A 127,013-nucleotide genomic window follows, 5' to 3' on the forward strand; every position below is an offset into this window, starting at 1 on the left:
AAGTGCTGTTGTTTTATTTATTTTGCATTTCATTTTCTCCAAATATCACATCCCTGCTGACTACGACCTTGCGGGCAGTGGGATTCCACAGGCTATCCCTTGACTCCGTCAGCATAACCTAAGAATATGCATTTCCTGGACTTTGGGTCCAGTTTAGTTCTTTCTTGGGCATTATACATTACATATGCAGGACATCCAAATATGTGAAGAGAAGAATATTGGGCTGGCTTACCAATCCACATCTCCATCAGTGTCTTCAAACCAATTTCTGTTGACAGTGATCGATTTATTACATAACAAGTGGTTCTGACTGCTTCAGCCCAAAATGACTTGGCTAGATCTGTAGTCTTCAACATGGCTCTGGTCCTTTCCAATATGATTCTGTTCATCCGCTCTACTATGCCATTTTGTTGAGGTGTATGCACAATAGTGAACTGCCTTTGAATACCCACTTGCTTGCAAAATAAAATAAAATTGCCGTCTTTATATTCTCCTCCATTATCTGTCCTTAAGCACTTGATTCTTTTTCCAAATTCAAGTTCCACCTGCGCTTTGAAATTTTTGAACACTAAAAACACATTTGACTTCCTCTTGATTGGATACACCCATAATCTCCTAGAGTAGTCATCAATAAATGATATAAAATAATGCGCTCCTCCTAGGGATGGAACTAGTGATTCCCATACATAAAAATGAATCAAGTCTAGAATGTGTTTGCTTTTGGCAGTAGATCTTTCAAATTTTAATCTATGTTGCTTACTTGTAACACAATGCTCACAGGAAGGTAGATTTACTGATTTGAGTCTGGGAAGAAGATTACGTTCTGAAAGAATCTTCAGACCATGTTCAGAGATGTGGCCAAGTTTACGATGCCACATTATCGTTGATTCTTCTTGGGTTGATGCAACTGATGCGTCTCCCTGTTGTATAGTATTTCCTAGTAGTGTGTATAGATTTTCCACGATCTTTTCTGCCTTCATCAACACAAGCGCGCCTTTGACAACCTTCAAGATCCCATTTTCAATAAGGGTCTTACAGCTGAGGTCATCTAACTGTCCAAGAGATAGTAAATTTTTCTTCAAGCCTTTCACATGTCATACCCTTTGAATAGTGCGAATCGTACCGTCGTACATCTTTAATTTAATATTATCGACACTAGCGATCTCTAAGGCATGATCATTACACATGAATACAGATCCGTCTGAAATAGGTTCATAAGAGTGGAACCAGTCTCAGCGAGAGGTCATGTGCCAAGTTACTCCAGAATCCACGATCCATACTGTCGCGACGTCCCTGGAGCGCGTGTGCCCCGGGGTGGTGAAATAAAAATCAATTTTAATTTTTTAAAAAAAAATAAAAATGTCGGAGTCGCCACTAACCTTTTAGTGTGGTTAGAACACATGATTACTACCCCGTTAGGGGTAGAATCGGTCTACGTTATCAGAGCTGGGATCGGGAGTTCGATTATGCGAGGGGAAGGTATGAGCACCCCCTATACGCCCGTTCTTACGAACGGTACCTAACTAATTTGGAATTATCCCTAAGTTAATCTAGTAAGTCTTTAAAATTACTCCTCTAGTAAATTTATTAATATGCGTACAAAGTGAATAAATACATAAATAAATAAGTGAGTAAATAATACAAAAATATATGTAAAATATAAATATTTACATATTCCCTCATAACTAAGGGTACCTGAAGCCCGAAGGCTAATACCCTAGCATTAAAATCATAGGGATTTACATACACGAAAATAAATAGTAAAATAAAATAATAAGAGTAAATATCATAATACATAATACAAAATTTGAATATACCTGAGAAACAAAAATACTAAGAATATTTGATAATAATAATAATAAAAAGTAATAACGATAGTAACAATAATGAAAACATAATACTATAATAATATTCATATACTAATAATATCATATTAATATTGTAAGTTATATTGTAATAATAACATACAATAATACCACAATGACACTACATAAATAATTAAAGTATAATAATTATATACCAATAATAATATCACATGGTCATAATAACGCTACCTCAGTATATGTATATATATATGTATGACAATAATAAATAACATGTACTTTAATATATGGTAATGATAACACGTAATTCAAATATATATACATACACTAATAGTAATAATACTATCTATTTTAACCTATATATATACTTGTACAAAAATGATAACACTAATAATACCGAGTACTAGGACATACAATATTAACACACATTTAAAAATATACATATGTATATGTATATAATAATTATAGCAATAATAATATTAGTAATAATAGGCATACCTAAATAATGCAATATTTGCCTTAATATTAACATGCGATTAATGATGATATATACAATATGGAAATAATTAATAAAAGTAAAGAGACAAATCAATCCCACAATTAACATGTAAACTATACAATATGAAAACAAATCAATTCTAAAATTAGTACACAAACCATATGGAAACAATTGAGCCATAAACATGGAAACTAATAAAAATCTTAAAACATGCTTAAATAATAACATAACATAATTACAACCCTAAATAGTAATATACTATTTATTAAATAAATATATGACAATAAGAAAATTAAAACTTTAACAATAATATTCAATCAACCATAATGTTACCTATTTAACATATGTACAATTCAAAATTTAAAAATTGAAACTAACCCCAACAAATAAAAAGGAAACCTACAAAAATGAGAGAAAACCAATTAGTATTTACAGTAATTATTACAAGAAATCTAAACAAATATCACCGCAATAAAATGAAATTATAAACACAATATTTAGAATTTTAACATATATACAATAAAAAGCCTAGATGCGAATATTAACTACATACTATGACAAATAATATATTAATATAAATACCTATACAATAAAGTCTTAAACTTTAAATATTTTAAAAAAAATCAAAATAAGAAAAGAAACAAAAAGATAAATAGGTAAACAAATAGCTAAATAAATAAATAAAACGAAGATAAAATAAAATAAAACACACGTGTGCGTGTGTATTGTGTATGCTGTGTATGTGCACTGTATATGTAAATGTGTGTGTAAAAGTGTAGGTAGACAGTGTGTGTGTGTCTTGCATGCAGAAGAACTCACCGGGTACTTACCATGGGATGGCGGAAATCGGAGCAGGGAAGGATGCCGGAAGCAACGACGATGATGGCTGGGAGACTGGGGGCGCTGGTGTTATTGGGTGAGCTTGACAGTGGCTAGCCAGAGTAGAGGGTGAGATTGCAGCAACTGGGGTCTCGCCGGGATGATGGCTTGGCTCGGTGGTGGTTGCTGGCAGGAGTAGAGGAAAGGCGGCGATGGCGTGCACAGGGGAGCTGGTGCGGCTGGACCTGTAAGGAGCGGCGAGCGGCACTACTGCTGCTGTAGGCGGTCGTGATGGGTGCAGCGGCCGAGATGAGTAGCGTGACGACGAGAGCAGAGGAGGGCTGAGACGCTGGGTTGCAGGAGAGTTCTGGGTATGCTATTGCTGCGCGCAGTTGGGCAACCGTGGGCTGGCTTGGACGGAGGCAGGGAAGTGAACTGGAGCAGAGGGAGTTTGGGAGATGAGCAAAGAAGGAAAGGAAGAGTCTGAGGGAGAGAGAGGCAGAGAGGAAGGCTCGGGGGCGGCTCTCTGCGAAAGAGAAAGAGAGGAGAAGAGAGGGGGGATAGCTTAGGGTTTTTTTTTTTTTCTTTTGGCTCCGCTGCCTCTGCCTTTGCCTTGGTTGTGCCCCATTATATAAAAAAAAATTCTGAAAACCCCTAAAAAAAACTTCCTTTTTGATTTTATTTTTCTTTTTCTTTTCTTTTTCTTTTTTGCTTTTATTCTTATGGTAATAATGAAAATAGAAATAATAATAATAATAATAATTATAGTAATAATATAAGGATAATAATAATAATAACATCAATAAGGTAATAATAATAATAATAAATAATAATACTACTACTAATAGTAAATAATAATAATTATAGTAAAAATAAAAATAATAAAGATACTAAAAATAATAATAATTATACTAATATTAAAAGTAATAATTAATAATAATAATAATAATAACAATAAAATAATAACATTACTAATAAAAATGAAGATAATAAAAATAATAATAACCAAAATAAGATACTAATGCTAATAATAATAAGGTAAAAAATAAATAAAAATAATAGTAATAATAATCCACAATAATTATAGTAATTTAATAATAATAATAATAATAATAATAATAATAATAATAAATAATAAAAATAATTATAAGAAGGTAATAATAAAATAACGATAATAAAAATACTAATAATAATAATAATAATAAGAAAAAACAACAATAATAATGATAATAACAATAAAATAATAAAAGGGAACCTCTTGTTCTATTTGGTCAGGGCAAAAATAGGGTGTCTACACATACATCAGTAAGTTTCTTACCACCTTTAGAGACAGTTTTCGCTTCACTGTATAGAATTTCACCATCACTAGAAGTACTCGCAGTGCATCCTTGAGAAGTGTTCTCTTCAGGAGCTTTCCCTGCATTTTTCTTCTTATGCCAACAATCCTTTGAGATGTGCCCCCTTTTACCACAGTTGTAACATTTAAAATTCTTCTTACTCCTTGACTTTGATCTACCATGATTGTGACTCCCACTAGGGCCACATTCTGTTGATCTTCCTCTCGTCATCGGTAGTGCCTCAACTTGTTGAAAAATGGATGATCTGTCTTCCTTGTTTTTGCGCTTGGATTCCTCTTCCAGAATAGCCGCGCAACATCACTAAAGACTAGATTATCTGACTGAATATTATTTGTAATGTAGACGATGAGTTGATCATACGAATCTGGCATACTTTGGAGTAGAAGCTTCGCTCGTTCGGTTGGCTAAATCTTATGGCCTAAATTTGTCAGTTGGGAGAACAACGTATTAAGATTGTTGATGTGGTTCGTAACCGATGTGGACTCACTCATTCGAAGAGTGTAGAGTTGCCTCTTTAAGAAGATCTTATTGTGAAGTGACTTTACCTCATAGAGCTTTGTCAGCGCATTCCAAATTTCTTTTGCTAACTTCTTCTCTACAATGTTTGATAACACCGAATTTGCTAATGCTAGATGAAGATTAGCCACAACATTGTCATCCATCTCGTTCCATTTTCATTAGTTATCCCTGTTGGTCTGTTTCCAATTGCCGCCAAACAATAGTCCTTTCTCAGGACTGCCTTTATCTTCAATTTCCAAAGGGAGAAATTACCCCCATTGAGCTTCTCAATTTCGTACTTTGCTGCCATTGTAGTAGATAAGATCTGCTCCTCAACTAAATCGGCTCCTACTTTTTTACTGTGATCAATACCGTATACATGAACAATATCATAAATGAATGAAACTGTATACTTTGAACAAATCTTGTATACGTTAACAATACTGTAAAAGTATCCGGTGACACGTGTGGATAGTAACCGTGAATAGTAACCCCAACCCAAAGACCGTAACCCAAGGCTCAAATACCACTATTAGGAAATTAAATGGGTAGGAATAGTATCACACAGCTAAAATAAGAAATGAGATAATAGGAATTGACACCAAGATTTATATGAAAAACCCCCAAACAAATTGAGTGAAGAAACCACAGGCAAGAGTAGAAGAATCCACTATGAAAAATAATGATACAATTTCTTTCAAATTATGAGAAACTAGAAACACAGGCTACAACAGAGAAACTTTGCAAGAGAGTACTTGATTTTTCTCTCTAAAGGTGGAGTTGGAGATGCTTGGGATGAATATCTTCCTTCACCACCACTTCCTTATTTATAGGGGTTTTGTAAGCCTCCTTTTTAAAGCAATCAAATGAATAGTGTAACCACCTTTGTAGACTTGTACAGCCACCAAATGAATGGTGCAACCACCTTTGTAGACTTGTGCAGCCACCAAATGAATAGTGCAGCCACCATATAAATAGTACAGCCACCATATGAATAGTACAACCCCTATGTTGGACTTTGAATGCTAGAAATGACTTTACAATTCAACATGGACACCAACATGCACTAAGTAATTTTTTTTGCAACAAAACCGTGTTGTTTTGGTTTTCATTTTGCTTTGCTTTTAAAGAAAAACCATATTTAAAAAATAGCCATTAGCCAAGAACTCAAAATAAATCCCTCGATTTTAAAATAATCAGGAAGAAAAATTATAAATAAATCAAATAATTTCAATTTTAGGTCCATCCACTATGAGACAAAAAGAAAGAGAGAGGGAGGATAAAGCGGGGAAAAACTCTAGGGTCCATTTGGATAAAAAATTTTGTTTGCGAATGAGAAGAAAAAAAAAACTCATTTCTATTATATTTTTTTATCTATATCAAATACTATAAAAAAAAAATGTAAAAATTTGTTTTATTATGATTAGAAATTAAGAAAATTCAAATGCTAATGATATGCAAAATTGAATTTTTGTTCATTAACTTAGTGTATATGTTGACTTTTTGAGTCTGATTCCTATTTTGATATTGACAAAGCGTAAGTTACTTATGTGTGTATTTAGTGTTTGAGCATGTTTACATTTCATCACACACCTAAAGGAAAGGAAATGGACGCCATGAAGGACTTGAAGATCATACTCCTAGCGTATTCCATGAAGACTATAGAGCAAAAGAAAATAAGACATTTGTTTTTTTTGTAATTGCATTTAGTTTTTATATTTTGATCTGTAATAATGCTTTTCATGCATGATATGAATGCTAAACCCAAATGACTATAGACAAACCTTAGGAAGACCTAACCTTTCATTAAAAACCTTTTTTCATAAAAGGTAAAATCATACAAAAGTTTTGGAATAGGTTTAGCGTCAAAAATAGGGCCAAACTTAGGTTTTATAAAGACCTCGGTCGACCTATCCTCTTATGCTTAAAATGCCTCAGTCGACTGACCACCTCAACCAACCGACCTATATCAATGTATCAAGGCCAGCTGACCGACCTAAGAAAATTGACCAAAATCAAAGCCTCAACTGACTGGCCAATTGGACTGGCGACTCCTGAGCCCAACCGACCGAACCTACGAAGGTTTGACAAATCGCCATGGTCAGCCAACTGGTCCTCTCCTTAGCTGATCGAACCTAAAGAAAATTTGAATTTTTGGCTTTGGTCAGCCGACTGGCGAAGCCCTCAGTTGACCGAACCTCTCGAGTTGGTCCATTTTTCAGTGCTAAACGAGTTAAATTTTTAATTAAATAAATTCTAAAATACCCTCCATGTCCCTAAACGGTCAAAAATTTGAAAAATCTATATATACCCCTTTTATAAGCATAATTAGGAAGACGATTAGCTGAAAAACTCTCCCAAATATTTTTGTCATATTTTTCATCTCCAAAGCATTATTTCATACTCTCTTACTTCATTTCAAAATCATTTTAAGAGAGCTTTGATTAATTTTTTTACCCTCTTCATTAGCAAATTTATTGCTCTTAAGGATTGTTTAAGGAATCATTTATTTGGGCATATATTTTTATATCAAAGCATTTTACTCTCACGTAAGCCTTTATTTTTTGAAAATCATTTTGAGAGTAATTTTTGAGTTTTTCCTACATTATTTCCTTGATAAATATTTGTTGGAAAAACTCTTCATAACTTATGAGTTTTTACATATTTTTTGCAAGATTCAAAGGGTTTACATTGTGTTTATTGCATAAATATTTTTTTTGTAAGCGAAATCCCCAACATCTTCTACATTTTATTTTAGAAAATATTTTAGGAGATATTATTTGAATTATAAATCTTTGAAAAACACTTTTTGAATATCTTTTATTTAGATCAAAGATCATCATCATCATCATTTTCTCACACATTATTTCATAAATATATTTTTGAGAGAAAAATCATACATTCTCTACTGAACTTAAGTTCATATCATTTGAGAGTGCATTATGCTTTAAATTGTATACATCTGCTTGTTTGAGAAGCAATTTGTTTGTACAAAAATTTTTTATATCTGTTGTATTCCAGGCGTGGCTTAAAGAGGGAGACTCGCCCTGTGAAGAATCTTGGTTTGGCTAAAAACCGATTAGGTGAACTAGGATTTGCACCATCATGTAAAGTGTGCATAGTTTGGCTCAGTTTGATGAATTGAGCTGAGGTGTCTCCGCCTCGTAAGGAGAATTGGTTGTGGCTCAATCTCGTAATTTGAGCTGAGGTGTCTCCACTTCGTAAAGAGTGGTTGTGGCTTAGCCCCATCATCTGAGTTGAGGTGTTTCTGCCTTATAAGGAGAATTACTTATGACTTAACGTTGTAATTTGAGTTGAGGAGTCTCCGCCCCATAAAGAGAGTGTAAACGGCGTCACTCCGCTCGGTTAAGTGAGCATATAGTGGAATCCTTAAGCTACAGGCTTAAGACAAGAACGTAGGCAGGATTGACCAAACTTCAATAACAAATATTGTGTTTTTCTCTTTTCCTACGCTATTTAATTTTTGCACATTTATGACTATTTATTGTGTTAATTATTTTACATACATGCTTTATATATTTATGGGATTTGAGATTGTGTAGAAAAGACCCTAAGGTGTGTAATACTGATTGGTTTCAAATTGAACACATATAATGTCACGCCCCAAACCTGGAAATGGGACCCAAGGGTGAAAATATAATCTAACTTATCCATGTATCTAATAAAACATCCAAAGATACAGTACAAAGGATGAGGGTCCGACCCTTTGGGGTTCTCAAGCACCCTAAACACATCCAAACATAACATAATATACACAGCGGAAAAGGTCATTCTATATACATAGAGTACCATACCAGAGTCTATATAAGAGCAGAACACGGACTCTATCAAAAACATACAAACGGGTGCCCAAAAACATCTCAAAAAGGAAACCCACCAAAACACAGTCCTAACACTTACCCAAGCGCTAACCGCAATACATCGGCCACTACGCTCCCTACACCATGATGCTAGTTCCGATTACTCGAAGGGCCTGTAAAAATGTACGTACAGAAGGGGTGAGACACCTCTCAGTAAGGAAGAACATAGGTTATATAGGTGTGTGACATTTGAGTGTTATTAAGATGCAACATACACGCAGTTAAATGCAGTCAAGTACTAATTTTATATAGTGCATACACGCACACATACACATGATCAGCAATCCTGGTGTCGTCATACCCTTCAACATGAAGTCGGCTCGCGACATACGGCGTTGGCCCGTAGCCAACCCGCGAACACGGTGCCACTGACACATGTCTAGTTCCTGACTCCCATGGCATTGTACCGGCGCTAACTGGTGGATTTACACCTTTCGGCCTGATCTGTTGGAACTCACGCCCTTGGATATAGAGCCAGACACTCTTGCCTACGTGGCAGATGATAAACACACGCCCTCGGATATAGAGTCGGACACTCTCAATACCTGGAACAATTCGGAACCCCGTTCCTACTAGCATTTCAACGGTTACACACACATGTATGCTCATATAACGAAACAAACCACACTCATTTGGTAATCTAATTCATGGTTTTCCAAACAAATACAGTTTCAACAAGTCAAAGCACGACCATCCCAATAATCCAGTATAAATCAACATATACGCTCGATTTTCAACAAACTAGGAATGCAGCCCGTCGCCCCCTTTTTCCCAAAACTGTAATAATGAAAAATCCATAGTTTTTCCTGTTAGATCCTCCTAAATGAGTAGCCAAAACACACACAGGACCATGAACCACAGTTCCACCGAGTCTAATTTCAAAAATAATCAATATAAACACAATTCCCCTTACCTTTTCCCCGAATAACGAATCCCGAACTCCAAGGCCCTTAAACAATGAACCGAGTTCTAAAACCTACAAATCACAGTATAGAATATACTCACAAGACAGTTTCCTACAAAACTACTGGATCATAAATGAAAACTGAGTCTTACCTCAATTTTTCACCAAAACCCAAAAATCTCCGAAACGGGATTCCAATTCATAGAACTTGTAGAGAATCCTTCCACGATCCTCGTGGTAACTTCAAATTCATGATCCTCGCGATGATTCGTGAAGAAATCTAGAGAGATAAAGAGTAGGGAGAGTTCTAGAGAGATATATATATATATATATTTTTTTGAAGTTTCTTAATGGTTAAGCAATGAAAAATGATATTTATAGCCCTTTGACCCGGGCAAACTCGTCTACGAGATGGTGTCTTCGTTGACAAGGCTCTATAGTCCTCTTGTTGACGAGACGAAGGATTTGTCGACGAACACTGATATCATCGATTCTCGAAACTCCTCGGCTTCTTCTCATCGATAAGCCTCTGAACTTCGTCGACGAGAGATGCATGGCATTCGTCGACGAACTCTGGCTTCGTCGATGAAGCCTGTTCAAATACCACTTTTACCCTTCTTTTATTTATTTAAACCCACTTATCACAATTCGGGTTCTTACAATCTACCCTATTTACAAAAATTTCGTCCTCGAAATTTGTCATCTCTCATTCACAAACTCGTACACTGAATACATATACATGAAATACCAACAAGAAATTGGCGACTACTACAGTGCAGCCCCATCATACACATACACATATATACCCTCACATATGGCGGAGGAATACCGTGGTTCATATACAAACATCTCAGGAGTTCACAATACACACACTCCCAATGACTAACCACCTATTCCAACCCAAAGTAGGATAACATACAAGTGTTTAAAACAATCGTGGATACTTCCGGCGTATTTTCGTTTCCAGTTACTAAGAAACTTCCTCAACCTCGTGGTTTCGCCACAATACCTTCACTAACGGTATCTCTTTAGTACGAAACTTCTGAACTTTACGGTGCAGAACCTGAACAGGTATCTCCTCATACGCTAAAGTATCCCCAATTTCCAACTCATCATAGCTAATAACATGTGAATGATCCAACACGTACCTCCTTAACATGGATGCGTGAAACACATCGTGGACCCTTGAAAGTGCTGGACGTAATGCAATCCTGTAGGCTATCGGACCCACTCGCTCAAGAACCTCAAATGGTCCGATATACCTCCGGCTCAACTTGCCCTTCCTCCCAAATCTCATCACCCCTTTCATCAGAGCGATACGCAGAAATACCTTACCTCCCACTTCGAACTCTAACTCACGACGGCGAACATCTGCGTAACTCTTCTACCGACTTTGAGCTGATCTAATCCTCTCCCAAGTCAAACCCACCTTCTCAGACGCCTACTGCACAAGTTCAGGTCCTAACACTTGACGTTCACCAACCTCATCCCAACACAAAGGAGATCGACACCTCCGACCATATAAAGCCTTGAACGGTGTCATCCCAATATTAGACTGGAAGCTGTTATTATAAGCGAACTCTACAAGTGGCATAAACTGTATCCAGCTACCACCGAAATCTAACACACAAGCTCGCAACATATCTTCCAAAATCTATATTGTCCTCTCCGACTGTCCATCAGTCTAGGGGTGGAACGCTATACTGAAAGTAAGCTTCGTCCCCATTACTTCCTGTAAACTCGTCCAAAATCGAGAAGTAACCTCGAGTCTCGATCTGACACAATGGACACCAGTACTCTGTGCATTCTCACAATCTCATGCACGTACATATCAGCTAGCCTACTCAAAGGATAGCCAACCTTCATTGATATGAAATGAGCAGATTTCGTCAATTTATCTACGATCACCCAAATAACATTCTGCCCGTGAAGTGCTTGCGGCAATCCGGTCATAAAATCCATGGAAATATGCTCTCATTTTCACACCGGAATAGGCAAAGGTTGCAACAGCCCTACCGGCCTCTGATGTTCAGCTTTCATCTACTGATACGTCAGACACTGCTCCACGAACTGAGCAATCTACCTCTTCATACCAGACCACCAAAAAGTTTCATGCAAGTCCCGATACATCTTCGTACTACCAGGATGTACCGTAAACAAAGAACGATGCGCTTCCTCCAGAATCGTCCTTCTGATCTCATCATCGTTTGGAACACATAGTCTGGTCCCAAACCTCAGCACACCTCTATCAGAGATGTTAAACTCTATAACCAGTCCCTGCTGTACCTTTACCCTAACCTCTATCAACTCTGCATCACTAGCCTGCGCAACTTTTATACGTTCAAACAAGATCGGTTGGATCACCAAGCTAGCAATGAAAGCCTGATGATCACTAGACACTAACTCTGTACCTAAGCTCTCCAAATCCCGTCTGATGTGACACTGAATTACAATTGCAGATACAGCCATAGGTCCCAACTTCCGACTCAACGCATCAACCACCACATTAGTCCTCTCCGAGTGATAACTGATTGTGCAATCATAGTCCTTAATCAACTCTAGCCACCGCCTCTGCCTCATGTTCAACTCCTTCTGTGTGAAGAAATACATGAGACTCTTATGGTCAATGAAAATCTCACACTGCACCTCGTACAGATAGTGTCACTAGATCTTCAGTACATATACGACAGCAGTCAACTCCAAATTATGCATAGGATAGTTCTTCTCATATTCCTTCAGTTGCCAAGAAGTATAAGCTACTATCTTACCCTGCTGCATAAGCACACATCCCAAACCTTTCAGAGACGCGTTACTATAAATCACAAACCCACCATCCCCAAAAGGAATGGTCAACACTAGAGCAGTAACCAGCCGGTGCTTTAATTCCCGAAAACACTGCTTGCAATCACTAGTCCTGTTAAACTGTACTCCTTTCCTGGTCAATCGAGTCAGAGGCCTAGATAGTTTAGAGAACCTCTCCACGAACCGACGATAATAACCTGCCAGTCCCAAAAAACTCCGAACTTCCTGCACATTCTTCGGCCTCACCTAGTCAACCACAGCTTCAATCTTGCTAGGATCAACTAATATACCATCCACGGTAACCACATGGCCTAAGAATGCAATCTAACTCAACCAGAATTTACATTTCTTCAGCTTAGCATACAACTTCTTCTCCCGCAGAATCTATAATACTAACCTCAAATGATCCTCATGCTCTTCCGAACTCCTCGAGTATACCAGAATGTCATCAATGAACACCACCACGAACCAGTCCAGGTACTCATGGAAAACCCTGTTCATCAAATCAATAAACACTGCCGGAGCATTTGTCAACCCAAAAGGCATGACCAGAAACTCGTAGTGGTCATATCTGGTTCGGAAAGCTGTTTTCGCTACATCTTCAATTCTAACCCTCACTTGATGATATCTTGACCGCAAGTCGATCTTCAAAAAACCCACGTCCCCTGCAACTGGTTAAAAAGATCATCGATACGAGGTAAAGGATAGCAATTCTTCATAGTTACCTTATTAATCTCACGGTAATCAATCCACATCCGCATCGACCCGTCCTTCTTCTTCAAAAACAATACTGGAGTTCCTCAGGGCGAAACACTAGGTCGAATGAATCCCCTATCCAGTAATTCCTGCAACTGCTCTTTCAACTCTCGAAATTCTGCTGGAGCCATCCGGTACAGAGCTTTAGAGATTGGTGCCTTGTCAGGCAACAACTCTATCACAAACTCCACCTCACAATCTAGAGGTAAACCGGGTAAATCATTTGGAAACACATCTGGGAACTCGCTGACTACCTGAATATCCTCGAGCCTCAACTCATCCAACGACGGTTCCTTCATACAAGCTAGATACCCCTGACATCCGTCTAAGAGTAGCGTCCTCGACTGTAATGCCAATAGAATCTGTGGCGTCGAACGCACACACGATCCCACGAATTCATATTCCTACTCCCCAAGTGGTCTAAACACTATTACCTTCCTACGACAGTCGATCACATAACCGGAAAACAACCAATCCATCCCCAGAATGATCTCAACCCCGACATGTCGTATACCACAAGATTCGCCGGTAGCAGCTTCCCCTGAATCACCACTGGGCAGTCTTCCAACATCTTTCTACAGAATGATACACTCCCATATGGCGTAGTAACAAATAACACCTCATTCATAACTCGGGTCTCAAACCCACACTGTCCAGAAAAATTCACAGATACAAAAGAATGGGTTGCACCCGAATAAAAAAAAAACAGTAGCCTTATTCGAAAGCAATAATAAAGTACCTGTCACCACGTTCCCTACATGCTCAGTGTCCACTGGAGTAAGAGAATATACTCTGACCGGAGCTGTATTCGTCTAAACGATTCCCCGAGATATCTAATTGCTCCCTCGGTTCCCACTAAATGCAGGCATATCTCGCTTCAGTGCACGACAATCACGAGCCATGTGACCAGACTGACCATAGTTATAGCAGTTACCTTCAAAAGACCGACACTCACCCTCGTGCCGTCTAAGGCACCTGGTACAACGGCCACTAGTATGGCTCCCTTGAGAATCCTGGCTCTCGGTATTCTGGAGGTAGCCCAAGCTTTTGTTCCTCTTCTTCCACAATCCCTGATGAGATCCTGTCTGAGAGCTGGAAGGTACTGTCCTCTTCCTCGATTCCTGATCCACCTCATCCACTCAGATACCGGTCTCAATCACCGTGGCTTTATCCACTAGTCTGCAGATATCCTTCCTCAGGCCCTTCTCGAACCTCCGAGTCTTCTCATATTCGCTCGAGATCAGACACGGCGCAAACTGGGACAGCTCTATGTACCGAGCCACATATCCCTACACCGTTATACTCCCCTGACTCAGAGCAGAAAACTCATCTGCCTTCGCATCACATACAGAAGCTAGAAGTATCTGTCGAATAACACCTCCTTGAAACGGTTCCATGACATCTACTTTGGACTATCTCTCTACTTCTCCAGAAGACTCACCGCAGTCCACCATCAACCCGCCTCCCTAAATAGCTAGAAGGTGGCATAAAGGATTCGCTGCCTATTCGTGCAGTGCAGAACCTCCAAGATCCTTTTTGTCTTCTCCACCCAGTCCTTCACCATCGTTGGGTTAGGTCCTTTAGAGAACGTCGGAGGATGCATGCATGTGAACCTCTCAATGGTGCACCCTACATCGACAGGAGAGCGCTCGCATCTCCTCACACTTCGCCCGATCTCCCGTAACACCTGCCTCGTCAAACCTCGAAGCACAGAAGGGGACTTATCACTCGCAATCTCCTCGGAACCACTTCCCAAGTCATTATCCTTGGGCTTCATTCTGTACACAATAGTAATTTATCAGTATCCCTACAACACATACAGTTAACACAATGATCTATACTAATCGTGTTAACTACTCCCTGCCAGGTCTAGGTCTGTCCTATCGCACTAACACGAAATTTGTCAATGATCTACCCTACTTTTACTAGAATTGTCATCCCAGGAAAAACACGAATTACCGTCGACAAATCCCTCTAGCAACCGAACAACCCTCAACCAACTCTACCCATATCCAACATCTTATGCTCTAGTATGTACTCACAGTTAAGTCTAACCAAGTCAACAAGACCTAACAACCTGGTTAGCTCTGATACCAAGCTGTCACGCCCCGAACCTAGAAATGGGACCCGGGGGTGAAAATGTAATCTAACTTGTCCCTGCATCCGATAAAACATCCAAAGATACAGTACAAAGGATGAGGGTCCGACCTCGTGGGGTTCCCAGATACCCTAAACACATCCAAACACAACAGAATATACGCAGCGAAAAAGGTCATTCTATATATATACAATACCATACCAGAGTCTATACAAGAGCAGAACACGGGCTCTATCAAAAACATACAAACGGGTGCCCAAAAACATCTCAAAAAGGCAACCCACCAAAATACAGTCCTAACACTTACCCAAGCGCTAACCGCAATACATCGGCCACTACGCTCCCTATACCATGATGCTAGTTCCGATTACTCGAAAGACCTGTAAAAATGTACGTACAGAAGGGGTGAGACACCTCTCAATAAGGAAAAACACAGGTTATATAGGTGTGTGACATTTGAGTGTTATCAAGATGCAACATACACGCAGTTAAATGCAGTCAAGTACTAATTTTACACAGTGCATACACGCACACATACACATGATCAGCAATCCCGGTGTCGTCACACCCTTCGGCCCGAAGCCAGCCAGCGACATGTGGCGTTGGCTCATAGCCAACCCGGGAACACGGCGCCACCGGCACATGGCTAGTCCCCGACTCCCATGGCATCGTACCAGCGCTAACTGGTGGATCCACACCCTTCAGCCTGATCTATCGGAATAGGCTCATGCCCTAGGATAAAGAGCCAGACACTCTTGCCTACGTGGCAGGCGATAAACGCACGCCCTCGGATATAGAGGCAGACACTCTTAGTACCTGGAACAATTCAGAACCCTGTTCCTACTAGCATTTCAATAGTCACACACACATGCATGTTCATATAACCAAACAAGCCACACCAATTTGGTAATCTAAATCATGGTTTTCAAAACATATACAGTTTGAACAAGTCAAGGCACAGTCATCCTAATAATTAAGTATAAATCAACATATACGCTCGGTTTTCAACAAAACCAGGGATGCAACCCGTCGCCCCCTTTTTCCCAAAATTGTAATAATGAAAACCCCATAGTTTTTCCCGTTAGATCCCCCCAAATGAGTAGCCAAAATATACATAGGACCGTGAACCACAGTTCCACCGAATCCGATTTAAAAAATAACTGATATAAACACAGTTCCCCTTACCTTTTTCCCAAATAATAAATCTCGAACTCTAAGGCTCCTAAACAGCGAACCGTGTTCCAAAACTTACAAATCATAGTATAAAATATACTTACAAGACAGTTTCCTACAAAACTACCGGATCAAAAATGAAAACCGAACCTTACCTCAATTTTTTGCCAAAACATGAAAATCTCCGAAACGGGATTCCAATCCATAGAACTTGTAGAGAATTCTTTCACGATCCTCGTGGTAACTTCAGATTCATGATCCTCGCAATGATCGGCGAAGAAATCTAGATAGATAGAGAGTAGGGAGAGTTCTAGAGAGAGAAAGAGAGAAAGAGAGAAAGAGAGATTTGAAGTTTCTTAATGGTTAGGCAATGAAAAATGATATTTATAACCCTTTAACCCAGGCAAACTTGTCGACGAGATGGTGTCTTCATCGACAAGGCTCTATAGTCCTCTTGTTGACAAGACGACGAACCCTGATATCACCGATTCCCAAAACTCCTCAACTTCTCCTCGTCGACGAGCCTTTGAACTTTGTCGACGAGAGATGCATGACCTTCGTCAACGAACTCTGGCTTTGTTGACGAAGTCTGTTCAAATATCACTTTTACCCCTCTCTTATTTATTTAAACTCACTTATCACAATTCGGGTTCTTACACATAAACTAGGAAGAATTTTTTAAATATCCAATTCACATTAGTAGATTTATTTGTATTTTTTTTTTTCTATTGTTTTCCAAGTTTTAAATGGAGTGATTGGAGCTTAGACCTCATTTGGAACTAAGAAAATATCAAGGAAAATAAAAAAGAAAACAAAAAAAAAAGTATATCAAATTAAAGAACAAAATTTTGGTTTTATACCATTCACGCTTATTTTTTCTTAATTTTTTATTATATTAAAACAAATTTTTATTTTTGATAGTATTTGATATAAAGGGAAAACTACAATGAAAAATGAATTTCTTTCTTATTTTCCTTTACTTTTTCCATCAAAATTTTAGATACAAATGGATCATTAGGGTCTATTTGGATCAAAGATTTTATGTGAGAAAAAGAAAAGGAAAAGAAAATAAGTAGGAAACTCCTTTTTACTTATACTTTCCTTCTCTATTAAATACTATAAAAAATGATAGTTTATTTTAATATGACTAAAACTAAAAATACAAAAAAATAAAATAAAATATTAATGATAGTAAAATTAAATTTTTGTTTATAAATTTTGTACATTTTTATTTTCTTCTTTAATTTTCTTAATAACCAAATATGAAAATGAAGATTCTTATATATATAATATTTTCTGGGTTTGAAATGAAAACTTAGAGAGATAAGGGAAAAATGGAAGAAGATGGGAAAAAAAGGAGAAAGAATGTTGGCATCAACTCCAAGTTATGCTGAAAGAACATGATCACCTCAGTTTTATTAAGTTAAAAAATGTAAAATGGAGAGAGAATAAAAAACAAAAAGAACATAACCAAGAAAGAGAAAAAGAGAGGGAAAAGACAATCTTCTCAAAAGGGTTGGAACTAACCCAAATAACCTGGATGACTCTGAACTTCACTTACCATTGTCAAAAATTAGCAAAAATTGTGGTGAAAACATTGGAAAGATAAATAAAGGAAGATATTTCGCAAAACAAATTCCGAGCTAGTAAGACAACAAAAATCACTCGAATTTGCTAAAGTTAGTATTAGACTTGGAATTTACAAAGAAATCATGAGAAGAGTGAAGGTGGGGGTTGTCCCTAGGACGAAATCGACATCAACAATAACAAACAAATAAGGAGAAATGGTATAAGAAGAGAAAATGAAAATATGAGAAAATTTTCAAAACAAACCCTAAGTGAACCCTAAAAACAACTCGGGGGAGATCCCTAAATGAGATGGACATCAACAACAAAACAAATATGGAGAAATGACATCGCCCAATCTAAGGCCTTTTCACCTTAAAAAATCATGCAAATAAATCTCTAGAAAAAAGTAAATAAATAAAATCTCAATCCACTCATCAAAGAATTTTTTGATGCCTACTTACTCCCAAACACTTGAGCCAAGTATAAGAATTTATATATATTATTTCTTTAGTTTAAGAATTTACCAATTCCGCAAAAGCAACGAAGCTACTTTAGAAAATATGAATTTCAGACCTCAAATTTAAATTTAGGTGGATTTGAATAAATTTTAATTAAATCATATCGAAATCTAACATAAGTCCAAAATCAAGACCCCACCAAATATAGCACAAGTAGATATATAAGAATATGTGCCCAAAAGTAATAATTCTGATCTCCATTCAGATCATAAAGAAATCTTTTCATTATTGATCCTTCTTGCATTCATCACACTAGGATAGAACTTAGATTTTTGCTTACCAAGTTGAAGCCATTTAACCCTTCTCTGCTTAAGAATAGTCTTCTCAGTATTAAGGAGATCCAATAAGCTGTGCCTTTGTCAAGGAGATCAATCCAAGCTTTCTCCATGGCAGCTTTACCAACTGCTATTCTGCTACCAATATTAATGAAGATCTGATTATTATCGAAATTTTACTCTTTAAAAGTAACTTCAATTTTTTTCCACAAAAACATTTAAAAAATTTAAAACCACAAAGAGAGATCTCCTAACCTTCTCCTCAGTTATGCAGAAGAAAGCCAATCCTAGTCCAAAATCCTCGAGATTTAAGAAAATTTTGCAGCCTTAACTCTGCTTTCAGAGGCCAACAAGATCCGCACTGGAGCTGGATAAATTTCCTGCTGGTTTTGTTGTAAGGGTTCATCAATACCCAACATTCCAGCAAGCAAGTTTCATCATGGAGCTATTTTATGTTTTCCTTTCACCTCATCTTTCTTTCTACCTCTTAGGAACAATTGCTGCCTGTTGGTAGCACTTAATCTGAGAATTAGACAAGATGACAGCCCTAACCTTTGGATTAGACAATTTCTTTGTCAGGAATCCAGAGGAAGAGGCTTCCAAAATAATGCCAGAGAATCAGCAGCGTATTCTAGCAATAGGTGACCCATCAGGAGTATCTGAATCTGATCTATTCAGTTACTGAGTTTGTAGGAACGTGCACAGAAGCAGGAGAAGCATAATCCACGTACTTCACAGGATGAATTTCATTCAACACAGGTTTTCCCTATGCAGTAAAATGCACAAGACTGGCTACATTTTTAACATAAATTAATAAGGCTGAAGACACAGCCTTGCCCAAGAATCAAGAGCAATAAAGGAACTAGAAATCTTTACAGCAACTATAATATTAGTGGTCTGAGAAGCGGTCACATCATTTATACATTAAATAGATCCTCCTTGATGTAGGAATGAACCATCTAGATGAAATCAAATTAGCAACCTTGCAAGGCTAAGCACCTGGTGCATTCCTATATTCCTACAGATAAATCAACGCCAAGTCAACAAGGTGATGGGGGCCTTTTCCACTGCTCTTATGAGCAGAGAGAAAAGGCTGTGCAGTCAGGGAAACCCTATGCCAACAAAGTTCGAACATCCCTACTGTGAGCTACTCACCTCAATGTTCAGTCATCAGATCAGCCTCCTTTGGCAGCACCTTGCCACAATTTAGTCCAGAATCCAAAATTTTATTTACTTTTAGCAGGGTTTCAAATCTCCAACTCCAAACATTTCCAAAAATCATGAAAAGATTCTTACGAAAGAAAGCGTGAGGAAACACTTTCTAAAAGAAATGTGCACAAGAAATTCTGAATAAATGCAAAGATATTAGCGTCCATCACTCCATCCATAACTTGAAAGAAACAATAACATAGCAAAAAACACAATCAAAGGACAACTATAATACATGGTGCTGTAAAAGTTCTACCGTCCAAGAAAGATTTTTCAACGAGTAAAACTATCATAAATGATACTCACATGATAATTGAAGAGCAAAAAAAAAGATCAAGAAAACCAAAATAAAAATCCTCCAAGCAACAACCACAGACATACTTCTTAAGGTTACTTTTCATGATATCAGTTGTCCAGAATCTGCTGATTATTTTTGCACCAGAAAATGAACGAGGGATGCATGTTCACACATATGTTGCAAAAAGGGGTTTTTACCGCACTGGTTGCTGGTTGTAATGATTTTTCTCTTTCTTCTTTGCTGCAGCAAGCTTCGCACTCCTGGCTGCAGCCTCCATAGCAGCGGTTTTTGCAGCAGCATCCATTTCTTTACTAGATTTCTTCTTCTTCATAGATGCTAATTTCTTCAACCGCTCTTTCACATCAACCGCAGCTGCATCTTCTTCAGCTTGTTCAGTTTCAGCAACTTCATCTGGCCCATTACCAGAGTTGTTTGCCTGATCCAAGGTTTCCTTCACCTCCTTGGAAGGCTTGTCCTTCTTTTTCTTCTTTTTTGCAGTTTTGGACTCTGAGGCAGCATTTTCTTTCTTCCCATCATCTCCATTGGGCTCCTCATCTTTCTTCTCTTGGGCAGCACCTGAATATGCAAGTGATAAAATTAGACTACCTTGCAAGGCTAGAAGTTTTTATTAGATGCCTTCAAAGAGACTCAGAAATAAAAACTTTATTGAAAAATATATTTTTGTTCAGACAAGATTCATCATAATTGAAGTTAAAACAGCGAACCAAACTCACCTAACACAAATTTGAAGTTTAATATCACACTTAGAAATAAAATTGTTTGCCCACAATGGATAAACATGCACTCCAAATCATGACACTTCAGTTTTTATTAGATGCCTTCAAAGAGCCTCGGCAAGAAAAACTTCATCGGAAAACATATTTTTGTTCAGACAAGATTCATCATAATTGAAGTTAAAACAGCAAACCAAACTCCCCTACCATAAATTTGAAGTTTAATATCACACTTAGAAATAAAATTGTTTGCCCACAATGGATAAACATGCAGTCCAAATCATGACATTTCACTAGGCAAATTTAGATCATTAGATCATGTTGTAGAGACTTAAAAAGATTAAAAAGAAAATTACACTTATTACTGATGAAAGGTCATAATCTATATGAAAAGAAAAGTTGCACTAAACTCTACACTTCACAATTGTTGGAATTGTGAGTTTATGCACGCCCCTAGAAACACAAAAGAACAAGGATTATGAAAAATCTTGATGACTTTGATCCAACTTAAAATAATATTCGCATCGACTCTAGAGGAAGCTTTTGACCACTCTTTAATGAACACATATAACCCAATGGTTTCTGAAACTTCAGATTTAATTATTTCAAGAAGTCTTTAATCATTTCTGAGAATGGAAAGAACAACATAGCATCCCAATGCAGGGGATTCATAATCAGCACCAAAAACAGAACACAAGAAAATTTTCATAGAAGGGAATAGACCACGCTTACCAAGGGACTCAACTTGGACACTATTCTCTTTCTGGGAAACTCCAAAATCAGCCAAAAGGGCCTCCAGTTCTTCAAGCTCCTTTTTCTTCCTTTCCTTCTTTGAAAGCTGTCTTTCTGCCTCTTTAGGTGCCAAAGGAACTTCAGGTGGCTTCTGTATCACTGGTTCAGGGTGTACCGGAACCTCCGGTTCATGGTCATGCTCTTCCTCAACATCATCATCACCCTCATCGAGAATATCTTCTTCACTTTCACTCTCCTGTAACAATAGGGAAAGCACCAGTTCAGTGATATCCTAAAGATATTGGATTTTCTAAAGAAGCACATTGTTTTATTTCATCAGCCATTGACAGTGTTGCATTCAATTCTGCAGTTACCTCACAAGCATGCACGTGCACAACTTATATATCAGTTAAATGCTCCATTGACACCCAGGAGCCACAAAGTTTGGAGAATGCACATGCACAAACAAAATTTTCTAATCAGTTAAATGCTCCATTAACGCCCATGTGCCACAATGTTTGAAGACTCTTTTGAGCTCATATGAAACTACAAAAAATTAATCTAGAGTGTGAGATAACAAATTCATCTTAAGCTGAACTAAATCAAACCCAGCCCCCATCTGAAATTGGGTAGACCCCAATGAAGTAGTCAAAAATTTTAAATACTTGCATTTGATTGGATTGGCCAGGCCCAATTAGTTATTGGCTGGGGCCCAAATTAGTTCAGCAATCTAGGCATGGTTGGTGATTATTTCTGTGGCCTCATGCGAGCCTTGCAGAAAAAGAGTTGCATTACTTGGTGCACACAAGTGATTACAGAGCCTTGAAGCATCAGTGTGGGCACAAGAAAGAGAGAGGAAATGAAATTTTTTTTATTTTTAAAATATAACAAATAAATGTATGTTACTTTTTTTTCTTGGCAACGAAGAACAGTAATAAAGGAGCAAGAGGACTTGGCCTTTGAGTATGATACCGTTTGAGTAAATTTAAAATTCTAGATCAATAATATATATTTTCAGGGTGCTACTTTTTAAATGTGTACTGCCATGCGGTTAGTTTTCACAACTAATATCAACTACAGACACCTGCAACACTACCACAAGAACTTGGAAAAAAGTTATGACAACCACTTTACAGGGCTATCAAAATAGCACAGGAATTTTTGTTTCTTGATACCCTGAAAAATCCACACATCCACTAATCGATCATTTCTGTGATTTTGTATCACAAAATTCACAATTCTGGGTTACACCATTAGAGCCAGGCGAATAAAGAACTACTGTGATATTTTAAGCAAAAACGAGTCTTCTTAAATGCATTCGATTCACAGAAAATAAATTATCTTTACAAATGAAATCATCCTCACTACTAATGACAACTCCAAGGTATTCACATCCTCATTTCCAAATTTCCACAAATTAAGAAACTCATATGGAATGCAGAAGAAGAAGAAGAAGAAGAAGAAATTATCTTTACAAACGAAATCATCCTCACTACTATGACAACTCCAAGGTATTCACATCCTCATTTCCAAAGTTCCACGAATTAAGAAACTCATATGGAATGAAGAAGAAGAAGAAGAAGAAGAAGATGAGGATGACGATAATGGGTCATACTAATTGCAGGCACCAAAGCCAAAATGTGGCACAATCATAGTCAATTCAGAGCTTAGAAAGGAAAGGAAAGGAAAGATATAAGGAAATGGCTCGTGCGACAAGGGAGTGAGCCCAAAGCATGGAAATGGCATGATAATATTACAAAAAGATTAAACTGAGCATAAAAAGAACGGAGTTGAAGGCGCAGAAATTGCATAAAAATATTTTAAAAAGGAGTAAATTTAACATAAGAAGAAGCAAAATCATCCAAGCAATGAATAGCTCAAATACAGTTTATGCGACATATAAAAGCAATTAGGTTCATGGTCAACAGTAGTTTAAACCAAACCCAAAGATATGGAAAATCAACATTAAGTACAATATATGGAGCAAAAATAATGGTGGTGATGATGCTGAAGACAGAAAATACAATGAAAAAGCTGACCATAGGCAATCATGTGATCATACAAGAAGAAAGATGCGAACAGACTTCAATATAACTTGTATAACCAACCAATAACATGCCATGCAATGCTATTTCCTACTAATTTGTATCTTTTAAGATTAAAGCGTACATGGTCACTCATGAATAAGGTAGGAATATCTGGTGTAGTGCTTATACCCCAATCCTAATTCAGCTTCACGTTATATATGTTAGCCCCAAGGTCCACAGCAAGTACTTGGCAATAATAAACTTGTCAAACCAATGTTTTTTTTGTTAGATTAAATAAGATTTGCAGGTATTTGCCCATCATGGGAAGTATGGGAACTCAGCATAATTTAAGGACACGAAAGTTTTAAGATTTTAGTTTTAGAAATTTTAATTTTAATATCTGGCGTAATCTATTGCAAAATGGGCTTTCTACATCTTGGCACATGAGAACAACCTGATTAACATGCAGGTTTTAGGTCTTCAGTTTTGGTGATTTGTTTAATCATGTTATAGGAAGTTAGCCTGGTCAACAACCACCAATTGCAAGTGAAAATTGGACCAACAGTGGACTACCATTGGCAGTCAACTGTCCCTGGTATGGGTCAAAGTTTTTCCCAGAAATGGTTCCCATCCTCACAGAAACAAAAGCAGTTTCTACATGGTTCTACAAAGCCTATCGCCCCTACTTAGGAGATTGACTAATTTGCTAGAAAATTTTCCTCATGCATTAACAGCTGGTAGGTGGTCAACTAGTTCAAATTACAAAGTCAGGCAGCTGTACTTTGAACAATAGCAAGAAATATTTTCCATTAAATTCTGCATATCCCTCTTATAATTTATGGAGTAAGCTTAAGCACCTGAGCTTGAGATTTTCATAGTGTTATCTCTCCATTCCCATAACTCTTTTCTAGTGCACTTACACTGGGAACTTCGTTTTTCATGGGTTAAGCCCATAAGTTCATCCCTGTACTTTGGGTTAAGTCGGTCCCTCGGAAAAAAAAATTCCGTTAAAACAAGGGAAATTTTCTAGTTAGGGAATTTTCCTCTGGCACATGCGACAAAGTTTTAGCATGCATGGACATTTTCCGGCTAATTAAAACTGTGTGGCAATTAAATCCAGTCATACAAAAAAAAAAAAAAAAACCGAGTTCCATAATACAGTAGCAAAATATCTGCATACTTGCTCACCTCATCCCAACTTTAAACTCAGGATGCCACATAGCTACACATCAGCTTTCCAAAGGCCATTAGACCTAAAATAGGCTAAATATGCAAGAAAACAGTCACATGCAACCACATGACTGATTGTTCTGCATCCTCAGGTCCCAAATAGAGAATCACCTTTTCTAATAACTTGATTAGAAAATTTTCTGAGGGACGAACTTAAAACAACTTAAGGAGTGCAGAAGTGGACAGATGGCTTGACTCCATTTTTGAGAGAGAGACCCTTTTGCCAAAACTCGTTCATTGAAGGACTCTAGTAGTTATTGAAAGACAGTAGAACCTCAAAGATTGGAGACTTGAGAGATTAGACATATGCTTGAGGAAGCCAAACCACCATAAACAAGTTTTCATTTTCCACTTGCTCTCTCGCTCATTTTATTTACTACTTTGTTTGATCAATTGTGGATTAGTTATCAATTAATAAACAAGTCTCTCTCTCTCTGATAGCAAAAGAAGAGATCTTAAGAATTTACACAGAGGAAAATGAGATATCTCCCATCAAAATTCAGGAACAATCCAGAGAAAAGAAAGTTCATCTTCTTCTTTTTTCACTTCATTGTTTGGTTAATCCTTAGTTAGTTGTTCTTTGTAGCTTTGAATTGAGCAATTAACATGCACCCATTATCTTGGGTTGCTTTTGGGTCACAAGGTGAGGGTAAAGCAAACACAGCCCTTTGAAAATTATGCGCACACATTGAGAACCCAACAGAAGTTTCCGTCTGAGTTCTCAGTTTTACTATAATTATTACAATGCATACTAAGCATCATACATCTCCCCAGATAATTAGGAAAATTAAAGACCAACCCTTTACGAAAAATAACTTCCAAACATATTAATTTACCGTTAGTACAATCAATCTGCACTAAAAGGATTCATGTAGCCTACTCCATCTAGTAGGACTTAAGGGTTGGTTTTTTGGTTGTTGTCATAAACAATTTCAATTTGTAATAAGGATGTAAGGCATAAGCATATAATGTTGGTTGTAAGGCACAAGCATAATGCTGGTTACAAGGCACAAGTATAATGCTGGTTGTAAGCAGATGCTTACACACTACATTATGTAAAGGAGTTTCTTGATATGGTAACAATAGAGTTACACAAGAACTGACTCTAAGTGGGAACAAGAGTTGAAAGAACCAGCCATACATAGTGCTCAAAATTGAATTTACAGATCTAGCATTGCCAAGCCTCATACAAGGCAATGACCCTAGTGCAATGGTTTTTTGGTATTGAGATTTGACCTCAGGACTTATAAGCATTAAGCACCCAAGCACTCAGCTCAGAGCACATAGCACTTAAAATTGAATTTACAGATATGGTGTTGCCAAGTGTCATGGTCCCACATTAGATGTGTACTAAGGAGATCTTCAACTTATAAGGAGAGTTTGGGTTCCAACTAAACAATGCGCCTTTTATAGGACAAATCCGTGAGGCTAATGGGCCAAAGCGGACAATACCTCACCCAAGTTGGGCTCAAAACCATTACATTTGGTATCGGAGTCAACCTGGGGATACGCCCTAGGGGTACTATCATGTGAGTGGATCCACCCTGACGGCTACTATCATGTGAGTGAATCTTAGAAGTGTAAGCCACTTTGATGAGGACAGCCTGTTGCGGTCTCACATTGAATGTGTACTAGGAAGATCATGCTGACAAAAACGTTAGAAATCAGATGGGAGAACCTGTCACAGTCTCACATCAGATGTGTACTAGAGAAATCACGCTGATGAGGATGTCAAAGATTGGACTGAAGAGCCTGTCATGGTCCCACATCAGATGTGTACAAGGGAGATCTTGGGCTCATAAAGGGGATTTGGGTTCCAACTAAGTGAGGCTTCTTTTATAGGACAAACCCGTGAGGCCAGTGGGCCAAAGTGGACAATACCTCACCGGAGTTTGGCCTAAAGACTATTACACCAAGGCTCGTACAAGGCAATGACCTCCTAAAGTGCAGCAAGTTTCTGATATTGAGATTTGACCTCAGGACTTATAAGCATTAAGCACCCAAGCACTCAGCTCATGGCACATAGTGCTTAAAACTGAATTTACAGATCTGGCATTGCCAAGCCTCATATAAGGCAATGACCCTCCTAAGTGCAATGGGTTTCTGGTATTAAGATTTGACCTCAGGACTTATAAGCACCAAGCACCGAAGCACTCAACTCAGGGCTATGACCACTGCATTAAAATCATTGATTTCTGTAATAAAGACCCAAGCATATAACTGACTTCATTCTCATCCAAACAATAGTTTGGTCTCTTTTAACCAATGCAAAAAGAAGAAATATTCATTGCAGATGCACAAATTTATTTCTCTTCTATTCTTTACATACCAACAACCAGTTTCTTGTGTCATATACACTGCCAAATAAACATGCGACTTTCATAGAGAAAGCCCATTAATGTTTTGTCTTTTAAGTAGTGTGACCATAAGTGTGTATTCCATTATCTACTCTTATATTGTATTCTATCGCACTCTGAATATGATCTTCAATCCAACACATAGTGAAAAGTATAGTATCGCATTTAACTCATCTGCTCATTAATCTACACTATTTTATCTACAAACATAATACTGTTAGGACCACACCTTCAGGTCCTTCACCACAACATTCTTTCTCATTTGATGATATTTTCATGACAACTAACAAAAATCTTTTTTTAAATAAAAGGGCACATCCAATGTGCAAAAACTGTATATATAAAGAAGATTAGCTACACACATTTTCCAATTTGAATTTCATATCATTTATGATCTCCACTGTTCCATTACATGTCTACTGCCACATTTACCTCGCTCATCTACTAAGTGTATAAACTATAGTTCAAAGACTAAACCTCGCAATTAAAACAGTTCTTCCATCACCAAGTGGTCACATTTTCCCCTTTAGGAGGTGTTACAAAAAAGATACAGAAACAATATCACAACCAAGTCACCAAAGAGAATATATCGAGAAAATACAGCTATATCCACATATTTCCACTAAATCTGCAAAAGAATCCATAACAATACGCATATAACTAGAAACTCAAGAAATAAAATCCTAGATCATCCACTTGACATTGCTAACAATAAACTCCATGACATAGGAAGCACTCCCACTATTCCTCCCATGCTGAAGGCATCACATCACAACACATAAAGCTGGACCAAGCCCTAAACCCCCATCTCACGTCAACAAGAAACTGGAGAACTAAGAGCCTGCTTGGTATCGTTTCTGTTTTCGATTTTTTTTTTTTTTTACAGTTAAGAAACAGATTTGAAAACATGTTTGTTTACATTGTCGGTTTTTTGTTTCAGTAGACGGTTTCCATCAGTTTTCAGAAAAACTCAAAACCAGATTTTATGATTTTTAGTTTTTTTGGCAACTGCTGCTAGAATATTTTATACTTTTTAGTATTCAGAATTAACTTTGGATTATATCATTCATTTCATGCATACTTTTTACATAAAACTAAAATAAACTGATCATATGAATTTAAAATATAATTAAAACAAAAATTACCCATAAATTTTCAAAAAATAAATAAATAATAAAATTATTTACAAAATATTTTTACTATATTTCAGTTGTCATGTACAATAAGATTGTTCTTGTAAAGTGAATTTTGAAATATAATAATTAAGTAAAATAATTATAATAATTTTTATTTTTATTATAATATTTTTAATTTATATTACTATCTAGTTTTATTATTTCAATCATATTTTGTAATTATTATTTGATTCAAGGACAAAACGGAGCATTTGTTTAATCAAGTTTTTAATTTGTTTGTCCTAAAAATATTAACCAAACACGTTACTAGTTTTCAATTTTTAGTTTCTATTTCGAGTTTTTAGTATTCGCCTTTGTTTTTGTTTCCATAATTTTTAACACCAAACGACCTCTGAGTATGGTTAGACCCAATAAAACATCAGCAACAAAAGCATGATCCACGTGTCTCTCACAGCAGGGTAAAACAAGAACAAGTGGCCACACTTCTCCATCCCCTTTTTGCACATATAACATTGTCATCAAGGTACACATCTCTATGGACATATTTGTCAAATCAAAACATGAATCAAAGTCATAATTTTGTGATTCCAGAATCAAGAAATGAATTGAATCATAAGATTTGGCACAAATTTGAAGATTTTGGTATAAGACTATGTTGCATGTATATCTAAAACAAACAAATTTCATTAAAAGGCAAAATAAATTGATAAAAATTGTACACACACACACACACATATTTCTATCCATGTATGGATAAAAAGTATACCATTTTTCAGAAATTTGAAATAAAAGTAGCTCACCTTCGATATGTCAAAACTTGAAAAAGCCCCATCCCTAAACACTTCTAATTTCCAAATAGATGATGCTTAAGGAGAATCAATCAAATGGAGACTTTATGAGATAGTCTACCCCATTATAAAAAGTGCAAGAAGCCTAAGTTAAGAGAGGGTGAGGGAGAGAGAGAGAGAGAGAATGAGGGAGGGAGGGAGGCAGGGAAGTGGAAAATTTTCCTTTATTTTCATTTGAAAGACCTACAAAAAAGATTTTACAGTCTTCTGTGTTAAAGATAATGAATTTGGATTTTTAAATTGGTGGGTTTATTGAAACTAATTAGTTGATTTGGATCTAGTCTGATCTGACTGCTTACTACATCATGAATCATAAAATTTGAAACAAGAACTGTAAGATTAATTAATAGCCAATTCTAGCTTACTTCGATTCGCCCACTAATTTAATAGATAGGCAAGCAAACCAAATCAAATCTTGCATTTCGAATCAAGAATTGTACAATTTTGACACCGCTGAAATGGGTGAAAATTGTACCTCCTGGAAAAAGGAATCCAGCACTTCATAGACCTTTCCAGCGAAATACACGACCACTAGTCATACACATCAAGTTCTACAGCCCACTGAGACATATCAACAGCCCTTTCATGGAGGAACACCATTAGACAATTTTAGACACCTCTACGCTCTGTATTTTTCATAATCTCTCTCTTCCTCCCTCCTTCACCAGCATTACTCTTCCACTACAGCCATCTGCCCATCTCCAAATCCTACTAGTTTCTTCTAAACACAAAGTTCCAACATGTCTCATCAATCTCCATATATGCCACAACTGAGGCTATGGGGACTTCAGCAATTGAAACATATTAGGAAACTTCTCCTTTAGCTCCATATCCTGTCATCATAACATATTATGGCTTTGTTGGAACCCAGAATAGGAATAAGTGGATTTGGGAATCCCAAACTAGTCATTCCTATTCCAAAGAATGGAAATGGTTGTTTGTGTTTGATTATGAATCAAAATCATTAGAATATGTAAAGCATTTTTGCTTTTTGTTGTTTTAATATAAGATGGCAATATTGCCATTTTGAGGAATAAAAACTATCCTCCCTCCCAGATTGGTATTATCAGTGGGTTCCATGCTTTACCCTCAACCACCCTTCCCCACAAGGCTTCTTCTTCATTAGCAAATCACCACATGATACTTTCCCATGGAAGCCTTCTTAAATTCCTTGAACCTTCTTATGCCCAATATGCCTAGCCACCTTCTACCCTGCAAATGGAACCTCCTTTCCTCCCCTAAGTCACCCAAAGAAAATCCATCCTCAAATTATCCAATGCATTTTCTACTGAAGCTAGAATTAGTAGAAAATAAATATCTGCAAATGGGAACATTGCTTTCAATAAAAGCCAATCCTGCTTTGGATAGACACTGCTTACAGTCTACAAAACTCCTTTGAAATCCCTCCAGCACTACCTACCAAATTACCCAAGATTTGAAGGAATACCCAAAAGAAAGCCCTAAATATGTGGTAAGACACACTTAATCCAAATGCAAAACAAGCTTTGCCATATTGTCCACATCATCAATAAGAACAATCTCACTATTCTTAAACAATGCATCAAATCTCAAAATATAATATGTTATATAGAGGTCTTTAATTTACAGAACCATCTTAAGTTCCAAACTTTTTATTCAGACTACTAGTAACCTTTTATTGGCTATATGCTTGTAATCCTAAAAATACTGAGACCTGCTTTTTCTCCCAAAAATAATAATGAGCTCCAAGGCCTAAATTAACCCGCTTCCACAGTCACCAAATATCCCACTTGCGGGCTACTCAATTATTTTTCATGAACTTAAGAATCATATTGCATGTTTAGTACAGCTGAGTATGCTTTGTCCATCCCAATCAAAAAATCCATTGCCTTTGTCATAAATGGCTATTTAGACTGCCTATCATCAAATAAACGGTAGACACAAGTCATCAACACAATTTTATGCAAAGACATCAAGCACTCACAAGATTTAGCACACAAATATCATCAACGAATAGAGGACACAATCTTTTTTACTTCCAAAAATTATGAAATATCTTGAGTAACATTTTAAAATAAAAAAATAATAGAACGGAGAATACAGGTTCTCATTTCAGCTCAAATTAACTGCACTCACAATAATTCTGTACAACAGGAATTTTCAAATGCCACATGTGCCAGGCATACTAAACCTCAAAACATCACTTAATTTTCAATAATTTATATAAATAGAAATAAAAAACAATTTACAAGTTAAAAAAGGGCAGCCCGGTACACAAAGCTCCCACGTATGTGGAGAAGGGGCAGACCACAATAGGTCTATAGTACGCAGCCTTACCTTATATTTTTGCAAGAGGCTGTTTTCACGCCTCAAACCCATGACCTCTAGGTCACATGGCGGCAACCTTACCGTTGTGCCTAAGCTACCCTTCAAAACAATTTACAAGTTAACATCTGAAAAATTCAAGACTAAAATATCTACATTCCCTAGGCATCACTGCATCACCCACTTGCCCACACATGAAGCTTTTACCCCAAGCCTATCAACAAATTGCATTTTCTAGTTACTCTTGCACACAAGGCTCTTAATGATTATCCTCAATTTTTTGTTAAGCTGATGCAAGTATGAACTGAACAGCTTATCCACTAGATCTAGCAGAGCAAAAATGCAAAACGATCAAACTTACCTCTCCCTGGTCCTCTGTTGCCGTCACACTAAAAAAAAATTGTATATATTCTCAGATTATGAGACACACAATGATCTTTTAAAAAATAATTCTTCCATAACTGTCAACTCCAGCTTCAAAAAATCTCAAGCTTTTTGTATTGGCCATGTACAAAGCCTGTATCCTATCTGATCTTGTTTTTTTTTTTTTTTTAAAGAGAATGTAAGATTGAATATATTAGCTTAACAGGACAGCATAGAGATTAAATTTCAAATACAAACATAGAACACTGAACTATATACAAACCCAATAACATTGACTTCAAAACAAACTTTATGGACAGTGGCCTTTGTAGAATTTACATCATTCTCTAACATTTCTAGATCTCCATAGGTAATAAATAATAGCATACCAGATTAGCTTAGCTTTATCATCCTTCCTTTCTCCAAATTCTTGAGCCATTGTAATTCCCCTTCCCAGCTGGAATATTTTTTATTAAATTGGAAAGATCTGAATACTCCATAATAGAACTCATTTGAATATGTCCATGTGAAAAACAAAAGGTTCCTACTTTCATTTCCATTATTGCATAGAATACAGAGTCTACTTGAAGAATTCCCCCATCTAAACATTCTGTCAAAGGTAGGAGTCTGGCCAACCAACAGATGAAGCTGTGTCTTTGAATGTTTGTTTTAAACCAGACTGCAGACCACCATGATACCTCAGGATATCATGTATAAGCAATTTTATCTTACACAAACAATGTTCACATAGATTTGAAGCAAATAGATAAGATAATACAAAATAATGTTTGAATCAATCTTCTCTTGGATCGGATTATTAGAAAGAGCCAAGATACTTTGTGATTTCTTACGTTTTTGTAAACATGATCATGAGTTACATACCATACATGCTAATTCGAATTTGTTGAATATTAGAGTTTCTACGATTAATACTATTTATTCAACAAATTTGATTGACTAGAATAACACTACAGAACAAAGGAATCTACTGGTAATAGATAAAACTGAAAAAAAAAAAAAAAAACTTTTGTCTTATACACAAACAGCATTCACATAGAATTGAAGGAAATAGATGGGATAATACAAAAAAAAGTTTTGAATATATCTACTTTTGGATCAGCTTTATGAGAAAGAGCCAAGATACTTTGTGATTTCTAATGTTTTTGTAAAAATTATCACGGGTTACGTATCCTACATGCTAATTCAAAATTGTTGAATATTAGAATTTCTATGATTAATATAACACAACAGAACAAAAGAATCTACTGGTAGATAAAACTAAAACAAAAAAAACCTTTTATCTTAAAAGACACAAACAGCATTCACATAGAATTGAAAGAAATAGACGGGATAATACAAAAAAAATTTTGAATATATCTACTTTTGGATCAGCTTTATGAGAAAGAGCCAAGATACTTTGTGATTTCTAATGTTTTTTCATGCTAATTCAAATTTGTTGAATATTAGAATTTCTATGATTAATATTATTTATTCAAAATTTTTGAATGACTAGAATAACACTACAAAACAAAGGAATCTATTGGTAATAGATCGAACTAAAAAAAAAAACATTTTTTATCTCATAAATGAACAATGTTCACATAGAAGTATTCCATTCAGGTTAAAGCAAGGATACTCACATTCATGAAATAACCACTACAATGTAGAACTTTCAAAAAAAATAAGAAGCAAAATTGCCGACCTATTTTTTACAACTCAATATTTCAATTTCATTATAATCAGATTTTGTCAACCCCATGTCGCTCCTACAGCCAAACATCCTTGGACATGGCATGCGGCGCATGCCACATGAAAATTAATCTTTAATTTAGTTGCTATTGTTTCTTGTTAGTCATTGGAGTAGCTCATAATTATCACTAAAAACACGGGCATGGGAATTTAAAATTATCAGTGTGAAAACAAATGCAAATAGTGGTTAAACATCAATGCTGTAATTGAAATTTACATTATATATAAGGAATGTGTTTGGTTAATAATATCCCTCTCAACTTGATATTTTGCACTATTGGCAGGCATTCATGGGTATCTAATCCAGCTATGAGCTTGGAAAAACATAAAGCTACAAAGAAGCTAAGAAGGAGTGTTGGTACTTGGTTGACTAACTAGAGCTACACTGGACATAATTTGATCATGCAAATATATATGAACTTTGCCTGCGCAGACCCTGATGCATTTAAGGAAATATCTCACTGATGCACCTATTGACCTTGAATCTATAATTTAAATTATATCAAATGAAGAATATTTCAAAAATATATATATTACTGTTATCCAATATCCAGTGTCCTTAAGCACATTTTAAGATGACAATGATGCAGCCATGCAATGTTTTAAAAGTCGAAGGCAAAAGACAAGGCATTGTAACCCCTAAGAGGTGAAGCAAAAGCCTTAAGGCAATGGACTGTAAGCCTTTTGAAAAAATTTTGAAGGACAAACATATTTAAATAAATTACATAGATTTCAAAAATAAAGTAAAAATTGAGAAAAATCACAAATATGATGTAAAAAAAAAAAACATTCATAATTTGCAAACTACTTGTTGGCCATTCAAAAATTGCTAACATAAATTCATTATGTAAATCATGACAAGAGAAAGCCATAACATTACATAGTGAAATTATTTTCAAGATCTAAGATACAACTCTCAATTATTTTGGAAAAGTTGAGATTTAAGAGTTTTAGAAATCAACTCACATTATGACATTCCTTTTATACAAGCATGTAGTTAAAGTTCTCTACCTAAATTTAACTTTGCGAATTACACACCCAAAATATGTAAGCATCAACCTTATTGTATAAATGTGTAAGCCTCAGCATGCTGTCTTAGCCTTTTTCGGACTTGGCATTTTAGATTGGGCCTCAAGGCATTTTAGGCATGCATTGCCTTGAGGCCAGCCTTGCCTTAAGGCGAGGCTTGATTAAGCCTTTTGAAACATTGCTACCATATACATACATACATACATACATAACAGAGATACCGTTTCAATAAAATATGAATCACATAACAGTGAATAAAGTTAAAAACAAATCCACAAACCTCCACATTAGATTGGCTCTGATTAGTCTGCTGAGGGGGTTCTGAAGAACCCCAGATGGACTGGGGTGGCGCAGTGGTGGCATAGTAGTCGTCATCGTCGTCAACATCAGCCCACGAGGTCACTTTGAGCGGAGCAGGAGCCCAGTACACTGGCGGCTCTGGCTCCGGCTCCTTCACGCGAGTCTTTGAGGAAGAGGTCTTGCTACTCTTGGATGACCCTCGTTCCTTATCCGACTTCTTCTTCTTCCTCAAAGTCTCAAGCGCCGCAAACACGTTTGTGTTGTTGATCACGAGCGATCCCTCGTCCCTCCTGCTTCCACCTCCCACCATTTCTCTTGAAAAACACAGATGCGATCGAACAAAACAAAGCTCCCGAGCGGGCAGAAACTATAAACTCTTAAAACTTCCAGCGCTAAACTGAAATTTATCAATTACTTCAGAAAACTCGAATACCAAAAAGAAAACACTTTCCGACTGTTGGGGTTTCGATTTTTTTGTATATATGTCGGGATTAGAAAATATGAAGAACAAATTTATTGAAAAGTAAAAAACGAAAAATACTATAAACCCAACTCTAAACTTTCGAAAACAAATTCTTTTCCTGCAAAATTCAAGACGGAAAGAAGTTTATCCAAAATTTCACAAAACTTCGAAGATTCCGAGGGATCAGCTGTTCGATGAAGACTATTAGCGTCAGAGAAAGAGAACGAGAGGGAGTTGGTGATTGAAGGGCTAGGGTTTGGAGGCTGGAGAAGGTATGAGACGCAATGAATTTGGTGCGTTAATGGAGAAAGGGTAATGACGAAGGGCTTGCAGATAACGTAGTGAGAGAGAAGAGGAAGAAAGGGGGGGGTTTTTATAGGTGTGGGTTTTTACGAAATGGTGCTTCTGATGATTTTGTTTTACGGATTAGGGCATCAAGATTGCAAATTTTGCTGAAAAGATTGGTTTCGAATTTTTTGCGCTACAAACGACGTCGTTCAATCTCAAAAGTATCCCCCCTAACAATATTAAAATTGAAAATATTGTTAAAACTCTTCCTTTTTATGTTTGGGTAATGAGATTTTGTTTTGTGTTACTTGCGCATTTTTTAAAAAAGATTTGTCACTCGTGCTTATTTTTCTCAAGTAAATTTAGCAAAAGATTTGGAAAGATAACGTTTGAAAAATTAAGAGAGAATACATAGGGGATATAGTTATGGAGACAAAAATGAACTTAGGGAGATGATCTTATATTTTGTTATATTATATGATTTTATTACAATGAATAATTATTTTAAGAAAAGAGAACAACACTTAATAACTTTTAAAAGTGAATAAATAAAAATCAAATAATTTTTTTCTTAACTAGGAGGGCAGATTGTTTATCATATAAGGACTGAAGTTATTTTAAAGTAAAAACTTAACCACACAACGTAGAATCTTAGTATTAAACATATGTATTAAAAATAGAAGAGAAAAAATAAAATAAATTAGTGTAAGAAAACTAAATGATAGAACATCAGAGATGTTGATTGGATTATAGAGGATGAGATAGATACAAATGCTCTTTGGAGTATGATAGCTAGCTCAATTAAAAACATAGCAAAAAAGATTGTAGGAGAATTAAGTTGAAGATTATCGAATAACAAAAAAAGTTGGATAAAGATGTCTAAAAAAGCTATAAATACAAAAAAATTAAAACATGACAAAAATGTAGAAATATGGATAATTTTGAAAAGTATTAAGAGGCGAGAAGAGATGCAAATAAATATCATTAGCAAACCTAAACAAAAATCATTTAATAATTTGTATGATAGATTAGATATAAAAAAAAAGAAAAAGAGATATATTTAAACTTGCCAGGATTAGAGAAAGTGTGAGTAAGAACTTAGGAAATGTAAAATATATAAAAGGTGAGGATGATATTGTCTTAGTTAAGGAATAATATAAAAAAGAAAGATGGTGAAGTTACTTTAGTAAGTTGTTTAATGAAAATTAAATAAAAGACTTAAATTTAGAATTAATGAATGAGAAAAAGACTAAAATATGAGACTTTTTTTGCAAAAATTAGAATTAATGAAGTTAAGTTTGCATTAAAAATGATGAAAAATGGAAAAATTATAGGACCGAATAACATCTCAATTGAAGTTAGGAAATGTTTAGGTGATAACAGAATTATATGGTTAACTAATTTATTTAACACAATCGTAAAAATAAATAAAATACCAGATGAATGGAGAAAAAATACTTTAATGAAAAGCACTTTAATACCTATATACAAAAATAAAAGAGAAATTTAAAATTATAATAATTATCATGGAATTAAACTTATGAATCATACGATAAAATTGTGGGAAAGAGTAGTTGAACAAATATTAAAGTTAGAAATGAAGGTCTTAGAAAATCAATTTGATTTTATACCTAAGAGATCTACTATAAAAGCTATATATCTTGTAAGAAGATTAATGCAAAAGTTTAGGAAAAAAAAAAAAAGAAGAACTTGCAGATGGTATATTGTAACGCCTCGAACCTGCCATGTGGGGCCCAGGGTGTTGTGAGACCAATCTAGTGTCTTCGATGCCATTCACGCAGTAGAACTAATTAAATAATCTCAAACAAAATACCAGAGTACTATATTTACATATGTAAACCCATAAAAAGGTACAACCATATTCTCCATATTACATAATCAGGACAAAATTATTAAACACAGAACTTTACACATATCTGTTCTTTTAATTACTCACAAAACCAATCCCACCCCGGAGCTTTCTAAACTCAATCTCCTGGAGGACCTGAAAAGATTAATAAATCGCTGGGGTGAGACACCTCTCAGTAAGGAAGAGAAAACTATAAACAATGTGTGACTGAGAGTTTAATATATATACAAAAATAATCATCCACTATTCAACATCATTAGCACCAAAAAATCCACTTCATCAATTACATCATTGACATCTAATAACATACCCACATTCATAACTATTGTTACTGATAATTCCCAAAAATAGGGAAGACTACCCGCCCACACAAGTAGTTTCTCTGTGCTCTAACACTATGTTAGAGCACTCACCTTACTCAGTAAGCCCTCGGGTGGAGAATTTTACTTTACCATAAATACTTATATAATTATAGTTACGCCCAATGCCATCATTTCACAAAGATCCATGTGTATATGCATATCACAACCAATCCACACAGGATACACACATAGTTCATGCACACCCATAAAGGGTCCATAACCACATAAGTATCACTGCCCACATAGGACCCACATTCACACAAGATTATTCACACAGTCTTCATTCACACTCACACTGGGTTCATATCCACACATAATACAACGTCCACACATGACTAACATCACACAGATTACACAGTCCACACAGGACTATCAACCGCATAGGTTACTACCTCACACACACAAACTCGTTCATAGTAAATCGGTAAAACAAACTCCTCATTCTACTGCCAATGTTTTACCCTCCCTTAATATAAATGCCCATATAACGAGCTCCTCATACCACTGCCAATGTTATATGGCGATTTGTATTAAGTACAATATAACAACCTCCTCATACCACTGTCAACGCTTTTACATGAACCACAGTACATATTAATAACAAAACCAACCACTCAAACACATTCATGCATTTACCACAGTATACATAATCAAACAGTATTCACAACCGATCAGTATTTTCAATCAAGCAGAACTTGTAGCCCAAACAGTAACCACAGGCACACAATAAATCATAATCCCATAGTACTCGTAACCATTTAATTATGAAAGTTGTTTTTCCATGCCACACAATTTTTCCCAAATACCATATATTTAATTAAAATCATCCTTGATCCAAAAGTCTAACCATTCAGAAAATTATACCTAAATATATATAATTTTATATTGGAATTTAACCGGTTCAGAAATTAATTAAAAGGTTGCTATAACGTTTTCCCCTTACCTGGTTTCCTATGTAACGACCCGAAGAATAATAATATTTAAACAATAAAGAGGGAGGGAAATGGAAACAGTAACAGAAGGAGGCAGCCGACTTTGTCGATAACGTTGTACTTTGGGATGTAATAACCCAAAAAAATTTATCAGGTCCTCGTCGACGAACACAGGGGATTTGTCGACGAGGGTACAATAAGGCCTCGTTAATAAAGACAAGTTTCGTCTATGAGAAGATACCGAGAGACTGTGTTCAAGTTCTAAATTTCGTCAACGAGGAGATAGTGTTCGTCGATGATCCTTCTTTGTAACCTCGTCAACGAGATGACGTGGCTCGTCTGTGATGACCCAAAAATATATATATATATATATATATATATATAATTAAAGTACAATAATAATAAAATAATAAAAATGGTCATTAAGTTAATATCAATACAGAAGTGGTTTTCTGTAGGATCCTTGATTTCATGTTTGATGCCTAAGAAAGACCTTGTCTTAGCAAGTGCTCAGAGACCATTGCGGCTCAGTCGCTCCCTGGAGGTCGGCCTGGTCAAAATGGAATTTCATAGGATAAACAAGATAGACACTGTTTGTACACGTAAATAAGCATATATACATAAAATAGTGTTTTGATAGACATAATTTGTAAAAATACAAAATAAGATGATAATAATATAGGTATCATATGTGGGGTCCACAAGACTATGTAAGGTCCACATGAGTCCCGGAGCCACAAGACACTGTTTATATACGTAAATAAGTACATAAAATAATGTTTTGACTGATATAATTTGTAAAAATATATGATAAAATAATAATAATATAGGTATCCTATGTAGGGCCCACAAGACTGTGTGGGCCCCACACGAGTCCCGAAGTCGTATGGAGGTTTACACGAGTCTCAAAGTTATGTAGGATGCATAAAATCGTATAAGAGTTATTCGAGTTACGTAAGATCCATTCGGATCTCGAAGCTGTGTGGGGCCCACATGAGTTTTCAAAATTCAAATTTAATTCATATTCAAAAATAAATAAATACTAAAAATAGTTTAAAAGTAAAAACAATGATAATAATGATTAAGAAAAATAATAAAATAATTAATTAACTAATTGACTAATTAATTAGGTAAGTGATTAATTAAAATTTTATTTAATGGGAATGGTGGCAAGCACTCCCACATGACCTCCATCCCCATCCCATACTCAACCCATACCTTACCCATCCCTTGTTCATTCTTTAATTTTTAAAAAATTATAATTTCACCCATTTCCCCACACTTTTATAAATTTCATTTCTTCCCCAAAATTTTCCTATAAATAGGGAGCTCTCAACCTTCATTTTTCACAACAATTTTTCAAGGAAGAGAAGGATTAGTGAGTGAAAGAATTTGTGGTGGAGAGAGAATTTTTGAATAAGTTCTCACTCACCCACTCTTTCCGATCTCATTTCTTAAAGATAGTTATTGTGTTTGTAGCACACGGTAAAAGAAGAAAGTAAGTAAATTTTGATTATATTAGTTTTTTTTTTATTTAAAATTTATACCCGAGTTTATTTTATAAGTAAATTTCAATTATGTTAATTAGTTCCATAAAATTTTCATGAGTTTGTTTTTACGCATATTTAATTATACCAGTTCTATCTTTAATATACTTGCATCTATTTTTGGGTTAAGAAATGTTCTAATCCCCCCGGGTAAATTTTCAGCATTTCTTTCTATTCAAAAATAAAATTATATATATTTTTAATACAAAAATTGTGTGGCATGAGTTTATTTCTACGTTGCATTTTTTATGAAAATATGAGTAAAGATGAGATTTTTACGATATTATTTTAAATTGCATAAATTATAATAAGATGATTTAAAAACCCCTTATGGCAACGAAAGTTCAAAGTTACAGATGCTCGATATCGCAGCTTAAAGTTTATACGGATCAGAGTGCACCCACACTGTTTACAGAGTGGTTATTTATGTTAGTGGATTTCTCCTGAGTGCACACCTGGTTCCAGACCAAGACTTAATAAGGAAAATCTCACTTAAAGTTTACGTACGTTGATTTAGTTTGGTCGGCCAGCCAACTAAGTCCAGTTTTCGGACCGCACAATTCAGTCATGGGAGTAAACATGACTTACGGCAAACAGGCCTAAGGGTGGTTTTTACAATATATGTTTATACATATTTAATTACGTGTACAAAGTTACTGATGATTTGAAAGAAAAATATAAGTTTACATGAAAATAATCATTTTGGTACTTAAATGACGATCTAAGGAAAACGTATAAGGAAAAGTATATGTATGTTTATCATTAAATATTTTTACAGTTTTAAAGTTAAAAGTTTAATTTAACAGTTATAGTATATGATTATGAAATTTTACTGTTGTAATTGATGGTAAAAGTTTTATGTAGTAAATTTTAAATTTATATTTATTCTAAAAGCAGTTTTGAAGTTATAGTATTAAATATTGTTTTACGAAATTTTTTTAAAACTCATTTTGACCACACACTAATAATAATCTTATTTACTTACTGAGCGTCGTCTCACTCCAATCATATTTTTATTTCAGATGACTCTGAAGAGCATGTCGAAAATCAGGCTTAGCAAGCACGTGGGTGGGGATAGAAAAATAAAGATTGATTAGAAATATTAGTATGATGCTAGATATTTATGTTGTGAAATTTTTCTTTTTTTGAAATAAATGATTATAATATGGATAATTAGTGCTCTAGTATAATAAAAATTGAGTTTATTTTACTTCCGCTGTAAATTAGTAGTAAAAAGTTAATATTCCAGGCCCTTCGGGGTTGGGGTGTTACATCATCGACGAAGGTCGCAGAATAAATAGTGCAAAATCTTGGTTAAATGCAGAAACTCAATGCCTTTTTCCTCTCTCTCTTTCCTACGGTTCCTCTCCCTTCTTTCTTCGATTTCAACCCCGTCAGATACTGGATCGACGATCTGTGGCCACCACAACGCTCCTAGCGGAGTTCTCTTCAAGTCTGCTGGGGTGGATCGTTGGTGGGATTGAGTTGAATTTTTCCTCATAATCAGGGTAAGGTCTTTTATTCAGTTTTTGGCCTTCTGATAGTTGTAGGAAATGATGGAAACAAAGAAATAATAATATTCTAATCTGGCAAATGTTGTTTTCAGGGTGTCGAGTAGGAAGCCCTGCGGGTGTTGGACAAGTATACAATAGGGGCTTTTCAATAGTCAGGTAAAGGAAACATGTTATGCTAGACAACTATATATGATTTCAGTACAAATTATATGCTTGTATTAATTTATTATTCAAACTAAATATACAATTTTCAGAGCCTGATAATATTAATATCTATTAGTGTAGCATGAGTTATTCATATAATAGTACTGTACTAATATGTATTATGAACACTATGTTTACAGTTTCTAATTAACAGAAATACCATGGAAATATTCATTCTCGGTGGTTCAAGAATATTATGTTTTACAGTACCATAATGCCCTGAAATTTAGTTATTCATATAGGTGTTCATATATATATATATCAAACAGTTTATTTAGATTTTTAGATACACTTTACAGCGTTATGGTTATTTTAGAAACCATAATAAAAGCAGTATATACAGATATCAACTACCTATATAGTATCAGACCCTGATGGATCAGACAGCAGAGTACGGTATCATAGCTATAGACATTCAGTTCAGAGTGCAACCACCTTACTCAGATAGTAAATGGTATGAGGTCGATCGTGCCCACGTCGGGACAGACTCTCCATCAGATATGTATTGAGGGAGGTCGATCAGACCATCGGAGTTCAGTTAACTTACCCTAGTAGGCTAGCCAGGATAGGTCCCGCCTTCAGGCCACACAACCCTGTCATGAGGGGTTAAATCATGACATACAACCATCCACGGAAATTTCTCAGATATTATGAGTACTATCAGACTTTCAGGAATAGTAATATTAATATGAAAAGTAATTTCATACAGATTGTCATGTTAAGTTATGTAGTTAATGGTTTTATTAAACGTTATGTAATATCAGCATTTTTAGATTCAGTTATTCGTACAATTCTTAAATCAGATTATTTTTACCAAACTATAGCTCAGTGGCCACACACTAGTAATAGCATGTTTCGTCTTACTAAGCATTGGCTCATCTCAATGTTGAATTGTTTTTCAGGTGAACCAACTGGGCGAGCGGAGTAGGCTCGCAGGTAGAGGGTCTGTTGTACTGCCCTTTTTGAGGGTGAGTACTTTTGGGTGGCATTCTTTTTTTGTAACTCTTGGTATCAGTAAGGGTAGTTTCGAGAGAACAGTATTGTTTGTGTATCGTGGGTTGAATTGTCACTCTGGTATTGTATTAAATGTGGGTTTATTTTATATGTTTGACTTTTCGCTGTTTAGGTTAATGTTTGGATTTAAAATTAGGGAAAAAGATTTTATTTTATTGTCAGGTTGTTACATCCTAAGTCACGCCTACGGAAACCTCGTACGTCGCCTGCGGTACTCAGCCGAACCCTAACTTATAAACGCGAGTTTATCAACCAAAACTTCAATAAAATGTTATTTTATCATTCTCTAGGCCTTATATACTCCATATTATCAATGAAACTTGAAAATGCCCTACTTACCCTGATTTTGGAGTGGTGCCCAAGTACTCCAAATTGAAAATCCGCTTGGCCTATGTTGTAGAGAATCTTCCCAGGAATCCTGTGATAGTTTCCGATTGTCGAATCAAACTAAATTCGAGCCGAATTCGAAGAAAATAAGTAGGGAAACCAAAACTCAAAGAGAGAAAATAAGAGAGGAGAGAGAATTTCGCGAAAAGAAGTGTCAAGGCCTATTTATAACCAGGCCCTTGTCGACGAGACACGTGGATTCGTCGACGAGGCCAAGAAAAACATTCGTTGGCGAGGTAAAAAATGTCCGTCAACGAGCCGTTTAAAACCCCAAATGTTCCCTGCTCTTGGTAATTCCTCATCGACGAGGCGCATATACTCGTCAATGAAACCCAGAAGACCGCTCGTCGACGAGAAGATCAACGTCGTCGACAAGTCCCTGCTTGATATTTTTAAATTTTATTCTTTCCCCTTTCTTTTTATTTTTCTCTATTCCATTTATTATCTTCCTTATTATTTTAATAGTTAAAATTTTCCAAGTCGTTACATTATTGATTTGAAAAAAGCGCATGATAGGGTACCTAGAGAAGTTTTACGGTTGATTTTAGAAAAAAAAAAATGTGTATGTAGTAGGTATACAGATATCATTAAGGATGTATATGATGAATAATGACTAGTGTAAAGACTATAAATGGAGATACTAAAGAATTGTCAATCACAATAGGTGCACATCAAGGAACTATTTTAAGCCCTTATTTTTTCGCTTTAATGATGGATCAACTAACTAAAAGTATCCAAAATGAGATTCCATGGTGTATTTCTTTGCAGATGATATTATATTGATTGATGAAATTAGGAGCGGAGTAGAGACTAAATTAGAATTATGGAGAGAAATTTTAGAATCTAGATGTTTTAGGATAAGCAAAAATAAAACAGAATATATGAAATGTAATTTCAGTAATAGTAGGAGGAATATTGGAGACAAAGTTAAACTTAATGATCAAGAAATAAATAATAATTGTAGATTTTGATACCTTGAATATGTTATGCAAGCTAAAGGAGAAATTAAAAAGGATGTAATGCATAGAGTTAAAGAAGGTTGAGTAAATGGAAACTACTTCACATGTACTTTATGATTGTAGAACACTCTTAAAATTACAAAAAGAAGTTTTATAAGATGACTATAAAACAAGTTATGGATCATAATGTTGGGGGATGAAGAAATAGAATATCCAAAAAGTAAAAGTTTTCGAAATGAGAATGTTTAGATGAATGAGTAGTATTACACTGAAAGATAATTAAAAAATGAACATATTCGAGGTAAGTTAGGTATAACTCCTACAAAAGATAAGATAAGGGAGGGATGACTGGTTTGGGCACTTGTAACGTAGGCCACATAGTGTGTCAGTGAGGAAGAGTGAGTTAGTTACTGTGAGGGATAGGACAAGGGTAGGGGTAGACCTAAAATAACTTGAAATGAGATAATAAGGATTTAATAGCCTTGAATTTGTCAAAAGAAATAGTCTATAATCGTATAAATTAACGGAAAATGATTAATGTAGCCAACCCCACCTAGTGGGACTTGAGATTTGGTGTTGTTGTTATTGTTGTTGCACTCTTGTATTTTAAAAATCATGTTGACGCCCCTTTTAATTAATTTTTAAATAGCAATATTTGTGAATATGACAAAAATACTCTAGCATTGTCGTTTTTAAATAATTTAGAATAATTTAAGTAACATTACCTTGTTAATTTGAATGAAATATAAAGGGGTTTCCTTCATTGTCTTTTTTCAAAAATATAAAGTTTATTTCTATAATTATCCATAATTATCCAAAAACATTTTGTAACAACCTATAGCTATACAAAATGTTCTATAATTATGTCAATTTTATCATTACAAAAAGAAAACACTTTCAGCGCTAAACTGAAATTTATCAACTACTTCAGAAAACTCGAATACCAAAAAGAATACACTTTCCGACTGTTGGGGTTTCGATTTTTTTGTATATATATCGGGATTAGGAAATATGAAGAACGAATTTATTGAAAAGTAAAAAAAGAAAAATACTATAAACCCAACTCTAAACTTTCGAAAACAAATTCTTTTCCTGCAAAATTCAAGACGGAAAGAAGTTTATCCAAAATTTCACAAAAATTCGAAGATTCCGAGGGATCAGCTGTTCGATGAAGACTATTAGCGTCGGAGAGAGAGAACGAGAGGGAGTTGGTGATTGAAGGGCTAGGGTTTGGAGGCTGGAGAAGGTATGAGACGCGATGAATTTGGTGCGTTAATGGAGAAAGGGTAATGACGAAGGGCTTGCAGATAACGTAGTGAGAGAGAAGAGGAAGGAAGGTGAGGGGGGGGGGGGGGGGGGGGGGTGGGGATGTGGTTTATAGGTGTGGGTTTTTACGAAATGGTGCTTCTGATGATTTTGTTTTACGGATTAGGGCATCAAGATTGCCAATTTTGCTGAAAAGATTGGTTGCGGATTTTTTGCGCTACAAACGACGTCGTTCAATCTCAAAAGTATCCCCAAGATAGTATTGTCTTAGTCGAGAAATAATATTAAAAAAAAAAGCTGATGAAGTTATTTTAGTAAGTTGTTTAATGAAAATTAAATAAAAGACTTAAATTTATAATTAATGAATGAGAAAAAGACTAAAAATATGATATTTTTTTTTGTAAAATTAGAGTTAACGAAGTTAAATTTGCACTAAAAATGATGAAAAATGGAAAAGTTATAGGACCGAATAACCTCTCAATTGAAGTTTAGAAATGTTTAAGTGATAACAGAATTATATGGTTAACTAATTTATTTAACACAATTATAAAAATTAATAAAATTTCAAATGAATGAAGAAAAAAAATACTTTAACGAAAAACACTTTAATACCTATATACAAAAATAAAAGAGAAATTTAAATTTGTAATAATTATCATGAAATTAAACTTATGAATCATACGATAAAATTGTGGGAAAGAGTAGTTGAACAAAGATTAAGGTTAGAAATGAAGGTCTCAGAAAATCAATTTGGTTTTATGCCTAAGAGATCTACTATAGAAGTTATATATCTTTTAAGAAGATTAATGGAAATGTTTACGGGAAAAAAAAAAAAAAGGAACTTGCAGATGGTATACTGTAATGTCCCGTACTTGCCATGTGGGGCTCAGGGTGTTATGAGACCAATCTGGTGTCTCTGATACCATTCACGTAGCAGAACTAATTAAACAACCTCAAACAAAATATCAGAGTACTATATTTACATATGCAACCCCATAAAAAGGTACAACAATATTCTCCATATTACATAATCAGGGCAAAATTATTAAACACAGAACTATACACATCCGTTCTTTTAATTACTCACAAAATTAATCCCACCCCGGAGCTCTCTAAGCTCAATCTCCTGGAGGACCTAAAAAGGTTAATAAATCGTCAGGGTGAGGCACCTATTAGTAAGGAAGAAAAAGTTATAAATAGTGTATGACGGAGAGTTTAATATATATACAAAAATAACCTTCCATTATTCAACATCATTAGCACCAAAGAATCCACATCATTAATTACATCACTAACATCTACTAACATACCCACATTCATAACTATTTTTACTGATAATTCCCAAGAATAGGGAAGACTACCTGCCCATACAAGTAGTCTCTCTGCTCTAACACTATGTTAGGGCACTCACCTTACTTAGTAAGCTCTCGGGTAGAGAATTCTACTTTACCATAAATACTTATGTAATTATAGTTACACGCATCCAATGTCATCATTTCACAAAGATCCACGTGTATATGCATATCACAACCAATCCACATAAGATACACACATAGTTCATGCACACCCATAAAGGGTCCATAACCACACAAGTATCACAGTCCACATAGGACCCACATTCACACAAGATTATTCACATAGTCTTCATTCACACTCACAGAGGATTCATATCCACACATAATACAACGTCCACATAGGACTAACATCACACAGATTACACGGTCCACACAGGACTATCAACCACACAGGTCACACACACAAACTCGTTCATAGTAAATTAGTAAAACAAACCTCTCATTCCACTGCTAATGTTTTACCCCCCTTAATATAAATGCCCATATAATGATCTCCTCATACTACTGCCAACGTTATATGGCGATTTGTATTAGGTACGATATAACAATCTTCTCATACCACTGTTAACGCTATATCGCAATTTACATGAACTACAATACATATTAATAACAAAGCCAACCACTCAAACACATTCACGCATTTATCACAGCATTCACAATCAAACAGTATTCACAACCGATCAGTATTTTCATTCAAGTAGAATTTGCAACCCAAACAATAACCACAGGCACATAATAAACCATAATCACGCAGTACTCGTAACCATTTAATTATGAAAGTTGTTTTTTCATGCCACACAATTTTTCCCAAATACCATATGTTTAATTAAAATCATCCTTGATCCAAAAGTCTAACCATTCAGAAAATTATACTTAAATATATATAATTTTATATTAGAATTTAACCAGTTCAAAAATTAATTAAAAGGTTGCTATAACGTTTTCCCCTTACCTGGTTTCCTAAGTCACGCCCACGGAAACCTTGTACGTCGCCTGCGGTACTCACCCAAATCCTAATTTAAAACCCGAGTTTATCAACTCAAATTTCAATAAAATATTATTTTATCATTTCCTAGGCCTTATATACTTCATATTATTAATGAAACCTGAAAATACCCTACTTACCCTGCTTTTGGAGTGGTGCCCAAGTACTCCAAATTGAAAATCCGCCCGCCTATGTTGCAGAGAATCTTCCTAGAAATCTCATGGTAGTTTCCGATTATCGAATCGAACTAAATCCGGGCTGAATTCAAAGAAAATAAGTAGGGAAACCGAAACCCAAAGAGAGAAAATAAGAGAGGAGAGAGAATTTCGTGGAAAGAAGTGTCAAGGCCTATTTATAACCAGGCCCTCGTCGATGAGACACGTGGATTCGTCGATGAGGTGTTTAAAAACCCAAATGTTCCCTACTCTCAGTAATTCCTCATCGACGAGACGCATATACTCGTCGTCGAAACCTAGAAGATCACTCATCGACGAGAATATCAACATCATCGACGAGTCCCTACTTGATACTTTTAAAATTTCTTTTTTCCCCTTTCTTTTATTTTTCTCTATTCCATTTATTATCTTCCTTATTATTTTAATAGTTAAAATTTTCCTGGTCGTTACATTATTGACTTGAAAAAAGCGCATGATAGGGTACCTAAGGAAGTTTTACGGTAGATGTTAGAAAAAAAAATGTGTATGTAGTAGGTATATTGATATCATTAAGGATGTATATAATGAATAATGACTAGTGTAAAGACTATAGATAGAGATACTAGAGAATTTTCAATCACAATAGGTGTACATCAAGGAACTATTTTAAGCCCTTACTTTTTCGCTTTAATGATGGATCAACTGACTAAAAGTATCCAAAATGAGACTCCATGGTGTATTTATTTGCAGATGATATTATATTGATTGATTAAATTGGGAGCGTAGTAGACACTAAATTAGAATTATGGAGAGAAATTTTAGAGTCTAGAGGCTTTAGGATAAGCAGAAATAAGACATAATATATAAAATGTAATTTCAGTAATAGTAGGAGGAATATTGGAGACAAAGTTAAACTTAATGATCAATAAACAAATAATAATTGTAGATTTTGATACCTTGAATATGTTATGCAAGCTAAAGGAGAAATTAAAAAGGATGTAATGCATAGAGTTAAAGAAGGTTGAGTAAATGGAAACTACTTCACGTGTACTTTGTGATTGTAGAACACCCTTAAAATTAAAAAAGAAATTTTATAAGATGACTATAAAACAAGATCTGTTATATGGATTAGAATGTTGGGGGATGAAGAAATAGAATATCCAAAAAGTAAAAGTTTTCAAAATGAGAATGTTTAAATGGATGAGTGATATTACACTGAAAGATAATTAAAAAATGAATATATTCGAGGTAAGTTAGATATAACTCCTACAAAAGATAAGATAAGGGAGGGACGACTGGTTTGAACACTTGTAAAGTAGGCCACATAGTGTCAGTGAAGAAGAGTGAGTTAGTTACTGTGAGGGATAGGACAAGGGTAGGGGCAAATCTAAAATAACTTGAAATGAGATAGTGAGTAAAGATTTAATAGTCTTGAATTTTTCAAAAGAAATAATCTTTAATCGTATAAATTGACGAAAAATGATTAATGTAGCCAACCCTACGTAGTGGGACTTAAGGCTTGGTGTTGCTGTTATTGTTGTTGCACTCTTGTATTTTAAAAATCATGTTGACGCCCCTTTTAATTAATTTTTAAATAGCAATATTTGTGAATATGATAAAATTACTCTAGCATTGTCATTTTTAAATAATTTAGAATAATTTAAGTAACATTATCTTGTTAATTTGAATGAAATATAAAGGGGTTTCCCTTCATTGTCTTTTTTCAAATATATAAAGTTTATTTCTATAATTACCCGTAATTATCTGAAAATATTTTTTGTAACAACCTATTGCCATACAAAATGTTTTATAATTATGTCAATTTTATCATTAAAACCACTCTTTCAAAACACCCCTATAACTACCCATAAACATCTCAAAATGTCCATATAATTAATCATAACTACTCTTCCAATCAAATTTAAAAACCCTTTAACTCATATTTATTTTTTCTACAATCATTTTCTCAAAATAAATATTAAAGTACAATATTCTAGTATTCTTTAACCCTTAGATATTTTCTTTATATATTTTTTTAAAAAAATTTAAAAATAGAGAGTCATGGAGCATGCATGTCATGTGCGCTCACAACGCATTTGAATGAAAAGAAAAGAATAAAATAAAATAACTAAGTCCTCGTTATAACTTGTTTGCATTGAATTGCCCCTCTTAATCTATGAGCATTAGATGAATCGGATGCCCTTTGGAAAGTTCGTTGAATACTCTTGTGCTAATTCAGTCAGCCATAATTCCATTGTTGAGCCTCATTCAGCAATCATCTCTCTCTCTCTCTCTCTCTCTCTCTCTCTCTATATATATATATATATAGGTTTGAAGACTATAGTTGGAATCCAGGAAAGGGGACATGGTTGAGGCACCATATTTGGAGTAAACCAAAGAGACTGAATTTTTTTTTAAAATGAGAATGTTATTCTGATTATTTTAATTCATATGTAATTTTCATTGGGGTATGACTTGATAACTCATATTTCAATTATTGTATTTTTTTTCATAATTTTTATTTATTTTTATAAAAACATATATATATTGATGTTTAGTTTTTACCAAAAAAAAGTCAATGCTTTTTAATGTTAAAGAGTTCCACCAAGTTTAAACTGGTTCACAAAATTGAAGGTCTAATTCAGTATTTAGCGCATGACACTTAATCCTTAGACATAAGGTTGGGTAAAAGTTGATTCAACTGACTTAATCAATCAAAACTAAGCTATTTCGGTATAAAAGACTTAGTTCCAAAATTGAAATGGGTTGGTTTAAATTTTTGGGAACTGAATTCAGTTGAGTTCATGGTTCAGTTATGGTGAAACGAACCGAAAATTTGATTTTTTTTTTTGAAAAAAAAACAAACTATCAAGGATTATATATAGATTAAACTTTCATACTAGTTCAAATATGTACAGTTTCATTAGTTTCATATAAACATAGGATTTTTGTAGCTGTAACTATTTTAGAATAGGAAATTTTTGAAGGGAAAAGAAGAAAAGAAAGAAAGCAACATAATTTTTGGTTGATTCTTTTTTCATCATTGTTGAACTGACTAGCTTGATCAGTTCAATGAGATTTCTAGTGAATTTCAGTTTGGTTCTATTTTATGTTTTACAATATGGAAAAAATTTCAGTCTCAATATTTTGCTTTGAACCCACTAAATGAATCAATTGCACGATGCTACTTAAACAAAAAGTAACTCTACGAAAATTAACACAAATCGATATCAAAATTTTGAATATTAGAGTCCTAAATACACAAACATTTACAGAGGAGAAACACTAATAAAAGGGCTGGTAATATTACTAGTTTACTTGATCATAAATCAGCTTAATATTACTCTGTTTACTTAATCGTAAATCAGCTTTCCCTCTCAGAAATCTGACACGTGATAATTTACCACAATAATTCAACATTAAACACTAAGCGTTGTGATAGGGGTCACTAATGTAAAGCACAGATGATTGGTCACCCAAGCCTCTCTTCTACCAATGAGAACAGCCTTTAAAGAAAGAAAGAGAAATGAGAAGAAAAGAGGCCCAAGCATTTCAAATAATGTCTCTCTAGCAGACTACTCAGAGTCAAGAGAAGCAAAGACCTCGTATGTAATCAAGTTGGGGCTACTCGCACCGTCTCTCCAGCTGTTGGACATATACACCAAAGGGGATTAATCTCAACCTGCAGAGGCCTGGAGGTTCTCCCCCACCACATTAGCCAGTAAAAGTGCAATAATAATCGAAAAAGGGGGAGAGAACTTACTTTCTTTATAGGAGAAAACGATGGTTCCAGTAGTACAGCAGTAGACCACCTTCAATGGGAGGAAAACGAAGGCCCCAGTGCGCATGTAGTGATATATGTCTCTAGCAATATCTATTTTTGAGGTCTACCTTTTGATTTGGAGTATTAAATTTTCTAAATATCAGAGAACTTATCTCTTATGGTGCTCTGAAAACTGCTTGGTAGAAGATGGGGAAAAAAAAAAAAAAAGTTTAAAAATTTGCAGGGGAATGAAAAGGGATGGTTAGAATTGCTAGGTTTGCCAAAGAGATGAATAGAAAATGTTGTATTACTCAAATTAATGAGCATTTCCACATATATACCACACATTTTACAGAAACTGGTTTGGGAGGAAGCAATAAGGCTCATTTCCATCCTTTTCTTTTCCAATTTCTCCACCCAAGCCAGCGAGGGGAAATGGGTTCTTGGTCCGCCTTTTCTCTTCTTTTCCTCCTACAAAACACAGAACTAAAGCAAATCCAAGAAAGATAAAATTGCATTTGGAAAACACAGGATGGAAAGAATGCCCCTGAAAAAAAAAAATTCCGCGGTCACAGCCCAGGCCATGCTCTTCATTGAAAGCTTAAAATGCACAAATATATAACAATACTGGGGAAGATAAAAGTGAAAGGATCTTTTCATTGCATCAAGCACCATGTACAATTACACATATGCCATACATAATCACAAAATGCAGAATGGATACAGGAATTTCCTTGTGCGCACACAAAAAAATCAGGGGTAAAAATAAGAGGGTGAGGGAGGATAGGCGTAGAAAGAATAGGACAGGCTTATCACCCAGGCAAGGGCAGTCATTTTGGCTATTTGTATTCTGTGTCTCAATTGATGGCTATGCCACAAAAAATAGGAAGATCATAAGAAAAACTACTAATACAAAGAATATCTTGATCATCAGCCACCTATTTGAAGATATGCTGTTAAGGTACTTGAGCAAAGCCCCTTGAGCGCCCTCCACATTTGCTAATGTGTCATCCATGTTTTCATCAATCCTGCACATAAGTACCATAGCAATTGTCAATTTGGATTTCTGAAAAGAGGATCACAAAACATCGAGAGTTCTACAAAATGCATGCCGTGTGGCTTGAATGAGTCACAAACAAGAAACACACAAACATGAGTGTGAGGCAAAATCGATGAACACACAAACATGAGTATGCGTGGACGAATAAGTTTTTGCATGCGTATGCCACTGAAACAAGATAGTTGAAACCATTTTTGTAGTATTTCTCTATTGAAATGCCCAAAGATAATCAGTTAGCAAGAGTTCGACTCAAAAGAAGCTTTTCAGAACTGTAATTGGTAGAAGACTGCCAGAACTCCACACAGGACAAAGAATGGACAAGCTAAAACTTTATACAAGCCTGGAGTGCTAAACAAAGATTGAGCTCAATTCAGAAAGCCAATAAGTTATAAGGATAATGCTTATCTTGTTTGTCAAACAAATAGTCTCAAAACAAGCCTATATAGCAGTAAACATTTTTCTTCCTAGAGCTGTTTATTTTGCATTGTTAATATGCATGCATTATAGTCCCTTGATTCTTTAGTAGTGCATCAGTCTTAATAATTAAAAATTATAAGAATGGCTCAATTGCTAAAAGTACTCTATTCCCACTTCAAGTTTTGATTCTCAAAACCCTCCTATCTACTGTCTACGCCACTTGACGCACTCATTAAACTACTGCCATCACTGCCAGTTACTCCCTCACTTAAATTTTATGCTAGTTGTTACAGAGACTTAGGAGCACATATGTAACCCAGGATCCAGCGTGCCAAAACTTTAAATTTATGGATGTACTCACTAGAAAAAAATAACTATTTTTTCCGCAAAAATGATGCTTTGATATAACATAAATGGTCCCATATCAAGGATAGGCTCTAGCCCAATTGGTTTTCATAAATAGCTTGTTTGTTAGATTACACAATCTGATATTATTTGAGCAAGGATGTGCATTCTTGTCATTTAACTAGAGCTGATTAACAAAAATACCCCATTAAACTTGTCCGAACTACTACAAAATTTTGATAGGGCTGAAATTCAAGTTTCTTTCTTTAGTCAAGAACAAGTTTCCCAGAACATCAATCTTACTAATACACGTTTATAAGAATGGCTCAATTGCTCAAAATATTCTATTCCCACTTCAAGGTTTGACTTTCAAAACCCTCCCATATACTGTCACCACTCACCCCACACATTAAAATAATGCCAACCCTCACAGTTACTCCCTTATTTGAATTATGTTAGTTGTTATGCAGACTTAGGTGCATGCATGTGGCCCAGGATCCAGCAAACCAAAACTTTAAATTCATGGATGCATGGTAATGTATTTTTTTTCAAAAAAAAAAAAAAAATCATTTGCAAAATGGTGTTTTTATATAACACAAGTAGTCCTATATCAAGGATAGGCTCTAACCCAATTGGTTCCATAAATAGCTGTTTGTTAGATTACAGGATCTAATACTATTTAAGCAAGGAGGTGCTTTCTTGTCATTTAACCAGTATTAATTAACAAAAATGCCCAATTTAACCTGTCCATACTGCTACAGAATTTTGATAGGGTTGAAACTGTAATTTCTATGTTTATAAAGGAAAAATGTAATCAAAACTACAAAATATCCATTTGCTGAAGACTCTCAAATGGGACGCTACATATTCTAATCAACCCCCTCCCCAACAAAGGACATACGTACCCATGTCATTCGACAACTCTCGCTTTCCTACATCTTCATGAAATAAAATATGACATTCATGAAGAAGCATGCATGTGTGCAATTTCTAGTCTTTCCGAAATGCAACCCTATTATGTTCATGTGAATCAAAACTTCATGGCGAGCATTAAAAATAGAACTATCCCACACTGTAGGAGCAGGAACCTGTCAATCCTAGTAGCAGTAGGCCTAACACAGTCTGCAAACCAGGTAAATTGGGCATTAGAAAGAGGAATATTCTGCAAGACATAATCCCTGATAAAAGTGTCAAAGCCCCTAATAGAAGTCCTCGCCCCTCAGTGTCCTAGAAATTCTCTCAAAGACTGGGTCGCCAAAAGAACGGCAATAGGATTAACCCCTGAAGGAACTCCTAAGTAGGTAATAGGCCAACTCAGAACACAGCAACCTGCTTCCCTTTGTAACGCGAGGATATATCTTGTTCTCCCTATCTTCTTCTTTTTTTTCTTTTTCTTTATTGCACTCCTCCTTTCTTCCTTCAATACAATTCTTTGTTTATCAAAAAAAAAAAACCATGACACGCACCACGCACACACATACAAGAAAAAATGGGCAGAGTGACACCCAAGCTGAGCCCCACTTAGCTTGACTCAACCTTCTCAAGCTAAACGGAACTTTACTGAAGGCTTAGGCTTAATGCAGGTGTGCAACTCAAAAGCACATTTAATTGGAATGCTATTAGAAATCCCAATCAGAACATAGTGAATTGAAAATAATATTAAAAATGAATGCATTGCATGACATATCACAATAAAATGCAAGACCTGATGGCAATCTCTCCTTGTTGAGAAACAAGGGTTGCCAACTGGTTGAAGATGTTGCTCAGCTCATGAATTGTTGACTCCACATTTTGAAGAGCTTCAGCTCTGCTCTGCATGTAACTGTCTTGTACGGGAACCAACTGCTGTTGCTGTTGATGCTGCTGAGGTTGCTGCAGCAACGGTCGACTCTCCCCATCCATCTCCTTCCTGTACTAAGTAAACCGAGTGTCAGGTTTCAGAAGATCCCTTTTCTATAGAAAATTTCGCAAGAATATTAAGGTTTCAGAGCCAGATAGGTTACAGACAACAGCATGACTCAAAAAAATAGAAGCCATATAAAAGTTAATTTAACAAGAAGTCCAAATAATATGTGTAAAATTAGTCAAATATGGTTGGGAAAATAGCCACAAATTTTTTCTGTTTTAAACTCAAGACTCTTTTGGTTAAATGACTCGGGTTCGAATCTTGGGGGCTACAGCTTTCCATTTGAGTTGGTATTTAAGTGGAGATGGGTAGAGGGGCAAGCCCATTATCCCGGTGGATTAGTCGAGTGTCCAAAGGGCCTCGAAGACCATCATTTAAATAAATAAAAAAATGTCTGTTTTAAACAGTATAACAGATTCTAGAATTATACACCATTATAAACAGATCTGACAAAAAATAATACTAAAGATGTTTTGAGGCCAAAAGCTGCCCAGCAGCTGCAAAACAAATTGAAAAGAATTTCAGAGTTATTTCAGGCACAGCTCAAAAGAAAATTCAAAACCATTAATGGTGTTTGATTCATGACTGGAATCGGAATCAAAATGCACTAGAACCAGAAATAGAATAAATCTAATATGTAAATTATGTCATTAAAAAGTATAAAAAACCAATGTAATTTAATTCAAAATGATATATTATAATTTATAAGCCAACAATTATATTATAATATTATTATATTTAATTAAATAATAATTAATTCATATTAAAATTAACCTTAATATCATTTTCACCGTGCACTTTATTATTCTTTTCATATCATATTTTATTATATTTCTCATAATTATTTTTTTTTACAGAAGATATATTATCATACAACAGTATTCAATCATATTTTTCTATATAATAATATTTTAATATTATAATAGTTACATATAGTAACATAATAATAGAAATTAATAATGATGACCTTCTATATATAATAATGATAATAATTTAATATAAAATAATAATATAATAAATCAAGAACCATACCACAATAATAACATTATATTTTATTATACAATAGCATTCCACAATAATTTTATATATTATAGTATATATTTGTGTCAAGATGGTTTTATGCCAAGAGATAATAAATATCATTAGTGTTTATGCTCCTCAAGTCAGCATAGCAGAAAATCTTAAGAGACAATTTTGGGATATGGATAGTATTATACAAAGCATACTAGGGGCTGAGAAAATATTTATAGGAGGAGATCTGAATGGACACGTTAGAAGGGATAATAAAAGTTATAAGAGGATGCATAGAGGATATGGATATGGAGACAAAAATGAACCTGGGGAGATGATCTTAGACTTCCCTATGTCATATGATTTTAGTATAATGAATACTTACTTTAAGAAGAGAGAAGGACACTTAATAACCTTTAAAAGTGGACAAAATAGAAGTCAAATAGATTTTTTTTTAACTAGGAGGGTAGATCGTTTATCATGCAAGGATTGTAAAGTTATTCCAGATGAAAGCTTAACCACACAACATAGACTCTTAGTGTTAGATATACGTATTAAAAAATGGGAGAAGAAAGATAAAATAAACCAGTGTAAGAGAACTAGGTGGTGAAACCTAAAAGGAGAAAATATAATAAAATTTAAAGATAAAATGATCAAAGATGAGGATTGAATTATAGAGGATGGAATAGATACAAATACTCTTTGGAGTAGATTAGCTAGTTCTTTTAAAAAGATAGCAAAAGAGATTTTAGGTGAATTAAGGGGAAGATTTTCAAATAGCCAAGAAAGTTGTGGTGGGATAAACATGTCCAAAAAGTTGTAAAGACAAAAAGAATTTGTATAAAATGTGGCAAAAATGGAGAAACATGGATAACTTTGAAAAGTATAAGGAGACGAGAAAAGATGCAAATAAGACCGTTAGAGAAGCTAAATACAGATCATTTACTAGTTTGTATGATAGATTAGATACAAAAGAAAGGGAAAGAGATACATTTAAACTTGCTAAAGCTAGAGAAAGGAAGAGTAAGGACTCGGGAAATGTAAAATGTAAAAAAAGTAACAATGATATTGTCTTGGTTAAGAACGAAGAGATTAAAGAAAAATGGCGAAGTTACTTTAGTAAGTTGTTTAATGAAAACCAAATAGAAGGCTTAAACTTAGATTTAACAAATAAGGAAAAGACTAAAAATTAGAGTTAATGAAGTTAAGTTTGCACTAAAAAAATGAAAAATGGGAAAGCTATAGGACCGGTGACCGGATAACATCTCAATTGAAGTTTGAAAACGCTTAGATGATAACGGAATTATATGGTTAACTAATTTATTTAATACAATAATAAAAACTAAGAAAATGCCAGATGAATGGAGGAAAAGGTGAAAAGCACTTTAATACCTATATAAAAAAATAAAGGAGATAAAATTGTAATAACTATCGTGGAATTAAACTTATGAGTAATACGATGAAATTATGGGAAAAGGTAGTTGAACAAAGATTAAGGTTAAAAATGAAGGTCTTAGAAAATCAATTTGATTTTATGCCTAAAAGATCTACCACAGAAGTTATATATCTTTTAAAAAGATTAATGAAAAAGTTTAGGGAAAAGAAAAGGGACTTGCATATGGTATTTATTGACCAAGAGAAAGCATATGATAAGATACCTAGGGAAGGTCTATGGTGAGTTTTAGAAAAAAAAAGAGTGTATGTAGTACGTATACTGATTTCATTAAGAATATGTATGATGGAGTAATGACTAGTGTAAGGAATATAAATGGAGAAACTAGAGAATTTCCAATCACCATAGGTGTACATCAAGGATCAGCTTTGAGCCCTTATATTTTGCTTTAGTGATGGAACAACTAACTAAGAGTGCTCAAAATGAGGTCTCATGGTGTATGTCGTTTGTAGTTGATATAGTATTAATTGATGAAACTAGGGGCGGAGTAGAGGCTGAGTTAGAATTATGGAGAGAAACTTTGAAATCTAGAGGCTTTAGGATAAGTAGAAATAAGACAAAATATATGAAATTTAATTTCAGTAATGGTAGGAGAAATATTGGAGACAAAATTAAACTTGACGATGAAGAAATAAATAGCACTTGTAGATTTCGATACCTTGGATCTATTATGCAAGCTAAAAGAGAAATTGAAGATAATGTAATGCATAGAGTTAAAGCAGGTTGGGTAAAATGGAGAAGTGCTTCAAGTGTGCTTTATGATCGTAGAATACCCTTAAAAATTAAAAGGGAAGTTTTATAGGACGGCTATAAGACTGGCTATGCTATATGGATCAGAATGTTAGGCAAAAAAAAAAAAAATATCGAAAAAGTAAAAGTTGCTGAGATGAGAATGCTTAGATGGATGAGTGGTATACTGAAAGATAAATTAAGGAATGAACATATTCGTGGTAAGTTAGGTGTAGTTCCTATAGAAGATAAGATAAGAGAGGGACGATTTAGATAGTATGGACACTTGCAACGTAAGTCACATAGTGCGCCAATGAGAAAGAGTGAGTTAGTTACTGTGAGGGGCAGCAGAAGGGGTAGGGGAAGACCTAAAATAACTTGGAAGGAGATGGTGAGTAAGGATTTAATAACCCTGAATCTGCCAAAAGAAATTATCCATAATCGCATAAATTGGCAGAAAAGAATTCATTTAGCCGACCCCACCTAGTGGAACTTGAGGCTTGGTTTTGTTCTGGTGGTTGTTTATAATATAATAATATGGATATTACAATATTATAATAACAAAGTAAACATTAATGATGATGATGATATTTTATATTTACAGTAACAAGAATATTATTATCAAATTTTATTACATATTTATATTTACTAATATCATAGTATTAGTATACATTATGATAGATATATGTATGTGTATATATATATTATAAATAATTTTATATTGTATACAACATGCATGTACATATATAAATATATTTTTGTAAATGCTTATGTATATATAAACAAATATGCATGGGTATATATACGCATATGAAAATATATGCATGTATGGCTATATGTATGCATGTGCATGAGAATGTTATGCATATGTATACATTTACGTGCATGCATATATGCATGTGTGTATGCATACATGCATAGATAGATGTTTGTGTTGTATATAAATGTATATGAGTATATGGATGTTTACATGCAGTTATGCACATATGAGAGTGGGGCAAGATTGTAATTTTAATATTTCCTATGATTCTAAATTTGATTACCAGCCAAGATGTTGGTAAAAAGTAGGCTCAAAAGGGAAATTTGATTCCTATATGGAATGAGAATCAGAATGAGATTCCCACAAAACCAAATGTTATAATCAAAATCCATCATTCCGATTCCTAGAGCTGATTCTGATTATCAAATGGCACCTAAGTAATGAAGTTTATTCATAAATTGAATAACAAACATTAGTCAATGTTAGATTAGTTTAATGATGAATTTCATAGTAATTATGGACTTTAAACTGTGTATATGCGTTACATTCACATTTAACAATAACCTGGAATCAACTGATGGTCAGGTAAACATGGACAATGAAGAAGCTTTTACCTGGGAAATAACTGGGATGATGAACCATTGGCCCATGGAGGAGGGGCAGTTGAGGAACTAGCAGCTGCCCTTGTGGACAGCGGACGCTGACGAGCAAAAGGATTTGGAGAATCCTTAGAAGCAGTGGAGGAAAACAACTGTCTTCTGTTCTCATGAACCTTCAAGTTCTGCACAAAACCAATAAAATGCCTTTAATCTTGGGTGTAAATATGAAGGCAGCCATGTCGTGGATGGACCCCCATTGAAAATGTGTAAGCAAAGGCATGCAGCAACATTTAGCCTTACCTCTGTCCGCATGGTTAGGACGTCTTTGAACTCTTTTGTGGCACTCATTAAGCGATTCTTTAAATCATCTACAACTGTAGTTGAATGACTAGTAGTGTCACTTGAGATATTCCCACTATCATTTCGGGAGTTGCAGAGGAGCTGAAGGTCAACAACTGCTGAATTCAGTGCAGTAATATCCTGCTTAATAACTGCTGTCAGCTCTTGGATTTCCATGGTTGGGTCATCAAAAACTGAAGTCCTCTTTGCCACTACAAATCAACCCCCAAGATTCTAGTTGCTTTACTTGATGCATCAAACATCACAACTTATATAAAAAACCGGTATCACTCCTTGCAGATAAGCACATGATAATAAAATAGAAACAAAAAACATGAAGAAAACAACCCTTAAGTCCCTTTAGATGCAGTCAGCTATACATGTTTTTCTCTACCATTCCGCACAATTTTGGGGCAATATTCTTGTAAGGTTGGGGTGCAGCCAAAATGAGGATTACAACAACAATTTTTTTAATAGCAAAGGATTTTATTGAGAGAAATAAAGCAGTACAATCAGGGGGCAGTATCCTTGTAAGGTTGTGAAGGTGTACTATATGCACTGTGTTATGGGGAATTTGGATGGAAGGAATGCTAGAATTTTTTTTTTCTGAAAAGAGGTTATCATGGGGCCTTTTTTGGGACAGCATGCGATATTTGGCTTCTCTTGGGCTCAGAGCACAGGCCATTTTAAGGGCTGCTGTTCCCAGGTGTCATTTGATATTGAGTGGCTTCATTAGGTTGATGTTGTTTTTGCTCTTTTCGGTGTTCATGAGTGAGCAATTCTTGTTCTCTGCTGTTGTGTCTTTATTTTCTTGCTACTTTCAATAGAGATTTTCTTCTATCCCCCCTAACAAAAACAAAAACAAAAACATAAAAAAGAAAATAAAAACCGTAGAAACTAAAAAAAGGACAATGAATTATGGGTTGGTTGGAAGGGACCCCTTTGTAATTATTGATCTTCTTGATTCTTTTCAATAAGGGATGTTTCTTTCTCGTAGTTTCCTTTGTACTTGGGTGGCATCCCTTTGATGCCTCTTTTTAATATATTTACTCTTTGCTGATTGAAAAAGAAAAAATAAAATAAACTATAACCAAAAAGCTAAGGCAATTTATTCCCCAAAAATCCCTTCTTATATCTTAACATGGTTGCAACACTTTGGGCCTGTTCCAGAAAATAGTTTTTACTTTCTGTTACCAATTTTCTAAAGAACTGCAAAAATGCCACCTAGTTTTCAAGTTCCCAAAATTTGCATAGAAAGTTGGGAAACATCTCCATATTGTTTTCTTGCTTTGCTATACAAAAACTGGACAACTGGAAAATAAGGTAACATTTTTGTAATTCCTTTTTTAAAAAATGGGAATGGAAAATGAACACAGTTCTCCACAACTAAACAAGCCCTTCAATTTTCCAGTTCTCTTTATCCCTTTTTCACCCTCCTCTTGCCACCGCCCAGTCTTTCTTCCTGGTCTTCAGGACCAGGGAATCTCAAAAAGATCAGGAGCTTCAGTATCCTCATCAGTTAGCTCTTGCTCCAGAGAAATGGGAGTTGGTAAAATGCCATCCCATGTAATAACGTTATCTAACTCCCTCCAAACCCAACCACGCCTTCATGGGAACCCTTTCCAAGTCCATACAAATCTCAAACACATGAGAAACATCATTAAAAGAATCCAAATTATATCCAGATTCCGCTTGAATTTCATCTACTAATAATCCGTCATCAGACGCAATTACACTATCAACCCACTCTCCTCACACACAAATACACTATCAAACCCACTCCAAGTCCATAAAAGTCTCAAATACATGAGAAACGTCATTCAAAGAAGAATCCAAATTATATCCACTCTGCTCAAAATTCATCCAATAGTAATCCATTATCACACACAAATACACTATCAAACCCACTCTCCTGAGACTCATCTTGTCATTTTTATGTCAACCCAACTATTACCTTAACAGATGTAATCCCCAGATCTTATTTTTCAACCTAATCACCACCTTAACAGTTGTTTTCCCCAGATCCACCAATTAAATCAGTCAGAATCCACAAGAACAACCCTCCCACGACTACTTCTCTTGAGAAACTGACCTTTTTAAAATGAATTTTGGATAAAAAAATGAAAATTAATTGAGAAAAGAGAGGAAAGAAGTACAATATAAAGCAGGACAAGAATTCTTCCTTTAAATAAATTTTCCTTTCTTTATCAAAAATATATATATAAAGGAGGACAAGACGTCCTCAAGGCTAAAGACGGACAAGAAAGAATAAAGTACCACTTTACCTTAAAGCTTAAGCTATTAGGCTGTGAGCCAACAATAAATCAGGCCTCAACACTTCTCCACACGTGCAGCGTGACAGCAGGTGGAGAGAAACAAACAATGAACGACACTCATTATAGGGAATAAGATCATTCTTAACAAACAAACAATAAATGTGGGCAACAAGAATAGAACCCAGGACCTCCTGGCAACCTGGGTCCGTACCATGTTGTAAAGTTGGAGATGGAGGAGAGAAGAAGAGAAGGAGAGAAGAGAAGAGGAGAAGAAAAGAAAGAAAAGGAGAGGAAAGAACTGTGTGGCAGTTTCTTGGAGTCTACACACAGCTCCAAGTCATCCCTTTTATATATATTATTAATATAATAAATTCCTAAAGACAAAAATATCACCATTAACACAACCTAATTATTAAAATAACATATTCTCTTCTAACTCTCCCCCTCAAGCTGGATGTGTATAAATATCACCTAACCCCAGCTTGTAACAAACATTAGACAAGGCTTATATAAAGCCTTCATAAAAACATCGCCTAATTGATTAACAGATTTCACAAAGGGTGTTCTCATGACCTTCTTCAACACAGCATCCCTCAAAAAATGACAATCAACTTCTATGTGCTTTGTCCTCTAATGAAACACTGGATTGCTAGTAAATGGCAACTTGATTATCACAAAATACATCTATTGGATTTGTTACCAAGAATCCCATCTCTGACATAAGAGACATCAGCCACATAAGCTCACTCATAGTATAAGCTATAGCTCAATATTCCACTTAAACACTAGTTCTTGCTACAGTAGTTTGTTTCTTGCTACACCAAGTAACAAGTTTACCTCCCACAAATGTACAATATCCAGTAGCAGACCTTCAATCATCAACAGATTTAGCCCAATCTGCAACAGAGTATCCCAAAATGTCACAATTTCTATTACATTTACATATCAAACCTTTGCTAGGAGAGGCTTTGAGATACCGCAAAATCCTATAAACAGCATCCCGATGTGGTCATTTGGGATTTTCCATAAACTGACTCACCAACCCCACTGCAAAATATGTGCCAGCTGTCGTGACAGTCAAGTAGATCAACTTGCCAACCAACTGCCTATATCGACGTTTGTCTTCAAAGTCTGATTCAACATCCCTAGACAACAAATCAGTCTCACTTAACAAGTCCAATGTACATTTTCGTTAAGATAGATTCAATTCTTTCCTGCATCTTACAATCTCAATACCAAGAAAGTAATGCAGAATACCCAAGTCCTTGATTTGAAATTTTGCTTGAAGTCACTACTTAACATCTGCAAGCTCACTCTGGTTGCTACCAGTTATGATATCATCAACATAAACTACTAGTAGTACCACAACTATCTTAGTTTTGCGGACAAAAACCGAATAATCAGAGTAGCACTGAACAAAGCCAAATGTAGAAGCTACAACACTATGGTTACGTTTGGTTTGTGGAATGCTTATTCTTAGGAACATATTAGTTTTAGTAAGTTCGTCACAATTAATTATACAAGAAATTATGTTGTTACTATACAGCAAATAACAATGTGAAACATTTTATGAGTCCATAATAAGGAATAGACAAGGAATAACTATTTCCAAATTTCATCATGGAGATATCTACTCCTTTCTTATTACATGTTGAATGAAATAATTATTCCATTGATTCCTAAAGTTTAAACTATTTCCATCTTATTCCAATGAATAGCTATTCCACCAAACCAAATGAGCCATAATTGTCAAACCAAGGTCGAGGAGACTGTTTAAGACCATAAATGGCCTTATACAACCTCCATACCTTACCATCCTCCCCCTCAGCAACATACCTAGGAGGTTGCACCATGTATACCCCCTCCTACAAATCTCCATACAAGAAGGCATTCTTCACATCCAACTAATGTAAGGACCAACCAAATTAACTGCCAGTGAGATCAATACATGAACAGAATTTAATTGAGCAACTGGAGAGAAGATATTTGATAACGTAGACCCAACAACACCTAACCAGCTCTTTACCACGAGGAAGATCCACCAAATCCCATGTCCCTTGAGTGGTCAAGGCATCCATTTCTACATCCATTGCGTGCTTCCACCCAAGGTTAGCAAGTGCTTCAACATGTGAGAAAGCGATAAAAACTATGGAAATAGGCAAGGCAAACAAACACATAGGACTAGGAAGGTGAAGAACTGAAACATATTGAGTGATAGGATAAGCAACTAAGGATTGCTAAGGACATATTCAAATGCCTTTTCAGTAAGCAATGGGCAAATCCAAGTCAAATTAGGATGGATCTCCAGATGCAGAAATCGAAATAGTGATGGGCAGAGAATGTAGCTGCATGGTGGTAATGATGTCTATGCTTGCTTTTCGTAGTTCATAAACCTTCAATTGTTTCTCAGGATCAGTTACAAATGGATTTGGAAGAGCAGCAAAAGATTTCTTGAGAGGGATAGGGGTAGGAATAGGAGGATCAACACAAGAGGGGTAACCATAAAAATCGTTGACAAAATCAAAATAGATTCATCTAAGGAGGACCCAGCTCAAGAAAAATAGGGTGTCCCCTAAAAAAAGGTGACCTCAGCACTAACACATTTCCTACAAGTGTGAGGATCATAACATCTATATCCTTTATGATTTCTTGAGTACCCAAAAAAGACATATTTAACAGCACAAGGAAAGAACTTATCCTGACTTATGTGGAACAAGAACAAAACGTGTGCACCCAAAGACATAAGGCACAATAGAGAAATGGATGTTTTTGGGTACACAATGTAGACGAGAATTTGTCCCCCTAGAACACTTGAGGACATCCTATTGAGCAAAAACATAGGCTATAAGAAGAGCATTGGTCCAAATGGTTTTAGGAACATGCATATGAAGGAATAGAGACCATGCTATGTCAAGTAAATGTTTGTTTTTTCATTTAGCTACTCCATTCTCTTGAGGGGTAAGTATACATGATATTTGATGAATAATCCCTTTGGCCAAGAAAAATACGGAAGCATATTTTGAAAAAATTCAAATGCATTATCAAATTGAAAAATTTGAATACCGATGCCAAATTGAATTTTTATTTCCTAGTAGAATTGAGTAAATACATTCAAAAATTCAGAGCTATCTTTTAACAAATAGATCCATGTCATACTCGAAAAATCATCCACAAAGGACACAAAATATTGACGACTAATCAAATTCTTGACTCTACACGGACCCCAAATATCTAAATGAATAAAAGAAAACAATTATTTACCATGAGACTCAACTGTAGATGGAAAAGATGTTCTAATATGCTTTCCCAATTGACATACAAAACACTCAAAATGAGAAACGAGGTTGAACATTGAAAAACTTGCTGCAATTTTTTAGGAGATGGATGACCCAAACGAGCAAGCCACTGAAAAAGAAAAACACCATGAGTAGAAATTGAGGAAACCATATGACAAGAATTGGACCCACCATGACCACCATCAAAATAGTACATGTTGAGATTTTTGCTTAAATGAATGACCTAACTCAAAGATAGGTCTCTCCCTCTATTTATAATACATATCAAATACATTCTAATGACCATAACACTAACACATTTAATTATGCTAAAAGACTAAAATAACCATTAGCACTCCCCCTCAAGCTGGAGCATAGATATCATAGGCTCCTAGCTTGTTACAAATAAATCGAAAACGAGAACTCCCCAAAGCTTTGGTGATGTAGGACAAGAAGCAAAACCTTGGGAAGATCCTCATTGGAGAATAACTAAGAAGAGTAGAAGGAATTGTTGGGTTTAGTTAGTAGTTATTATGTGTGTTTACTATTAATTAGAATAGGATTATGTGTATCTGGGATTGTTTGTAATATTTGAGTAAAATAGGGGTATGTTTGTAATGTCATGTAGTTTTAGGGGTTTATGTTTGCAATGTCATGTAGTTTTAGGGGTTTATGTGTAATTTCATGTAAAGAGGCTTTCTTATAAATAGTGTGTGAAAGCTATGTTGTAGGCAATTATTGATGAATGTGAATTAGAATTGAACATGAGTTCCCTGCTAATATCTCCTCTCTTTTCCCTTCCCTTTCCTTCCTCTCTTCTATTTCTTCTAATTTCTCCATGGCAGCAAAACCTTGACACTGCCCCTGCATCATTTGGTTTAACAAATCATCAAGTTGCATATCGGACTTCACATAATTGGTAGTAATGAGCTTCTGCACAAGTTTCTCTGAAACAAAATGGAAATCAACTTCAATGTGTTTCGTTTGCTCATGGAAAACCAGGTTGAAGGCCATATGAAAAGCAACTTGATTATCACACATCAACTCCATAAACTAAGAATGTGGAAACCCCAATTCTCCCAACATGTTCTTCAACCAAACAAGTTCACATGTAGCATGAGCCATAGCCCCATGCTCTGACTTAGCACTTGAGATGGCCACCACAATTTGTTTCTTACCCTTCCAAGAAATCAAATTACCACTAACCAAGATATAGTACCCGATTGTGGATCATCAGTCAGAAGGCGGCCCAACCCAATCTGCATCTATACATCCATGAATACGAGTGTCACCTAATCTCAATATAAGGGACCTCTCCTAGGTGCACTTTTGAGATATCTCAAGATGTAATTGTTGTGTCCCAATGACTGTCCTCAAAGAATCCAAGAATTGACTCACAACACTTGTTGTGAAAGATATGTCCAGCCGAGTGACTATGAGATAGTTCAACTTCCCACAAGTCTTCGGTATCATCCAAGATTAGGCAACAAATCACCTGTATCCAGCACTAACTCGCTATTAGGATCCATTTGTGTATCAATCAGCTTGGATCCTAACAGCATAGTCTCATCCAACAGATCAAGAACATATTTCCTCTATGACAAAACCGTTCCTATATGAGATCTAGATACTTCTATACCCAAGAAGTATTTCAATGGTCCCAAATCTTTGGTTTGAAACTTAGTTTGCAGATAATGTTTAAGGCTCTAAATACCTTAATCATCATCCCTTGTATATCATCCACATACACAATAACATGGATCCTACCCCTAATGAAGTATGACAATAGAACACAGAGTGATCCACTGCACACCATCAAAGGTCAAATTCAATTACTACAGTAATGAATCGACCAATATATACTATGGGAGACTATTTTAAACCTTATAATGCCTTCTTAAGCCAACACACTAAACTTGATTCCCCTTAAGCTCCCAAGTGTAACCAATCTATACTATGGGAGACTATTTCAAACCTTATAATGCCTTCTTAAGCCAACACACTAAACCTGATTCCCCTTAAGCTCCCAAGTGGTTACTCCATATAAACCTCCTCCTCAAGATCACCATGCAAGAAGGCATTCTTCATATCTAACTGATGCAGAGGCCAATGACAAGTGGTGACCAAGCAAATGAACAGATGTACTAAAGTAAGATTGGCAACCGGGGGAAAAGTGTTAGAATAATCCAAACCATACACTTGAGTATACCCCTTAGCAACAAGACACCATCAGGGTTGACTTTCACAACGTATACCCAGTGACAACTAACCATAGATTTGTCAAGAGGAAGAGATACCAATTCCCAAGCATCATTGTCCTATAAAGCATTCATCTCTTCAACCATGGCATTCCTCCACCCAGAGTGGCCCAAGACTTTCAAAACAGATTTAGGAAGGGCAGCAGGTGATCACATAGTAATAATGGGAGGGTCATAAGAAATCAAAGAAAACATAGTTGGAGATGGGATGTTGTCACCATGTGCATTTACCTTTCCAGACAGCAATGGAATATGAACATCAGATTAGGAAACCAAAGGTGTGATAGTAGAAGCTAGGGGGGGCTCTCTTTCTAGGAGTCGCTGTCGTGAATACACCTGCAAATTAGGATGATAGAGAGGATGAGAAGGACTTTGACTACATGGAGACACATGTGGTTAACTGGTAAGGACAGGAAACTAGAATCTAGAAGATTAGGCAGAGGAAGAGATTCATTGAGATCAGAAGCACTCAAGGATTGAGTGTAGTATGGTGTAGACTCAAAGAAGGTAACATTTGCAGAAACAGAACGAGCGATACAAAGTAGGACTAATTAATAGATTGGTTACACTTGCTGGAGAATAATTAAGAAGAGTTGGGTCAACAAATTGTCGGGTTAAGTTAGTAGTTTATTATGTTATTAGCATTAATTAGTCGATGATTATGTGTATACATGGTTTGTTAGTAGTATTTGTGTAATTTAGGGGTTTATTCATAGTTTCATGTAATGTCAGGGGTATACGTGCAATTTCATGCATAGAGGCTTTCTTATACCATGTTGTAGACAATGGTTGATGAATTTGAATTGTATTGAACATGTTTCTCCCCTGGTATCTCCTATCTCTTCCCTTCCCGTTCCTCTCTTCTATTTTTTCTAAGCTCTCCCATGGCTGCAGAACCTTGATGCTGCCCCTGCATCATTCAACTTTTTTATTTTCATTATTTTTTCTTTTTGTTCCTTGCTTCTGTTTTTCTTTTTCTTTTTCTTTTTGAGTATTTAGTATCCTCATTCTGACTCTGCATTCACTTTCTCAATATATCTTCTTTTATTAGCAAAAAAAAAGTCGCTCAAATCATGTCTTCTTGCTTCAAACAGAAGTACTCCAATTGACACACTATTTTTCTTTTCTTTTTTTGGATAAGGAAAAAAAAAGCATTTACAGAGAACAAACAAGGTAAAATAGGAGGAGGACAAGACATTCTCCAAAGAGCAATAGAAAAAATACAACAAAAAAATTGTAGTAATGCTGCCCTCCAATCCTTTTGAAGGTCAAATAGCAACAAACTCCAACAAACCAAAAAAGAATGGGCACAAATAGAAGCCAAGAACACTACTCCATCCCATAACAAACTAGGAAACGTTGTTTGATCCTTGAAGGTTCTTGCATTCCTCTCACTCCAAATGGTCCACAAAATAGCAAAAACCGCACCGTGCCATAAAGCTCCACCCTTTCCTGCTGTTGCCAACACCCCAATATCTCACAAACAAGAAATTATCCACAACCCAAGGCATACCGGCCACCCAAGCTTCACCAAAACAAGGGAAAAGAGCACTCCATAGACAGGTTGTCACCCGATAATGAAGAAAGAGGTGTGCATTTTTCCATTGGATTGGCAACACAGCAAGCAGCATTAGCACTAAGAGACTTGCAGGTCTTCTTATCTGTAAAAAATCATTTGTATTAATCCTATTAGGGGCCACAATCGAGACAAAAGTCTGAATCTTGAAAGGAACCTTTGCCTTCCATATGATGTTGCTTCAAGGAAAGACATTGGGAGGAGAAGGGTTTAAGAGCTGAGAGGGGGAAAAAAAAACAGACATAATAGAAGAGAGACCAAAAGAACCGCCTTCCCAAACCCTCTCATCTCCCCTATTAGAAGGAACAAAATGATACAGATTGCAGAGCATTAACAAGGTAGTAAACTTGTCAACCTCCCTTTCATTGAGATTCCCTGAAAAAATGGAAATTCCAAGAAAGGGGACTATTTCAGGAAAAAAAAAAAAAAATTGATATGGTGCATTGTGAAAAGTAGAAAGCTTAAACAGAAAAGGTACCATCATCTCCACCAAGCCCTTACTGAGCTAAACATCCTCCCCAAACTGAACATAGCAGCCATTACCCACTCTGAAAGCTTCCAGGGGCTTGCATGATGAAAATGCCACTTCCTCTACTCTCCCACTCATACCAATGAAATCCATACTTACCTTTATCACTTTGTGCCATAGAAAATTAACCTCTAAAGGGAACCTCCATGATTAATTTTAAATTAAGACATGTTTTTAGATACCACATTACCAAGACCCAGCCCCTTCAGCTTTAGGTCTAGTAACAATCTCCCTGCTAACTAGGTGATCTCTCTTATTCTTCTCAAAACCCGACCAAAAAAATTAGCAGAGGCACAAATTATTCCTGCATGGCTCATTTCATCTTATCTCATGTTCTATGTTCTAACCATCCTCTTCTTCTCAAGATTTCTTGTTTTTTATTTCACCAAATTCCAGTTGTTTCCTTCAATTTAGAATAAGCCACAAGCAGCCTACAGTCTCCATTCATGTAAAAGCACTAAAAATAATTCTCCAAAGAATACACTCCAATCATCATATTCATCCATTGCACCCCCCACCCCCCCCCCCCCCCCCCCACACACAAATGTGCAATTAAAATCTGAAATTTACAATCTGATTCCCCTTGTTTAAATGACCACTAGTCATGGATACACACATCCCGTCTTTGGATAGTCATGAATAGTACGTGTGGTGAGCATACAAAAAGTGTGATGTGTATACAAAAATTAAAGGAGTTATGGGTGGTTTTTGTAATCATGGAAATGGGCAGTTATTTTAGTAATGGATAGGATTTATATTAACCAAATCACTCTTAACTAAATTTTTTATTTTCAACAGGAATTTGTAAAAATAAAAGGGGCATTTTTGGAACACCACAGGCAAAAAATGCAGATTGAAAAATCCCATGTCTTCCTTTAATTAATAATAAATAGATGATGGTCTTCATGCAACTCAAAATTTGGGGAACTCTTGTGTTTGTACAACTTTCCTACTTGGTAAAAGAGCCAATAAGTCTATCGCCCAAGGATGCAACTTCAGTTTCATCACATTCGAAGTATTTGTAATGGTCTCCAAAGCATTCTCAATGTTCTACACCTTACCTGATAACAACTCCACCTTACAACTCAACATTAATCAGCATGACAGCATGTTGCTGCTTTTCTGTTTTTTTCTTCTTCTTTTTCTTTTATTGCAGCTGTACTTTTTTTTTCCTTGAATTAAAGGGTTGTTAATTGGATGGGATGGGACTGCATCTTTTTTGTTTAGGCTAAGCTGAGTGCAATGTGGTGGAGTAGACCAATTTTGCTTTGTGGGTTGTGTCTCAATATATGGAAGGGACAAAAGGGATTGGCTTTTGTCTTATTTTCCTAGGCAAGGAGCTGGAACATTATAAATGAAGGGTGGAGACTGGAGGGTAAAGCCAAGAGAAAGAGAAGAAGGATCCAAGGAGAGCTGCAGGCCCTGCATCTACATTTTACAATAACTACACACAAGTCACTGGCATGCATGGCACGTGCAGCATGTTCCAGTGGCTCCCAGTGAAAATGATGTTCTTGTTGTCAGAAAATCACAGCCAAGGGAAGTTGTAGACATGGCAGAAGCTACAATGACATGGAGTGTGGAAGCACATCATGGTAATAAATTTCCATGAAATCATCAAAATTTCTGTTGAAAATTTCTGCTTTCCACCATTCTCATAATTTAAATGGTAATAAATCTTCATCTTACAAAATTTCTGTCGAAATTTCCAAAAATCATATGAAATTTATCAAAATTACAAGCTTTCTACAAAACATATTTGAAATTTTGGAATTGGAATTTAAGATAACAACAAATAACAAAGCAAGAATTAAAGTTCGAGATTCAATCATTCAAAACTTAAATTGAAATTTCTGTCTTAATAAATCTGCTTTTTACAGAAAATAAAGATTACTACAAGAAGGAATAGGAATGATAGCTTTCAAACTTTTGAAATTCCGTGCAAAATGGAACTATGATGTTATCAACAAACTTTACTCAGCCTTCTAAGTCTAAATTAGTTGCATTTGCAAAATAACTTATGTTGAACTCATTTATAAATTTCATTTATATTAATTGAATATGAATATGTGTAATAATATTATTATGTTACAGTTATGCATGGTACTGAGGAAAGAAATCCCATTTCTTTGGGCAATCTTCCTGTACCGGGATTGACTTGTTTAGAAGGGGTCCCAATCCATCCCTTTGGCAAAGGCCTAACTACAGCTCTTACATAGCCTTTGTCTTATTGACTTAAAAAGAACAGCATAAGCCCAACTTGCACTAAGCCCTCTCTCTATTATATCTCATTCCATCCATAGGAGCTACAGTGAATCAAAGTATGAACTCAGAACTAAGCGATTGGAAGCTACTTCTACTTCCATTGATTCAAGTAGATCTAGGAAAAAAAGTATTCACACTGAACTTGACTTATTATATCATAGATTTCCTTCTTCTAATATGGTATTTTAGTACAACTAGAAGTAAAAGCACTAACTGCATTGAACCCATCGCATATCATAGAGCTAATCAATTATTGTCTTATGTGCATCAGATCCTAATTCTAGTACACTACCCTTAACATAAATAAATTGGAAGTTCTTTCTATCATATGGTATTCATGGTCAGAAGCAAAAAAGGAGAGATGGCTCTAATATCAAATGATGTAGAACACTAGAATCAATGAGAGGGAATGATGAGAGGAGGAGGAAGAAGATTCTAGAGATGAGGAGAAAAGCTCATGGTTATCCACTTCAATTCAAAATAACCACCATTTAAGACAATACAACAATAATCTGATTTATATGGAAAACTAAAAAAGAAAATTACAAACAAAATCCCAAGACACATCTATTTACAAACAACCCTACGGCCCCACACAAACATAATCTTAACTGATTAATTAAACCAAACACATCTGAGTTTAGGACGAACAAGCTCTTGACCCTATTAGGATTGGTTTCCAAATTCGGTCAAATTGACCCAACATTTCCTGCCGTACATCACATGGCAATCATGTAGAATTCTGGATGTTTGAACTATGAGGTGTCAACTCAAGTAACCAACATAAATTGAAGAAATAAGCAAATAAAAATAGGTTCAAATTCCAGGACCCTGAGTACCAATAAATACATAATGGTACCTAAATTGTTGATATATGTTCATGTCTTGCTATGAACCATGGTAAGGTCGTGTGGAAATATTCTTCCAAGTCCAAGTTGCCAACTCAAGGACTTGAAGCATACATGCACACATATGGATGACGAAATGGACTAGGGTGACATCTTTTTTTTCCCCTTTTTAATGAATATTTGTGTAAAAAATCGAAACAAAAACAGATGCAAATAACATAATGAATTAGAGCACTCATCAAACTCGGGCATGTGGTGCACTGCCCTTTGGACAAATTTTCCCCCTCATTTCAGTGCAAAAGGTATGTGGTGACCACCCCCATGACATAACTACCCTTCTTGCTGTGCATGCACTCATCAATGAAGATGCAAGAACAGGTTCAAACTTGATTAACCCAAAAACAGATAAATGTTGAAGAAAAGCAGGGAAAATAGTATAGGAGAGGAGGGTTTCAATTGTTGCTTTCTTAACTCCGAAGGCACATAATATATACACATATATAACAAGGATATATATGGTGAATCACTACACCATAGTTAATTAATGGTGAGAATCAAGGAGATAATAGTTGGGCAATCGCTACACAGTAGGTATGAATCACTATCATTAGAGAAAGTCAATAATATAGACGAATGATGTGCTCATGTCTGTCTTCAATCATGAAGACCAACTAAAGTTAAGCATAACTTCAGCTTCTCTCTAGTCGCCACCTTCCTGTCTGCTAGATTTCTGCGGACTAATCTGATAGCTGTCATCTTCACAACTGGTGTAAAAATGGCGGTGTAGTCAATCCCTTTCTTCTGCTCAAAGCTTTTGACTACCAACTGAGGCTTGTACCTTCTGGAGCCGTCATGCTCCTCTTCAATTCTGTACACCCACTTGTTGTGAAGGCCTTTGAGCAACTTCCACGTTCTGTTGGAGGTGAGGGACTTCATCTCGTCCTTCATTGCAAGCTCCCACTTGCTCGCATCTCCTGCCTGTATGCTTCATCACAGCATTCGGGCTCTCCTCCATCTGTAGGAAGTAAGCAATCTATATACCTTCCGTCTGGTATATGAGGCCGAGTAGATCTCCTAAGCTCCGGTGCTGGAGTAGGAGATGGTGGTGCGACGATCTGCTCCACTGGTTCCTCTGCCTGAGGATTCTCGGCATTCTGCTGTTGTGTCCCGACACACTTCTTTGGGGCACGGGTGTTTATCTGGAAACTGACCCTCTTCAGTTTCCTGACTATGCAATCCTCACACATGTCAATCTGCACTGATTGTAGACCACTCAATTTTCCCTTTGAGTGCATCACCCTGAGTTCCTTCTCGCTCATGTGACCAAGTCGTTGGTGTCAAATGTTACTGTCGTCATTCCCTGCAGCAACTGAAATAGACATGGAGGCATTGGAGGTTAGAAAAAGTGTCCCGCTTTTCTTACCTCGCGCAGTCGTTAGTACACCCTTTGAAACTTTACATTTATCGCCAATGAATTTCGTCTTGTATCCCTCATCTGCCAGCTGACCAACTGAGATCAAATTCTTTCTCAGGTCTGAAATATATCTAACATCCTTCAGCTTCCATACTGACCCGTTCATTTTGATCTTCACAACTCCCTTGCCGATTACGTCGCAAAGTTGATCGTTGCCAAAGTACACCTTACCGAAATCTCCTGGTGTGTACTCCTCTAGGCAATCTTTGTAGCATGTGGCATGATATGAGGCTCCGGAGTCTAAGACCCAAGACTCCTGCTTGCTCTCCAAAGAGCAGATCAACATCTCATCATTCTCGGAAGCAATATTTGCTTCTGTCTTTACCTCGGATTCCTTTCTCGAACCTTTACACTGGTTTCTGAAATGTCCGGTCTTTCCACAGTTCCAGCACTCAACATTCTTTGTGCCCTAGGAACCTCTGGGATCTCTGGATTTGGACCGCATGATCCTGGATCTGCCACGATTATTAGATCGTCCATGCCCGCTTCCCTTTCCTCGACTTTCCACATTCAAAGCTAAACTTGAAGTGGAGTCATTGTTTGACTGCATTCTGATCTCCTCTGTCAAAATCATGCTGATAACCTCCTCGTATTTCAGCTTCGATTTTCCTACAGAGCTACTGATCGCAGTGACAATACATTTCCAACTCTCAGGCAGCTGACTGAGAATTAATAGGGCACGGATCTCACTGTCAAAGGTAATCCCGACCGAGGCGAGTTGATCCGACAGCTCGTTGAAATTATTCAAATGCCTGCTGAAACTCTCACCTGCAGACATGCTCATTGTAAATAGTCTTTTCATGAGATGTACCTTATTCGCGGCTGATGGCTGCTCATACATGTTAGATAGCGCATCCATAAGGGACTTGGTGGTTGTCAAGTGCTTGATGTTGAAGGCAACAGACTTTGCCAACGTCATCCTCACGGCTCCGAGGGCTTTTCGGTCAAGCAACTCTCACTCGCTTTCCTTCATGGATTCTGGCTTCTCCATCAATGGTAAGTGCAACTCCTTACCAAACAAGAAGTCCTCGATCTGCATTTTCCAAAAACCGAAGTTCGTGCCGTCAAACATCTCGATGTGAGAGCTCTTTTGGTTCCACATCTCGATTCGCTGATCTAGAGATGAAATTAGCCCAATCACACAGCATGATTGGATCTGGAATGACCGAAAACTCTAGAAATGGCTTAAGTCGCTCGAAAAAGGGACCCGAAATGGCTTCGAAAAAACCGGTCAAAGTTTCGATTAAATCTGGTCAACTTAACAGAATATTCCTCTCACGGACGGAATATTCCCTGACAGCGTTAGTGACGCCGTCCACTGCACCGTCTGCTGACATGGCACTATGGGGCCCACTGCTGACGTGGCACTGTGGCTCACCTATAGACGACTAGCTATGGGGCCCACTTGATGACGTGGCGCTAACATGCACGTGGGGCCCGACTGACGTGGCAGCTCTCTCAGCTGCTGATGTGGCGGTGACGCAGCAACTAGCTAGCTGCTTACTTGGCGATGACGTGGCGCGCTGACTAGGCGTGGTCTGCTAACGTGGACGGTCGACGTGGACCGTCTTCTTCCTCCCGCTAAGTCGCCGATCGATCACCGGCGCGTGGACGCGCGTGCAGGGACTTTCGGTGTGTCCGCCAGTGCGTGAAGGCGTGTGCAGGGGCGTGAAAACATCCCCTTGTCCCTGGCGGCGCGTGTGGGCGCATGCAGTGTGTTCCAAACTCCATTAGAGCTCCGGTTACCTCTATTAGCTTCGTCTCGTCGAGAGGAGTTCGATGGTAGCCTCAAAATCAAAGTTCAAGTTACTGGACAGAGGGTCAAAATCCGAAATTTTTCTCGATCTGGCGATTTTACTCCAACCAAGCTCTGATACCAATTGTTGGGGAATAAAATCTTGGAGCAACAATCACACACGAAGAAAAATACAAGCACATCCACACTGGAACACCGGATTTACATGGTTCGGTCGAATCTAACCTACGTCCACGGAGCATACACCACTGCACTATAAACTGGGAGAAATATACAGAGGAGCCTCACTGCTCTACTCAACTCTCTCTCTCTCTCTCTCTCTCTCTCTCTCTCTCTCTCCTCAACTCTCTGCTGTCTACACACAGCACACAACACAGCACTCTCACACTGCTCTCTGCAACACACTTCACACCTCTCACAACTCACTGCTGCACTGCATACACAGCTTACATATGCACCACCTCTCTGCACTCACAGCAATACTGCTGCACATACACTCTTCTGCAACCCACACACACACGCACACTCCCAACCCATATATATATACAAGGGGGAGCTAAATTCAAAGGTGGTGGCTGCAGATTTCAACAAAATCTGCAGAGTAGGTGGCCGCCGTTCTTCAACATCAAAGTCGGTGGTTGGGCTGGTGCGGCTACCAACAGATGCACCCAAATGCTGTAACAAATAAGTTCCAAGCATCAGAAATATTTTAGTCTATGCTGTGTGCTGTGTGCAGACAGCAGAGAGTTGAGGTGAGAGAGAGAGAGAGAGTTGAGTAAAGCAGTGAAGCTCCTCTGTATATTTCTCCCAGTTTATAGTGCAGTGGTGTGTGCTCCCATGGACGTAGGTCAGTTTGAACCGAGCCACGTAAATCCATTGTTCCAGTGTGGATGTGCTTGAATTTTTCTTCGTGTGTGAGTGTTGCTCCAGGTTTATTCCCCAACAATTGTTAGGATTGCTGGTGTGGAGCCGTCGGCAGCCGCACCAGCCCAACCACCGACTTTGACGTTGAAGAACGGTAGCCACCTACTCTGCAGATTTCAACAAAATCTGCAGCCACCACCTTTGAATTTAGCTCCCCCTTGTATATATATATGGGCTGGGAGTGTGCGTGTGTGTGTGTGGGTTGCAGAAGAGTGTATGTGCAGCAGTGTTGCTGTGAGTGCAGAGAGGTGGTGCGTATGTGAACTGTGTATGCAGTTCAGCAGTGAGTTGTGAGAGGTGTGAAGTGTGTTGCAGAGAGCAGTGTGAGAGTGTTGTGTTGTGTGCTGTGTGCAGACAGCAGAGAGTTGAGGTGAGAGAGAGAGAGAGAGAGAGTTGAGTAGAGCAGTGAGGCTCCTCTATATTTCTCCCAGTTTATAGTGCAGTGGTGTGTGCTCCGTGGACGTAGGTTAGATTCGACCGAACCACGTAAATCCGGTGTCCCATATGTGGATGTGCTTGTATTTTTCTTCGTGTGTGATTGTTGCTCCAGGATTTTATTCCCCAATAATTGGTATCAGAGCTTGGTTGGAGTAAAATCGCCAAATCGAGAAAAATTCCGGATTTTGACCCTCCGTCTAGTAGCTCGAACCTTGATTTTGAGGCTACCATCGAACTCCTCTCGATGAGACGAAGCTAACAAAGGTAACCGGAGCTCTAACGGAGTTCTAAACACACTACACGCGCCCACACGCGTCGCCAGGGACAAGGGGACGTTTTCACGCCCCTGCACGCGCCTACACGCGCCGGCAGACACACCGCAAGTCCCTGCATGCGCGTCCACGCGCCGATGATCGACCAGCGACTCAGCGGAAGGAAGAAAACGGTCCACGTCGACCGTCCACGTTAGCGGACCGCACCCAGTCAGCGTGCCACGCCATTGCCAAGTAAGCGGCTAGCCAGCTGCCGCATCACCGCCACGTCAGCAGCTGAGAGAGCTGCCACGCCAGCCGGGCCCCACGAGCACGTCAGCGCCACGTCATCAAGTGGGGCCCACAGCTAGTAGTCTATAGGTGAGCCACAGTGCCACGTCAGCAGTGGGCCCCACAGTGCCACGTCAGCAGACGATGCAGTGGACGGTGTCACTAACGCCGTCAGGAAATATTCCGTCCATGAGAAGAATATTCCGTTAAGTTGACCAGAGTTGACCAAAATTGACCGAAACTTTAACCGGGTTTTTCGAAGCCATTTCGGGTCCGTTTTTCAGCGACTTAAGCCATTTCTAGGGTTTTCGGCCGTTCCGGATCCAACCGTGCTGTCTGATTGAGCTAATTTCATCTCTAGATCAGCGAATCGAGATGTCGAACCAAAAGATCTCTCACATCGAGAAGTTTGACGGCACGAACTTCGGTTTTTGGAAAATGCAGATCGAGGACTTCTTGTTTGGTAAGGAGTTGCACTTACCATTGATGGAGAAGCCAGAATCCATGAAGGAAAGCGAGTGAGAGTTGCTTGACCGAAAAGCCCTCGGAGCCGTGAGGATGACGTTAGCAAAGTCTGTTGCCTTCAACATCAAGCACTTGACAACCACCAAGTCCCTTATGGATGCGCTATCTAACATGTATGAGCAGCCATCAGCCGCGAATAAGGTACATCTCATGAAAAGACTATTTACAATGAGCATGTCTGCAGGTGAGAGTTTCAGCAGGCATTTGAATAATTTCAACGAGCTGTCGGATCAACTCGCCTCGGTCGGGATTACCTTTGACAGTGAGATCCGTGCCCTATTAATTCTCAGTCAGCTGCCTGAGAGTTGGAAATGTATTGTCACTGCGATCAGTAGCTCTGCAGGAAAATCGAAGCTGAAATACGAGGAGGTTATCAGCATGATTTTGACAGAGGAGATCAGAATGCAGTCAAACAATGACTTCACTTCAAGTTTAGCTTTGAATGTGGAAAGTCGAGGAAAGGGAAGCGGGCATGGACGATCTAATAATCGTGGCAGATCCAGGATCAGGCGGTCCAAATCCAAAGATCCCAGAGGTTCCCAGGGCACAAAGAATGTTGAGTGCTGGAACTGTGGAAAGACCGGACATTTCAGAAACCAGTGTAAAGGTTCGAGAAAAGAATCCGAGGTAAAGACAGAAGCAAATATTGCTTCCGAGAATGATGAGATGTTGATCTGCTCTTTGGAGAGCAAGCAGGAGTCTTGGGTCTTAGACTCCGGAGCCTCATATCATGCCACATGCTACAAAGATTGCCTAGAGGAGTACACACCAGGAGATTTCGGTAAGGTGTACTTTGGCAACGATCAACTTTGCGACGTAATCGGCAAGGGAGTTGTGAAGATCAAAATGAACGGGTCAGTATGGAAGCTGAAGGATGTTAGATATATTTCAGACCTGAGAAAGAATTTGATCTCAGTTGGTCAGCTGGCAGATGAGGGATACACGACGAAATTCATTGGCGATAAATGTAAAGTTTCAAAGGGTGTACTAACGACTGCGCGAGGTAAGAAAAGCGGGACACTTTTTCTAACCTCCAATGCCTCCATGTCTATTTCAGTTGCTGCAGGGAATGACGACAGCAACATTTGACACCAACGACTTGGTCACATGAGCGAGAAGGAACTCAGGGTGATGCACTCAAAGGGAAAATTGAGTGGTCTACAATCAGTGCAGATTGACATGTGTGAGGATTGCATAGTCAGGAAACTGAAGAGGGTCAGTTTCCAAATAAACACCCGTGCCCCAAAGAAGTGTGTCGGGACACAACAGCAGAATGCCGATAATCCTCAGGCAGAGGAACCAGTGGAGCAGATCGTCGCACCACCATCTCCTACTCCAGCACCGGAGCTTAGGAGATCTACTCGGCCTCATATACCAGACGGAAGGTATATAGATTGCTTACTTCCTACAGATGGAGGAGAGCCCGAATGCTATGATGAAGCATATCAGGCAGGAGATGCGAGCAAGTGGGAGCTTGCAATGAAGGACGAGATGAAGTCCCTCACCTCCAACAGAACGTGGAAGTTGCTCAAAGGCCTTCACAACAAGTGGGTGTACAGAATTGAAGAGGAGCATGACGGCTCCAGAAGGTACAAGCCTCAGTTGGTAGTCAAAACCTTTGAGCAGAAGAAAGGAATTGACTACACCGCCATTTTTACACCAGTGGCGAAGATGACAGCCATCAGATTAGTCCGCAGAAATCTAACAGACGGGAAGGTGGCGACTAGAGAGAAACTGAAGTTATGCTTAACTTCAGTTGGTCTTCATGATTGAAGACAGACATGAGCACATCATTCGTCTATACACTGGTTGAGATGCTGCCTCCTTCTCCAAGTGGGAGATTGTTAGGATTGCTGGTGTGGAGTCATCGGCAGCCGCACCAGCCTAGCCACCGACTTTGACGTTAAAGAACGGCGGCCACCTACTCTGCAGATTTTGTTGAAATCTGCAGCCACCACCTTTGAATTTAGCTCCCCCTTGTATATATATATATATGTGTTGGGAGTGTGCGTGTGTGTGTGTGGGTTGCAGAAGAGTGTATGTGCAACAGTGTTGCTGTGAGTGCAGAGAGGTGGTGCGTATGTGAGCTGTGTATGCAGTGCAGCAGTGAGTTGTGAGAGGTGTGAAGTGTGTTGCAGAGAGTAGTGTGAGAGTGCTGTGCTGTGTGCTGTGTGCAGATAGCAGAGAGTTGAGGTGAGAGAGAGAGAGAGAGAGTTGAGTAGAGCAGTGAGGCTCCTCTGTATATTTCTCCCAGTTTATAGTGCAGTGGTGTGTGCTCCGTGGACATAGGTCAGATTCGACCGAACCACGTAAATCAAGTGTTCCAATGTGGATGTGCTTGTATTTTTCTTCGTGTGTGATTGTTGCTCCAGGATTTTATTCCCCAACAGTTAATTAATGGTGAGAATCAAGGATATAATAGTTGGGCAATCGCTACACAGTAGGTATGAATCACTATCATTAGAGAAAGTCAATAATAAATTTGAAGAAGCAAAAAATCGAAGGGATAAAATGTGGGCTGGACCTAGGCCCACCTGCAAGGCATGAAATAGGGATTTGCAACCCCTTATACAACAATTAAGGCGTGCATCACACGTACTTAACCCAATTCTGATCTGGCTCTCTCGAAAAGAACAGGTCATGACTCGCCTCATATGTGCATGGGGACTCTCAGTGTTCGTTTATTAATGCCCCCACAGATAAAATGATTCGAAAGGGGCTGTATGGCTAAACAATCAATGTGGATTGTGGGACAACTCTAAAAGGCAACAAGCCATAAAAGCAAGATACTGAGTGCAGGGAAACCAAAAATGACGCAACAACCAATGGCTTAGGCTTTTGAAATACAAGGGCGACACTCAAAAACCAACATATTTTTCCTACTAAATATGGACAGCGAGAGGACAATCCGGGGGTTTGTCCTACAGCCACACAAAACTTATTTATTAGCATTAGTCACCATCGAATTTTTTCAAGACTTGATAATCGGTGTTGCTTCATGATCGTCAGCATAAACATAAAACTACTTCAAGTTACCCATTGTCGTTGTATGCGCCAGTCACTGCCATAAGCCTAGTTCTCCCTCAACTCAAAAGAAATTTTCAATCTTCAGGTTCATCAACAGTATCATTTCCAACAACGAGGCCAATATTAAACCAAAGAACTAGCAGCACTCAGTAATAATAATAATAATAATAATAATAATAATACTTACATTTAGCTAATTTTGCAAGCTTCTGAGACGTTTGGTGTATCCCAAACCCAATCTTTGATGCCCTCTTGTTAAACTCCGGCTGGATAGCCATCGCAGATCTCTGCTCCTCCCCTCTCGAACCACTGCTCGCCGCATTATTCCCATCTCCCGACGAGACTGACTTCTTCAGCCTCTCTGCGATGCTCAGAAACTCCTGCGTCCGATCCCGCACCGACGAACTTCCCGATTTCACCGGCATTTCAACAAATTTCCCCACACCTTGCTTCAAATTTTAAAGAATCCTAGGGCCCATCACCTCCCAAACCCGACAAAATCACCGGCAGTATCTCCCAATCTAATGGCTCGATAGTTGAATTACCCACTAATCGGAATCTATTAAAGTATCTTCCAGCCCAATGCCTCGATAAAAAAATTTGTTTAATTGAAGCTGTGGAGGTCGGGATCGAGATCGATAGATAGAAAAACCCTAGATGTGGCTGGAAATTGAAATGCTTTAAGTGATGATAATCGGGCCTGGGTGCATAACGAGTTCACGAATTAGAGAAATAAAATTGAGAAGCGGCCGAAATAAAATTAGAGAAATGAATAGCGTCTATACGTCTTCACAAATTATGGACTAAAGAGCGTCCAACGGTTATGACTCTCGTGCTCTAATCATACTCTCCAACATATTAGGAATGGAAATCGCAATTGTCCAATTCAAATCACCATAAATTCATAACTTAAATAAGTTGGATATTGATTATAAAATTGTTGGAGTGTCAAGGCTATTGAATCCATGCTCTTTTCAGATCAAATGTGTAACGACCTCAAAAATCTTAATATAAAATGAAACATATTAAATAGAAAAATCAACCTGAACCCGTGAGTAACGAGAACACCTGTCATTCACAGCAGAAACTTACGCAGCATTAAATATAAATCACATTCTCATAACCATATTATACATAATACCAGAGGTTACTATATCACCAAAATATTGTATTTATATATAACCTCCAAAACATCAAAATAATCTCTAAGATCATACAACAAAAATCTTCTAATCCTATATCAACACTTACTCTTCTAGTAGTGAAACTCAACTCACTCAACGGCGGCTTTGACCTGCCGGTCTCTTTTGGTTTTCTGAAAATCATTTAATTTTCGGGGGTGAGACATTTCTCAGTAAGGGAAAATAAATTAAATACAAGTGTGTGGTAACATGAACATTTATTGCAATTATACATACTCAGTACATTTCATATATCTAAAAACATACATCATAACATGATAGAATAATTATATACTTTCATATTTGCTAATAAATCATATCGTTCATAAAACGTCTATTATAACTGATAATACTTAAAACATATCTAGGATGAATAGCTAGCTGATGTCATGTATTACCCCCTATAACGGGCTGTGCAGCCCGAAGGTGGGACCCGACAATGGCTGGCCGACCACTGCTAAGTCAAAAATGTCTGTAAGTACAATGGGCCCGTCACACCCTAATCTGAACTGCCAAGTGGACGTCCACACTCTACTGAAAGTCACATAAACTATCCATCTCCCACCCCCTCGTGGGGTGGTTTGCACCAATCTAATCATAGATATCTGATCTATAAGCTACGGTACCGAACTCCTGAACTGAGCTAAACTAACATCCGAGTTCTGATAACATATAATACATGATAATATAGCATATTTCATAATTTCATAAATACGGTCTCCCGCCGAAATCATTTCATAAATACGACCTCGTGCCGAACATTTCACAAATATAGTCTCACGCCGAAATCATTTCATATATACACGGCCTCGCGCCGGAATCATTTCAGGTATATATGGCATCGTGCCGAAATTATTTCAGGTATATACATTCTGAAAATAAATCAATTATCATGTATTTGTCAAAATCATCATAACATACTGTATCTTTTCATAATACCTGAAAACATGTTTTACTCGTAAAATCTTCCATATCATAATACTTTTCATGAAAAATAACATTCATGCCACACAAAGCTGGGAAAATCATACATTTCATTCTAAAATCATAATTTTTGTACAACAGCAGTATTTTCCCAAATATGCATTTATTCCATAATTTTCAAATATCGTAAATATTTTTCAGAAAATCAATTTGCTCATAAATAATAGTAATTTTCGTGAAAAATAACTGCTTTAGTTTATTCCCTTACCTGACTACTGAGAAAGCCCCTAAAAATTATGGTGTAACACTCATAGGGTTTCTTGATCAATGCCCTAAAAACGACAACTCCCAGAATTAAACATTAGTATTTCTTCGTAAATATCATTTCCTACAACTATGGTAAGACCAAATTTGGCATAAAAAATCATACCTCAACTTAGGGATGATTTTCAACGGGGTTCCACCGACAATCCGCTCCGGCAGATATGCAAAGAACTTCTCCAGGAGCGTCATGGTGGCATCAGATCGTCGATTCGGCGAAAATCCAGCCCGAAATCGAAGGAAGAAGGGGAGGGAGCCAAAGGGAGAGAGAGAGAGTGAAATTTTTCTAAATTTTGACATTTAAATCCAGGTTTTTGATATTTATACAATTGGATTCGTCGACGAGACACGTTACCTCGTCGGTGAGTCTTGTAGAAAGTTCGTCAACAAACCTGCACCTTCGTCGACGAATTTCAATCTTCCCCAAAACCCTCTCTCGGTATCTTCTCGTCAACAAATCATGTCTTCGTCGATGAGGTCCTCTTATACCCTTGTCGACGAGGCCCTGATAATTTCCCCTTCCTCTTTATTTAAATTACATGATTATTATTCGGGTCATTACAAAATGGTTGTTGTTGGGGTTTTTTATTTATTACGGGGGCATGGATGTAATTGCCTTTCATTAATTGTAAATGTAAAACAGCAGGGGGCGGGGGGGAAAGGTTCTTCACTTTTCTGTTTGCAGCTTCAAATACCGCAGCGCGAAAGGAGGTTTTTTTTCTACTTCATAACAAATTGAGAGAGAGCAGCTTCCTTTGGAGAACTGTGAGGAGGATCCTTCACCCGAACTTCATAAGGGGTTCAGAGCAACCGAGGCTTCTGCCTACAGAACCGCAAGTGTCTTCACCAGCCCGAGGGAGACCTGCAATTGAGAGGAAGCCATCACCCGCCGAAAGAGAGATCCTTCAGTCGCAGTGTAACGCCCCAGCCTAGGTCTGTTAGGGAGCACCGTGTCTCTCCTCCTCCACTTGGACCAGATAATTGGGGGGGCGGGCCTTATCAGACTAATGACTGGCCCCACAAACCAACACGTGTTATTTTCAGTGTGTTTTGTCCTTACTCACACACTTCCTGAGAAAACTTTCCAGATGGTCACCCATCCCAAGATTGCTCCAAGCCAAGCATGCTTAACTATGGAGTTCTTATGGGAAAACTCCCGAAAATAAAGGAGCACCTTGTTAATATGGGTAGTAACATCTAATCTTTTAAGCATTCCATCCATGGGGTATCACACGCAGCGCACGGGAGAGGGAGACAGCAGGAGGTGGGTGCGGTGTTGGGTATCTCCAACCTCCAGTGGAGGTTCACGGAAGGGTAAGGCAAGGTAAGCACAGATTTAGTTTCTTGGGAGGGTTTCTTTTAGGGAAATCAGGGAGGAATATAGGGAGAAATCTAGGGTTCTTCGCAGGTGCGAAGAGGGGGTTTCTTGGGTCATTCTTGGGCTAATTTCCAGAGGAGATTGGTTAGTCAAGAAAGGGTAAATCTATGTATGCATATTATTTCCACCAGATTTAATATAGTATCTCTGGAGGTGAGTTTCTGCTGTGGATGTAGGCCAATTTTTGGGCCGAACCACGTAAATGTGTTCTTATGGATTGTGATTGTGACATGTTTATGTTTTGTTGAATATGGTGAACATATATTTTTCTTGATCAGGCTTAGCACACATGCACGCGTTAAAATAAACAGGTTTTCATTTAGGTGTGATTGTGACTGCTGCAGAACTATAATCAAATTTTTATTGTGGTCCATTTACATTTGATTAGAACCTGAAAAATAGAATAATTAGCAATTAGCTTAATTACACACAACAATATCCTCACTCGATAATTCGCCTAATCTACTACGAATTATCCGATCCAATCTGTTTTGACTGGTCTACTTGGTATCATCTTTTGAAGATGTCAAATTTATTCTTATAACTATCAATGATTATTTCAAAAAAACTCATTTAACCACTCACAAACTATCTCAAAATATCTTTATAATTATGTTAAATTTATCCTCATCGCTACTCATAATTATTTCAAAATACCCTTATAACTATTTACACCTATTTCAAAATACCCCTATACTATTTAATTTGTTGTTATTTTCTTTGTAATTTTTTAAAAAAATTAAAAATATAAAATCGTAGAGCATGCTCATGACTAGTTTGACAATAATGAAGATGATTAGTGTAAAATTTAGGGTAAACTATGCTATAATTCCCTCAACCTTGTGTCAATTCCATATCGCTTCATGAATTCTATTTTGTGACGTATGGGCATAATAAATTAAAGCGATAAATTCGATTTCATTCAATTTTATTTTATTCTAAGCAAGATACACCGTGTATAGTTTTTTAGTTTGGTGGAAGTGGTTATATAAAATGAATTATCCATCAATTTTTTTTAGAAAAATTACATTGAACTTCTCGATTTTTTTTTTTTCATGCATGTGATTTAGTCATACATGCACTCTAGTAATTTATGGGATCATTGAAATTTTTTCAAAATTTAGTTATTAAGTCCTTTATATTTTTAGATATTTTCAACATTGACTAAACATGAATCTTGCCATTTTTATTTCACATTTCATCTTCAAATATTAGAGGTGTTTTTATATAAAACATAAACTTATATAAAAATTGAGGTCAATTCACCATATTAAAGTATGTGTGGCATAGTATTTTGCTCTCGTTTGAATTTAATCATGATATATTTTTTTTTCTTCGGCTCTTTTTGGTGAATATTTTTCATTTAGTTTAGGCTATTAGATGAATTGCATGCTACTTAATTATTTCAAATTTAAATCATATTATATTAAAATACTTCAATAGGGTAATATTTTAATACTTATTTAAACTTAAAGATATATAATTTATTGTTTGGACATTTTTTTTTATCAGTTAATAGTAAATAGTATTGATCAAAATGGATATGTATAATATACACTGGGCATGACCAGGCACGGGGAAGCCAACCTCCCAATCAGAAGATCAAATCAAAACTAGACAATGGCTAAATACAGATAAACCTAGACACACTCAAGGGCCAAGAGGCAAAAAAAAAAAAAAACACAGAACAACCGAAAACAAAAACAAGCAATCTAAAACTCAATCAAAGGAGTACAATCCAAATTTATCATAAACGGCTCTATAAGTGTGACTTTGAATCACCTTAAATAGCCCCTCTGGTTTAATTGATTTGCCTTCAAACTTTCTTTTGTTCATGAAATGCCAGAGGAAGTACACAGTAACAGTCAAGCAAATCTTCTTTTCAATAGATTTAATTCTTGTACCCTTTGTCTCCTTATGCAACCACTTCGGAGCAGCTTTCAGGGATGACAAAACTCTAATGAACCTCATCTAGTGTCGAACAAGATCCCACACAATTTTTAAAAATTTACATCTGAAAAAGATATGATCAATAGTCTCAGTATCAGTTCTGCAAAATACATAGTTCTGGTCAACTCTTTCGACAAGTAGTTTATCACTTGTAAAAAGTTTCTCTTTTATTCCCAGCCATAATTTGAATGCGTGTTTAGGCAAGCTACCACATTTCCAAACCTCTTTGTGTCATATGACTTTGTTTCCTTTGTTCCTCCAATAATTGTCAATTTCTAAAGAACAAATCTCACCGTCTACAACCCATTGATTAAACAAACCGTCCACATGACTCTCACATCTTTGTAAGATATGATTTTTAATCTCAATCATCCTCTTGAATAAAGAGGAGTCTTCATGTTTTAAAGAAACATCCCAAAAATTAGTACTCAGGTAAATCTGGTGAACCCATTTTGACCATAAAGAGTCTTTTATTTTATTTTATTTTTTCTTTTTTCTAAATGTTCCACAAGGCTCTAATGAGAAAGACTTTGTTCCAAACTTTAATATAAAAAAGTCCCAAATCTCCTTCAGCTTTAGGGAGGCAGACCTCTTTTGGAAGTAGTTATACGGGTGGGCCACAATTTTCTTGATTCTATTTGTTCATATTTGGATTTTATATGATGATTCTCTATGATGTATACCATTATTAAAATGACATTTTGGAAGAAAAAATATTTGAAAAAAAAAAACAAAAGAACAAACAAACCTTAAAGATAAATTATTTGCATGCCAAAAAATTATATTCCTCTAACTCTACAAGAAAGTCTCTAATAGGGAGGTGAACAGTATACTTTTATTGCGTGAACAACTTTGCCATTTTTCAAATTATGACCCATCTCTTTAGCCAATTTCATTTTTTTCCCAATGTTAAGAACTTAATAGTTGGATGATATTAATGACTAAATGTTGTCACCTTCTTCCTCATTTGGCAGCCTTGACCATGACTTTAGTTAGCGTGCATCAATTATTAAATAACAAAACTTAACTAAAAAAGTCTTTAAGTAGTTAAATAAGCATTATTCAATAATTTATAGAGTAGATATACTAATTAATATTAATATTTTTGGAATTGAACATATTTTTCAAAATAAAAAATAAAAAAGTTGAAACTGATAAAAATAGAACTAAAAAACATTAGAAAATTTATTGTTCAATAAAAATATATAAATATATAAAAAAAACTAATTAATCTTAATTTTTTGGAATTGAAACAAAAAAAAATAAAAAATAGAAATTTATACCTAAAATAGCAAAATTAGATCGAAATATAAAAGGGCTCAGTTTTTAGTCATTTGTGTATACCTTAGACGGTGTTTTAAGGGGTATTTGTGTAAATTTCATCAAGGAAAAAAAGGAAGTTTAAGAGTTCCACAAGGAATAGGAGTTAGTATTGAAAGGATTATAGTATGAGAAAGGTTTCACATGAACAAAAAATTGACTCAGCGCATCTTTTACACTTGATCTTTTTTTAAAAAAAATTTAATCATGTTAGGCAAAGTTTCATTTTCAATAGTATTTGATATAAAAATATATACTATGAAAAATAAATTTTATGATTTTTTTAATCTTTTTTTTTCATATTAAATTCTTGATGCGAATACACCGATAATAAGTTTTAAAAATCTTCATTTTAGAATTTATTTTTAAAAGAATAGAATTGTCATGCCCTGAACTCGGAAATGGGACCCAGGGGTGAAAATATAAATCAATCAGTTCATGTACCATACAAAACATCCAAGATACAGGACAAAGGATGAGGGTCTGACCCTGTGGGGTTCCCAGGCACCCTATACACATCCAAATATAACAGAATGTACGCAGCGAAATAAGGTCTTACTATATACATACAATACTGTACCAGAGTTTATACAAGAGTGGAAACAGGCTCTAACATACAACGTACAACTGGGTGCCCAACACATCCCAAAATGGCAACCCATCACAACACAGTCCTAGCACTTACCTAAGCGCTAACCGCAGTACACCTGCCACTACGCTCCCTACACTAGGACGCTAGTTCCGACTACTCGAATGACTTGTAAAAATGTACGGATAGGAGGGTCTAGAAGTTTGGAGGCAAAAATCTTTTGACGGACTTCTGTGATTTTCTAAATCAATTGTGAGTTTCAGAAAATCATGGTAAATCAATTGATAGTTTTGTTTCTGGGTTGAGGGACTGGAGCTCAAAAAATTTAGGTTGGAATGTTAGGATGAGTGGGTATGTTTGTGAAGTTAATGTTAGGATGAAGATTTTTACCTTAATGGTTTTGTGATAGTATTGGAATATGAATTATTAAATTAGAACTTGTATATTATATCAATTCCATTATTCCAGTTTTGCATTAATTTTGTTAAATATGAAATTTCTAAGTCGAGTTATATCCTATTTACAGGATGGATTCCAAGGTAAAAGATATTGTGATTGGAGGGGATACCTCTAGTGAGGATGATGCTGATGCTTCAACAGTGCTGCAAAATATAGCGTGGCAAGCTAGAAAGGAGAAGGGGAGGGATTCTAGATAGCAGGATCAGCCACCGATTGAGCGGGGCTACACATTTCAGTAGTTCACTCGGACGAATCCGCCGGCATTTGTAGAAGGACCGAACCCGATCACAACTGAAGAATGGGTTCAGGAAATAGAGGAGCTTCTAGGGGTGTTGGAGTGCACTGAGGAGCAAAAGATGAAGTATGCCACTTACAAACTAGAAGGGGAAGCAAAGAGATGGTGGCGATCAGTGAAAATGGTGGAGGGGCAGCGCCCAAGGCCGACGACTATTACTTGGAACCGGTTTAGGGAGCTTTTCTTTGATGGGTATTTCCCCACTGTCACTCGCGCAGCTATAGTAGAGGAATTCCTTCAGCTGACATAGGGGCCCATGATTGTGTAGCAGTATGCAGCCAAGTTTGTGAAGTTATCCCGTTTCACTCTACACATGGTTCCGAACGAGCCACTGAAGGCCCAAATGTTTGAGAGAGGACTAAGATAGGGAATATGTACACAGGTGGTGGCGTTGTATACTTAAAGCTTTTTCTAAGCTAGTGGACCGAGCTATAGCAGTTGAGGCCAGCATTCAGGAGGGGTGAGAGTGGTGAATCAGAAGAAGAGGCCTTTGCCTCAGGGGTTTCAAACCGACACTAGCCAAGGCTCATGGAAGCGGCCTCATAATTTCTCGGGCCAGCGATAGAAGATGGGGTTCCAAAGCCATCAGGGGAGTCCCCAGCTGTAAGGACCCGAATAATAAAAATGGTATTTAAATAATAAAAAGGAAGGGAAATGGAAACAGTAGGAGAAGGAGGCAGTCAACTTCGCTGAAGAACGCTTTGCATTCGTCGAAGACATTGCACTTTGGGAGTATTAATCAAGGGAAATCATCAGGTCCTCGTCGACGAACAAAGGGGATTCGTTGACGAGGGTATAAGACGGCTTCGTTGATGAAGCCAAGATTCGTTGACGAGAAGATACCGAGAAGGGTTTTTGGGACAGACTAAAATTCATCGACGAGGGAGGAAGTTCGTCGACGAAATTATTGAAAGACTCTTCGACGAGGTGACGTGGCTCGTCGACGAATCCCGCAGTATAACTAATGCTTAAACTCAATTTTACGCAGAATTTCAGCTCCATTCTCTTCTCTCTCTCTCTCTCCTACAGCCTCTCCATCTTCTCTCTTCGATTTCGGCCCCGTCAGTCGCCGGATCGACAATCTGAGGCTACCACGATGTTCCTAGTGGAATTCTTTTCAAGTCTGCCGGAGCGGATTGTTGGTGGAACGAATTCAGAATTCATCACAAATCCAGGGTAAGATCTTTTATTCAGAATTTGAGTTTCCAACAGTTGTAAGAAATGTAATAGACGTAGAAATAGTAATGTTTTGTTGTGGGATTTATGGTTTTCTGGTATTGAGTGGAGAACCATGCGGGTATAGGGCCAGAATTTAGTAGGGGCTTTTCAGAGTTAAGGTAAGGGAAATATGCTATACTAGAATAATTATTTACGTTATCAGAACATTATATATATATATATATATGCATGTATACCAAATATATTATACATAATGTGAATTTTCAAAGTATGTGTGGCCTGAGTACGTGATATTGATATGGAGTTTTATGTTACTTTTCAAGTATTTCAAGTTATGCGGCTATAGATAGATATTTGCAAATTTTATACAGTTTATTTCAGATGATTGCATAGACAATTATATATATATATATATATATATATATCAGTATATAGATATTTATTCAGAACAGCTTATATAGTGTATATATAAAGTTATGTTTTCCTAAATACCATAACACTTAGATTATATAGAAAGGATGTACAGACATATTATATAGAAAGAAAGTACAGACGGATTACACAATTATAGCATCAAGATGCTACAAATATTACAGTATTTACAGTACAACATTATAGTGTTATGGTTATTTTGGAAATATAATGAAAACAGTATAAAGAGTACAATATGTATATATATAGTATCAGATCCCTATGGAAAGATTACAGAAAGATACAGTACAGATATAGAATACGGAGCACGGTACCATTGCTAGATATAGATAGAGTGCAACCACATATCTCAGACAGTATGTGGGTACTGTCAGCCGTGCTCGGAGAGTATGCAGCTCCCCTATTCGCTGGGTTGAGGGGGCCGGTTTGACGAGGTAGCAGCCAATCCCGCGCCTAGGAGAGTATGCAGTTTGGTCGGACTGAGGTAGTGTAGAGTATAGTGACTTACCTGGAGGGCCGACCAGGTTAAGTCCCGCCTACGGTGTGATGACCCAAAAATATATATACGATTAAAACACAATAATAATAAAATAATAAAAATGGTCATTAAGTTAATATCAATACATAAGTGTTTTTTTTTTCTGTAGGATCCTTGATTCCATCTTTGATGCCTAAGAAAGACCTTATCTAAGCGAGTGCTCAGAGACCATTGCGGCTCAGTCGCTCCCTGGAGGTCGACCGGGTCAAAATGGAATTTTATAGGATAAACAGGATAGACACTGTTTGTACACGTAAATAAGTATATATACATAAAATAGTGTTTTGACAAACATAATTTGTAAAAATACATAATAAGATGATAATAATATAGGTATCATATGTGGGGCCCACAAGACTATGTGGCGTCCACATGAGTCCCGGAACCACAAGACACTGTTTATATATGTAAATAAGTACATAAAATAATGTTTTGACTAATATAATTTGTAGAAATATATGATAAAATAATAATAATATAGGTATCCTATTAGGGGCCCACAATACTGTGTGGAGCCCATATGAGTCCCGAAGCTGTATGGAGGTTTACACGGGTCTCAAAGTTATGTAGGATGCATAAAATCGTATGAGAGTTATTCGAGTTATGTAGGATCCATTTGGGTCTCGAAGTTGTGTGGGGCCCACATGAGTTTTCAAAATTCAAATTTAATTATTGTTCAAAAAATAAAATAAATAAATACTAAAAATAGTTTAAAAGGAATAACAATAATAATAATGATTAAGAAAAATAATGAAATAATAAAATAATTAATTAACTAATTGATTAATTAGGTAAGTAATTAATTAAAAAGTTATTTAATGGGAATGGTGGCAAGCACTCCCACATGGCCTCTATCCCCATCCCATACTCAACCCATACCTTGCTTATCCCTTGCCCATTCTTTAATTTTAAAAAAATTATAATTTCACTCATCTTCCCACACTTTTATAAATTCAATTTCTTTCCCAAATTTTCCTATAAATAGGAAGCTCTCAACTTTCATTCTTCACAACAATTTTTCAAGGAAGACAAAGATTAGTGAGTGAAAGAATTTGTGGTGGAGAGAGAATTTTTGAGTAAATTCTCACTCATCCACTCTTTCCGATCTCATTTCTTAGAGATAGTTATTGTGTTCGTAGCACAAAATAAAAGAACAAGGTAAGTAAATTTTGATTATGTTAGTTTCCTTTTTTATTTAAAAGTTCATACCCGAGTTTATTTTGTAAGTAAATTTCAATTATATTACTTAGTTCCATAAAATTTCCATGAGTTTATTTTTACGTATATTTAATTATATCAGTTCTATTTTTAATATACTTGCATTTATTTTTGGGTTAAGAAATGTTCTAGTCCCCTCGGGTAAATTTTCAGCATCTTTTTCTATTAAATATATATATATATATATTTAACACAAAAATTGTGTGGCATGAGTTTATTTCTACGTTGCATTATTCATGAAAATATGAGATTTTCACGAGATTATTTTAAATTGCATAAATTATAATAAGAAGGTTTTAAAACCCCTTATGGCAAAGCAAGTTCATAGTTACAGATGCTCGGTACCGCAGTTTAAAGTTTAAACGGATCAGAGTGCACCCACACTGTTTACAGAGTGGTTATTTATGTTAGTGGATTTCTCCTGAGTGCACACCCTGTTCTGGACCAGGACTTAATAAGGAAAATCTCACTTAAAGTTTACGTACGTCGATTTAGTTTAGTCGGCCAGCCAACTAAGTCCAGTCTTCGAACCGCACAACCTAGTCATGGGGGTAAACATGACTTACGGCAAACAGGCCTAAGGGTGGTTTTTACAATATATGTTTATACATATTTAATTACGTGTATAAGGTTACTGATGATTTAAAGGAAAAGTATAAGTTTACATGAAAATGATCATTATGATGCTTAAATGACGATATAAGGAAAACGTATAAGGAAAAGTAATTGTATGTTTATCATTAAATGTTTATACAGTTTTAAAGTTAAAAGTTTAATTTAACAGTTATAGTATATGATTATAAAATTTTACTATTGTAATTAATGACAAAAGTTTTATGTAGAAATTTTTAAATTTATATTTATTCTAGAAGCAGTTTTGAAGTTATAGTATTAAATATTATTTGACGAAATTTTAAAAAGCTCATTTTGGCCACACACTAATAATAATCTTATTTACTTACTGAGCGTCGTCTCACTCCAAACATATTTTTATTTCAGATAACTCTGAAGGACATATCGAAAATCGGGCTTAGCAAGCATATGGGTGGGGATTAGAAAAATAAAGATTGATTAGAAATATTAGTATAATGTCAGATATTTATGCTTATGTAATTTTTCTTCTTTTGAAATAAATGATTGTAATATGGATAATTAGCTCTCTGGTTTAATAAAAATTGAGTTTATTTGCTTCCGCTGTAAATCACTAGTAAAAAGTAAATATCCCAGACCCTTCGGGGTTGGGGTGTTACATACGGGCCGCACAACCATATCATAAGGGGTCAAATCATGACATACAAAGTCGTAGGGAAAGAATACAGTTATTTATATGTATATAGTTTTACAGCTTTTATTGTACATAGTATGATGTAGCACTATGAATGATAGAAAGTTCAGATGATACAAATGTTTTAAGTTTTATACATGTGTTGTACAGAATTGCCAAATTATGCAGTTTTAAATATTATTATTATAATTTTATGACTTGGTTGTCACACGCTAGTAATAACATATATTCACTTACTGAGTGTCGACTCACCCCATTACTTTAACATTTTTTAGGTGAGCTAGTTAGCGAGCAAATCAGGCTCGCGGATGGAGATCACATGGTCACCCTAGTTAGAGGGTAAGTTTTTGTGTAGGGTTTTGTATTTTTGGGTAGTTGACACTGGAAAGAGAGGTATTATGTAGCTATGGTTGAAAGCACTGGATTCTAGTATTGTACATATATATATATATATGTATGTATGTATGTATATGTGGTTATGTGATTTATGTTTCCCTCTACATAGGGGTGTCCATTATATTCAAATATTGGAGTAATCATTATTATAAGAAAAAAATGGTGAGAATTTTGAGGATGTTACACCACCATCTTATTTGCTCCAGATGCCATCAGAGGCATTGGGGCGAGTACAGGGGAGGACCAGTCGTCTACTATCGATGTGGAGAGGTAGGATATCAGATGTGAGATTGCCACGTGGTGTTGAACTACGCACCGCCGCAGCCATAATATCGAGGAGGTTTCCAAGCACCTCGAGGTCACCAGCAGAGTACGACTCAAGCACAAGTATACTCACTTACGGCTGGTGATGCGGAGAACGCCAGCGATGTGGTGACAGGTACTATTTCTATACTTTCAGATTATGTCATTATATCATTTGATTTAGATTCAACCCACTCATCTCGAGGATTTGTTAAACTATGTGGGTTAGAGGCGCAACTGCTAGAGGCTGAGTTAGAAGTGGGCACACCAACTGGGTCAGTGTTAATATGTAGCACGGTGATAAAGGATTATCCAGTAGAGATTCAGGGGAGAGTGCTGCCTGCTAACTTGATAGTCCTTGACATGCATGGTTTTAACATTATTCTAGGCATGGACTGGCTAGCATCCAGCTACACGAGCATTGACTATTGTAGGAGGGAGGTGGTATTCAGACCTCCTAGGGAGCAGGAGTTTGTATTTGTTGGATCATGTGTGCATTCAGCACCACAGATCCTTTCGTACTTCCAGGCAAAGAGGTTACTTTAAGGGGATGCCAAGGTTACCCTGCAATTGTGAAGGAAACGCCGAAGGAGGAGCTTAAGTTGGAAGATATCCCAGTGATAAAGGAGTTCTATGATGTTTTTCCAAGGGATTTACCGGGGTTGCCTCCTGATCGTGAGGTGGAGTTTGCAATTGATCTAATCCTAGGGATGGCACCAAACTCCAAAGCCCCATATCGAATGACTCCAGCTGAACTAAAGGAGCTAAACGAGCAACTACAGGAGCTTCTAGACAGGGGTTTATCAGACCGAGTGTATCGCCCTAGGGTGCACCGGTGTTGTTTGTGAAGAAGAAGGACAGGTCGATAAGGATGTGCATCGACTACCGGGAGATTAATAAAGTAATAGTGAAGAACAAGTATCCATTACCCCGAATTGACGACCTGTTTGATTAGCTTCAGGGTACGCAAATTTTCTCTAAATCGATCTATGATCTGGATATCATCAGGTAAAGGTTAGATCAAATGATGTATCAAAGACTACTTTTCAAACTCGGTATGGCCATTACGAGATCTTGGTTATGTTGTTCAGGTTAATGAATGCTTTATTAGTATTCATGGATCTAATGAATAGGGTATTCCACAAGTACTTAGATCTATTTGTTATTGTGCTCATAGATGATATTCAGGTCTACTCGAGGAGCCCTGAGGAGCATGAAACTCATCTGAGACTAGTACTTCAGGCGCTCAGGAAAAAGAAGTTATTTGATAAACTTAATAAATGTGAATTCTGGCTAGAGTAGATTGCATTTATGGGTCATATGGTATCCAAGGAAGGGATTTCAGTGGACCCGAGCAAAGTAGAGGCTGTAGTTGGTTGGGCAAGGCCGAAGAACATGCGGGAAGTCAGAAGTTTCTTAGGTCTCGCCAGTTACTATCGCCAGTTTTTCGTGGGGTTCTCCAGATTTTTAGGGTCTTTGACACGACTCACGAGGAAAAATGTGAAGTTTGACTAGATGGACGAATGCTAGTAAAGCTTCTAGGGGTTGAAGTAGCGTCTAGTTACTGCCCTAGTGTTGACCCTTCCATTAAGTGAGTGTGGATTTGTAATTTACAGTGATGCATCACAGAAGGGACTTGGTTGTGTACTAATGTAACAAGGGGAAGTCATTACGTGTGTGTCTCGCCAGTTGAAGAATTACGAAAAGAATTATCCTACGCACGATTTGGAGCTGGCAGTAGTTGTGTTTCCATTAAAGATCTAGCGACATTACCTTTATGGTGTAAGGTGCGAGATCTTTACTGACCACAGGAGTCTCAAGTACTTCTTCACCTAGAAGGAGTTGAAAATGACGCAGCACTAATGGCTTGAGTTGATAAAGGATTACGACTACACCATTAGCTATCACCTAGGAAAGGCGAACGTGGTAGTCGATGTGTTGAGTCGGAAATCTGGGGGTACGTTAGCCTCAGCAGTTTTGGCTTCGCACTGAATCATAATGGACCTGAAGAGGTTGGGTGTAGAGTTAGTTGAAGGAAATCGTCAAGAGTTCATTTATAGTCTTGTGGTTCAACTAACTTTATGGTAGAGAATCAGAACAGCTCAGCTAAAAGATGCAGAGTTGATGGAGATTGTAGAGAAGATACAAGATGATCAACACACAGAATTTAATGTTTATGAGGATGGAGTTCTCAAATTTCACACTCGATTGTGTGTACCAGATAACATAGGGATAAAAGGGACGATTCCGGGGGGAAGCACCGCTCTCCCTATACTGTTCACCCGGGTAGCACGAAGATGTATAAAGACTTGCGTGAATCATTCTAGTGGAGTAACATGAAGAGGAAGATTGCCAGATTTGTGGGATAATGCTTGACATGTTAGCAGAAGAAGGCAGAACACCAGAGGCCAGTGGGACCACTTCAACCACTAGACATCCCTCCGTGGAAGTGGGAGCATATCTCGATAGACTTTGTATCGAGATTGCCTTCAGCATTGCATAAACAGAATGTCATATGGGTAATTGTTGACAGATTGATGAAGGCTGCCCATTCATTCCGGTTAGAACCAGTTACTCCATGGATAAGCTGGCAGAACTCTATGTTCTAGAAAATAGTCAGAATGCATGGCGTGCCAGTGTTTATCGTTTTAGATCGGGATCCGCAGTTCACCTCCCGGTTCTAGAAGAGTTTGCAGGGAGCATTTAGTTCTCAACTCACTCTTAGTACTGCATTTCACCCTCAGATGGATGGACAGTCCAAACAAACCATTCAAATTCTTGAGGATATGCTACGGGCATTTGTGTTAGATTTTGGGGGCAGTTGGATTCGATATCTGCTGTTGTTTGAGTTTGCATACAATAAAAGTCACCAAACCAGCATTGGAATGACACCATATGAGGCTTTGTATGGTCGCTAGTGCCAATCTTCATTGTATTGTGATGAAGTAGGTGAGCGACAGATTTTTGGGCCAAAACTTGTTCAACAGGCCTCTGCAAAGGTCAAGCTTATCCAGGAAATGATCAAAGCAGCCTAGAGTCGGCAGAAGAGTTATGCAGATACTCGCCGACAGGAGCTAGAATTCGACATAGGTAATATGATATTCTTGAGGATTGCTCAGATGAAGGGGGTGATGAGGTATGGAAAGAAGGGCAAGTTGAGCCTTAAATACATTGGGTTGTTCGAGATTCTGGAGAGGATTTGTTTCTGCGGCGTACATAATAGCATTACCCCCATCTCTGTCTATAATATACCATATGTTTCACGTGTCCATGTTGAGGAGGTACATTCCAGACCCCTCACATGTGATCACTTATGAGTCATTGGAGAAGGGGGATGCTCTGGCATATGAGAAGGTACTAGTTTAGATTCTGGATCGAAAAATGTAGGAACTGCATACTATGGATATACCAGTAGTGAAGGTACTGTGGCAGAATCACACAGTTGAGGAGGCTTCCTTAGAATTAGAAATGGAAATACGTCAGAAGTACCCACAGCTGTTCAACGAGGGCTAGTGCTAGATGGTTAAGGGTATGGTTGTATATGGATGGATTAGAGTAGGTTGTGTAGTTAGTTGTTTGTAGTTTTAATTACAGATAGTCTTTTGGAAAATTTGTTATGGCTATTGTAATTTCCCAAAGGCAGTATTGCAATCACAGTATTCATCTACCATAAGTGAGGGTAGTTAATAAACTTGAGATGGGGTCGCTATGTGGGTGGCTACCGACTCTTTAGTAAATTGGGATCATGAGTTAAGGATGTGATCGGTAATAGCTAAAAAATTTCGATGACGAAATTTTTATAAGAAGGGGAGAATGTAATGACCCCAAAAATTTTATATATGGAAATGTAAAAAAAAATAAAATATAAAAATAATTTAAATTAATTTTTTTAATAAAATAATTAATTTTTAATTTTAAATCAAAATCATTATTAATTAAATAACATAATATAATAATATTTTAATATATTATTATTATTATTATTATTATTATATATATATATATATATATACACATATACATATGTATTACATCTTCCTTAAGGATCAAAGATCCTTCAGGAATTACGCAGGTACAGAGCTCTGCGCTCTCCCACTCTCGTCTCTTCCCTCGCCCCCTCTCTCCCACTCTCCTCATTTCCTTCTTCAATATTCGATCGATCGAAAAATGAAAAGTACCGTTGAGATCCTATCTCTGCCACCGACATTCCTACTAGAGCGGATTTGTCGTGGGAGAGGCATAGACATATCTCCTGGGGTAAGGTCAATTTGCACTCTTACCTAAGTTTTTTCTTAAATCTTAATCTCAATTAACGAATGAAAACTACCAGGAAATTCGTGGGGAGATTCTCTACAATCTAGTTGGAGCAGATTTTTGAGTTGGAGCTCTAGGGCACCGACACTAAATTGTGGTAAGTTTAATGATTTAGGCTTTTATAGGTTATTTAAGGTATTCAGAACCTTGGGGAATTTCAGTGAAAGTTACACTAGAAATTGTGATGGATAATGTGGTAAAATTTGAATTTCAGGGTTTCACGGATTTTGAATATCGTGGGGCATAGGCCGGGGTTTTATTGGACCTTTTAGGAATCAGATAAGGGGATTAAGTTAAGTCCGTAATTTTATGAAATCTGAATCAATTTAATTGTTATGTTTATATATATAATTTGATTTGAGAATTCGGAAGTTATTTTCGAAAACCTCGTTCGGATTAATTCATTCTACAAAATTAGGTTATATGATATGTAATTTTGTATAAAATGAGCGGTGGACAATTAAATATATATATATATATATATATATATATATATATATATATACATATAAAAGTGCGTTTAAATGTGACATTGTGTGGCAGATGATCTGAATGGGTTGAAAATTACAAAACATTAATTTGTTTGTGAAATACCCTAACTCTTTGTGAAATACTGGAACTGCTTGTGAATAATGCAAGACTTTGAAATAACGGCCAGTGGCTAAGAATTGTTTGATTGGCCAAGGGCCAGGATTATTATTTGATGGCCGAGGGTCGAGTTTTGATTGAGGGCTATAAGCCGGTTTGTATTTTGTGGCCGAGAGCCAGGTTTTTGGAATAACAGGAAATATATATGAATTAATGTTTTAAATGGTGATTTCTATTATCTAAATTACATGATATGCTTTAGGAACCTTGGGGACCAGTGTAAGAACCCGAACCGTGATAGGTGGGTTTAATTAATTAAGAGAGGGGTGAGATGGTAATTAAACAGACTTCGTTGATGAAGGCCTAACATTTCTCATCGACGAAGTTCAGAGGCTCGTCGACAAGGAAAAGCTGAGGGGTTTTGGAAAATTGAAAATCCCAGGCTCGTGACGAGGACACAATTCCTCGACGAGAACTGCTGAGTCATGAGTACTATAAATATCCATTTTCATTACTTTTCAGCTAAAAATTCTTATTTGCTATCTCTATCTCTCTAGAATCTCTTTCGACTCTTCATCTCTCTAGAATTCTTCGCTATTTGTTATAAGAATCGTTAATCTGAAGTTACCACGAGGATCGTGGAAGGATTCTCTACAAGTTCTACGAATCGGATTTTTGGTTCGGCCATTTTTGGGTTTTGGCGTAAAATCGAGGTAAGACTCAATTTTAAATTCTGATCCAGTAGTTTTGTAGAGAACAGTGTTGTGAGCATTTTCTATACTGGGATTTGTAGGTTTTGGAACTCGATTCACTATTTAGGAGCCTTAGAGTTCGGGATTTGTTATTTGGGGGAAAGGTAAGGGGAATTAGTTTATGTCGGTTATTTTCGAAATTGGACTCAGTAGAACTATGGTTCACGGTCCTATGTGTGTTTTGGCTACTCATTTGGGAGAATCTAACGGAGAAAACTATGAGTTTTTCATCATTACAGTTTTAGGAAAAAGGGGGCGACAGGCTGCATCCCTGGTTTTGTTGAAAACCAAATGTATATGATGATTTATACTGTGTTATAGGGATGGTCGTGCCTTGACTTGTTCAAACTGTATGTGTTTGGAAAGCCATGATTTTAGATTACCAAATGGGTGTGGTTTGTTTGGTTATATGAGCATGCATGTGTGTGTGATTGGTTGAAATGCGAGTAGGAACGTGGTTCCGAATTTGTTCTAGGTACCGAGAGTGTCTGGGTCTATATCCGTGAGCGTATGAAATCGTTAGGCCATGTTTGGCAAGAGTGTTCGACTCTATATCCGAGGGCATGAGCCTTGCCAGCTGATCACCGAAGGGTGTGGATCCACCAGTTTGTGCCAGTACGATGCCATGGGAGTTTGGGACTAGCCATGTACTGGTGGCGCCGTGTTTCATGGGTTCTCTACGGGTTAACGCCGTATGTCGTGGGCCAGCTTCGGGCCGAAGGGTGTGACAACACCAAGATTGCTTGATCATGTGTGTGTGCGTGTATGCACTGTCGTGAAATTAGTACTGGAACTGCATTTAATTGTGTATGTATTACTGTCATGATAACACTCAAATGCCACACGCCGATATAACCTGTATTCTTCCTTACTGAGAGGTGTCTCATCTCTGCTGTACGTACATATTTTTCAGGTCCTTCGAGTAACTGGAACTAACGTCCTTGTGTTGGGAGCGTAGTTGCCGATGTACTGCGAATAGTGCCTTAGGTAAGTTCAAGGAATTTTGTTCCACGGGTTGCCGTTTTGAGATATGTTGGGCACCCAGTTGTATGTTGTATGATGGAGCCTTGACTCTGTTTGTGTATAGACTCTGGTATGGTACCATGTTTGTATAGAATGACCTTTTTCCACTGGGTATATTTTGCTATGTATGGATGTGTATAGGGTATCTGGGAATCCCACGGGATCGGACCCTCATCCATTATCCTATATTTTGGATGTTTTGTTTGATACGGGAACAAGTTAGATTACATTTTCACCTCTGGATTCCATTTTTGGGTTCGGGGCATGACAGCTTGGTATTAAAGTTAACCAGGCTGTTAGGTCTTGTAGACTTGGTTAGGCTTAGTCATGAGCACATCAGAGTATAGGATGTTGGCTGTGAGTAGAATTTGTTGAAGATTGTTTTTTTGCTAGACCGGGACTTGTCAGCGGTATTCCGTGTTTTTCTTGAAATGATGATTTCAGTAAAAGCAGAGCATACCATTGACAACCTTCGTATCGGTGTGATAGGACACACCTGGACCTGGTAGGGAGTAATTGACATGATTAGTGCTAGATAATTGTGTTAACGGTACATGTTATAGGAGTTTTGATAAAACTCTACTGCGTTGCAGCATGGAGCCCAAGGATAACGACCTGGGAAGTGGCTTCGAGAAGACTGCGAGTGATGAGTCTCCTACTGTACCTCAAGTATTGATGAGGCAGGTCCTATGGAAGATCGAGTGGAGTGTTAGGAGACGCGAACACTCTCTTACTGCTGCGGGGTACACCATTGAGAGGTTCACACGCATGCATCCTTCGACGTTCTCTAGTGGACATGACCCAACGATAGCAGAGGATTGGGTGGAGAAGACTAAGAGGATTATGAAAGTTTTACACTGCACGATAGGCAGTGAGTACTCTATGCTACCTTCCAGCTATCTAGGGAGGCGGGTCGATGGTGGACTGCAGTGAATTTGCTGGAGAAGCAGAGGGGAGGTCATGTGGAGATGTCTTGGAGCCGTTTTAAGTAGGTATTATTCGACAGATACTTCCCGGCTTCTGTACATGATGCGAAGGTGGATGAGTTTTCTGTTCTAACTCAGGGGAGTATAACGGTGCAGGGGTATGCGGCTCGGTACATAGAGTTGTCCTAGTTCACGCCGTGTTTTATCTCGACCGAGCATGAGAAGACTCGAAGATTCGAGAAGGGCCTGAGAAAGGACATCCGCAGATTAGTAGGTATGCTTCAGATCTGTGAGTTCTCGGTTTTGGTGGATAAAGCCATGGTGATTAAGACCGGTATCCCAAAGGATGAGGTGGATCAGGAATCGAAGAAGAGGGCGGTACCTTTTGGTTCTCAGTCAATATCTCGTTAGGGATCGTGGAAGAAAAGGAACAAGGGCTTAGGTTACCGCCAAAACACCGAGCCCCAGGGGTCTCAGAGGAGTCAGATTAGTGGTCGTTGTACCAGATGCCACGGATGGCACGTGGACGAGTGCCGGTCATTTGGGGGTAACTGCTACAACTATGGCCAGTCAGGTCACGTATTTCACGATTGTTATGTACCGAAACGAGACGTGCCTACATCCAGTGTGAACCGGGGTAGCAATCAGATACCTCGGGGAACTGTTTAGACGAATACAGCTTCGGCCAGAGTATACTCTCTTACTCCAGCGGATGCTGAACATACAGGGAACGTAATGACGGGTACCTTAATACTATTTTCAAATAAAGCTTCTATTTTGTTTGATTCGGATGTGATCCATTCTTTTGTATTTGTGAGTTTTATTAAACTGTGTGGGGTTGAGACCCAAGTCATGAACGGGGTATTATTTGTTGTTACACCGTCTGAGAGTATATCATTCTGTAGATGGATGTTAGCAAACAACCCAAAGTTAATTCAGGGGAAGAGGCTACTGGCGAATCTGGTGGTATACAACATGTCAAGGTTTGATGTCATATTGGGGATGGATTGGCTATTCTCCAGTTATGCTGTGATCGACTGTCATAGGAAGGTGGTGGTGTTTAGACCTCCTGGGGAGCAGGAGTATGAGTTTATAGGATGGTGTGTGCTCTCGACGCCACAGATTCTAGCGACACTGCAGGCGAGGAGACTACTCTTGAATGGATGTCAGGGATACCTAACTTGCATAAAGGAACCGCCGCAGGATGAGTTGAGGCTCGAGGATATTTGGGTAGTCAACGAGTTCTCGGATTTGTTTCTAGATGATTTACCTGGTTTACCTTTGGATCGTGAGGTGGAGTTCGCAATAGAGTTGCTGCCTGGTAAGACGCCGATCTTTAAAGCTCCATACCGAATGGCTCTAGCAGAACTTTGGGAATTGAAGAAGCAGTTGCAGGAATTACTGGACAGGGGATTCTTTCGACCTAGTGTTTCACCCTGGGGAGCTCCAATACTGTTTGTGAAGAAGAAGGACGGGTCGATGCGGATGTGCATTAATTACCGTGAGATTAATAAGGTAACTATGAAGAATCGTTATCCTTTACCTCGTATAAATGATCTCTTCGACCAGTTGCAGGGGACGCGGGTCTTTTCGAAGTTCGACTTGCGGTCAGGATATCATCGGGTGATGATTAGATTTGAGGATGTAGCGAAGACTGCTTTTCGAACCAGATACGGACACTACGAATTCTTGGTCATGCCTTTTGAGTTGACGAATGCTCCGGCGGTGTTCATGGATCTGATCAATCGGGTTTTCTATGAGTACCTGTGTAAAAATCCCCAAAAAGAGATATAAAATATTAAAGGATTGATTTCTAAAAAAATTTTAAAAAAAATTAATTAATTAACTAATTAATTAATCGGATTTAAAAGAAAAAGAAAAAGAAAAAAATTTTATTAATTAAAATTTATTTTTATTTTATTTATAAAATATATTATTATTAATATTAATTAAATTTATTATTATTATTATTATTATTATATATATGTAACCCCCTGAAGCTTCTTTGAAGCTTCAGGTGGATTCTAATTGAATTCACGCGCGCCCCCCCCCCCCAGATTATCTTCTATCTTCTTCTTCTTTTATTTTCTTTCTTTTCTCTGTTATTTCCCTGCAAGTCTCTGAACTCTCTCTCTCTCCTCACGTTCTCTTCCCTCTCTCCTCGATTTCGTGACAGATTTTCGCCCGATCGAAAATCCGAAGATACCATTGGACTCCATTCGCCGCTACCGTCATTTTTATCGGAGCGGATCGGTGGTAGGAGTGGCGTAGGCGTATTCCCTAGGATAAGCCATTTTCCCATTTTTCTTTAATTTCTCGTAAAATATAAGCCCAATTGACGAAACGGACACCACCACGAGAATCTAGGGATGATTCTCTACAAGTCTAGTGGGATGGAATTCTCGTGGGAGTGTCGGGTCAAGACCCCAAATTTGGGGTGCGGCGATTATTAAGGGGCTTATTGTTAATTAGTTAGCATTAATTTAGAAATGCTAAAATATTAAGCAGTTGGGATTGAAGTAGGATTTCTGGAATTTAGGCCCCAGGTGAGCGCCGCAGGTGTAATTTTGGGACCCGCAGGCAAAATTTGGAAAATTAAGTGGGGATGTTAAATAATAGTTTAAATATTAATTTGAGGTATATGGAGCCTAAGGATGGCTAGATGAGTATTATTTTGGAGAAATAAATTAATTAATCTGGGGAAAATGTAAATTGCAGGAATTAAATTTCGGGCACCAAGGGCGTGAAATTTTGGGTCCTAAGGAATTTCTCAGTAGACAGGTAAGGGAATAAACTAAAGCAGTAATTTTTTATATAAATTATTATTGATTATGAGTAAATTTATTTTCAGAAAAGCATATGTTATATTGTGTATTACGAATGAAATGTACGATTGGGAAAGTACTGCTATGATGATTAAAATGTATATGTATGTATGAGATGTAAGGAATTCACGATTTTAGAATATGAAATATGACTTTTAACAGCATATGTGTGGCATGAATATTATTTTATGTGAAATGTATTATGATATGAAAGATTTTACGAACCAAGCATGATTTCAGGTATTATGAAAATATGAGTTATGTTGTGATGGTTTTGACGATTATGTAATAAATGATGTATTTTCAGTATATATATACCTGAAACAATTTTGGCGCGAGGCCATATATTTATGTTATCGGCACGAGGCCGCATCTATGTTTTTGGCTCGAGGCCGTATATTTATGTTATCGGCATGAGGCCGTATTTATGTTATTGGCGCGAGGCCATGTATTTATGTTATCGGCACGAGACCGTATTTATGCTATCGGCACGAGGCCGTATTTATATTATTGGTGCGAGGCCATATTTACTATGATTTTGGCGCGAGGCCATATGTATGATTTCGCCGCGAGGCCGTATCTATGTTTTCGGCACGAGGCCATAATTATGTTACGTGTGATCATGTATTATATGTTTTCACAACCAGGATGTTAGTTTAGTTCAGACCAGGAGCTCGGTACCGTAGCTATGGGTTAATTTTAGCACGAGGCCTTATTAGTGCTACCGTCCCACGAGGGGATGGGAGATGGATAGTCGATGTGACTTTCAGTAGAGTGTGGACGTCCACCTGGCAGTCCGGACCAGGGTGTGGCGGGCTCATCGTACTTACAGACATATTTGATTCGACAGTGGTCGGCCAGCCATTGTCGAGTCCCGCCTTCGGGCTGCACAACCCGTCATGGGGGGTAATACATGACACCAGCTAGCTAGTCATCCTGGGTTTGTTTTCAGTACTACAGTTATAATAGACGATTTTATGTATGATATGATTTATTAACAGATGTGAAAATATATGTTTACCCAGTACGATATGATTATGTTTATAGAATTATGAAATGTACTGTATACGTACAAATGCATTAAATATTCATGTTGCCACACAACTGTATTTAGTTTATTTTCCCTTACTGAGAAGTGTCTCACCCCCAAACTTAATTAATTTTTCAGGAGCTCCTGAGAGACTGGCGGGTCAGGGCCGCCTTTGAGCTAGTGAGATTACCCTGTGAGAAGGGTAAGATTTTGTAATAGCGTCAGAGTTATTTTGTGTTTGACCCTAGAGATATTTGGATGCATATGAGGATGTATAGAATGCTCTGGTATTATGTTTTATGATTGGATGTTTGAGATTTTATGTTTACTGCTGCTAAGTTTTCCGCTGTGTTTGACAGGTGTTCCCGCTACCCACGGGTTCGGGTTGACCATTTTATTTATTATGTCCTATTTTATGTTAAGAAATTGAGGGACGTTACAACCTGGGCCAGTTTGTAGTGGTGTTTGTCAATGATATTCTAGTATACTCGAGGAGTGTAGAAGAGCACGAGAACCATCTAAGGTTAGTATTACAGGTTCTGCGGGAGAACAAGTTGTATGCTAAATTGAAGAAGTGTGAATTCTGGTTGGATCCGGTTGCATTCTTAGGCCATGTGGTGACTGGTGATGGTATCTCAGTGGATCCTAGTAAGATTGAAGTTGTGGTTAACTGGGTAAAGCCGAAGAATGTGCAGGAGGTTTGGAGTTTTCTGGGACTGGCAGGTTATCATCGTCGGTTCGTGGAAGGGTTTTTTAAGTTGTCTGGGCCTCTCACTCAATTGACCAGGAAGGGAGTGAAATTTGAGTGGACTAGTGATTGCGAGCAGTGTTTTCAGGAGTTGAAGCACCGACTAGTTACTGCTCCAGTTTTGACCATTCCTTTGGGGGATGACAGTTTTGTGATTTATAGCGACGCGTCTCAAAAAAGTTTGGGGTGTGTGCTTATGCAATGGGGTAAAGTAGTGGCATATGCTTCTCGACAACTAAAAGAATACGAGAAGAATTACCCTACGCATGATTTGGAGTTGGCTGCTATTGTATATTCACTGAAGATCTGGCGACACTACTTGTATGGTGTGCAATGCGAGATCTTTACTGACCACAAAAGCCTCAGGTATTTCTTCACGCAGAAGGAGTTGAATATGAGGTAGAGACAATGGCTTGAGTTGATCAAGGACTATGATTGCACCATCAGTTATTACCTAGGGAAAGCTAATGTGGTGGCAGATGCATCGTGTCGGAAGTCGGATCACGTGGTAGTGTCTGCAGTTGTAGCACAACATCACATCATACAGGATTTGAGGAGCTCAGGTATAGAGTTTGTGCGTGGTGATCATCAGGCTTTCTTTGTTAGTTTGGTGGTCCAGCCGACTTTGTTTGAGCATATTAAAGTTGCGCAGGCTAGTGATGCAGAGTTGGTAGAGGTTATGGAAAAGGTACAACAGAAATTAGCTATAGAATTCAACATCTCTGAAGGAGGTATGCTGAGGTTTGCGACCAGGCTATGTGTTCCGAATGACAATGGGATCAGAAGGATGACTCTGGAGGAAGCTCATTGTTCGTTATATACGGTACATCCTGGTAGTACAAAGATGTATCAAGACTTACGTGAGACCTTCTTGTGGAATGGTATGAAGAGGTAGATTGCTCAGTTCGTGGAGTAGTGTCTGACGTGTCAACAGGTGAAAGCTGAACATCAGAGGCCGACAGGGCCGTTATAGCCTTTGCCTATTCTAGTGTGGAAATGGGAGCATATTTGCATGGATTTTTTGATCGGATTGCCGCCAGCACTTCATAGGAAGAATGCTATCTGGGTAATCGTGGACAGGTTGACGAAATTTGCTCACTTTATACCGATGAAGGTTAACTATCCTTTGAGTAGGCTAGCAGATTTGTATGTGCATGAGATTGTGAGAATGCACGGAGTACCGGTGTCCATAGTATCAGATCGAGATCCGAGGTTTACTTCTCGATTCTGGACGAGCTTGCAGGAAGCACTGGGGACGAAGCTTACTTTCAGTACAACATTCCACCCTCAGACTGATGGATAGTCGGAGAGGACGATACAGATCTTGGAAGATATGTTGCGAGCTTGTGTGCTAAACTTCGGTGGTAGCTGGATACAGTTTATGCTACTGGTAGAGTTTGCTTATAATAACAGCTTCCAGGCTAGTATCGGGGTGGTACTGTTTGAGGCTCTGTATGGTCGGAGGTGTCGATCTCCTCTGTATTGGAATAAGGTTGGTGAACGTCAGGTGTTAGGATCTGAACTTGTGCAGCAGATGTCTGAGAAGGTAGGTTTGATTCGGGAGAGGATTAAATCGGCTCAGAGTTGACAAAAGAGCTACGCAGATGTTCACCGTCGTGAGTTAGAGTTTGAGGTGGGGGTAAGGTATTTCTATGAATCGCTCCGATGAAAGGGGTGATGAAATTTGGGAAGAAGGGCAAGCTGAGCCCAAGATATATCGGACCATTCGAGGTTCTTGAGCGAGTGGGTCCGGTGGCCTACAAGATTGCACTACCCCCAGCACTCTCAAGGATCCACAATGTGTTTCACGTGTCTATGCTGAGGAGATACGTGCTGGATCCATCACATGTTGTCAGTTATGATGATTTAGAAATTGGGAATACTTTAGCGTATGAGGAGATACTTGTTCAAGTTTTGGACCATAAAGTTCAGAAGCTTCGTACTAAAGATATACCGTTAGTGTAGGTATTATGGCGGAATCACGAGGTTGAGGAAGCTTCTTGGGAACTGGAAACGAAAATACGTCGGAAGTATCCATAGTTGTTCTTAGTGCCTGTACATTACCCTACTTTGGGTTGGGATAGGTGGTCAATCGTTGGGAGTGTGTGTAATTGAACTCCTGAGACCGTTGTGTATATAACCACCGTATTCCTTTGGCATAAGTGAGGGTACGTATATATTGTGATGGGGCTGCATTGTAGTAGTCGCCAATTTCTTTCTAGAATTGCGGATATGTATTTGCTTATATGTTGAGTTTATGAGTGAGAGATGGCAAATTTCGAGGACGAAATTTTTGTAAGGAGGGGAGGTTGTAAAAACACCCGAACTGTGATAGGTGGGTTTAATTAATTAAGAGAGAGGCGAGATGGTAATTAAACAAACTTCGTCGATGAAGCCAGAGTTCGTCGACGAAGGCCTTACATTTCTCGTCGATGAAGTTCAGAAGCTCGTCGACGAGGAAAAGCCGAGGGGTTTCGAAAAATCAGAAATCTCAGTCTGGTCGATGAGGACGCAATTCATTCACGAGAACTGCTGAGTCAAGGGTACTATAAATATCCATTTTCATTACTTCTGAGCTAAGAAATCTTATTTCCTCTCTCTATCTCTCTAGAAACTCTTCCTACTCTTCATCTCTCTAGAATTCTTTGTCGTTTGTTGCGAGAATCATTAATCTGAAGTTACCATGAGGATCGTGGAAGGATTCTCTACAAGTTTTGCGGATTGGATTTTCGGTTCGACCATTTTCGGGTTTTGGCGTAAAATCGAGATAAGGCTCGGTTTTCAATTCTGATTTGGTAGTTTTGTAGAGAATAGTGTTTTGAGTATTTTCTGTACTAGGATTTATAGGTTTTGGAACTCGGTTCGCTGTTTAGGAGCCTTAGAGTTTTGGGATTTGTTATTTGGAGGAAAGGTAAGGGGAATTTGTTTATGTCGATGATTTTCGAAATCGGACTTGGTAGAACTATGGTTCACAGTCCTATGTGTGTTTTGGCTACTCATTTTGGGGAATCTAATGAGAAAAATTATGAGTTTTTCATGATTACAGTTTTGGGAAAAAGGGGACGACGGGTTGCATCCTTGGTTTTGTTGAGAACCGAATGTATATAATAATTTATACTGTATCATAGGGATGACCGTGTCTTGACTTGTTTAAACTGTATGTGTTTGGAAATCCATGATTTTAGATTACCAAATGGGTGTGGTTTGTTTGGTTATATGAGCATGCATGTGTGTGTGAATGGTTGAAATGCGAGTAGGAATGTGGTTTCGAATTTGTTCCAGGTACTGAGAGTGTCCAGCTCTATATCCATGAGCGTATGAAATCGCTAGGCGTTGTTTGGTAAGAGTGTCCGACTCTATATCCGAGGGTGTGAGCCTTGCCGGCTGATCACCGAAGGGTGTGGATCCACCAGTTTGCGCTGGTACGATGCTATGGGAGTTTGGGACTAGCCATCTACCGGTGGCGCCGTGTTTCACGGGTTGGCTACATACCAACGCCATATGTCGCGGGCTGGCTTCGGGCCGAAGGCTATGACGACACCTGGATTGCTTGATCATGTGTGTGTGCGTGTATGAACTGTTGTCAAATTAGTACTGGAACTGCATTTAATTATGCATGTATTGCTGTCATGATAACACTCAAATGTTACACACCGATATAACTTGTATTCTTCCTTATTGAGAGGTGTCTCACCCCTGCTGTATGTACATATTTTTCAGATCCTTCGAGTAACCGGAACTAGCGTCCTTGTGTTGGGAGCATAGTGGCCGATGTACTACGAGTAGCACTTGGATAAGTGCTAAGACTTTTGTTCCACGGGTTGCCGTTTTGAGATATGTTTGGCGCTCGGTTGTACGTTGTATGATGGTGCCTTGACTCTATTTGTGTATAGCCTCTGGTATGGTACCATGTTTGTATAGAATGACCTTTTTCCGCTGCGTATATTCTGTTATGTATGGATGTGTATAGGGGGCCTAGGAATCCCACAAGATCGGACCCTCATCCGTTGTCCTGTATTTTGGATGTTTTGTTTGATACAAGGACAGGTTAGATTACATTTTCACCTCTAGATTCCATTTTCGGGTTTGGGGGCATGACAACCAATGTATTGTAAGCACGGTACCATTGCTAGGGATTTGTTATGTGGCAATGTGCGCCCACATCTGTGCTGAGAGGTGTAGGGTGGCCTTATCCAATTTGCCTACGTGAGGTGAATGTACCCCCTGGGTGAGGGCAATCGGACCAGCAGTTTGAGCTGCATATACCCACGGAGTATGTTAGCGGAGAGTACAAATGACTATTGTTTGGGTGGATCCCCTAGGACAATAGTTTAGCCTTCAGGCCGCACAACCTGTGCCATGGGGGAAATGAATGGCATGTTCGTTGCAGGGAGTGTCTTATATGTAAATCTATTAATTTATGTAAATACGGATAATTAATAAGATAACTTTGAGGGCTTTCTGAGAAAGGTGAGTGCCCTAGTAACACTAATGGTATTAAAGCAGAGGAAAGCTACTTGTATGGGCAGGTAATCTTCCTTATCCTTGACTAATCGCGTGTGTGAGTGTAAAATAAGAATGTTTTCATAAATGTATTTATCTACTTAGCTAACTGGTTATTTTTTATACACTAAATGCATGTTGGCTACACACTGACATTAACTTAGTCTTTCCTTTACTGACTTGTGCCTTACTCCTACTTTACAAACTAACTTTTCAAGAAATCCTAGGGATCGGGTCTCGTAGGCTAAAGGGGCCGGGCCGGTGGTTTAAATTTATGTAGGTGGTGTGTAGGGACAGAGATTTTATTTTTGTATAGTTTTATGGGATGTAATTATGTGAAAATAGAGATATTTGTGTATAAAGATAATTAGAACTCTGGTAATGTAATTTAAGGATTTTATATTTTATTTTCGCTGCGTATATGTGTTTTATATATGATGGATAAGGTATCATGTACACAAACGTCACCAAAGTAGCCCCCGGGCCCACGTGGCTGGTCGGGGTCGTTACAGGGTGTATTAGAGCCTAGGTTTGCTAGGCTCTACACACTTTGAGGATTGATAATTACTAGAGTATAGGTTGAGATAAGATAGGGATAGGAGTGGGTAGGTTAAGATGGGTTTTGGTCTGGAAGTTTGGGGGCAGAAATCTTTTGATGGACTTTTGTGATTTTCTAAATGAGTCGTGAGTTTCATAAAACTATGGTAAATCTGTCAATGGTTTTGTTTCTAGGTTGAAAGACTAGAACTCAGAAAATTTAAGTTGGAATGTTAGGATGAGTGGGTATGTGTGTGAAGTTAATGTTAGGATGAAAATTTTTACCTCAATGGTTTTGTGATAGAATTGGAATATGAATTATTAAATAAAAACTTGTATATTATATCAATTCCATTATTCCATATTTGCATTAATTATGTTAAATGTGAAATTTCCAAGTTGAGTTATATCCTCTTTACAAGATGGATTCCAAGGGAAAAGATATTGTGATTGGAGGGGATACCTCTAATGAGGATGATGCTAATGCTTCATCAGTGCTGCGAAATATAGTGCGGCAGGCTAGAAAGGAGAACATGAGGGACTCTAGAGAGCAGGATCAGCCACCAATTGAGCGGGCTGCACATTTCAACAGTTCACTCAGACGAATCCACCGGCATTTGCAGGAGGACCGAACCCGATCGTAGCTGAAGATGGGGTTTAGGAAATAGAAGAACTGCGGGGGGTGTTGGAGTGCACTGAGGAGCAAAAGGTGAAGTATGCCACTTACAAACTAGTGGGAGAAGAGAAGAGTTGGTGGTGATCGGCAAAAATGGTGGAGGAGCGGTGCCCAGGGCCGGCGGCTATTTCTTGGAGTCGGTTCAGGGAGGTTTTCTTCGACGGGTATTTCCCCGCTATCACCCGTGCAGCTAAGGTAGAGGTTTTCTTCGATGGGTATTTCCCCACTGTCAACCGCGCATCTAAGGTAGAGGTTTTCTTTGACGGGTATTTCCCCGTTGTCACCCACGCAGCTAAGTTAGAACGACGTCGTTCTCGCCCAGATGCTTGCCCTACATGTGTATTCACGTGGTTTCCAAAGCATGACACTTGTTCCCACACACCTATTATTTTATTATTATTATTCATTTTAATTAAATTTTAATCAACTTTTTTAAAAAATATAATTTTCCAAAAATGAAGAAAAATGTACACAAAGTCTTAGTAAAAATTCCAATATTTTGAAGAAAACTAAAAAATTACTACCATAAAATAACAGAAAAAAGAGAAAATCGTAAAAGTCAAAAGGATTTTTTTTTCTTCTCGATTTTCATGTGCAAAACTTGAGACTTCCCCAAATTATTCCTAATTGAATGACTTTGGACCATTCCGAACCACCTAAAATAGTGAAAAAATGGCCAGAAAAGATATAAAATGCATTAAATAAGTAGAAAAGGATAGATAAAGGAGAAGAATTGACTTTTTCATCCTTGTTTTTGGTGCAGTGTCTAGAGTTAGCCTTGACAACGTTTGTGTTACTCGGCACAATTCCTCGAAGAGCTAGTGAGAACAAAGTTCCACAACATGAGCTGCTCGACAAAATATATAAAGGAGCTACTTGGTACAATCACTCACAGAAGAGTTGGTCTGTGCTCAGCACATATGCCTTGCAAGAAGCGACTTGAATCAACCGAACTCCTCCGAACTTGGCTCAGCAAAGCCAAGTGAGCCTCAACCTCGACTCGAATTAGCCAAACTCCTTCAAACTCGGCTCGGCAAAGCCAGGCGAGCCTCAACCTCGGCTCGAATAAGTCGAACTCCTCTAAACTCGGCTTAGATCAGCCGAACTCCTCTAAACTTGGATCGGCAAAGCCAGGTGAACCTCAGCCTCGACTCGGATTAGCCGAACTCCTCCAAACTCGGCTCAGCAAAGCCAGGCGAGCCTCAACCTCGACTTGGATCAGCCGAACTCCTCCGAACTCAGCTCGGTAAAGCCAGGCGAGCCTTAACATCATCTCGGATCAGCCAAACTCCTTCGAACTCGGCTTGGCAAAGCCAGGCGAGCCTTAACATCATCTCAGATCAGCCGAACTCCTTCGAACTTAGCTCGGCAAAGCCAGGCGAGCCTTAATATCAGTTTGGATCAGCCGAACTCCTTTGAACTCGGCTCAGCAAGCCCCCTAATATATATATATATATATATATATTTCAAGAACAAGTTCCGAAAATTTGAAAGTAAGGGGGGACAACTGATATACCCTAAATATATCAAGGTCAAAGGAGTCCATTTGCCATAAAGGAGCATTAAGGCACAACAAGAATAGGGGCCATCGTCACTCAAAGATAGTTGCTCAGATAGAGCAATTGACGCCAACTCCATAAAGACCAGAGCGATTCACGCCCACACATGGTCTTAAATTTCCACGAAATTGTCGAAATTTCCGATTTCCATCACCTTTGAAATCGAAATGGCAGTCGATTTTCATCTTGCATAATTTTCGTCGAAATCTCAACGAATCATTTGAAATTTATCGAAACCTCAAAATTTTAGGGAAATTTGTCGAAATTTTAACTATGCAATGAAATTTTGTCAAAATTCAAATGAGAGATTCAAGAGTGAAGTGAAATTTCTCTTTTTAATTTATTTATTTTATTTTATTGAAACAAAAGGTTATAACAAGTGCTTTTGAAATTATATGAAAAAATAAACGTATAGTAATATTTTATTTAACCATTCATGTCTAAATTATCAATATTTGTATAATAAATAATTTTTAAATGATTTATGAATTTCATTTGCATTAACTGAATATGTTTAATGTACATTATCTTACAAGCATGTTAGATACACATACTATTTTACGACTTTTCCACTTCATACAAAACATAGATGTATTTAATTAGTAATATATTAGTCTTAAAACTTATATTATTATGTTTGTTAACCATTTCTAAAGTTTCACAAATAACTTCATGCTTTACTACTAGTTTTTGTTATTTTTTCAAATCGAAATCGAAATTGACATCGAAATCAAAATTTCTGTCGAAATTTCTGTACTTTTGGAGTTTCGATATTTGAGTTGAAATCGAAATTTAAGACCTTGCGCTCACACCATAACTCGCCAATAAATGACATTACACCCTCAGGTCAACTCTCGTCACTATAAATAGGGACTCGGAGAAGAGGCTAAAGTACCTCATTCTTAACCCATCTTTACTGTTGTTTGCTACCTTTCTAGAGCAATCCCTTACTTAGGCATCGGAGTGATCCCCCGGAGTACCCCCCGTGTCCTCCAAACCTTGCTCCTTTTTTTGTCCTTTTCAAAGGATCAAGATCGGAAAGTCCATCGGAGGTTCTTTAACTTTTCATCCCACAACAGTAGTGAACACAATATAAATGATTTTAGATGATTCAAGCAATGTGTTGTTGTAAAAGTTATGAAACCCATCAATTTCTATATCATCTCCTATTTTTCTTCATTTTTATTATAGTTGTTAAATTTCAATTTGTAGTTAGCAAATAATGCATAAACTCAAGTTACACAAATGACCATTTATCACTTGATACAATGTTGAAATAAAAAGCATCACTTATTTTCAAGTGATCTTCTTAAGCATATGAATTAAAATGTTTGATTTACTATTTAGTGTTGAATTAATTATTATTTGTACTTTATATTTTAGCCTTTATAATACAAGTCTTGGACCGTCTAGTCACATAGTTGCATTTCACTAGTAATTATTATATTGACATAATATAATGATGTGATTTATCACTAATCACTAGATCACTCATGATTGACTCATACCGTATGAATATGTTTATAAAGGACGTCGACATCAAGCTTTGAGGACTTGTTTGGGTTGCCAATATTTGGTGACCATTTAAAACTAAACACACATAAATTATCAAGTCATTAGTTCATCTAACTTGTCTCTTCCATTCGTTTGAAAATAAAATTGTTGCATTATTTTATTTTTTTTAACAAGACAAAATAAGAGAAAAGTTTTTAAAAAAAATTAGGTTTGGGAATACAATTGTGAATAGAAAAGGTAATATTTTAAATTCCTTTTAATTAGAATTCAAAACATTAGCACCCTAAAACACTTATTCCTTGTAATAGTCATTGTGCTTACCATGTGTGTGTGTGTGTGTCTCCTATTTTGAAAAATTAACAAACATTTAGATTTTTGAAAAACTATGAATTTGATTTTTGAAAACTAAGCGATCGACCGCTTGCAAAGGCTGGTCGATTGCCTACGAAGGTTGGTCAACTGCCCTTTGCATTTTTTCAAATTCTTGTATTATATATTTTAGAAGATTACCCCATTCTTACCCATTTGAAGAGGTTTTCATTAGACTTCTGCAAAGAACTTAACCTCGTGAAAGTCCTACCATTTTAATGCCTAACCAATTGAATCATACAAACACATATAAATATATAAATAACAAAGAAATGAAAAAGGGATTTAGGTTGTTGGTTTAATATAAATGGATCTAAAAAGTAAATTGGCTACATATTTTCAAAAGAGGAATCAAACCATTTGTAATTATCAAAAAACATCTTTAAGCCAAGTTTTTAAACATTTTTTGAGTTGATTTTATGAAAAAACATTTGAATTTGCATGATTTGGTTTGTTTGGAAGGAAAATCATAAAACCCAACTTGAAATTTCTTGAAACATTTTTTAGAAAAGAGACGTTATAATTCATTCAACAGCTGCATCATGAATGGTTCATTAAAAAGCTAAATTTTTTAAAAGACATACAGTTTATTTTAAAGGAAAACTATAAAGCCATTTAAAAAGTGTGAAATTTTTTAGGGACAACCAAAAACCTAACATGACGTAGTTTGAGAAAAGGTTGGAAAACATTCAAATACTACTTCATGGATGTATGACTCAAAATAACTTGAAAATTTTGCAACAACTATGATGCTTTGTTGAAAACTAATGCAAATCCTTTTTTTTTTTTAATGAAAAAAAGTTGATTTTTTTAATAAAGAAATAATGAAACTCTAATGAAGGACCAATCAACATTAGTCAAGTGTACTCTACCATGCGTGGAAATACTAAAATGCTCGAAATCTCAAAGGAAATCAAGGGATAGTGCAAAAATGAGCACTTTTAGGATTTAGTGGTCAGTGTCACGACCTGCTTAATTTCTACAATTTTTTTTTTTAAATAAAATCAATATCATATATCTCAAAACCCAGCTCAACCAATCATAATCCACCTGGACCCGTGGGTACCTGGGATACATTAGAACACAATCGGAAGCCTAAGCAGCAGGAAATATATATATATATATATATATATATATTCACAACATTGTAAATACAAAACATCCATCATTTTACAACAAATACCATAGCCACTACAACCACCGTATTTCCATATATACATCTCAAAAATAAGACTTAGGGACATTTCCCCAAAAATCTAACTGTCTCTACAAAACTTACCCTTCAAAAGGGCAAATACACAGCACTAGTTCAGCGGGACTTTTCCCACTCTCTTATCTGGGGTTCCTGAAAAGTTTATGAAATTTAGGGGTGAGACACCTCTTAGTAAGGGAAATAAACTAATACAAGTGTTTGACAACATGAGTATTCTGTGTTCTACATATATCATACATAATATGTTCAGTAACTGTTTATCAAATCTGGGAAAACATACCTATATATCAAATCATGGCAGAACATATTGCATTTTCATAATCATATTTCATCTCATAAAATAATAATGACATAAGAACATTCCTGGTAGGTTAGCTGGCTGTTGTCATGTATTACCCCCACATGACTAGGTTGTGTGGCCCAAAGGCGGGACCTTACAATGGTTGGCCAACCACTGCTGAGTCAATCATAAGTCTGTAAGTCCGATGGGTTTTCCTAACCTGGTCCGTACACCAGGGGCGATTACACACTTCTTAAAACCACATCGACCATCCAATCTCACACCACTTCGTACAGCGGCGTTAATACATATATCATGATCACGAAGACCATGGACACATAGCAATGGTACCGTGCAAGTGCTAGCCTAAACCAAACCAACCAGGTTCTGATACTATATAACAAATGTTAAAACTGTGATACAGGGATATCTCATATCGTTAATTAACAGATTAATCATATCAATTTGCATCTATACATATATCATGAAAATCATCAGCCCGTACGCCGGTATTACACATTTTATCATAGCATGGCCCGTACGCCGGCAATCACATCATAGCACAGCCCGTACGCTGGCAAATCACAACTTAGCATGGTCCGTACGCCGGCAAACCACATCATAGCACAGCTCGTATGTTGGCAAATCACAACATAGCACGGCTCGTACGTCGGCAAACCACATATATAAAAATCTCGGCCCGTACGTCGGTTTTCCCATTATAAAACCCATATCATAATCCCATTCCAGAAAACAGTATTTCACAACATTTTATACTTATGCCACACTGAACAAGTTTTCTATATTCAGCATACGATCATATTCAACAATATTTCCCAAATATAAATCATGTATCATATATATATATATATATATATATACATTTTCTCAAAAAGAACGAGTTTAGTTTATCCCCTTACCTGACTACTAAGAAAGCCCCCAAAACAATCTAGTCTAACCCCCGTAAGATTTCCTGACCAATACCCTGAAATCGAAAATTTCTAATATTAAACTTTAGTATTTTCGTACGTACAACATTTTCTATAACAGCCACAAAGTCAAATTTGACTTAAAAATCCTTACCTCAACTTAGGGATGATTTCCAAATCGCTTTCTCTAACGATCCGCTCCGGCAGATTTGCAGAGAATTTTGCCAGGAGCGTTGTGGTGGCTTCGGTTTGTCGATCCGGCGTAAAACTAACTCAGAATCGAAGAGAGAGAGAGAGAGTCTTAGGAGGGAGAGAGGAGAGAGAGAGAACACTAGCGCATGAATCCAATTCCAATTGAATTGACCAAAATCAAAGCAAAACTTCCTAGAGAAGCTTGTACAATTTTATATATATACTAATATTATAATAACTTACTAATTGAAACAAGCTTCTTGGAGAAGCTTGTACAATTTTATATATATATATATATACCTTTAACTTATATATATTACATATATATCATAATAACTTACTTATATATATATATATATGCTTCAATATATATATATATATATATTTCCCTTATCATTCTATTCATTTTACTTGTTAATTTAATTAATTTATTTTATTATTATTATTATTATTATTATTAATTAATATATATATTTTAATTTTATTTTTCCTGGTTACTACAGTCAACCACTTGTAAAGACGGATTGACTGCCTACCAAAGACTATGTTTTCAAAATGGAAAGGGGCTAGTCGACCTCCTATAATGGCCGATCGACCACCTGAAACGAAACTTCAGCACAAACGTGCAATTTTGACATTTTAGCATGTTTTTTTCGAATGCAACCAAACCCATAAAATAAAAGAAAAATAAATAAAAGGAAAAAAAAAGGGAAAATAAAAGAAAGGGAAAAGAAATTTAAAAAGGACATCAAGCAGGGACTCGTCGACGAACGTCCTTCTTGGTCTCGTTGAAGAATACACTTGTCTCATTAACGAGTAATTGCCAAGAGCAGGGAAAATTTAGGTTTTTAAACGCTTCATCGACGAACACGATGTTCTCATCGACGAAGGCCAAATTATAAAGTGACCCTGGATCATTTCTTCCACGAAATTTCTCTCTTCTCTCATTCTCTCTCTCTAAGGTTCGGCCCCACCACTTTCTTTCTTTGATTCTGGCTCAGATTTAGCCTGATTCGATGATTGGAAACCAACACAAGGATCCTGGGGAGTTTCTCTTCAAGTTAGCCAGAGTAGAAACTTGATTTGGAGTTCTTGGACACCACTCCAAAACTAGGGTAAGTAGGATATTTTTAATATTAAATTAATTATTGGGAGTGTGTGGGCTTAGGAGATGTCAAATGATAAATATTTTGGGGTTGAACTGATTAAATTAGGGATTTTTGGAATATAGGATTTGATTTCCTGTTCATCTTGGCAGGACTTCGAGGATCAGGTAAGGGAAAATAAAATTATACCAGATTTTTATTTAAATTTGAACAAGTTATTTTCAGGTATAAGAATTATATAATTATAGTATGATTTTTTGAACAGTTTAGACAAATGAAAATAATAATTTTGATTATAAATCATAATTAGAAAAAACCGTGTGGCATGAAAATATTATTTCTTAATTACCTAGCTGTAAATATTGTACAGATGTGAATATCATATGCTCGTTAATGCTATCTGGATGTGAGCATTGCTTGGTTGTGAATATTGATTGATTGTGGATGTTATCTGATTGTGAATACTGTTTGGCTGTGAGCTGTTGTGAGTGTAAACGTACAGTGGAGTACGCAGTTGCCCTACGTGGGTCACGTATAGTGGAGCACGCAGTTGCCCTCCGTGGGTCACGTACAGTGAGATACGTAGCTGCCCTACGTAGGGCATGTATTGTGAGATACGTAGCTGCCCCACGTAGGCCACATATTGTGAGATACGTAGTTACCCTATGTAGGCCACGTACAGTGAGGTATGCAACTAACCTGTGTGGGCCACGTACTGGTAGGTATGCAGTTGCCCTATGTGGGCCACGTACTGAGTTCGGTGGATTGTATTGTATCTTGTGTGAATGAAATGTGGTGTACATGTTTGTAGACTATGTGTAATGATTGATGTGAATGTGGGTGTATACTGGTATATGAATTTAAATGTATAAATATTTATGGCAAAGTAAATCTCTTCTCCCGAGGGTTTGCTGAGAAAGGTGAGTGTCTTGGTAAATTATAGGAGACTTTGCTTATAAAGATAACCCCGAGGGCTTACTGAGTAAGGTGAGTGCCCTGATAGTTGTAATGGTATTAGAGCAGAGGGAAGGTACATATATACGCGTATAATCTTCCCAATCCTCGGGAATTTCCACTATAAATATTGGTTTTGTTATGTGACTACAGTTTGTAAGTGCCTTGCTAGTTGTTGTTTAATTGATGAGTTTATATTATATTATATAAATATATATATATATATATATATATTAAAACTCTTCTACCACACACTGTTATAGTTTATTTCTTCCTTACTGAGAGGTGTCTCACACCGAGGAATTATCGACATTACAGGTCCTTCAGGTGATCGAGCTTAGAAAGTTCAGGGTTAGGGCTGAGAATTTTGGGTAAATTTCGGGTGGTAGTAAGAACTGAAATATGTATAATTATGTTTTTTGAAATTTATGGTTTCATAATATATGTGGATGGATACTCCTTTTGGATTGTATTTATTACTCTAGTATTTTATTTGAGGTCCTTCTTTATTATTTTTCCGCTGCATGAATGGTACCAAGATGGTGATTGGTCTCATCACATCTTAGGCCCCACCTGATGGGTTTCGGGGTGTGATAAAGTGGTATTAGAGCTTTAGGTCATAGATTCTGTAGACTTTAGGAGGAATAATACCAAAGTATAGGTTCGAGTTAAGATGAGGGTAAAAACGGGTAGATTAAGGTATTGATAAAAAATTGAGTTTTGTTTCGTAGCCTAGAGGCAGAAATCCCTTGATGGACTTCTATGATTTTTTGAATCAGTCTACTATTTTAGAAAACCAGGATAAATCTATCAACGGTGATGTTTCCAAGTGGAGAGACTGAACTTGGAATTAGAACTCGAAGGTTGAGATGATTGTGTTTAATTGGGCGTTGAATGTTTAATGGAGGATTTGAATATTAATCTGGTTTCTTGTTTTATGACTATGCCAGTTATGTTAAGATGTAGAAATTTTAAACTTGCCTTTATCATATCTTCAGGATGGATCCCAGAGGTAAAGGTGTAGATGATGGAGAGGGAAACGAGCAAGGGGCTTCCAGCGGAGATGAGATTGAAACTTCTCGACTGTTGCGAGATATAGCTCGTTAGGTCATAGAATAGATGAGGCAGGACCTCGATGGATTGAGATACCCATCAATAAACCAGGGTTGTTCGAGCTATCAATTCACCCACCTAAAACCCTCTTCTTATGCGAGAGGTGCTAACCAAATCGTAGCTGAGAATTGGGTGCAGGAGATAGAGAAGATATTGATAGTGCTGAATTGCACTAAGAAACATAAGGTTCTCTTCGCCACTTTTAAATGACATGAGAGGCCGAGCGGTGGTGGATGATAGTGAAGTTGTTGGAAAAGCAGTAGGCAGTAGCTACTATCATGACGTGGAAGCGTTTTAAGGAGGTCTTCTATGACTAGTATTTTCTCGCCACCACCAGAAATGCAAATGCAGAGGAATTCTTCAACTTGACTCGGGGGCAACTCATTGTGCAACAGTACGCTACGAGGTTCATGAAACTTTCTCTATTTGCTCCTTTTATGGTTTTAGATGAATATCAAAAAGCGATGTGGTTTGAGAGGGGCTTGAAATAGAGGATCGACGAGTATGTGGCTTGTTTATAGATACAAGCTTTTCAGAACTGGTGGATAAAACCACCGTTGCAGAGTTGAGCCTGCAGGGAGGTGTAGGGATGTCAGAGCAGAGAAAGAGACCCATGTTTCCCAGCTCCCATGCTAATGCCAGACAAGGTTCATGGAGGGGAGATAGAGACACTGGGGGTCAGAGGCCAGTTAAGAGTGATCAAGGCCATCGGGGTAATTCAACACCCTCATACTGTGCGAGATGTAATCGGAGGCATTAAGGAGAATGCCGGGGAAGGGGTCCTAAGTGTTACCAATGTGGCAAGTATAACCACATAGCTCGAGATTGCCATGAGTCATTGGGTCAAAACCAGGGACCATTGAACAACGCACCTGCTTTAGATCAGAATTGGGGAAATAATCCGATGCCACGCGGCAGACCAACGCATGTCTATACACTTGCCCCAGCTGGAACAAACACTACTAGATGTGTAGGTAATGTGTTTATGTTTGGGATAAATAATAAGTTTTATTTGATTATGGGTGATGCAATTGTTCACATGCTAGAATAGATTTAAATGTGTGAAATGTGTGATAGAATATATGCTGATTAACGAATTTTGAGGATGAAATTTTGTATGGGGGGAGAATGTAATAACCCGAACCTAGAAAATAAAAGAAAAATAAATAAAAGGAAAAAGGGAAAATAAAATAAAGGGAAAAGAAATTTAAAAAGGACATCAAGTAGGGACTCGTCGACGAACTTGTTCTTCTCCTCGACGAATGTCCTCCTTGGTCTCGTCGACAAATACACGTGTCTCATCGATGAGGAGTTACCGAGAGTAGGGAAAATTCAGGTTTTTAAACGTTTCGTCGACGAACATGATGTTCTCGTCAACAAATGTTCTTCATGGCTTCATTGAAGAACCTTTTATACTTGTAGACGAAGGCCAGATTATAAAGTGACCCTAGATCATTTCTTTCGCGAAATTTCTCTCTCCTCTCGTTCTCTCTCTCTAGGGTTTGGTCCTACCACTTTGTTTCTTCGATTTTGGCTCGGATTTAGCTTGATTCGATGATCAAAAACTACCACGAGGTTCCTGTGGAGTTTCTTTTCAAGTTAGCCAGAGCAGAAACTTGATGTGGAGTTCTTGGGTACTACTCCAAAACTAGGGTAAGTAGGATACTTTTAATATTAAATTAATTATTGGGAGTGTGTGAGCCTAGGAGATGTATGATAAATATTTTGGGGTTAAACTGATTAAATTAGGGATTTTTGGAATACAGGGTTCGATTTCCTGTTCGTCTTAGGCAGGACTTCGATGATCAGGTAAGGGGAAATAAAATTATACTAGGTTTTTATTTAAATTTGAATCGGTTATTTTCAAGTATAGAAATTGTATAATTATAGTATGATTTTCTAAACAGTTTAGGCAAATGAAAATAAAAAAAATTTGATTATAAATCATAATTGGGAAAATCCGTGTGGCGTGAAAATATTCTTTCTTAATTACCTGGTTGTAAATATTGTACGGATGTGAATATCGTCTGCTCGCTAGTGCTGTTTGGATGTGAGCATTGCCTGCTTGTGAATACTGATTGATTGTGGATGTTATCTGATTGTGAATACTTCTTGGCTGTGAGCATTGTTTGATGGTGAATATGAGTTGATTGTGTATATTGTTTGTCGTGAATGTAAACGTACAGTGGAATACGCAGTTGCCCTATGTGGGTTACGCACAGTGAAGTACGTAGTTACCCTACGTTGGTCACGTATAGTGAGATACGTAACTATCCTACATGGGCCACGTACAGTGAGGTACGCAGCTGCCCTACGTGGGCCACATACTAGTAGGTATGCAGTTGCCCTATGTGGACCATGTACTGAATTCAGTGGATTGTATTGTATCCTGTGTGAATAAAATGTGGTGTACATGTTTGCAGACTATGTGGAATGATTGGCGTGAATGTGTGTGTATGCTGATATGTGAATTTAAATGTATAAATATTTATGGTAAAGTAAATCTCTCTACCCGAAGGCTTGCTAAGAAAGGTGAGTGCCCTGATAATTATAGTTGAGTACTAGAGGAGAAGGAAGTTACATGTATGGACATGTAAATTTTCCTATTCACGGAGACTTTACTTATAAAGATAACCCCGAGAGCTTATTGAGTAAGGTGAGTGCCCTGATAGTTGTAATGGTATTAGAGTAGAGGGAAGATACATGCATGAGCGTATAATCTTCCCAATCCTTAGGAATTTCCACTATAAATATTGGTTTTATTTTGTGACTACAGTTCGTAAGTGCGTTATCAGTTGTTGTTTAATTTATGAGTTTATAGACCTTCAATGGAATAGAGGGAATTTTTTTTTTAAATAAACAAAATTTACATTATATTCAGAGTATGTTATCCCTAAATGTTAAACATATAATGTTAGGTAAACTATAAAATGTGTACATTAAAATAATTTCTCGTGCATACCTTGTTTGGGTAATATAATAAATCTTAATATACTAGTCAAGATGTGACAAAGACAAGTAACAACTTTAATAAATATTAAATTTTAATATTTTTATGATACCATGTAACAAATTTAATAAATACAAATACATCTTCTCCATTTGAATTATTAATGTACAACTTCAAAAACTAGCAATATAAAGTTGTGTGCACTTAAATTATATTATTTGATCATTTTTTCTAGTATATTATTCACTTGATCGAAAAAGAATTATTTTAGTTGTTTTGACTTTCACTAATAATATATTTTTTTCTCAATCATTTTTTTTTTTTTTATGAAAAAAGATTTCTTAACGTCATGTTTCATTATTAATCATATGTATTTTGAGTAATTGACAAATAGATATAAATGTCTCATATGATTTCAAAAATTTAAGAGACCTCTCTTGAAATTTTAAAAAGTCACA

General features: G+C 37.1%; 2 protein-coding genes across 2 annotated transcripts; both read right to left on the reverse strand.

Annotated features, from left to right (window-relative positions):
• Positions 1-20,338: 20,338 nt before the first annotated feature.
• LOC131150596 (RNA polymerase II degradation factor 1-like) lies at positions 20,339-36,180 on the reverse strand. Its single transcript, XM_058101418.1, has 3 exons — positions 35,270-36,180; positions 21,947-22,202; positions 20,339-21,056 (listed from the first exon to the last, which is right to left on the reverse strand). Exons 1-3 carry the CDS (start codon positions 35,597-35,599, stop codon positions 20,674-20,676), a joined length of 969 nt encoding a protein of 322 aa, XP_057957401.1. The 5' UTR covers positions 35,600-36,180; the 3' UTR covers positions 20,339-20,673.
• A 16,810-nt stretch (positions 36,181-52,990) lies between these two features.
• Positions 52,991-83,568, reverse strand: LOC131152204 (syntaxin-32-like). Its single transcript, XM_058103929.1, has 5 exons — positions 82,873-83,568; positions 60,934-61,184; positions 60,649-60,815; positions 55,881-56,084; positions 52,991-53,381 (listed from the first exon to the last, which is right to left on the reverse strand). Exons 1-5 carry the CDS (start codon positions 83,108-83,110, stop codon positions 53,222-53,224), a joined length of 1,020 nt encoding a protein of 339 aa, XP_057959912.1. The 5' UTR covers positions 83,111-83,568; the 3' UTR covers positions 52,991-53,221.
• Positions 83,569-127,013: the final 43,445 nt, after the last annotated feature.

Source organism: Malania oleifera, chromosome 3, assembly GCF_029873635.1.
Source record: "Malania oleifera isolate guangnan ecotype guangnan chromosome 3, ASM2987363v1, whole genome shotgun sequence".
NCBI lineage: Eukaryota > Viridiplantae > Streptophyta > Magnoliopsida > Santalales > Ximeniaceae > Malania > Malania oleifera.

Excerpts from the sequence above, each read along its gene's own strand:
- LOC131150596 (XM_058101418.1), bottom strand. The coding sequence starts at position 35,599 with ATGGTGGGAGGTGGAAGCAGGAGGGACGAGGGATCGCTCGTGATCAAC. Across the intron at positions 22,203-35,269 it reads AGAGCCAATCTAATGTGGAG|GAGAGTGAAAGTGAAGAAGA; the intron begins GTTTGTGGATTT and ends CTATTGTTACAG. Across the intron at positions 21,057-21,946 it reads TGTCCAAGTTGAGTCCCTTG|GTGCTGCCCAAGAGAAGAAA; the intron begins GTAAGCGTGGTC and ends TTGCATATTCAG.
- LOC131152204 (XM_058103929.1), bottom strand. The coding sequence starts at position 83,110 with ATGCCGGTGAAATCGGGAAGTTCGTCGGTGCGGGATCGGACGCAGGAG. Across the intron at positions 56,085-60,648 it reads TCATCCCAGTTATTTCCCAG|GAAGGAGATGGATGGGGAGA; the intron begins GTAAAAGCTTCT and ends TACTTAGTACAG. Across the intron at positions 53,382-55,880 it reads CAAGGAGAGATTGCCATCAG|GATTGATGAAAACATGGATG; the intron begins GTCTTGCATTTT and ends ACTTATGTGCAG.